This window comes from Peromyscus californicus, unplaced genomic scaffold (genome assembly GCF_007827085.1).
Source record: "Peromyscus californicus insignis strain IS unplaced genomic scaffold, ASM782708v3 Scaffold_9__1_contigs__length_137607984, whole genome shotgun sequence".
Lineage (NCBI taxonomy): Eukaryota > Metazoa > Chordata > Mammalia > Rodentia > Cricetidae > Peromyscus > Peromyscus californicus.
The window spans coordinates 17738860-17865322 of NW_026294617.1; the positions used below are offsets into that span (position 1 = coordinate 17738860).

Here is a 126463-nt window from a genome sequence, read left to right on the forward strand (position 1 = left end):
GTGTGTGTGGGGGAGGTGCATGTCGAAGGTGTCAGTTCTTTCCCACTATCCTGCGTGTCTGGGAATAGAACTCATTCAGTGGCAAGTGCTTTTAACTGCTGGGCCATGTTGCCAGTTCCCTTTCTCCCATCTCCCACCCACCCTTCTACCCACAGGGCCACAGTGCAAGACCCTGGGTCAAACAAATCAAATCGAAACATAGCATTAATGCTAAAGAAATGAGTTTGAAACAATAGAATAAATGGAGAAACTGAACAGTAACGACACGAAAAATCTGAATAAACCAATAACAACTAAAGAGAGAAGCAACTTCTAACAAAAACACCAGTTCTCCCCATACTATTTCCTAAAATTAAAAAGGATGGGACTTTTCCAAACTCTGGTAGGCCAGCATTTCTTTACAACAAAATCAGACAAGGACACAAGAGAAACACGCGCGGGCACACAAACACAGCCTCTTGCCATGTGATGCCTTGTGTTACCTTGAGACTGCTAATAAAAAGACGTTCACCAGATGCAATCCTTCCAACTAGCATGTACCAGAATTGTGAGCAAAAATAAACTTATTTTCTCTAAAACTTAAAAATAGAAACCAAAGAAGAAGAAGAAGAAGAAGAAGAAGAAGAAGAAGAAGAAGAAGAAGAAGAAGAAGAAGAAGTGGGAGGAAGGAAAAGGAAAACTCTAAACAGAGATCACTGATGAAACAAAAATGTAAAACTTTCAAAAATGACCCTTCCCCCAAAACTAGCAACGATTCCAAAAGCACATCAAAGACATCATTCCAGCCACACGTTATTCCATGTGGTAATACACACCTGTCATTTTAGCTACTCGAAGGTCTGGGTAAGGGGATCAAAATTAAAAGCCCTGGGCAACATGGTAAAAAAGTTAAAAAACAAAAACAAAATTTCAGCATCCTTTTGTGACAAAGGCTCTGAAGAAATCTGATTATACAAACAGCATGTGTCATCATAAAGGCTATATGACTCACAACCAATGTCAAAATGAAGGGGAATCTGGAAGCATCTCCTCTAAGATCTGGATGAACATTTCCTTCTGCCACTCTTGTGCTGCACTGTAGGCAGTCAGGAAGAGAAAGGAATAAAAGTATACGAATAGGAAAAGAAGTTAAATTGTCTCTCTTTGCAGATAATATGATCTACACATAGAAAGCCCTAAAGACTTCACTACGAGTGTTAGAACTAATACACTTAGTCAGCAAAATTGAGATATTCAAAATTAACACAAAAACAATCACTTTTGTTCACCAATAACAAACTTTCTGAGAAATAATGAAAGCAATCCCATCACTATTGCTACAAAATAAGTAAATGAATTGTCGAGGGGTCTGAGGATGTGGCTCAGTTGGTAGAGTGCTTACCTAGTATTCAGAAAGCCCTAGCTAGGTTTGATTGCCAACACTGTATAAATTGGGTGTGATGGTACATGACTATAAACTGTTCAGGGAAAAATTTATTAAGGATGTGAATATGCAGGTGTAGTGGCACACACCTTTAATCCCATCTCTAAGGAGGCAGAGGCAGGTGGGATCTCTGTGAGTTCCAGGACAGCCTGGTCTACATAATAAGTTCCAGAACAGTCAGGGCTATCTAGTAAGACATTTTCTCAAAAAACAAACAAACAGAAAGGATGTGAATAACACTAATGAAAGAATTGAAACACACACACACACACACACACACACACACACACACACACAGAAACCTCACCCCATATTTTTGAATTGGAAGAATTAATACTGTTAAGACATCCATGCTACTCACAGTGATACATAGATTCCATAAAATCTCATCAAAATATCAAAGAACAAGAAAAAAATTCTAAAATGTATATGGAAATACAAAAGACCACAAATACCAAAAAGAACAGGGCCAGAGGCATTACAACACTAGGTCTCAAGATACACAATGCTATAGCATGGTACTGTCCTGAATCCTACAAATAGACAAAAGGAACAGAATAAAAAGCTTAGAAATAATCCAAAGCATCTACAGCCAATTGATCAACACAAAAGTGCCCAAAACAGCACTAGAGAAAATAGAAACTCTTTAATAAATGATGCCGGGAAAACTGGATACCCACACACAAGAATGAAACCTGATTCTTATCTCCAACCCTACACAAAAACCAACTGAAAACAGAGATATGACTATCATACTTGAAACTATAAAACTACAGGGCGAGGCAGGGCATGGTGGCCCTCACCTCTAATCCCAGCACTCAGAGGCAGAAGCAGGCAAACCTGTGAATTCAAGGCCAGCCTGCTCTACACAGTGAGTTCTAGGACAGTCAAGTATACACAGAGATCTCATCTCAAAACAAACAAGCAAAAATCTACAGGGGGAAAAGACAAGGGAAATACATCAAGACTTTTGATATAGGCAATGATTTTTAGGACAAAATCCAAAAAGCACAGGAAACAAATGCAAAATAGACTAATGGGCTTGTGTGGGGCCGAGACGCTTTGGGCAGAAAGGAAGCAAAGAAAAGAGTAAAGAGACAATTTAGAGAACAGCAGGGGATGCTTGTAAATGATTAATCTGATAACAGTTAATATCCAGAATATATTGTGAACTGAATTCCTTAGAGAGAGAAAAAGAAAGCCACACCTATGTTTCTGCAAGGACAACTGATTAGAACTTCGTGATTGTGGAGAATTACAGGTCCACAGCCAAAATTACTTGGTGTCATTTTTAGTCCTTTTAATAGCAATTTCTTCTCACACCTGTATCTGACCTAATTTCCTGTCAACTATCAGCTCAAATACTTTTAAATGTATGACATAACAGCATTATCTCCCACCACCTCACACTTAAGGATGTCATCAGATAATATCTAGAAACTGCATACCTGATTCCCCACCGATGCATTTGGCAAATGCCTTGATTTATGATTTTGTTTAGTTCTGGACCCATAAAAGTTCATGTAACCCTTTCCATGTCAGAATGCTTCAGACAGGGCAACATGAATCTATGTTCCTGGGCCATGTTTTCTATGAGTTGATGGCATCAACAATATAATGAAGTACACACACACACACACACACACACACACACACACACACACACACGGCAACAACAAAAAACTCTCAACAAAATCCCCCTAATAATCTATTTTAAAACAGGCAAACAAGGTCGGCGGTGGTCTTTAATCCCAGCACTCGGGAGGCAGAGGCAGGCGGATCTTTGTGAGTTCAAGGGAGGCCAGCCTGGTTACTACAGAGTAAGATCCAGGACAGGCTCCAAAGCTACACAGAGAAACCCTGTCTCAAAAAACAAAAAAGAAGATGAAGAAGGAGGAGGAGGAGGAGGAGGAGGAGGAGGAGGAGGAGGAGGAGGAGGAGGAGGAGGAGGAGGAAAATGAAAGAGAAAAAGAAAAAAGGGAGGGACAATCGGAATAGAAATTTCTCAAAAAAAGCTTACACATTTCTTTACAAATTATTGAATTTGTTAAATATACTATTTGAACCATGATCTGAGTGTTGTTTTTGACTGAGAAAGGAACAAGGAACAGAATATAAGTATAATAATAATAATAATAATAATAATAATAAAACATGTCAGAAGTCCTGAGTCTGTGACAATCCTCTAACTGAGAGCATCTAAATGCCATTTTCTGGACAGGGTCATTTTGGTCTTGTTAACGTGTTCCCTCTCTGAACTGTGCCACCACATCGTTGAACGCTCCTTTCTAGAGTTTTCTTTCTGTACAACAGATGTCAGGGTAAAGGCTTGCTGACTCACAGCCCTCTTTAAGCTCCGAAGAAATATTAATTCTGACAGTAATCCTTAACTAACCCTCGCAGTGACCTATGCCTTGGGTCTATTTCCAGAAGCAGATAGTAAGACTTGGGGGCGGTGACTCCTTGTAGGAATCTCCCAGGCAAAATGGAGTAAGAAAAGGTAGGGTGAAAAGTTAAACACTTCTATTAGTTTTGTTAGTCAACTAAGAACCACCCATATTCTGGAAGCAGGTTCCTCCCCGCCTTCAATGACTCAGCGGCCGCCATCATCACTAACGCGACATGTTTCCGTTTCCACATTCATACATTTTTCCTTTGCGCATGCTCCATACCCCTTTTGAAGCCCGCCATCATGACCTGGTCTGCCTGTTTTCTTCCATCCCTGCTCAGAGGCCGCCTTTTGCATCCCGCACCCCTCCCCAATAAATCTCTTGCGTGAGGTCTGTTGCGTGGTGTGATTTTTGTGACATTCCTTGGCCCCGATTGCCAAGATACTCTTCTGCCACAAAACCCTTTCAAGTTTGAGTCTGGCTTCTCTTTATCCCTTTGAGAGTCTCCTAGGTCAAGGATTGTGCCAAAAGGTTAGCCTTTCCTCGACATGGGGGCAACCTTTTGTGCCCACATCCAGGCAGTCATTAACCACAGGGGAAGCTACTTGCTTTTGGCAGAGGGCAGATCTCTAAGAGTGACTAGCTGGGAACTGCTCAGGAGTATCAGGGAGTTGGGGTGTGCCACCCGACACACGGGATGGGGCAGGGCAGAAACAGTGCCCACCAAATCTGTCATTACCTCCGTTCTCTACCAATAACTCAAAACCACGAAGAAGGGAAAGATGAAATACTAAGACAGCTGGGAGAAGAAAAGAAGCTATCCAGGGAGCAGGGGCGTGTGGAGCGCACTGAGCAGGCGGACAGATGAGAACCAAGTATAAAGACATGAACACAGAAATGCCACATTAAATCAATTGCTAACCTAAGCAATAACAGTAAGGGAGGGAAACAGAAAACAGCAGTATGCCAGTCTTACACAAGTGAGGAAAGCAAAGAGTAATTTTATCTCAAGAGCTCTCAAGCTGCATGCGGAGGCATGGACAAAAAGAAAGGAAAACCATTCATGTACATAAATGGTATGGAAGTCACAGGCTTTATCTTCGTACCTCTGCAATTTCTGGATTCTGAGACTCTTATGCTGTTTTCAGCTTTCTTTCTAATCTCGATTAGGAAAATTTTTAACTATGTTTTCTGTTCCCTAGTTACAAGCAAAAACTTCGACATTTGGAACCTTAGACAATAACATGAAAAAGAGCATCATCCACTGTAGAAAGTCTTTTTCGTCTGTTTCAGTACACCCGAGCGTTGCGAAGGGCCAGCTGACTGCATTTCTCTTCATTTTCCTAGTTAAACATAATGTTAGAATTTGATTTATATCTATACTGTTCCCTGTGGTGTTTTCCTCTAATCATGCCCAAAGCTAAAGGTCAACTTGGTTTTTTTTATTTGTTCTTCCTCTTTAATCTTGTGATTTGCACATTGTAAATTGTTTTCATTGTTTCATGGTATGTTCTGAGAACTGGCTGATCAGAAAACTACAACATATACTTTTCCCGTAAACATAAAAATAGCTAACTAAATTACTAACTGCAAAAATTATGCTTTTGTAATCAAAGGTCAGAGGCTGACTACATCAAGGCACCCCTGCTTCTGGTCAGGGCCACTTCTCTCTCCTACTTCCAAGGAGACTGCAAGTTTGGCCGGGCCATAAAATAAAATTTTACCTTGCAACATTTCAGCATTTGATCCTGGTTTAGACACCATAACAATATATCACAATGGGGGAAAAAATCACGGTTTTATTCTGTTCAGAGGCACTGCATCATAAATTGCATAAAATTTGGAAAGTTTTTAAGACATGTACCATTAGATTAGAACAGAAACTGATGAGATAATTCTGCAGTTGTAGCAATTAATCTATAAGCACTTTAGGAAGCTGAATTTGGTGTTTCTTCTTTGTCTTCTGTCTATTAAGTCTTTCTGTGCAATAGCAATGGTATCATTATTTGTTTAGTTGGTTTTTAAGACTAGAAAGTCATGTGATCACAATTTATGTCCCAGTGAGATATGACAGAAATGCTCTGAAGATATACAAGATACTAAACCTAACTGCATGGGAGATTCAAACATGGAGGATACAAAGGTTTAATAGTCTATCCTGGCTCTTGTCCCTTTATGGAAATCACATTGTGCATATGATCAGTTCAGCTTTGGTATATAATGAAGACCCAGGAAGACACCTCACCGGCTAGTTTGCAGAAAAGATTAAAATTCTTTGCTAAGGAAAGGAATGGAAGGCATGGATGGCCCTGCCTTCATAGACAGCATCATTAATTTCATTCCTGTGGTAGCTTGAATAGGAATGGCCCCCACAGGCTCATATATTTGAATATGTAGTCACCAGGGAGTGATACTGTTTGAAAGGATTAGGAGGTATGGCCTTATTGGAGGAAGTGTGCAACTGGGTACAGGCTTTGGGGTTTCAAAAGGTCCTTCCCTGCTGCCTGTGGATCAGGAGTGTTGAACTCTCAGCTACTTCTCCAGCACCACATCTGCCTGTATAGTGCCAGGCTCCCCACTGTGATGATAGTGGACTAAGCCTCTGAAACTGTAAGCAAGTCCCCAGTTAAATGGTTTCTTTTATAAGGGCTGCCTTGGTTATGTTGTCTGTTCACAGCAATAGAGCAGTGACTAAGATACTTCCCATGGATCCAAAACCCAGAAAGGAGCAAAAGACAAGACTAGGAGGCAGTTGACCTTATCTAGCATTAAAATATCAGAGGTATACATTAGAAGATTACAACAAAATAAAGCCTACAATAACCCCCAACTTAAAAAAATTCTTTATTAAGTTCACATCATCAAATCACAAATACAAAGAGAAAGGACACAAGCATATATTTTAGAAAAATCTTTAATGATTGTTTTTAACAATCCTATGAAACTTAAATATGTAGTGTAACTGTATTTTCAATTAACTCATTTCACTGTCAGATTCTTCACTTGAGTTTCAAAGGTCTTAGGATTGTCAGTGATGCCTAAAAGTCTAAGAAAAAAAATCTCAACAAGTCATAGCTGGTTGTAAAACTCTATTTTAAAAAATCGCTTCAGCATTTGGATGAGAGGGTATGCTACATAGCAATGGTCTTTTGTCTGTTCTTGGATGCTATTGGCTGTTCAGGTCAGTTGGTTTCAACATTTACCAAGCACCTACTATGTCCCAGGCACTGCACTAAATGTTGGAAACATAAAGATGAGATTGATGTGGTCCCTGTCCCCCAAGGAGCTTACAGTCTCTTAGAGGCTACCAGGTAATATAAAGACAACAATGACAAAAATGTCAGTGACCTAAATACTGGGCTTCTAAATACAATAGCATGTCACTGCTTGTAATGTTGAGGTCAATTGCTGAAATCATTTTCATGTAATGGAAATCATTACCACCTACCTTAATTTTAAGGTTTTGCATGATAAACATAGTTAACACTAGAGCTTTACACCATAGTTTTTCAAGTATTTCATACTTAGGAATATTATTGCCCGCATTTGTGCTATAGTCAAAGCTTGACTGTAGGTTGCTGCCTCATTCACATCTCAGCACACTGGGGTTCAGTTTCTCACTGAGTTTATGAATCAAGATGGCTAATTCTTCTGTTGCTTGGCTCTTGTCTTCCAAAAGTTCATAACGAAGGCTGGAAATATCCTGCTTGATTTCTTTCAATTCACCTAGAGTATTTGTATTAAAAAATATGTGTAAATGGTGACTTGCTCTTCATATTTAGACAAAAAAGACAAAGTGAAATTCACTCAGTCTGAATAGATTTGCTTCACAAAGTCTCCAAGGTAGATATTTCTAATTCTCCTTTAAGGTATTCAAGAAAAGCCAGCCTTAGCTGGGTGGTGGTGGTGCACACGTTTAATCCCAGCACTCGGGCCTGCCTCTGCCTCCAGAGTGCTGGGAGTTTGAGGCCAGCCTGGTCTACACAGCAAGTTCCAGGACAGCCAGGGCTAAACAGAGAAACCCTGTCTTGAAAAAACAAAACAAAACAAAACAAAAACCCCAAAACCCAAAGGAAGGAAGGAAGGAAGGAAGAGAGGGAGGGAGGGAGGGAGGGAGAGAGAGAGAGAGAGAGAGAGAGAGAGAGAGAGAGAGAGAGAGAGAGAGAGAGAGAGAAAGAAAAAGAAAAGCCAGCCTTTAAAGGCATACCGACCTTTGAAAAAGCTCTAAAGATATTCTGTGTCTGTAATAGTAAAATTAAGCTTCGAGCAATGCCTTTTGTTGTGTAAGCTCAAACCCACACTCCTGTGTAGGCCAGGCAAGTACCCTGCCACTGGGTTATAGCCTAGCCTTTCTTAGCACAGAGTTAGCCAACTACAACATTGATAATAATATTAAAGCAAACAATTAAGATGCATTCTCATAGGATGAAGCCGTAAAATCACACTTTTGAAGAGCATGATGGTACGTGCCTTTAATCCCAGCATTTGGGAGGCAGAGGCAGGTGAATGTCTGTGAGTTTGAGACCAGTCTGATCTACACATCAAATTCTACTCAGAGAGACCCTATCTCCAAAAACAGACAAACAAACAAACAACCCCTCCCCAAAACAATCACACTGTCCCCTTGCTAGACACAAGGAGTCTTTGTTCCATTCTGGGGGAGGGTTGACACACCTACATCTGTTATCTTCCATTGAAATAAAATGAATTGAATTGATGTGTAAATACATAGAAGTAAAATTAGGTCAAATTTGATGAACAGAAAGGAAGGCTACAAAGGGAGCTGCTCATGAGGTAGTGCTGTGAACACACGGTTGGGCTTGTCTGGTCAGAGGCCGGTGTGTCAGGAGCACAGGAAGCCCGTGGAGATGCACCACAGCAGCACACAGACTCCCCGCTCTCCAGGAGAGACAGGACTTAGAGGTTAAAACCCAGCTGCTCCCAGAATTCAGCACAGCAGCACTCTGAGCATACACGGATTGTGATGGAAAACAGGACCGTTCTGGGAGTTCTTCAACTGTGACGTAGGAAGCCCTTGACATTAGGAGTAAATTTAGAGCCAGAACATTACCTAGATTCTAAGAATCCATTCTGAAAATCAGTGGAACTCAGACTTCACCTTTTTTAAAATAATATAATAGGATGAAAATATATCTTTGAGGATATTTCCTTTTATGAATAATCTTTATTTTTAACTGACAAAGAGTGATTATACATACTTATCAGGTACACTATAGGGTAGCATCTTATCAGGACAGTTTTATGATGCCTTTAAAGTATAATTTGTATGATTCATAATTATAGTCATGGAGACAAAGTCTCATGTAACCCAAACCCCAACCTCACTGTGTAGCTAGGCTGGCCTTGAACTCCTGATACTCTTGCTTCCATCACCTGAGTGCTGGGATGACAGGCATGTATTACCATGCTCCAACATGTATGTTCTTTTATTATATAAAAAAATCAAATGGACTGTAACTTAGCAGTAGAACATGTCCTTGGCATGTATGGAGCCCTGGATTCAATCCTTAGCATCACAAAAAAACACTAAAGACATCATGAAAATCTTTTCATTTTTAGGAAGTCTTAACTCTTTTTTTTTTTCTTTTTTGAGACAGGGTTTTCGGTGTAGTTTTGGTGCCTGTCCTGGATCTTGCTCTGTAGACCAGGCTGGCCTCGAACTCTCAGAGATCTGCCTGGTTCTGCCTCCCAAGTGCTGGGATTAAAGGCATGTGCCACCACTGCCCAGCAGAAGTCTTAACTCTTTTTTTTTTTTTTTTGGTTTTTCGAGATAGGGTTTCTCTGTGTAGCTTTGTGCCTTTCCTGGGACTCACTTGGTAGCCCAGGCTGGCCTCAAACTCACAGAGATCCACCTGCCTCTGCCTCCCGAGTGCTGGGATTAAAGGTGTGCGCCACCACCGCCCGGCTGAAGTCTTAACTCTTATTCAAGAGTATACACCAGCCATTTGTGGATTCATTTTGTGTCAAAAAAAAAAAATCAAAAGATGCTTCCTGTGGCATATGAGAAAATAAAGGAATAACGTGGTCTGGTTTGAAACAAGTCTAATGGCCTGAGTGAAGGTTCTCCCACAGTGAGCCCCTTCATTCCTAGTTCCTCTTCCTTTGATTGTGAATCCACTGAATACAGGATTCAGCCTTGGGCTTTGGCCTCCTAGATGAAAAAAGAATTACCTCATCTAATAATATGCTTACATGCTATACAGTCAACTTTCTTACTAAGAACTTTCTTCAAGGGGCTGGAGAGATGGCTTAGCAGTTAAGAGCAATGGCTGCTCTTCCGGAGGACGGAAGTTCAATTCCCAGCACCCACATGGCAGCCCACAACAGTCTGTAACTCCAGTTCCAGGGAACCTGACACCCTCACATCAATGCACATAAAGTTAAAAAAAAAAAAAAAAAAAAAGGACTTTCTTCAAACTTGATTCTCACCAACTTCTCTCTTTGGGGCAAGGATTCAAATGCTGATCATTTTGGGCACTATTGCAGTTACATGAGTCCTCCTATGTACAGTAGCTAGCTCTGTATTCCCAAGGAGGTTCTGGGACAACTGCTAAGATTTCTGTTTCTACATTGTAACTCCACTCTAATACTACCTTCTTGAGCCAGCATAATAGGATTTTTTGCCTAGTCCTTCATTATATATTAATAGATTTTTTTTCTATGAACATATTTTACTGGTTTGACTCATTTTGTTCACCAGGAAATAGCTTCAAAGCCCATTCATCAACAGCGTTTGCTAAGTTAGTCTTTCTCTTACCAGGACAGACAGATCTAGTGGCAATTTATCTTGGTTGAAAAGGAGCTTCCCGAGGCCAGCCTGGTCTACAGAGCGAGATCCAGGAAAGGTGCAAAGCTACACAGAGAAACCCTGTCTCAAAAAAAAAAAAAAAAAAAAAAAACAAAAAACCACCAAAAAGGAGCTTCCATCTATTTTTAATTATATCTGTGTGTGTGTGTGTGTGTGTGTGTGTGTGTGTGTGTGTGTGTGTGTGTGTGTGTGCGCGCCTACGCGTGCGCATCTGTAAATGAGTACAGGTGCCTGTAGAGGTCAGAGGCATTGGAGTCCCTGGAGCTAGAGTTACAGGCAGTTGTGAGCTGCCCAACATGAATCAAACTCAAGACCTCTGTAAGAGTAGCAACTTTCTTTTAACTACTGAGCTACCTCTCCAGCCCCAGGTTTATTTCTTTCTGACTCTAGATCTGTGCTGTGGTGCTACCCTCCAATCTTTACTTATTTATAGTTTGGGGCTTAAAAATCTTTTCTTGAGACAGTATTTTTTTTTTATTTTTTTATTATTATTTTATTGATGTTTTGCCTGTATGTATCTCTGTGTGAGGGTGTTGGATCCTCTGGAACTGGAGTTACAGACAGTTGTGGGCTGCCATGTGGGTGCTGGGAATTGAACCCCGGAAGAGCAGTCATTGCTCTTAACTGCTGAGCCATCTCTCCAGCCCCCTAGAGACAGGGTTTTGCTATGCAGTTCTGGTTGGCCTAGCACTCACTATGTAGCCCAAGGCAGCCTTGAACTTGCATCGACAGTCCTGCCTCAGCTCCCCATGTTCCTTAAGTTAGCTAGGAAGAAAGGTGGTCCTCAACTAGAGATGCTTACCTTCATTCACTTCATCGTTTTCTTTGTCTACTTGTGCTTTCAAAACATACCGTTTTATGAGTCTTTTCATGATCTGCTGTTAGGCAAAAAGAAATAATTAAGTCAGCAACGATACACATGAGAACGTTCAGTCTACTCTGCAGAGAGCCTTACATGTGGAACAAACGCACAGCAGGCAGGGCTTTACATGACTATCCACAAAGAATCACCCAAGGTGCAGAATCCAGTTCTCTCTTGCTTTCTGCTGGAATTTACTACATAGCCTACATACATGCTCTTTTCTTGTTTAATCTCAGGAAGGAAAAAGCTTTTTTGAAAAATTGGGTTGGATGATATCAACGGTTATCTTTCAACGGATGGTTTCTCTTTAAGGTGCTTTGAACTACTACATTATCACCATTTAGGCACAACATTATTTCTCTCTATTTGAAAAAAAAAGTAAGTGAATATAGGGTCAAGGCAGAGCATCTGGAAAATAGAGAGAACAACAAAAGGAATGAACAAAAGCACTGATAACCCCATCATCCAAAGATGATAGTTACTGCTGTTATTTGGGGGCAGGTCATTCTTTCCTTTAAGTTTTATGTGTGTGTGTGTGTGAATGTATATACATATATATGTATAATTATTGTTGTTATATTTAGTGTTTTCTGGATTTCATATATTTTGTTGCATTACATATTTGTCCTCATAGCAACACATATTGTGACTATTTTTGCAAGTCAAAATAAATGTTCTTAACAGAATAACTGTTTATTCATAAGAAAAACTTAATTTGGATGCCAATCTCATATCATGTATGAAAAATTAATTCCAGTTGACTTTACATGTGAAAGATGAAGCTTTTTAATCCTTTAGGAAAAATATTATTTCAGATTATAATTTTTTGGGTTTGGTTTTACTTTTTTGAGACAGCGTTTCTCTGTGTAACCCTGGATGTTCTGGAATTCACTTTGTAGACCAGGCTGGCTTCGAACTCACAAAGATCCACCTGCCTCTGCCTTCCGAGTACTGGGATTAAAGGCATGTGCCATCACTGCCAGGCTCAGATTATATTTTTTTAAAAACAAGGTAAAATTCTAATTAAATATAGAAAAATGATAAGCTGAACTTCATTATGATTTAAGAACTTATACAGATACTATTCTTAAAAAATAGAAAAGGAGGCCACAATTGGGAGAAAATATTAGTAACTGTTATAATTGAGAAGAAATTTAGAATCAAATAAATAACTTTAACAAACAAAAATTCAAATAATTAGCATTTTTAAACAGGAAAAAGACACCTAGGTATTTCACAGAAATGGAATCATAAATGGTAACAAACTCATAGAACACATTTATAGTCTATTCCTGAGGACGTACATATTATAACAAAGGGCAGATGCAGGTTGACATTTAATAAAGAAAATGAATAAGACATACATTTGATAATAACAACTGCTGGAGAAGCCATGGAGACTGCTATGCTTTCCTGGCTTGAGAGCAAATGGACAAGACACTTTGGAAACAATTTGGTGTTGTCTTCTAAAGTCCAACACTGACAGAAAGTTCACTGCACATGTGGCTAAGAGACATGCCAATAGAGTTAGAAGCAATGCTGTCCTAAACAGCAAGACCAAACATCGCATCAAGCATTAGGAAGCAAGGAGAACAGAGTCTCATCCAGTGTGGTCTCCGTGTTCCTTCATCTTATTCATGAACCACAGCCACACACACGGGGTGAATTTCAGAAGCATGATGCTGAAGCCGGGCGTAATGGCACCCGCCTTTAATTCCAGCATCTGGGTACATTTGTGAGTTTGGGGACAGCTTGGTCTACACAGTGAGTTCTAGTACAGCCAGGGCTGCATAGTGAGACCATGTCTCAAAACAAAACAAAACCAAGCCAAACCAAACCAAACCAAAACCAAACAGAAAAAGAAGCATGATGATGAATGAAAATGTCCAGTTGCAAAGAACATAACAAGGTAAAAAGCTATCTTATAGAGCTCAGAACCCAGTAAATCTAGGTTATATGTATTCCTGGAATTTTCCTACACGTGATAAACCTACATCTGAAAAGAAAAGCAAGAGGATTAGGAACCCAAACTTGAGGAATGAACTGCCTCTTAGATGCTGGCAGAGATGTACGATGAGGGGAAGTGCCGACTAGAGGCAACAACCAATACTGCTGTCACTCAGGTGGGCATGGCTTCGTACATTCATGATTTGCTTCGTAATTCAGTATGTTCTGTACATATTCTTGTGTACATATATAAATACCACATTTAAAAAAGAATTTAGGAAAGAGGTGGGAGAGCCTGAGCTAAAAGGTAATCATAGCAAGAATGGAAAAAAACACCCAAGTTTTAAGGAAGTAAAACATTTGAAGCTAAGTAATCTGTGAGATATTAAGGTGCGTAAAAGGGGGTGTTTAGGGCAATCTGAATGTCAGAGAAAAAAACGCAGCTCTGTGACAGCAGAGATCCCATGCTATTAAAAAGCCTGTGCCCCCAATCATACTCCAACTCAGACCTGCAGGAATCAGCATTCCAAACTGCAAGGCGGGAGGACTGGGGATGAGAAAATACAGAAGACAGACAGCTGGGACCAGGAGGTCTTGCACATTCTAAGCATTTATGTCAAGTAAGTCTATTAAGAAGTATATCATCTTATATACTATTTACAAGAAGAGAATGGGCCAAGGTCAGCAGAGCGCTAAATCAAACAATGTTGGCAAAGAGAACACAGGATACCTCAGACACTGTGCCTTATGACCACAGGCCTTCGGAGGGAAAAGCTGCGTTCCCAGTAGCTGAGACCTTAACTCCTTCGAGATCCTGACCCTAGTCCCAGCCCCAACCTTGCCAACTGTGCCCCCTGGCAAGGACATAGAACTAGTGTTCTCTTTGTCCTTTCATTGGAGCCTTTGAGAAAGTCTGGTCTTCACTCAAAGGAAACCAGACCAGGAAAGACAGATGTTAAGCTCAATGATTCATTCACCAACTATTTATTGAGAGCCAATTTTGTACGGTAGAGCACGCGCGCGCGCGCGCACACACACACACTAAATAAATAAATAAACAAATACATAAATAAATAATCAAGAGCACTAGTTGCTCTTGCAGAGGACCCAAGTTCAACTCCCAGGACCCACATGGTGGCTCAACTGTCTGTAACACCAATTCCAGGGCACTTGGTGCCTTTTCCGAACTCTATAGGCACCAGGCATGCATATGGAGCACAGATATAAATGCAGGCAAAACACTCATACACATAAAATAAAATGTATAAAATTAATAATATAAAATTAATAATAATACTAATAAATTAAACAATAAATATTTTTTAAAGAGATGGGAGAAAGATCATTAACAAGCTGTGCTGAGTCATGGACTATCCTATAGGAAAGCCAAGAAGCTGATCCTATTTGTTTATGAATTAATGAACCAATTCATGTGTGTGTGTGTGTGTGTGTGTGTGCGGTGTGTGTGCATGTTTGTAGGAAGGCAGCTGCATGTCCCAGCATGTGTGTGGAAGCCAGAGGCATGGCTCTTGTATTCTGCCTTGTGTGAGAGTTTTTGTTTGCCACTGTACAGACCAGGGCAGCCGGCCTGGACTTCTGGGGGCTCTCCTCACTGGGGACTACTGGGGTTACAGACATGTAAGCATGGCTGGGTTCAGTTTTACCAGCGCTCTGGGATCCAAACTCAAGTTTCCATGACTGTGTGGCAAGTGCTTTACCCAAAGAGCCATTCCCCCAACCCAGGGCTGACCCCTAACACAGTGCCACTCTGTCGCCCAGGTTGTTCTCACATTCATGGATTCTTCTTAAGAGAGAAAACTTTTATTTTTAACTATGTGTATCTGTGTGCTCCTGCATGGGGGTATGTGCATGCAAGTAGCCAGAAAAGGGACTCAGACTCCCTGAATCTGGAACTATAGGTGATTATGAGTCGCCTTCCATGTACTAACGAGCCGTCTCTCTAGCCCCTCATGGCAATCTTCTTGCCTTAGCCTCCTGGGTATTAAGGTTACAGCCTGGCTTTCTTTGGTCTTTCATTTTGGAGCATATAGGCCAGTTGTTTTGTAGTTGATATTCTTTTCTTTTCTTTTTTAAATTCTGAGTTCAAGTGCTTGTGGGGAAGCTAAGAAATCCTTATGTGTATCTACTGCTGAAAATAGAAATACAATCACTCTTAAGAACATAATTAGGAAAAAAAAATCTTATAATGCGAAAAGAGACATATCCTAAGATAGTCATTATAGCACTATTTATAACAGTCAAAAATAGAAAATGAACTAAATATTCTTTGAAAAAAGTGAACAAGATGTTTGTTGTCACAGTGGAATATTACACAACAATTAAAAATGAGATATCCATGTAGCAATATGGAAAACTCTTGGCAGCAAAATGAAGTAGTATCTGTAACACTTTTTATTATATTATTTACATACTTAGGGGATGCACAAGCAAGGGGCTGGAGAGGCAGCTCAACAGTCAAGGGTGTGAACGGCTCTTCCAGGGGACCCAGGTTCTACTCCCCAGACCCATGCTAGGCAATTCACAACCACTGTAACTCTAGCTCCAGGGCATCTGATGTCTTTTTCTAGTCTCCATGGGCACTGTACTCGTTGTACACATACCATCCCCTACATAATTAAAAATAATAACACATATTTACAAACCAATCCAAGCAAACAAACAACCCCCACAAAGCTTATGTATAATGCCACGGATTTACTTATGTAAGTGGTAAATATACAGAAGTAGGCATGAGAAAAGCACACATGAGACCTAAAAGAAGCAGAAACTTTCTGCGTAGGGAAGGAGACAAATTAGCAGAGCAGGAGTGCTGGAGTTGCATCAATGACTGAAGAAAGCCAGAAGAATATGTCAAAACACTAACATTTATTAAAGCAAGGCGTAGTGGCATAGATGTGGTCACGATAAGTAAATAAGCATCTTCCATGGTGCTGTGGACACTTTGCTTGTCAAAGAAAGTGAGAATAACTCTGGATTTAAAATGGTCTTCTGTGAAATGATTTTCCTTAGAAATATCTTGCCAAGAAAATGAAATAAAACTTTTGTTTTTTTGCTTTTTTTTTTTTAGATAAGGTCTTGGTTATGTAACCCAGGCTGGCCTCAAATCCATTATACTCCTTCCTTAGCCTCATAAATACTGAAATTACAGATGTGCACTTCCATGCCTGGCCTAAAACTTCTTAAAAATTAAGGTGGGGAGATTACTCAGTTGGTAAAATGCTTGCTGTGTTAAGAATGACACCCTGGGCTGGGTGCGGTGGCACACTTCTTTAATCCCAGCACTCAGGAGGCAGAGGCTAGCAAATCTAGATTCTCAGCCAGCTTGGTCTACAGAGTGAGTTCCAGGATGGCCAGGGATACATAGGGAGTCCTTGTCTTTAAAAAAAAAAAGATGAGGACCTGAGTTCAGGTTTAGAGCACCATCATAAAACCATTGATGGGGAGGGAGAGACTGGTAGGTCCCTGGATCTCACTGGCCAGTCATCTAGCCAAATCCTCAAGTTTTGGCTTCATTGAGAGATAAGGTGGAAAGTGACCGAGGGAAACACCTGGCACCGACCTTTGGTCTCCACATTCACAAGCATATACACCTGCACACACGCATACCTTCAAGAACATACAACACATATACACGAATAAGAATTAAGGTGAGGCAGATGTGTTAGGAGTAAAAAAAAAAATCTCTGAATTTTGCATAGAAGTCTTTATTTACCAGATGAGTGATCCTAGAGTACTCAAGAGCTTCTGTTTTCCCAGCTCCATGATGGGTCACAAAACTCAGCCTATAAACCATTGTTCAGATTAGATAACCACATGTAGACTCATAGTTCCTGTTTAGATGTGGTTAGATACTATTGGTATTATTTAATAACGCTTGATAATTAAACTTTCACACTCTCTAATGCAATATGCTTCAAGATAGTTACATGTCTCCTGAAAATATGCTTAGAATTTTGCACTTACTGCCCAAAGGGGAAATGATGGAAAATGGATTGTTTTAAAAATTCTCTAGAGTTCAAGTGTCTCTAGAAGCAGCCTAAACAAAGTCTCTTATTAACAAAGCCTCACCAAAGGGAAAGAAAACAGGCATATCTCAGGGAAAAGTATGTATAGAGGCATACAACTTTCCCCTTCAAAATTCGCTGTGTTCAAAGCCAGGCTCAGTGGTACATGTCCTTTGTCAGCAAGAACAATAGCTAAAGAATGGTCTCAGACATCTTCAGTCACAATCCAGAAGGGCTGCGTGACCTGAACTTTTGAACATGAGAAAGAAATACAATTCTATTTTCTTTTAGCCCTTCAGTAGTTGCTATTTGGCAGTTCTGGAATTTTTTTCATAGACTGAATATAATAAATACAATGACACGAGACACAAGGGCCTGTATAAATCTGGGCATGATGGCACACACCTGTAAATCCCAGCATTTGGTGGGTAGAGGAAGTACAATCAGGAGTTCAAGGCCAACTTCTACTTATTGAGTTTGAAGACAATCTGGGCTACAGGAGACCCTATCTCAGATAAACCAAACTAATTAACATCAGAAAAATCCATCTATCCAACCAACCATTCAACGCCCCCCCCAATCCAAAAAGGAAAAAAGGGACATCAGAAAGAATCAAATCTTGAAACATTAACTCAATCTTCATAAAAACACCAGCCAGAGACTTTGTGAACTAGACAGGGTAACTAAAACTCCAAACTTCAAAGAAAAAAAATGAATAGCCAGGTAATTTTGCAAAATGGAAGCCCCGAAGTAAGGAAGGATATAAATTTGTATATGTTTTTGTTTGACTTTGTTTTAAACTATGTATGGCCATATAGCATTCATAGACAGAACAATGGGACATAATAAACACATAGGAATAAGTCTATTTGCTACAGAAATTTAGTAAATGAAAAGCCAATAGGAAACAAAACAATATTCAACATAATGAACATAGATGGACATTATCATCTGGAAAAAATCAGTGTAGACCTTTATGCATCATTACATTCAAGTATATTCTACATGGATTGACTACTTCATATAAAAAGAGAAAGAGCAGAATTCATGTGAGTCTAAAGGTCATTACATAATAGGTCTTTAAATCCCAAAGCCATAAAAGCCTTGTAAAGTTGACTGCAAAAATTAAGCCGGGCGGTGGTGGCGCATGCCTTTAATCCCAGCACTCGGGAGGCAGAGCCAGGCGGATCTCTGTGAGTTCGAGGCCAGCCTGGACTACCAAGTGAGTTCCAGGAAAGGCGCAAAGCTACACAGAGAAACCCTGTCTCGAAAAACCAAAAAAAAAAAAAAATTAAAACATCCAGGATGGGAACATAACAGCTAAAACAATTCAAGGCATTCACACACAGGTAAAAACATATCACAGGTAAAGGCGGGTAGTTTAACTATTAAAAATTCCTCTTAATTGGTAGCAGAAAGTCATCAAGAAGGGCACATAGATCATCAAACATAACATGGCCAAGTTCATTCATGATAAACACACAGTAAAAGCACTTGATTATTTCTGTTAGGCTGATATAAAAATCCTGGCTTCATTTCTATCAGTAGAAGATGGGGAAATGAAGTAAACTAAGTACCACATTCTAACAGACTGTAAAGTTGTCAAACAAAGAAAGGCTTCCACAATCAAGTTTGTCAAGTTTTCCTCTTCTAAGGAAACTGTATGCAGAGGTGGGTTGTACCCATCAATTAACACCACAGACACTATAAATGCCTTAATCCTCTCTCCACCTTAGACATATTGGAATCTAAAGACGTGAGGATCAAAATGACTAGCCAGATGAAACAAAGAACTATAACCTCTTCTATGCTAGACAACAGTGTCCAAATCTGCAAATAACATCAACATTCAAAAGGTATTTTAAAGTTGTACTGACAAAACAATTGAGCCTCGTGACCATTTGCAAAATACCAGACCTCATACTGACAACATCACTTATTCTCATATTCTGCATCTTCCACTCCTTTCTCTAGGGCAGGGTTTATGCAAATATTCGTTCTTTGGAAAGTATAGCAATGGCTGAGTGGTTAAGAGCACTTGTTGCTCTTGCAGAGAGAGGATCAAGATTTGGTTCCCAGTACCCACATGATGGTTTACAACCATCTGTGACTCCAATTCCAGGGGATCCAATGCCCTCTTCTGACTTCCATGGGCATCAAGTATTCACGTGGCATACAGACATATACATAGGCAAAACACTCTCACATAAAATATATAAATCTAACTTTAAAAAGCTATCAAAACACTTTGTTGTCAACATTGCAAAAGCAATCCTTCTTGCTGAGCCTGGTGGTACAGGCCTGTGCTCCCAGCGCCTGGAGAGGCTTAGGTAGGAGGACTGAAAATTCATGTCCTGCCTGGGTAACTGAGTTGGAAGTCAAGCCAGGAACCTTAGTGAGACTCTATCTCAAAATAAAATAAAATAAAATAATAAAAAAGACCAGGACTGTAGCTTGGGCAAGGCTCTGGGTTCAAACTTCAGTCTTAAGAAAATAAGAAATAAAGAATTTCAATCTTAAGAAAATAAAAACTACAGAAACAACAAAAAGTCTCTTCTTTACCAAAAAAAAAAAAAAAAAAAAAAAAGCAAAATAACAAAGAGGTTGAACTCTAATTTTTGAAGCCCCTAACTTCTGACTCTTTCTGTTCTGAAAGGCTTTACAGTATACATGAAGAACGTGCTACTCCATACATACAGAGACATACAAGGAGTCACACACAATAGACAATGGCTAAGGAGTTCTTACCTGATAGCGTGTTGGCTGATTGAGAATGCTGTTAAAACTGTGTGATTCAAAAACTCTCGAGTTAGACTGAGTGAAGAGGTTTAACTAGGAAAAAATACAATTAACCTAGTAAATTAGAATACAATCATTTGGAATAAGAAATATAGTCTATTTGATTCTCTTGGATGGCATTTCTGGAGTCAGCACTTTTGAGGAACATTTTTTTTTTCGAGTTGGCTTTTATGAGGGAAATAAATATTTCCAAAGGCAAACATCCATGTGAGAGACATGTCCACCTTCATCAAAACACTGTCAAGACACAGTGTAACAGAGCTGTTTATTAAAAACGCATGTTAGAAGTTGGCCCCTACCTAGCATAAGTTTTCTTAGGGACATACAACATTTACCATCCAGAACCCCAATACCTCTGAAGGGGCTGACTGGCTGATGAACCCAAGTTCCTCTCCTAAGTTGAACAGAAGCATACCACAGGCATGGGTAGCCTTACAAGCATTTTGTAGCCCTACAATATCACCTAAATAATACCTCTTCCCAAGCATCTTGCCTTACTCTGAGCAAGGATCAGACCTTTAGAGAGAATTGGGTTCAAGAATGGAGCTTTATTCTCTGTCTCATCTGTCTGTCTGTCTGTCTGTCTGTCTGTCTGTCTATCATATACCCCAGCTCTTGTCTCAAGTTTTGAGTAGGTAGGAGCAGAAAGCAGCAGAGAGCCTAAGGTTGTCCATGCTTCACACTGGCATGAGCAGGGACTTACCATTATTCAAGGGCAAGCTGCCATGTATAAGACATGATTCAAAAGTGCCCCCCACCCAATTATATTTTCTCTACCTCCTTAGCCTCACTGCGACAATTCAGGAAGGTGTGGCAGTCCAGGGCAGATGTGACAGGACTGACGGGACAGGCCTCTTGTTCACCCTTTTGCTAGGACCTGCCCTTGGTGATGTTACTTTTCCCTCTGCCACTGGGGGTCAGTATCTGCCTGCTGACTGAGCGAGCTTAGCTGATGCAGCAGGGAAATGTTTCTTAAAGTTCTGGAACAGAACAACAAAAAAAACTGGCATTTCTTCAACTTTTTATTTAATTCATTTAATGAAGGAAGTCTATGCCCATGAGTAATTGAAAAGCTTTAGCTGGATGTAGTGGCATATGCCTGAAACCCCAGATGCTGGGGAGAGTAAGGCAGGAGGATCACAAGTTCAAGGCCAGCTTTGGCAATTTAGGAGGCTGTGAAGACAGAGAGAAGCCGAGGCAGGTTGTCCTAGCTGAGGAAAAAAAAAAAGCTCCTTCCTCCTGTCAATGGGGCAACATGGTAGGAAGTGAGCACCCTGTGGCCAGCTCCCCTGTGGGCCTTCAGAGAGGTCTAAGTGCTCTCTGCTCACCTGGATTTGGGTAGCCACCTTCTACACTATGACCATTTCAGATCCAAAGTCCACAAACTCTGCTGCCTACAGAAAGAAAACTTCAAAATATGTTCTCTGAAGCACAAAATGTTGCAAACTCCATCTTGAGAGGCTTTTTTTTTTTGAATAATAAAGACTGAAGTAGCTGAACTTCCCTAAAGCGACAAAACATTTATCAAAATACTGTCAATCTTAACAGTAGGCAGAGCCGCCTAGGACACCAGGAGCCAGCTACTCCTCAGTGACTGAAAAAGGCTAAGAAAGGGCGAAGCATGGACTGCCAGAAAGCCTCCACTCCACACATGCCCTGCACTGGCTGCTGGCCAGGTGACCTGGCCCGGGGGAGCTACTTGAATGGCTGTCTCAGCTATAAAATCGGGATAATGAAATCCACTTCACACTGCTGCACAAGGCCTACACACAGCAGAGCACTGTGGAATCGGACAAGGATGGGCACTGATGGTTGACGAGCTGGGGCGGAGCACATCCCACTTAATCCTCACAGAAGCCCGTTGCTTTCCGCTTTTAAGTGAAGCGATTTATCTGCGTGACTTGCTGATGAGTCTCAAGAGCCAGAGCTCAGACCCAGGTCTAACCCAGAGGCTTCCCCTTCCTTACACACCATGGCTTCTCACTGTATTTGTGAGGTGTTTTTGAACAAGGCATGGACAGCCGGTCACTGCCGTAGGGTCTAATAGCCGTGAGCGATCACATCCATGTCACACAAAAAGCCTTAAATAGCTGCTTCCTTTTAAACTTATTTTTTGATGCTGGGGTCCCACTCCGAGCACAAGGTCACTTTCTGTAGGAGTAAGATTCTAGGGTTATTACAAATCTTGGAAACACAGGTCTACCTTAAAAAAAAATAAGGAATTAAATCGTATCAATCTTGTCTTTCCCCCAGCTTCAAAGAGAGAAAAGCCTCTACCGTTCTCAAGAAGGCCCATGTTTTATTGTTTCCCTGGGATTCTATACTCTGACAGAGGGAGACCATTTTCATACAAAGTCGCAATGTAGCCCAACCTGGCTTCAAACTTGGTATCCTCCTGCCTCACTCTACCAAGTGCTGAGATTACAGGCATGCACCACCACGCCAGGCTCCATTTTCATAATTTTAGACAGAAACAGTGTTTGAATCTCACACATTTGTTCCCGTCTGCTTCCTTCCCTGTTATTTTAAATCCACCGTAATGTTGTGTCTCCTACCCCAGCTCTATATATGGAAACTAAGTTCATAGTAACGAAGTGACACCTTAAAACTTAACTTCCTGGTTACCGAGTGACTCCAGTGAGTCAACCCAAAAGCTTTTATTCTTCTTTATAAAGGGCATTCATTGCTATTTGGGACTATGCTCAGGCTCCTATCTACGGCATTTCACTACAGGAAAGATGACTTTGCTCAGTCTCTCTAAATAGAGTGCTAGTGAATGATGCATATGCCAAGGCGAAGACCCAAAGTTAAAGTTACTTAACTTCAGAGTAACCGGTCGGAAGCATGGGGCACACAGATTCAAAGCATTTTTCGACAATAACTTTCTTCTTTGTGTTTAACAAGCTTTTCATTTGCTTGTTTATATTATGGTATTTACATGAGCAGCTGACCCCAAATAGGGCATAGACTAAGTGACTATTTGAAACACTCTGCAGATAGTATTAGTCTATGAGAGACCATGGAATAGACAGCTACCTTCAATATCTTCTAAGTTTACACACGGAAATTAATGAACAAGCATTAAAAGACAAGGAGAAAGACTCAAAACATTTGTTTTGGAGTTCTCAGTACCTACCCTGGACTTCGAGTTACCCATTCCCAACTCCAGATCCTTCTGAAGTCTTCTCCTCCTGCATTTGGAAAAGTTAGCGATTCTCATGATGAAATAAACGAACGATTTTGGACTGGGGACCAGACTGAAGGGTGGAGGTAATGTTTTTCCATCATCAAAGTAGGATAACCAAAGTTTTGAACGAGCAAACTTCCATTCCACATCACTGTCATCCTGGTACAAAACAAAACTCATTGTTAGAGCAGTTATGAAATTCTAAAGATTTTATTTTTACTTTGTGTGTGCGTGTGCGTGCGTGTGCGTGCGTGTGTGTGTGTGTGTGTGTGTGTGTGTGTGTGTGTGTGTGTGCTTGTGTGTGCATATACCTGTAGTGGCCAGAAGAAGCGGACTGTAGTTACAACTGCATAGTTGTAAGCCACCTGATGTGGGTTCTGGCAACTAAACTCTGGTCCTCTTCAAGAACAGTGTTTGCTCTTAACTTCTAAGACATCTCTCCAGTCCCACGGTCACTAAATTTTAAACTAGACATTCTAGACTTGATGTAAATTCTTACAATAACTACATTATGTTTTGAACAGTTAAGTAATTACATTTACCTGAATGTAATTCCTACACGTCTACACAATGTAGACTCACATGTATGCTACTCAAATGCTTTCTCTTCCACACGCTTCTGTCTGTACCTACTGAGATATAACCAGCACTTCCTGCTCCTCACTCCAAGGTAAAGCAAAAAGGCAAGAAAAATTCAGGGTCAAAGAAGGATAAAACTATTAATCACTGTCTCCCTCTGTCACCCCAACCATTTCTTCACATTCATCATTTTTCTCACTCTCCGCCACCCTCCCTGCTCTCCAGGCCCCTCTATACCAGGTTGGTATGGATGTCATGCATCTTGCTGTAAAGGCAAAGGGGAAACGGCATTTTTGCTTCATTCATCTTCATTTGTTTTGTTTTGAGGATTTCACACTAGCACAGCCTGGCCTGAAACTCACATCGTAGCTTAGGCTACCCTCCTGTCGCTTCCTCCGAAGTGCTGGCTAACAGGTGTATGCCAACACACTTCACTGGATCACTTACATTTTGAAGTTTGTGTTTGTACTACATGTCCTCCTATGTCACATAAATCCTACAGAGGCCAGGATTCGTCTCCATCTTTTTCTGTTCCCAGTGGTTCCCATGGTGACTGGCACAAACATCTTCACTGACAACGGACATGAAGCAGGACCACAGGTATAGGAAGTGGGCTCCTTTAGTGCTCAGAGCCCACACTGATGTTACCACACACGCAGACATTCACAGTACTGCACCTTTGGCTTCTGCAGGATCTACTGTACTGGTTAATACTGATTGGCACTGTGACAGAATCTAGGATCATCTAAGAGATAAACCCCTGGGCATTCTCGTGAGAAAGTTAATTTAGGTGGCATGACCTACCGCAAATATGGGTAGTTGTGGCTCAGGACTGCATAAAATGGAGAAAATGAGCTAAGGACCAATGATCATCTTTCTCTGTGTCGTGGCTGAGAATGAGGCGTGACTGACTGACTGAAGCTCTTGCTCTTCCCCACCATGATGAACTGTACCCTTGAATTGTCAGCCCCAAACAAGCTCTGCTTTTCTTAATTCGCTTTTGTCACAGCAACAAGAAAAATAACCAATACACCTACCTTCTGTGTCGAGGACATTACATAAGGGACATCCGTTATAAAATTCACTTAGAAGCCAGGTGTGGTACTGCACACCTGTAATCTCAGCACCCAGGAACGTGAAGCAGACAGAGCACCCTGAGTTTGAGGTCTTGGGTGACACAGTTAGGTCCTGGAAGCCTGGCTATAGAGTGAGACACTGTCTTCCAAAACCCAGACAAGCATAGCTGCTTGGTGGAGGTAACACATGGCTAAGAAAGATAGTAAATCCAAAAGAGGAAGACATTTAAAAAGTATGAAACAGGCTGGGCGGTGGTGGCGCACACCTTTAATCCCAGCACTGAGGATGCAGAGTCAGGCTGATCTCTGTGAGTTCGAGGCCAGCCTGGTCTACAGAGTGAGATCCAGGACAGGCACCAAAGCTACACAGAGAAACCCTGTCTCCAAAAACCAAAAAAAAAAAGTATGAAACAATAAAGAAGGCTACAGAATCAACAAACCCAGAATCCAAAGCAGAGTGCCTTCCAGGGACTGAACATTTTGCCTAAAGAACATAGTCAACTCGACTGTCATATCCTCCACCAGGAGCAGTGCTGGGTGGCCTAGGAGTCATAATCCCCCTACAGCCAATATTTCTAGACAATAGTCTTAAAGCTTTTGATACACAGGGCAGGAAACACTTACCTCAATTTCTTGGTATGAGCTGTTAATCATAGCAATTAGCATGTTGAGTAGAACAACCACCATAGTTACATTGTATATTCCATAAAGAACATATCCAATATTCTCTATAAATTTGTGATCATACTTGAGGACAACAGAAGTCACTTCAGACAGTCCAAATATGGACCAAAACAAAGTCTTGAAACTTTCTTCGACCCTGTTGAAAAATTAAACACAGTAATGAAGAGTTTCTAGCATTAAAAAATAAAGCCGGGCGGTGGTGGCGCACGCCTTTAATCCCAGCACTCGGGAGGCAGAGGCAGGCGGATCTCTGTGAGTTCGAGGCCAGCCTGGGCTACCAAGTGAGTCCCAGGAAAGGCGCAAAGCTACACAGAGAAACCCTGTCTCGAAAAACCAAAATAAATAAATAAATAAATAAATAAATAAATAAATAAATAAATAAATAAAAACAAGTCAGTATCTGATGCTACACAGATGTAAAACATTATTATAAAATACTATCATCATAAACTTCTAACAATTGCTTTTTAAAAAATATTACTATTTACTTCATGTGTACTGGTGTTTTGTCTACATGTATATCTATGCACCACATGCAGCCAGTGCCTGTGGAGGTCAGAAGAGGGCGTCAGATACCCCGGAACTGGAGTTACTAAGCATGTGGATGCTGGGAATTGAACCCAGGTCCTCTGCAGCTAGAGCTCTTAACTGCTGAGCCATTTCCCTAGCTCCCTAATAATTACTTCTAATAAAAATCTTAAAAGTAGAATTATTGTTATGATATATTATTTTTCCCTTTCTTTTGAGGCAGTATTTCACTATGTGGCCCAGGGTGGCCTTGAGTGGATCCTCCTGCGTCCAGCTTCTAAGTGGTAGGATTCCAGGCACATGCCACCATGTCCCCACTGCTCTGGTGCTTAGTAGCAAGTATCCCCTGAGGGTCTCAGGAGCTGGTGTCAATGCTCAGCTTCACTCATCAGGAGAAAGCTGAAGTGACGTCACAATACCCATGCTTTCCTTCTGGAAGGATGGAAGTTTGGAAGTGGTTTGGAAATTTCAATCAAACTTCCTGGGTTAGGTTTAAAACTAAACATCCACTTCAAAAAAGGGATGTACAATTAATTCATCATGACTTGCAATGAAGTAATTTGCACCAGCAAACAAACAAACTCAATACCCAGGGAACAGGCTAAAGAGTTTTGGTGCATCCAGATGGTGGAATGCTGTGCAGCCACCGGGGATAACGAGGCAGATTTATCTTCATACCTTTATAATATAAACCTTTATAATATAATATAAAGGTACATTAAGTGAAAAAAATGTAGCAAGTGTGAACTACTTAGTCATGCGAATACGAAAGAAAGGGCTATATGAATACTTACACTCTTTTTGGGAAAAAAGAAATCTCCGAAAATGTTCAAAAGAAACCATAGATTCCAAGAATGAAAAACAATGAATAGACTGAGGGCTGGTGTGAAGGAGAGGCTTTTCATTGCAATGTAAACAGCCCCGTTAGAATTTTTGGCACAAGAACCCACAGTCCCCCCATGTCATCTGTGGGGAATTGGTTCCCAAGGTCCTCATGGGTATCAGTACCTGAGGACGTGTCAGGGACTCCCAAATAAGTGATATTGTATTTTCACATTACCAGTGTCTCATTTCCGGTATCATGTAAGCCATCTCTTTGGTTACTTACAATAACAAATATAATGCAAAGCTCTGCAAATAATTGCTGTACTACGGTGTTTGGGGAATAATGGTAAGAAAGGAATGTGCGTGTTCAACACAGGCACAATTTTTAAAAGAATAATTGGATCCACAGTTGGTTGCATGAGGGATACAGGTTCTGGAAGCCAGCTTCACCTCCTCCACGAGGGTAATGCTCAGTTGGAAGAGGGAGACAAGAGAAATAGAACATTCCAGTCCTTCCAGCACAAGCAGTGTGTAGGCCCTGCCCAGTCTAAGCGCCAGGGTCCCCCCTCACGTGACTTTTGTCCACTGGCATTTAGCTCATTTTGTCATATGATCTTCAGATCTGTGGAACAAATGCAGAACCCTTAAACCATCACACAGGCCAAGGTCACTGTGAAGTACAGGTGGGAAACTGTCCTTCCCCCAGAAAGTTATTTATGAAAACAGTATTTTAAAATATCACTAACAAATTCTAAATAATAATGAAGCCTATAGACCTGCAGTTTTAAATACTAGTTTACTCATGCATTCCCCTAACCACTCAACCAGTATCACTGGAACATCCAGTATGCTCTAGAAATATTGTTAGTCCCCAGGACAGAGGCTGGAGAGTAAAGAATCCTGTTCCAATAGAGAGAAAGTTGCCCGTCACAAGACATGGTGAGGTTACGGCTTGTGGAGTCAGGAGGCCGTGGCACACTTTGGCCTCCGTTTCTGCATTTATTAGACCCGTCACGGCACCACCCCGCCCCTTCCTCTTGTTCCTTTGCAAACTTGCCTGCCTCAACTCCCCGCAGCATCCGTGGGCTGGGTATGTGTGGGAAAAGAGGGCCGTTAGAACGGAAAGGGCACTGTGGTTCTGAGCTCCTACTGTGGGCAAGAGGCTTTACATAACCAGCCTTATGTAATCCTCACGACAACCTTATTTAAAATCTATCATGCTTATTTTAAAAATGAGGAAAATGACACTGAGAAATGTTCAGTAATTTAACCAAAGGGCACAGTTAGAAAATAGCAGAACTGTGTTAAAATCCTGGCCTGCCAGACTTCCCAGCCGATATTCTTTCCACTATATTATGTTGCCAGGCCTTCCTTCAAAAGAGAAAAGAAAAATGTAATCTATCATATGAACTATTGTGAGGCAGAGAGCACAGGGAATTGTGCAGGGTGCTGTCTATTCACCAATGGAGTCACAGGATTTTTTTTTTTTGTCATTTATAATAATAAAGTGAGCTGCTGGTCTCTTTTATCTTTAAGGAGGCCCGCTCTACAATAACTATTTAAAAAAACAATTCAGATGTCTCCAAGGATGTGATGCTGTACATTATCTACAGGGAATTTACTGTGTAGCTGGCTTGCAGCTGTGCCATTATGGGGAACAAAGGGGAGCTGGTGAGAGTTTGTGATATTCTTGCCTGCAAGGGTTGAAACACAGGGAGGGCCCCATCCCCATGACAACCAAAGGCCTATGGTGAAAGAGAAACTCTCACAGCCCGGGTAGCTCCATGGTGGGGACCTTACAGTGACAGTGACTCTAGAGGTTAATCAAGAAAGGCTTCGGGAGGAGGTGAATCTTCAGGGCAGGAGCTGGAGCTCTCCTCCTCGGAGCTGCCCTTTCTGCCTACTGTATTCCCTGTACTCACTACTGATGAACACATTAACAGAGGAGCTGAAAGAGTAACACGGATCTCAAAATGATGATGCTAAATTTAATGTCTACATAATACAAGAGATAGCCACTATTAGACATTTGCCATCCAGTTTTCTTAAAATAGCCCTTTTGGTCTGGTATTTTTCCAGATCCCGATCAATGTTTGTGGTGGAATCTCACTAAACTCTGAGAGTGGACCAGTGGCCTGAATGACCAGCTGCAGTTGCTGATTTTATGGACTGTTTTTCTGCTCTTGAGAATGGCTTCATTATGACAGCTGACAGCCTTCATTTGCTGGACCTGTTAGAATTTCTTTTTATACCTTTTTAGTACAATGTCTTACTTACGTGGTAAAAGCAGGATTGACTTTGGCCCCAAGGTAGTAAGAATAAAGAATGAACATGCCAATCATGAAAGCCAGAAACACCATAATGAACAGAACCATGAACTTAAATATGTCCTTCACGGTCCTTCCAAGGGAGATCTGCAAGGGCCCAAAGCTCTCGTTTGCAGGGAGGATGTATGCGATCCGGGAGAAGCTGAGTACCACAGCTATGGCATAGAGGCCTTCAGATATGATCTGAGGGTCAGAAGGGAGCCATTTATCTCTAGCTAGAAAAGGGAAGAGAGAGAGAGAGAGGTTAAAACTGGAGTTTTTAACTTATTCCTAACTACGCAAAGCAAATACTGCAATCAGATCCATTATAAAGACAAGTGGTTCCTGCTTCAGATGAAACAATGGTAATTTAATTAACTGTCCAGATACTATTATTATGTTAAACTAGAAACAACATCTTTACTTCGATGGATGAAACTCTATTATGAAGACACCAAGATGGCCTCACATAGCACAGAAACAGAATAAAATACAAAAGGGAGAGATTCAATGTGTCATGGACACAAACTATGTCCTGCACAAGCGACCACTGATATTCACTTTCTCCTTAGTTATCTGCTTTACTTACTGCTTGTTTTGCCATGCCATAGGCCAAACCTCAGTGAAACTTATTTTGAAAATCAATTCATCTATCAATTAACACAAGTAAAATGTCCAACAGCCCAACATGACAAAGACCTAATGGGTCTTCATGAAAAAATCTACCCTTCGGATGCCAATGGAGATTGAGAGCCCAATATCGCCAGCTTTGGCAAGCATTAATGTAAGCCTAGGAACTGTAGCCATGAGATTGGATTCTCCAGAAGAGCTGCCAGCTAAAGTCGTGCTGGGATCAAGAAAAATGGGCCTTGGCGGTTTGTGCTACTGGAGTTGTATCCATGCCAGTGGATGTCCACACACTCCAGAAGAGAATTTGACATTGCTGCTGCCGCTGTTGCTGTTATAGCAGTGGCGGCCACCGCTGCTACTGTGTCTGGGATTACCATTTCATAATTGCTTACTACAGCCATCACAGTGGAGACCCTGGCAACAAAAGTAGCTACCACAGTTAGTTAATCTTCCATTCTATTGGGCATGATAAATTTAATTCAGTAGTTATATACATCTCGATTGGCTTTGAAAATTATAAATTTATAAACTCAAGTTCCAGTTGCTTTTGGTATACTATCTTACAAGGACTCCAGCGTACAGTATGGCTCGTTAAGGAAGGGAATGGCTCAATTGCCTTTAGCCTACTGGCTATGGGTGGGTTAGGACTTCTGTTGGTCTTTTCTGTGTTGAACACACAGATTGCAAGCCTAGTGCCACTTTGAGATCTTTGGCAGCAGTTAACTCTGCAGCTCACACGCAATTGAGCCTGTATGATAATGAGTATTCAGAGATGGGTAATACCTGGGGGGCACTCACCAACCTAAGACAGAGCACCTGTGTGGCCTGGGCAGGTGTCTCCATGACGGGTAAGGTGACCTGCTGTCGTCCCATGCAACCTAAGTCAGAAGCTCATTTTTTAATAAAAGGGGGACCTGTAGGGCCCTGACCCCCGTTTTGGGTAGCTGTTGCCTTGCTTGCTGACCTTGACCTTGATATCCTCCCTATGCTAATTCCCTGCCGGGTTCCACCCTCCTAAATGCTTAAAGGAAGTTCCTTATCTGTATATCCAGAATAATGGGCATTAACAGCTTAGATGCAAGATTGTAAAACATCAGTAGCGAACTTTTGCCCTCTGGGGTTCTCCCATTGTGCTGTAAGCCTGTATTTAAGACCTCCTCCCTCCTTCAATAAATGACATTCGGCACTTAAAATTAAATATATATTTGAATGAATACTGCTAATGTAATCTATGAATACCACAAATGTGATTAATATCATGAGTGTAATTAATGAATATCATGAGTGTAATTTAAAAAATAAAAATTAAAAGAAAAATGTCCAATAGCAAGGAGGAAGAGTATTACCAAATCACAGTGGTGCTGACCCTGTGAGAGCCCAGCCATGTGACAGGCTCCCAGGAAGTGTAAATGTGTTAGAGGCAGACACTGAGTGAGGACCCCAATACTATACAGCAGATCTGGTTCCCTGGCAGGCCAATGAAATACTACACGGTTAATTCTGTGCAAACTGAGTCATCTCCAAAAGAATGGCTGCACTGTAGACATTTGCAACAGCGAACTGAACGTCTGTCAAATGATTGCTGTGTGTTGGACACTGCCTCCAGTGACCCAGTGTTACTTCTCTTTTTATAAAGACAAGACTTAAAAACATACATAAAGGAAGTCGGGAAGTCTGGTTTAATAAATTCCCCTCCAGCCAACGGTTACTAAAAACATACGAATAAATCTGAATACACAGCTTATAGAAACAATCAAAATAACATGTCACATAAAACAAGATTTCAATCCTTTAATTATAAATGGTGTCCATTTGCTCCTTTGAGCCAATGTCCTTAGTACATTGTTGTATGTAGCTAGAGTTTTCCTGCCTGGTCCACAGTCAGGACAAATCTCTCTCACCTGCCAGTCCCACAGCCTCTCAAACCCGACCAAGTAAACACAGAGACTTATATTGGTTACAAACTATATGGCCGTGGCAGGCTTCTTGCTAACTGTTCTTACAGCTTAAATTAATCCATTTCCATTAATCTATACCTTGCCACATGGCTCGTGGCTTACTGGCATCTTCACATGCTGTTTGTCATCATGGCGGCTGGCAGTGTCTCTCTGACTCAGCCTTCCACTTCCCAGCTTTATTCTCCTCCTTGTCCCGCCTACACTTCCTGCCTAGCCAATGGCCAATCAGTGTTTTATTTATTGACTAATCAGCAACACATTTGCCCTACAGAACATCCCACAGCAGTTGTAGAATATTATTTTAAGGTGTGTTACTTTTGTTTATGCTGTGGAACATTTGTTTAATGATGCAAGGACGTGTTGCATTCTTTTATGTTGCATTTGTTTAACTCTGTGAAGCTGTGTTACTGTGCCTGTCTAAAACACCTGATGGTCAAATAAAGAGCTGAATGACCAATAGTGAGACAGGAGAAAGGACAGGCGGGGCTGGCAGGCAGAGAGAATAAATGGGAGGAGAGATCTGGGAGGAGGACATCAGGGGCCAGCCACTCAGCTACACAGCCAGCTACAGAGCCAGTCACGGAGTAAGAGTGAAAGTAAAATTACAGAAGTAAGAAAAGGAAAAAGCCCAGAGGCAAAAGGTAGACAGGTTAAGTTAAGAAAAGCTGGCTAGAAATAAGCCGAGCTAAGGCTGGGCATTTATAGTTAAGAATAAGCCTTCATGTGTGATTTATTTGGGAGGTGGGTGACACTCCCCCGCCAAAAAAAGAGCAAGAACAACCAGCAACAGTACATTAAAATCTTGCTTGTCTTTTAAAAATAATTTAATTATTTTTATTATCTTGTGTGCACTGGTGTTTTGCCTGCATGCATGTCTGTGTGAGGGTCAAATCTTGGAGTTACAGACAGCTGTGAGCTGCCATGTGGGCACTGGGATTTGAACCCAGGTGAGAGTCAGTGCTCCTAACTGCTGGCCATCTCTCCAGCCCCCTAAAAGTCTTGCTTGTTGATGATGACTGATAATGTGTTTAAATTGCATGCACTGCAATATTGTATATTTTGGAGACTTCCTAAAAATGTCAAAGTATCTGTTCCCCTCACAACACTGAGTCCTAGTCACACTTACAGACTCTTCCTTCTGACCAACCACAACACTTCTAAATTTTAAATTTTAGGCTTTCTTATCTGTAAAATGAGTGCCAGACAATAATTTCTATAAATAAATAAAATTCTATTTTAATTAATTTATTGTGGTATTTGGGTTAGGCAAGCATTCTAGGACTATGCAATATCCCTATGACTTTATTTAATTAATTTTTATTATTTTTCATTTATTCACATGCAGGATCTCACTAAGTTGCCCTGGCTGACCTAATCTATGTAGCCTGGCAGGTTTTGAGCCTGTGGTTCTTCTGTCTTAGCCTCCTGTGCAGCTGGGATTGTAGGCCCCACTAACATACAACTATAATAAAAATTTGCGGGCTGGAGAGATGGCTCAGAGGTTAAGAGCACTGACTGCTCTTCCAGAGGTTCTGAGTTCAATTCCCAGCAACCACATGGTAGCTCACAACCATCTGCAAAGAGATCTGGTGCCCTCTTCTGGCCTGCAGTCATACATGCTGTATACATAATAAATAAACAAACAAACAAACAAATAAATAAATCTTTTAAAAAAATTTGCCCGTACAGCTCCGTAATACTGGTTTGTGCTGGCAAAGAAGCCCTCAGTGCCCTTCCACCTGGACATCCTCGCCACGAGAAAGATATAATACCCTCTCCAGTGTCTACTGCTTCCACAGCCTCCTTCTCATAGGTACGAACTTTAGGTCCTACATCCTGCCTCTGCTAAATTTTCCTTTATTTTATTCCAGGCCCCTGAGCACCTAGTTTTTCAGATTCTGAAGCTCACGCTCTCCCTACTGCCCACAAACACTCTACACATTTCTCATGCTAAGCATACGGTGGTTGTCTATTAATCTGAGGTTTGGCATTCCATAATTTCAGTGATTGATGATCAGCTGTAGGCCGGAAATATCAAACAGCAAATTCCAGAAGCAAACAATGTACGTGTTTTAAGCTGCCTTGCTTTCTAAGCATCCTAACAGTACAGTCTCCACTGGCTCCATCCTTCACCCTGTCCAGTGTCTCCACGGTGGATAGGCTGTGTGCCCCTTAGTGCCTGAGTACCAGTGGAGCTTACCAGCCTGATAGTCCCCACACAGTAGGCGCTGTGGTGAAGAAACTTCTATCTTCCTCAATAATAACCCTAGATAGAACTCAAAACTGCTGGTTCTGGCAATTTTATTACAGTAGACTATTACAATTTTGTGTTTTATTAGTTATTAATCAATCATGGTCTCTAATATATAAATCAAGCTTTATCACAAGCACATATTTACATGTGAGAAAGGACCCAGTACATGTAGGGTTTGATTCTACCTGTGGTTTCTGGACTCTTAGAACATCCCCAGCTCTGATAGGAGAGCTACCATGTCTTATATTTTGGGTTGTGAGCCTAGCCTTTAACAGCTGAGGCATCTCTCCAGCTGTTTCTTTCCAAAATGTCCTTCCTGAAATGTAAAGGGACCCCGCAGCTGACAACTCACCGTAGGTGAAATACTGAACCTCAGGTGGGAGTGTGACTTCGCTCAGATCACTCTCTTGCACGTGGTTGTCCACGTACTGCTGAGCTTTTGTTGCCTGCAGGAAAGCTAGGAACCTGGCTGTGAAGGCAGCGATGAAGATGGAGAGCATGCCAAAATCGAGCACATTCCACAACTGCACGATGTACTCCCGGGGTCCTTCCAGCCAGAGCTCCTTACACTCCGACCACATCATCCCTGCACAAGAAACCAGAGGCGTGGATTAGATCATACAGCTGAGGCCGAGCCGATACTATGTCCACACCCAGGAAAGGTCCTGGTGGAGCTGAGTGGAAAGGAAGTTTCCGTTTGGGGACTGATGGACATCACGTCGGATTTGAAAGAACTGGCCTACTCAGTCGGAACAGTAAGGACACAGGTTGGGGCAGAGCACAGAGCACTCTGGGATACAAAGCAGTGCACAGGGTGCTTCCATTCCTGAGATGGAGCAGAACTTTTTCCCCTCATATTACCTCAAATTTTTCCTTTAACACAGCCACTCAAAATGAGTTATCTGAAGTCAAGTAACAAACAGCCCGAAAATGAGAACACTCCTAAAATCCCTGAAACTAAAGCAATATATAACAGAGTCTCTTTAGCCCCAATATTTCAATTAAATAATTAGACCCATGCTAATAATTTAGTGTCAACATATACCTTTCAGCATTATCTAGTATTGAATCAATCAGTTAGTTTCTTATTTAGCTTACGTTTAATGGTTATATGTGATGTTCTCATCATATATAGTATAATGGTTTTAGTAGAAAGTGGCAATCATTTCAGTAACTACTGTTTTGGATAGAAATTAGGGAACTTAAAAGGCTTACCAAGAACCCAGACCATAATTAGCATTTCTGTCCATGTGAACTGGGTGGTCTTCACCCTGAAGATCTGCTTGGGATAGTCAATAACAGTGATGTTTGGCAGTGTGGTGATACCTTCAAACCTGTCTGAGGCGTTGAACACAAGCAGACCCAGAAAGATGATGAAGGAGGCAGCGTGTGCCACGAACTTCATGAAAGGGCTTCGGAGAATCTTCCCCAGCTGTAATGACAGAGAGAGGGAGAGGGAGAGGTGATGGAGGAGGAGATGGGGGAGGGAGGAGGGGGGAGGGAGGGGAGATGGGGAGGGGAAGAGAAAGGGAGGGAGAGATGGGGGAGAAGGAAGGAGGGAGAGATGGGGGAGGGGAAGAGAAAGGGAGGGAGAGATGGGGGAGGAGGAGGAGGAAGGGGGAGATGGGGGAGGGGAGGAGAAAGGGGGAGATGGGGGAGGGGAGGAGAAAGGGAGGGAGAGATGGGGGAGGGGGAGGAGGGAACGAGGGGGAGATGGGGGAGGGGGAGGAGGAAGGGGGAGATGGGGGAGGGGAGGAAGAAGGGAGGGAGAGATGGGGAGGAGGAGGAAGGGAGGGGAGATGGGAAGGAGGGAGAATTGTGGGTAGGGAGAGATGGGAGGAAGAGGGGAGATAGGAGGGAAGGGGAGAGAGTGATGCTCTAGAAAATCTGGCTTCTATTCACAACAATCACTATACAGGATAAAAGTGAGTAAGTGAAGGAACTTGGAACACTTTCTGTTTGCTTCAGAAGAGCTGTTCAGGTTTGTCCAACCTTTGGATAGTTATGAATGTTGCCCAACACATTTGTTCAAGTCACAATGTCAAAAGGCTGGACTCCCCTGACAGTTATGCATTGTAAAAATTACTCCTTTTTAGGGAGATTTTCCCTCTAAAGTTAATTTCTAAATGCCTACTATGCTGTACACCATGCTGCCCTGACTGACGCCCTTCTGGAAACTCCAGTATAAGGGATGGCTCTTACTCTTATTTTTGCATGAAAAACTATTGTCAAAGTTCTTAGGCCTGGAAAGGAAACCTGAGTTTATAGACTCACATAGGGCATTAAAAGCTTTCTGAAGAGTAAAATAATTACTACACTGCAAACAAGTTTTAGTTTTCACTTTCAAATAATCCAGAATCATCATACCATACATCATATTTTAAAAGGAAGAAAATATTAGAATCAGGATAAATATCTTATCAATTACTACCTACAAAATAGGAAGAAATAAAATAACTAGAATGTCCAAGTAAGGTAGCTTGATCAAAAATAATCTCTGAGTTTTGAAAATGATGCATATAGGAAAGACATTTTCAATGATCAGCTTATAATTATTTGAAGGTGATTCCTTAAAAATATCCTGTGATACACTGTCCTTAAAAGTCTCATGTTCTGCTGGGTGGTGGTGGCCCACGCCTTGAATCCCAGCATTTGGGAGGCAGAGCCAGGCGGATCTCTGTGAGTTCAAGGCCAGCCTGGGCTACAGAGTGAGATACAGGACAGGCACCAAAACTACACAGAGAAACCCTGTCTCAAAAATACTACAAAAAAACTAAAAAAAAAAAAAAAAGTCTCATGTTCTAACAGGAAATGAGAAGCAATTCCTCTTGTTCCCGGGGGCATCCACAGTCCAAGGATTAGGTACATTACATTGGATATATTTGTTAAGTATGTTCTCTATTCTGCATATTCAGAGCCTGGTTTTTAACTCAGTCTGTGACCTTCAAAACAGATTTGGTTCACATTTGGAAGACTAACTTCAAACAAACATCCAGAACCTTAATCTACTATCAACAAATGACCAAAGAATGTCCAGTACTTCTGAATTTGAACACGCGTGCACACAGCCAGTTGTTAGGTCTCCATGCCGGACACAGAAAAATAAGCAACAATACGATTACACGTCACTGCTTAGACAGCTGCAGAGGGTGTGCTTCGCATCACTGCCAAGGCACCTGCAATTCTTGGGAATTGCCAAGTCTGTTTTCCTTAAAGGTTGATCTTTAAAACTTTAAATGAGGGGCTGGAGCAATGGCTCAGTGGTTAAGAGCACTGGCTGCTCTTCCAGAGGACCCGGGTTCTACCCCAGACCCACATTGGGGTTCAAACCATCTGTAACTCCAGTTCCAGGGGATCTGACTCCCTCTTCTGGCCTCCGCTGGCACCAGGCACATAAATGGTGCACAGACATACAAGCAGGCAAAATGTGCACATAAAATACAATAATAACAAAACTTTAAATGAGATGAAAATAAAACAGTATACTCATCTTTAAAATGGGTTATATGTGAAGTTTTTTTCTTTTTCTTTTACAGTATTGAAGCCAGGGCTCATGCACACTAGGCAAATGCTCTAATGCTGAGTCCTGTCCCCAGCCGAAGAGCTCCTCACCCAGGTCTGTGTGCAGAGGCTGGAGGTCACCATCAAGTGTCATTCTTCTGGGGCTCTCACCTTGGTTTACTAGTCAGCTAGACTGGCTGGCTAGCTAGTCCAGGAATCTTCCATGTCAGCTCTCCAGCACTGAGACTACAGACACATGCCATCATCCCTAGATTTGCATATGGCTACGAGGGATGGAACTTGGGTACTCATGCTTGCAAGACAAGCACTTCATCCACTAAGGCACCCCCCAGCCTAAGAATTCTCCAGTTATCTCTTTACTCTGTGCAATAAGCACAGCCATGCACGGGTTCCAGGAACGGCTAAGTTCTTACACTACACAGGGAGCTGTTATTTTAATAAGAGGTAAAAATGTACAGCCCAAGATGCCCACTGCAACCCTAACCTGCTCTAATTGACTGAGATACCTGAAGACAGACTCTTGGGTACCAGAACTTTGTGATGCATTTCCTCCAGAAAGGGAAATTGTTCGGGTTATAAGTTTCTGCTCACTGAAGGCTCTTATGTGATTTATGTTCTAGTCTTTAGTGTTTATGTATTTCAAGAATTGTAGAGTAGCTTCTCCATGATACATAACAAAGAATCCAGCAGTCATCAAACTTGGTCAAAATGACAAACTTTCTACCTTTTATTGTATGGGGCAGCTCAACAAGGAAGTGAATGGATAAACATCCTCACACATGTATACACCCAGAGGAGACTGCTGAGCCACGGGGCAATGTTAGACTTACAGGGTCATTTGTAAGTGACCTTGACTCATTTTGCCTGAAATAGATTCTGATTTAAATAAAACCAGACTTGTGAATATAAACACGAGATTAAAGGACCTGAGGGCAGCTCCTTCTCCAGGGAAGTGCCCCTTATTATCAGAATACAGGTTCTGTTAGTATGATTCATGTTCTCTTCCACATCTTGTGTAGGGGATTTCTTAAATACAACCAAATTAGCTCTCCTTGGGCAGGTTGAGAGGAGAAAGGTATCAGAGTGATTAAAAAAAAGTCAAGCAGTTTAAAAAAAATCGAAAGCCCCCAAGTCCAATTCTACTCACGCTGGAACTTTCTGGAAGAACAAAGGACTTGACCCACTGTGGGCATGATTGAAGGTTAAATAATACCGCTGATATCCATGTGCTTAACACTCAGCCCCAGGTGTTTCTAATGGGTTCAGATGAGTGCCCTGAAAACAGTTAGCAGGTCCCACTGAGTGCAGCCGTCTACTTCCCTTCCCTTCTTCCGGCCAGCCTCGGCCATGCTCTTCTTATTACGCTCTCAGGAGTAACTGCACCAATGCTACTTCACTCTGGCCACTTATTCCTCCCTGTCTGCCATGGGCATTTTACCCTAAAAGCGTTAATATGTCATGCCTGCAAATGTGATCCGTTTTGCTAGTACCAACTCCTTTCCAGTTCTATCCTTGAGTTGATCCTCCCACTAAAAAGTAGAATATGTGTTCCACAGTCACTTAAAACGCAGAGCCAACGAGGTGGGAACCTGACCTTTAGCTTTTGCATTTCCCCAACAGAGATACCCATTACTCCAGTGCAGAGGGAAGGCGGAGAGGCTCGTACCCTGCTACAAGGCGCAATCCAATAGCCGATAGCCAGGAATGGAAGGCCCAAGGCCACGACCAACACCACCAGGCACTTAATAGCGATCGTCTGCTCCCGAAGGCCGGAGAGATTCTCATACCAGATCGTCAAAAGCTGCTGCTGGCAGTTGGGGTGAGCCACAAACTGTTGGGAGGAGAGGGAGAGACAGGTTAGCGTTCCCCTGTCCACAGCAGAGCATCAGCCTGTAAAGCCTCCTTTGTCTTCTCTCTGCTTCCTCTCAGGACTAAGGCGGAAACCCAGGGAGAAAGTTGATGCTGCCGTTTCTCGGTCCTGTCTGGTCACTGACTCCTCTCTGGCAATGCCTGACACCGGCTCTCTTGTGACAGTACGCCCCCACCTCGCCCCTTGTCAGCTTTCTTGCGTTCATTTCAAAGTGGAAAAGGAAAACGGTTATTTGGCTTATTGTTGACTGGAAGTAAGAGAAATGTTACTAAACTTCTGGGTTACTCCCCAAATACTACTCGTATGAAAAATGCATAAACGACGCCTCCTTGGGCCTCTGTGCTGTGGCTGAATACGAAAGGATCTGCAGAGCTGTTACTGAGCCAGCAGATATCATGCGGGCACACGAGCACCGCTCCTAACTGCCAAGCCATCTCCCCAGCCGGTTTTTTTTTTTTTTTTTTTATGGTTTTTCAAGACAGTGTTTCTTTGTGTAGCTTTGTGCCTTTCCTGGAACTTGCTCTGTAGCCCAGGCTGGCCTCGAACTCACAGAGATCCACTGGCTCTGCCTCCCGAGTGCTGGGATTAAAGGCGTGCGCCGCCACCGCCACCACCCAGCTCGTTTTTTTTTTTTTTTTTAAAGCTTGTGCATTTAATTTCTATACACTTGTATCTTGCCTCTAAAACATTTTAAATTTTCTGACACAGGGTCTCATACTGTAGCCCAGGCTGACCTAGCAACTGCTTTCTTTGTTGGGTGACTTATTGTGAAATCAGCATTGCTGTGGGGTAAAGGCTGTATCTTCAAATTCACATTTTGAACCCCAACCTCCCAATGTGCTGGCCTTAGGAGGCCAGGCTTCAGGGCATGCTTGGGGCCTGGGGACAGAGTACATGAGATGGTTGGTGACTTTGGTGCCTATATAACACACACACACACACACACACACACACACACACACACACACACACACACACACACACACACACAGGGCTCTGTTTTGCCACATGTATTACAAAGAGAAGTCAGTAGTTTGCAGCTCAATAGGTGGCCCTGGCCAGAACAGTCCTGCTGCCATCCTGACCTCAAATGTCCTCAGTACTATGAGAAATGAGTTTCTGTTGCCTATAAATCACCCTAATTATGGTGCCTCGTTATAGCACCCAAACTGCCCAAGAAATTCCTGACTAAAGGTTCTTTCTGATTATCTCACCATTGCTAGTTCCTAAGAGTTTATTAGGTCTTTCTTCCAAACCATTTACTTACTGTCTTCCTCTCTTTCTTCCTCTCTTCTTTCTTTTAAAACAGGTCTCACTCACGATAAGACCAACTTGTTGCCAGGCGGTGGTGGCGCACGCCTTTAATCCCAGCACACGGGAGGCAGAGCCAGGTGGATCTCTGTGAGTTCGAGGCCAGCCTGGGCTACAGAGCGAGTCCAGAACAGGCACCAAAATTACACAGAGAGCCGGGCGGTGGTGGCGCACGCCTTTAATCCCAGCACTCGGGAGGCAGAGCCAGGCGGATCTCTGTGAGTTTGAGGCCAGCCTGGGCTACAGAGTGAGTTCCAGGAAAGGCGCAAAGCTACACAGAGAAACCCTGTCTCGGAAAAAAAAAAAAAAAATCAAAATTACACAGAGAAACCCTGTCTCAAAAAAAAAAAAAAAAAAAAAAAAAAAAAAAAGACCAACTTGTCTTGAATCTGGGATTCTGCCTCATGCTCTTAAGTACTGAGATTAAAGATGTGTGCTACCACACCCTGTAAAGTTCACAATTTCAAAACTGTCTCTCACACTAACATAGTCATTAAATGATCTCTTGGGAAATGCTGTAGACACAATCAAAACTGAAGTTTTTTTTTGTTTTTTTTTTGTTTTTTTTTTTTTTTTTTTTGGTTTTTCGAGACAGGGTTTCTCTGTGTAGCTTTGCGCCTTTCCTGGAACTCACTTGGTAGTCCAGGCTGGCCTCGAACTCACAGAGATCCGCCTGGCTCTGCCTCCCCAGTGCTGAGATTAAAGGCGTGCGCCACCACCGCCCGGCAAAACTGAAGATTTTAAGGTCGGTGTTCCCTCAGATTCTGTGAAGAGCTCCTGTTGCTAATGTTTTCCTGCCTGGCCCACAGTCAGGACAAATCTCTCTCACCTGTCAGTCCCACAGCCACTCAGACCCGACCAAGTAAACACAGAGACTTATATTGGTTTCAAACTGTATGGCCGTGGCAGGCTTCTTGCTAACTGTTCTTACAGCTTAAATTAATCCATTTCTATTAATCTATACCTTGCCACGTGGCTTGTGGCTTACCGGTACTTTACATCTTCCTTGTCCTGATGGTGGCTGGCAGTGTCTCTCTCACCCAGCTTCCTGTTCTCTCAATTCTCCTCTCTGTTAGTCCCGCCTATACTTCCTGCCTGGCCACTGACCAATCAGTGATTTATTTATTGACCAATCAGCAACACATTTGACATACAGACCATCCCACAGCAAGCTCCAAAGCTCCACTTTTGCCCAATGTTATATTTAGACTATCTCTTTTCTGTTTCATCCCTCCCTCTACAGCTCCTAAATGTCTGTCATATTTATTCATTCACTTTTCAGAGTGCTTTATATTCTTACTATCAGCCAACTACTGCACTGGGCATTTGGCACAAGATAAAAATAAGAGAGTTGAAACAGAAACAGAGGAGGATGGAAGGTGGGAGAAGGGAAGGAAATGGGAGGGTAAAGGGGAGGGGAAACTGCGGTTGGGATGTAAAAATAAATAAATAAATTTAATAAAAAACTAGGAGAGTCGGTATTACTTTAAACCATGAACAGTGATTTCTTCAGAGCACATGGCAGGCTGTTGCAGAATATTTGTTTAACTATGCAAAGAAGTGGTGCATTTGTTTAACTACGTAAAGATGTGTTGCTGTTTTACCTTGCTTGCCGAAGGCACCTGATTGGTCTAATGGAAAGCTCAATGGCCAATTGCTAGGGAAGAGGTATAGGTGGAACTTCCTGGCAGAGAGAGTAAGTAGGAGGAGGAATTTAGGCTCGAGGGGAAAAAAAGGAGATGACAGGGAGACAACAGGAGCCAGCCAGACATGGAGGAAGCAGGAAAGTAGGACATACAGAATGAAAAAAAAAAGGTTAAAAAACCCTGAGGCAAAATGTAGCGGAATAGAAACAGGTTAAATTAAGCTAAAAGAACTAGTGGGACAAGCCTAAGCTAAGGCTGAGCATTCATAAGTAATAATAAGTCTCTATGTCTTCATTTGGGACCTGGTTGGTGCCCCCCACCAAATTCCAACTACAGCAGGCTGTCAATGAATGCAATGTAAACCATTATAATAAAACTGGACTCCACATCCTCATCAAGACAATAAGTTGGAACAAAATCATCTTTGTGGAAATGTCTCAGTACCTCAAGGCTTGTTTGTGAGACAAAATGCTCCATGGATCCAAGTCATAGCCCTCCGGAGACCCCAGCCGGCGGCCAGGCTGAGAGCAAGAAGCTGGATATACCAGGAAAGCCACAGGGTGAGCATAGAGTACCATCAGATCAGATTACTGTTTGGGGAGACAAGCATGTACTTTTCTGGGGCAACCCAGATGTTTCTATAAGGTACAGAGTATCCACACGGCTAAGAGACAAATGCTCTGTGTCCATTTGGGTGGATGAACTCACTTCCCTCTAGGGAGTATCTGCTTGCTATGGCTTGAAAGCATCTCCTTTAAAATTCTGGTGTTGCCATGTGACATTCTGAAGAGGGGAGAAAGGTAAGGGCTAGCGGAGGTGGTGAGATGACCCCCCCCCCCCCAATACTGTTAGTCTGTAGTTTCAGCTAGTTAGGAGGCTGGAGGCAGAAGGATCACTTGAGTCTAGGAGTTCAAGGCTGGTCTGAGGAACTCAGCAAGATCCTGTGCTTACAAAGAACAACCCAACTAAGAGATGGCACAGCCCTTGCTGAAGGATGAAGACCATCACAGAAGAGCCATCCGGAGTCAGATTGCTCTTCCATTCTTCCACCACACGGGGGCACTGTTAGTGCTTCTGGAGGACACAGCCCTGGGCCAGTACCTTCATCTTGGACTTTCCACCCCAGAACAGTGAGAAAACACATCCTGTTTTGTAATTCACCCAGCCTCAGTTATTGTCACAGTAGCACAAATGAACCAAGACCCTGCCTTTCTTAGGGCCTAAACTGTACAAAAATTGTATTATTGCTATTGTGTGTGCATGTGTGTGTGAGCCTGAGTGCCATGGAGCTAATGCAAGGGTCAGAAGACAACCTGTGGATTCTCTTCCACCTCTATGCACGATCTGCAGTGTCTTAGGGTTTCTATTGCTGTGAGAAACACCATAACCGAAAGCAACTTACAACTCTCGGATCACCCTCCAGCACCAAGGGAAGTCAGGGCAGGAACCTGGAGGCAGGAGCTGAAGCAGAAGCCGTAGAGGAGTGCTGCTTACTAGCTTGCTGCTCCCTGACTTGCTTAGTTCATTTATTTTATTATTATTATTTTTTAAATATAACCTAGGATCATCCTCCTAGGGACGCCATTGCCCATGATGGGCTGGGCCCTCCCACATCCCCACAGACTTGCCTGTAAGCAGCCTGATGGTGACATTTTCTCAACTGAGGTTCTTCTTCCTAGACAACCCTAGCACAGGGGTTGACCTCAGGTTGCCACGCTTTCCCGGCAAGCACTTTTCCTCACTAAGCCATCCCACCAGCCTGCTTTTGTTTGTTCTGATTTTGAGCCAGGTTCTTACTCTGTAGCCCAAGCTGGCCTAGAGCAGAAAGCAATCCTCCTGCCTCAGTCTCCCTCTCATGCCAGGATTATAGGTCTGAGCCACTCCCAACACTTGAGGACAGAAATAATGCTTTGGTCTTGGACTTTTCCCTCCCACTCCTCCCAACAGGGCTATCTTTAAATCTGAGGATGTGCATTAGAGCACTGATTACCCTTTCTACATAGTGTATGTGAGATGATCCGCGTCGACCCTCGTGGCTTGCACCACATGCTGCCACCACTTACTATATGTTAAACCTTAGCATTTTACCTGTTATAAAATTCAGCCTAACTGGCCTGTTTCCTGCAAATAGGAACACAGCCTGTGCTCTTCTTGAGATATATAATATCATATCTATTGAATTAGTTTAAAATCCATACAAATAGATTTTCCTCCATAATTTAAAACTCCTAATACAAATATATAAAGCACATGTTAAAAAAAATACAACCAATACAACATTAGCAAGTGAGAGCAAAGCCCCCTAATCCATCAGGAGATTTTTTTTTTTCTTCTTTTCAACAACTTCAAAATAGGGCAGTGACTTTTATCTCTTAAACCACTCTATTTATTTCCTGGAAAAATACCATTATGATAGCACACTGTCATAGCTGGCTGCATCAGATTTGTATGTTGTTTTCCAACTTCAGTGGACCAGCAAATTGAAGTCATTACAAAAATAATACCCTGATTTGAGGTTTTCTGATTCGAAGAGAAAGTGCTTGACACATAAGAACATTTCAATCTTTCAATATAGCAAAACTATCACAGCATTACAGAACACACACACACACACACACACACACACACACACACACACACACAGAGAGAGAGAGAGAGAGAGAGAGAGAGAGAGAGAGAGAGAGAAATGACTAATAGGATGTAAGCTGAACCACCAACCAGGGTAGGAGATGGAAAACAACAGACTAAGCTTATACTTAGAATGACTGTGTTATACTATCTTTTTGAACTGTCCTCAAGCGGGTACTGCTGTACAAAACCCTTGGGGAGTTTGCTCTTGTTATGGACATTGTGATGTTAGTCACGTATACACCCCCCATTCTCCCTCTGCACCACTCGGGGCTGAGGCCTCTCACTGCTTCTGCAGACAAACACACCCGTGGATAACTGAATGTGCCCATATTGCTGCAGGTCTAATTTTTAGATTACTCTTCTGTTAAGGATGAAATTGGAGCACTGGGGGAGAACTCCGGAAATTATTTTTCTCTAGAGCCTCATTTTACAGACTAAATAGCCTGCCATATCCTGTCAACAAATTTCCTATAATAAACATTGCTCACCACGACGTAGATATAGATGGAGGTATGTGTGTGTGTGTGTGTGGGGGGGGAGCCCTGATTTCATAGCACAGAACAGTGGAGAGGTATGACCAGAATTAGAACTCAAAGAAGCATCCTCTCCAAGGCAGAGGAGACACAATTGGACTACTGATTTAATCATCACCACCAAGTACTGGAACTATTCTTTGAGAGCAGGAAAATAGGTTTCTATATTTGCATTTATTTATTTTGAGAGAAGGTTGAAACAGATTTCAATAGGGACCCCAGGCTAGCCTGGGGCTAGTGGTCCTCCTACCTTAGCCTCATGAAGAGTAGGATTACAGGCATGTGCCACCACACCTAGCTGATATGTTTATTATCACAGGGTTTGAAATTTTTATTTATTTTTTTGTTAAAAACATTTTAGATCTATGAATTTTATGTGTATGAGTGTTTTGCCTGCATGTATGTGTGTATGTACACCATGCGCATGCCAACGAATGGTTGTAAGCCATCATGTAGGTGCTGAGACCTGAACCCAAGTCCTCTGCAAGCACAATAAATTCCCTTAACCACTGAGGAATCTCTCCAGTCCCCTTTCTTTCAGATTTTGTTTGTGATCTTTCTAGTGTACAGAAGTTCCAAACTATATGTTGTCAAGTTATCTGTAATTTTGTTAAGATTTATTTATTTATTTATTTATTTATTTTGGTTTTTCGAGACAGGGTTTCTCTGTGTAGCTTTGTGCCTCTCCTGGAACTCACTTGGTAGCCCAGGCTGGCCTCAAACTCACAGAGATCCACCTGGCTCTGCCTCCCGAGTGCTGGGATTAAAGGCGTGCACCACCACTGCCCGGCTTAAGATTTATTTTAAAATAATTTTTAAAAATTGTATGTGTAGCCAGGCAGCAATGGTGCACACCTTTAATCCCAGCACTCAGGAGGCAGAGCCAGGTAGTTTGAGTTTGAGGCCAGCCTGGTCTACAGAGCACGAGATCCAGGACAGGCACCAAAACTACATGAGAAACCCTGTCTTGAAAAACATACAACAATAACAAAATGTATGTGTATAGGTGTTTTACTTGCATGTATATATATCACATGTGTGCCTAGTGTCCACAGTGGCCAGAGGAGGGCGTTGGACTCCCTGAAACTGGAGGTACAAACGGTTGTAAGCCACCATGTCAACAATGGGAACCAAACCTGGGTCCTCTGCAAGAGGAGCAAGTGTCTTTGAGTCATCTCTCCAGGCCCTCAAGATTTCTAATATTATTATATCAAAAAGTTCCTTCCTAATAAACACTAAATTCATAGTCATACATGTTGATTGGTAACAAATTTATTGCTGACGATACCACATACATTGTAACCTATACACCAACTTGTTTAAAATGAAGGCATTCCCTCTGCTAGGTGGGTTGGCTAACAGATGCACCTTTGTAGATGAGCTGTTTCTGCTAATATGACACTTTCCATGGAATGATAAAAAGCCTGTGACAACTGAAATCAATTCTCTCCTCTCAGGTGCCAAACAGAAGAGATTCATATTGCAAGACCCGTGACTTTGTCTGGACACTTTTCTAAAAATGGCTTGCCATCAATCTTGTTCAAAATCATCTTCCCCCCAACATAAGCAAAACCTCCCAGGAAGAACACTCTGAGGAGGCATTTAATTATCTTAGAACTGATCTGTTCCCTAAAAGTTGTTTTCTTTCAATTTTTAGTGAAAATAAAATTTCACATCATTAATGACTGACCCAAATCCCATGGATATGACACATAAAAGTTCTCTGTGTTATGGTGGAGGTGTGTGTACATATGTGAGTGAACATGTATATGTGTGTGTATGTGTGTGTGTGTGTACAAGTGTGTCTGAGCACACATTCTCACACCTAGAAGGTGTGGGAGAGAAAGGTTTCTCCACCCTTGCTTTGTGTTGTGATGTAAATGCTGGCTTAGGTTCCACTGGCCTGAGGTGGACAACCAGAGTCCCCCTCCTGATAGTGCCAGCACTGGCCACTCACATCTGATGAGCCCCATCCAAGTCCTGGGCTTGGATCTGGGAGAAGTTTCTGGATGTTTGGGTTATATAAGCATGTCCCTTTGCCTTTCCTAGTGAGTCTGAGGAATCTTTGTTAACCTCTTTCCTGATAAATCAGTTCAATACCAAGGACTGGACTTAGAAGAAGGAACACGAAATTGTCTTTGATACTTCAACTTGCATAAGAGCTGTCCTTCTGACATGAAATTTTGTAACAGAAATGCTGTAAGCTAATATTTAGGGAGCCGTCATAAAATAGTCTTTGTGATAGTTATATGCATTATCTCACATAATCTTCAAACAACTGTTATTTTCCCACTCTACCCAAGAGTAGACCATAGGCGATGTCCATGGCCAGTCAAGAGCCCACAGTGACATCTGGACATGACTCTGGCAGCTTGGATCTACTGCCTGTCCTTGTAAGCACGAGAACACACCAAAGGAAGAAGAGCAGACAGAGCTGTTCACTGATGACCAGACGGTACTCTAGATCCACCCCTCACACGGCCGCTGCCTAGTCAGCATCTATCTTTTATTATTAAAGGTTTATTTTATTTTAAATTTGTGCGTGCGTGTGCGTGTGAGTGTGCGTGTGAGTGTGCGTGTGAGTGTGCGTGTGCGTGTGCGTGTGCGTGTGTGTGTGTGTGTGTGTGTGTGTGTGTGTGTGTGTGTGTGTGTAGGTAGGAGGTTGTTGTCCAGCATTGGATCCCCTGGGGCTGGAGTTACAAGTAGTTGTGAGGCACTCAACATGGGTCCTCTGGGAGAGCAGTACATGTTTCTGACCACTAAGCTCTCTCTCCAGCCCCTGTCAACTTCTCTTAAGTACAAAACCCCTTCTCTATTACATAACATACTTAAATTATCCAATTCCAGAAACTGAGATTTTCACCATATGAGATATTTTAACTACAGTTTTCATAAATTATTTAATAGCCCAATGCAAATTATAAAATGAAAACACAAAATAGTATTTTTGTAGTAAACATAATAAAAGTAACTGTAGTCTTTATTTATGTTCCTGGCATGACAACCTCCATATCCGTGTTACATCAGACAATTCATTTAAGCTTGGCAACCCTCAGTTTCCTTCAATAGCACTCTTATCATCTACCTTACCTGGTTTATAGGGAAATAAATAACAGGCTTATAGTAAGGATCAACATGCGAATGTATGTTATGGTATCTTACAAAGGCATACAAGCCGCAGAATTAACATTATTTTATTATTTTTTTGTTTTGTTTTGTTTCTAAGACTGTGTCTCATGTAGCCCAGGCCCAGACTTGCTAGGTAGCTGAGGCTGACTCTGACCTTCTTATTCTCCTGCCTCTACTTTCTAAGTGCTGGGATTAGAGATGTGTGCCACCATGCTGTTATTATGAATGGCATTGAAATTGGCAGTTTGCAGTAAGTTTGGTTTATCCTAATCCATTTAAATGACACTAAACCTCTGAGAACATAAAAGACAGAATCCTCTTATATGAGGAAACTGAAATGTAGAGAAGGCTTATCCTTGCTATCAAGAAGTCCTGGATCCTATAATGGGTAACAGTTGAGAAGGGTCGGAGTCTGATGACAGTTAACTTTACCTGACACTTCCTCAGCCCCTCCATCTATTGCTCTCCATGTGTTCCTTAGGATGCGGTACCACCGGTTCATGTCTAGGATGACCGGCTCACTCACCTTTTTTACTTCATACTTGATGGCAAGTTTTACTCGACTCAGTGAAGCCTTGTGCCTGTGTGTCTCCAGAGGCTCTGCTGATTCCAGATCTCCATTCAGAATGGCTTCCACCTCTTCCGAGTCTCGACACAGGTCCAGCACGCCCACTACAAAGTCTTTGCATTGCATGGAGAGCTTCCTGTAGTCATTCTAAAATAAGAGGTTTGGTGTTTAATGTCAAGAATTTCTCTAATTCATCAGCAAGTGCTTGGGGATGGGGGAAGGGTAGTAAATAAAAGTCTCCCTGCCTGGGTAGGGTAGGCAGCCCCTACCTGGATACAAGGCTGCTTAAGGCAGATACCATTGAATTCTCCTGTCTCCACTAAGTTTCCTTCTGCCCAGCTGAAGAGAGCTCTGAAAATTATATGGACATGATCTTACTTAGATGTGGAATCTTTTTTTTTTTTTTTTTGCTTTTTCGAGAAAGGGTTTCTCTGTGTAGCTTTGCGCCTTTCCTGGAACTCGCTTTGGAGACCAGGCTGGCCTCGAACTCACAGAGATCCGCCTGGCTCTGCCTCCCGAGTGCTGGGATTAAAGGCATGCGCCACCACCACCCGGCTAGATGTGGAATCTTAAAAAGAACAGAATGGTGCTTAACAAGAGGCCAGGAGGTAGAACTGGTCAAAGGCACAGTATGCTAATTTGCTTAATTTAACCATTCAGCATTGTATATTTGTATCAGCATGCTATATGGTATACCATAATATGTTCAATTAGTATTTATCAGTTTCAAATTTTAGCTGGGCTGTAGCTCAGTAGTAGAGCTTGCCTAATATGCATTTGGCTTTGAGATTTTGTAGGGGTATTTGCTTTTGAGATAGGGTCTCACTATGTAGTTCAGACTGGCCTTAAATTAGGAATTTTCCTGGATCTGTCTACCCAGTACTGTGATATATGTTGTGTACCATCACACCAGTTTATAAAACTAAAACTTCTCAAAAAAGCCAGGCATGAGAGCTCACAGGAGGAGGATCACCATGAATTTGAGACAAGCTTGGGCTATGTAGTGAATTTGAGACCCTGTCTCAAAAAAAAAAACAAAAACAAAAACAAACAAACAAACAAAACAACTCCCTGTCCCTGTTTAAAAAAAAAAATTAGCTCCAACAAAAATGTGGTATACACACAAGTGACTGGTTTGTCTTAAATAAACAACAGAAGTATGACTGCACATCTTAATGCCACAAACACTCCTGTTTCCTGTGGGGTCTGCAGAAACACCAGGATCCCAGCTCTAGAGAGCAGGGAACAAACCGCTCACAGGACACCAGGGGTTTCTGCCAACGTGTTACAAGTTTGTAAGCTGATTTGGGACACTGGAATTTTATCCTGTTCTTTCTTTCCTTCCTTCCTTCCTTCTTTCTTTCTTTCTCCTTTTCTTCCTTCCTTTTTTCTTTCTTCTTTCTTTCTTTCTTTCTTTCTTTCCTTCCTTCCTTCCTTCCTTCCTTCCTTCCTTCCTTTCTCTTCCTATTTTCTTCCTCTTTTATAAAGGCAATTAACTAGACCCGGGAGGGACCCTTCTGTTACATAAAAGTTTGTTTTATGAAGGAAAAGGAGACAATGGCTAAGCGCCAATGCTGAATACCAAGAGTCAAAACAAGTTTTATCTTGTTGTATAAGCAATAGCTATTTTGAAGCTAAAGCAGGGCGACTTCCATACTGGAAACTTTCTAACATGGCCGACTGATGCAAAAAAGGATCATATATGAAAATGTGCCCAGTTTCTTATCCGTGGCTTTGCGGTGAAACATTGCTTCTCAAACACAGATCTAATACCAATAGTATCAGTGGCACCAAGAACCTGCCAGAAATGCAATTCTTAGGCACTGCCCCGAAGTAAAAACCAAGGAAAGACCCAGCAATCCCATATAAGTCAGAGTTTGCGGATGACTGATAATAACTGAAGAAGGGCCGGGGCCGTCCCAATAGAGAGCCATCGTTCTGGTTTGGCTGAAGGGCATGTTATCTTTCCTTGCAGAAACGGAAGGAGAGAAATGGCTGATTACATGGAATTGGATTCTCCAGGGTTACAGAATATCAATACCTGAGAGAAAAGTTTCCAGGCCACTGGAACTAACACTTTGCTAAAAATAATCTGTGAATCTTTAATTCCATTTGCATATTTATTTCGTGTGATGGATGGTTGGCAGCCTCCCCGTTACCTTCTGAATGGAGCTCTATTTTTAGCCCCTTGGATCCAGTTAAGGCACCACTGGCTGTCTCTTAGGGAAGTGCCTCACTTTTGGAAACCCCATTTCTACCCTGGTGACTTTGACTAAAATTTTAGCCTGTAGAGAAAGTTAAACCACTCTATAATCCCAGCATTTAAGAAGCTGAGGCAGGAGAGTGGCAAGTTGGAGGCTAGTCTGGGTTATATAGTGAGACCCTATCTGAAAAAATTTGAAAATTAGCCACATAATAATTTAATTGATGCATTTGCAGAAATAGAATTCCTCATTTTAATGTGTTCTGAGACACTGTGTCTTGATAACCAAGTGATACTTCGCACAGCAAAATTTCTAGGCCTCAAAAACATCATATTTCAGGAAGACATGAGGAATTCCAATTTTCTTCCCTTAAATAATTTGATTTGGTAGGCAAAAACCACACCACCAACTAAAATAAACAAGAAGAGAGAGGCCATTTAAAGGATACACAGACTGGAATAGTTTCCACTTCAATTATCAGTAAATTCAAACAAAGAACATAACAGTTAATCCTTAATCCCTCATAAGGGAACAGACAAAATGAATAAAACCCCAGTCTCCATTCAAGCTGGTACCATTAACATGATAATATTAATAAAAGAGGCAGTCTCTGGTTCCTATGCAGAGTGGGTGCCTTCCATTCCTGAAAGCTAATGCAATATTTTATTATAGCTTACAGGAGGATTACATCCATGATGTTTCCATATTCAACTCCTTTTTTTCTTTCTTTCTTTCTTTTTTTTTTTTTTTCGGTTTTTCGAGATAGGGTTTCTGAAAGCTTTGCACCTTTCCTGGAACTCACTCTGTAGACCAGGCTGGCCTCGAAATCACAGAGATCCGCTTGCCTCTGCCTCCTTAAAGGCATGCGCCACCACCGCCTGGCTCAACTCCTTTCTTAATACAGTGCTGTAGATGCAGTTCCCTCATGTCATTCCTTGGTTCAGGGTGTTCTGTAAGATTTGGTGTGACAGAGGTGGGCCATCTCTCTATCCACCGAAAGTCAAAGAGACTTTCTGTGCTTTGAAGCAAGCTTCTGCAGTAATAACTCTTAAAATTATAATCTGGAAGTTGTTCAGTTGAAAGGAATGAGTGACTTTTCACACAGCCTGACAGATCAGTCAAGAAAAGAAACAAACAAACAAAAAAAAACGCTTCAGTGATAATACAGGTTGTGTATTGTAATAAGGATAATGGCTTGTTTGTATAGATTAAACAGTTACTACTGGAAGATGTCTATTGCCCAAGTACAGAAAACACTCAGAGGAGCAGATAATGATGATTTTATTTTTAAACACAGGGTCTGACTCTGTCGCCCAAGATGGCTTCCAACTCTAGGCTGAAGGGATCCTCTTGTCTCAGTCTCCTTAGCCGCTTAGACTGCAGGCATGTACCACTTCACCTGGCTACTGGTAATCTCCTTACTTCAGTCATGGCCTTTAGGTCTATCCAGAGTGCTCAGGGAAAGATGGAGAACTCTGGGCAAAGACAGCACCCTTCCCTCCACTGCTAAAGAGTGCACTGTCTGCGGGCCCAGCCTCAGCTCCTCCCTGCCTCAAATGGCTTCACAACTCAGATCAGATCAACAGAGACACCAAACTGCTCTCAACTTAGTTTTGTTGAGACATCTTTCTCAGCATCATGATCCTCTTTACAAAGTCAGGTGACCAGAGCAGAAACGGAAAACTCCAAGGATCTGTTACCCCTGAGGCAGAGTAATGACGACCAATTTCGTCACAGCCTCTCCACATTCCTTATAATGCATATGGTTTAATATCCACTCTGATCATGCACCAGCTGTGGCAGAATCCTACCTTCTGCTTGTCCTGTGAGGACTAAATGCCGAGAGCATCCTTAGCATGCATCAGGAAGCTTAGACGTGCTTCAGGGTCAGAAGGAATGCTATTTTGGACATAAAACCCAAGATTGGGGGTGGAGAGATGGCTCAGTGGTTTAGAGCACTAGCTGCTCTTCCAGGGCGCCTGAGCTCGGTTTCCAACACTTACATGGCAGTCTATAACTGTTTGTAACTCCAGTTCCAGGGACCCCACAACCTCCTCTGACCTCCAAGGGCACCAGGCACACATGTGGTTGCACATACATGCAGCACAGGCAAAACACTCATACATATAAAATAAAAGTAAATAAATCTTAAATAAAAAAGACCTGGGCCAGGGATCCAAGATGCCCAGATGGAGTTTAGTCAGTATGACCTTGGCCTCTGTTTTCCCACACCGAGAGGTCTGTGAGACTAGATGGTTCCCAGAATCTCTTCCCGCTGTAAGCTGCTTTCTTACTTTGGGTCATGTTCTTTTTCCATTTTCCTTCTAGCTCTGCTATGGTGGGAACTGAAACTGTTTTCTACTTTGAAAACAAAGTGGAGGCACAGGGAGGGCAGACAGCCTTTCTTTCTTTCTTCCTTCCTTCCTTCCTTCCTTCCTTCCTTCCTTCCTTTCTTTCTTTCTTTCTTTCTACCATAAAAGTGCATCACCAGCTCAATTAGAATCTGGGAATGTCCATTTGTGTTCTTGTATCTTAGTAAATGATAGGTGGATGATTAGATCCAAGTCTCCATTTCTCAGAACAGATGTAGACATCATTTGCACATCCACACTGTTCCTTTAATAACATGTCACTGGCTGTCCTCCATCAAGTGCTTTAAATCTATGACCTGGAGTGCTCAGGCTCCTGAGACAATGACCTTCACACGTTCTCTGTATCCCCAAGGGACTGTGGGAGTATGCAGAGGGTGAGAAAGTATGCGTTCCAGGTCATCACTAAGGTGCTAGAACAGGTGTCTGAAAGGGGAAAACATCCCCTCTGCTTCACCAGGGAGCGGCACATTGTCTGTTCCTTCGTTTTCAGGCCAGGACTCTGAGCTGAAAATCCCTCTGGGAAGGAATATAGTGAACGGCACAGAACAGGGCAAATTAGGTTACCTGCTTCCCTCGGGAACGAGCTTTGCTTGCCCTGTCCTGTCAGCACAGCGAGGCTGGGCTAGGGCTTTGACTGTCTAAAGCCCTGACAGGTGGACAGGAGTGGGGGGTGAGAGGGCAAAGGGGAGATGGGATAAGAAAGAACCAAACAAGATAGCCAAGGATGGGGAAGAAAAGGCATGTGGTGAGTCGGAGTGACTCTCAGTCTGCAGAGGCTGACTCCTGAGGAGCTGCCCTGTTCTGGCTCGCAGAGGGTTCTGGGACTCTCAAGCTCGCTGTGTAAGCTGGACCGGGGAACGCCTGAGGTACAGATGGTTTTGCATATCCTCGGCCATGGTATCGAACCTGAAAACTAGGTGTGTTGTCTCCTCTTCTGCTTTTTTACTAATATTTTCCCACCTCTGGCACGTTCTCAGAGGTGACTCTTCAAGTCAGAGAAAAGGAGATTCTAATCTAAGCATTACTAATATGGATTTAGCTGGCTTCAGGGGGAAACTATGAATAACAAATTCTCTTCCATTGCTCTACCAAGGCAACTTGTCTGTGTGGAACTGCAAACATCACCATCTTTAGTAAATTATTAAAACATAATCCTAGAAAATATTCCCTTTTATGGAATTTCCCTTGCAGAGTTTCAACATATATCAAATAAGTACATAAAACAGGTTTCTGTGACATTTGAAGTGCCAAATAAACAAATTTAGAATTATGCTGTTGTGACTCTCTCACAAATAAAGAAATGATGTTTAAAAGTATCTTTCCCAGATCCTTTTCTACTCTCTCTGATAAGTTTGAAGCTTTCAGTTTGCTCTACCTGTGGTCTGTCTAAAAGGTTTTCAGGCCTGGTGTGGTGCTGCATGTCTGTAATCCAGGCCCTTGAGAGGTGGAAGCAGGAGGAGCAGAAGCTCAAGGTTATCCTCAGCTACATAGCAAGTTCAAGGCTAGCTTGGGCTACGTGAGACCCTGTCTTAAAAACTCAAATATGAAACAAAAACAAATTTCATCGTGAATTCAAGGAAACAACTCTTTTCAAGTAGTACATAATAGATGTCCCTACAGGGAGTAGATATCAACCAAGATCTATTTTATTCTTCAATTTTCCCACATTTCCCCAATTTTTTTTTAAACAAAATGTGCAGATTTGTATCAGAAAAAAAGCATGAATAGATTAACAAGATTGTTATACTGAGGCCAGAACTCCTCCAAGACACAGTGAGGATTGACAAACACCGAGGGAACTGGTTGTAGATGGAGAGTGGGCAAACTAATCTGTGCCATTTTCTTGAAACCCTAGAGAAAGCAGATTTTCTTAGCTTGAATTATATTGCCAACTGTGCTTGAAAAAAATAATCCACTTAACTATGAAAAACTATATTAAGATGTGAAAGACAGAATAAACACTCATTCTGATACTACTATTCTATGCTAGAAAGATTGGATGCTGAGGAACTAGTGTTTGCAACCACTTCCTTACCTAGAAGACAGGAGAGTGGAAACCTGCCGAACAGAGCTGATGGGGTTTTACCTTTGTAATTAAATACCCACTTTACCCTAGTTTTAAGGACTAAGAGCATTTAAAATCCATAGGAGGGGGTGGCAATGGAATAAAAGTTTAAAATGGTCTACCACTAATATAAGATTTTCATAAAATGATACTGATTGACAGAAAAAAGTAACTCATTAAGAAAGGCAGTAAAGCAGAGAAAGCCCTGTGATGAAGCAAGCCATTTTTCTGTCCTTTGTGTTTCTGGGTTGACCGAACAGTCACAGCTCACCACGCTAAATAGATGTTCATGGAATTCAGGGTGAGACATTTGTGCCATTAATGAAGTGACTTTAATATTAACAATAGCATAGCTTCAGTAGTATTCTATATTTGCTTTTTGAATTTTGGCTCTGGGAGGGGTGCCCAGCCTTGATTTTGCCATATGACACTGTTGTCTACCAAATGTGCTGAGTAGAAATCATCACTATCCTGGGATGCACACAGTCTGTGAAGCACATGTTGGACACGGCTACATCTGAAAATAGGTAAAGCCTTGGGGTCATGAACAGAACTTCAGAGGAACTGACACTCCATCCGAGAAAAGAAAGAGGAGCCCCGCATCGCAGTGATGGGGTGCAGACTTCTGACACAGCGACACCATGCAGCAGAACAGAAAGAATCTAGAAAGGAGACAGACTTGTCACTCTCCCTTTTAGCAAAAGGGGACACCGAATCTCTGGGTTTCATACTTATCCAGGACGCAGAGCAGCCACCACGACAACCTCTCTCTAAGGCAGTGTGTTATGTGACGTCTCCAGTGTGAGTCTGCAGCAGCATGTTAACCGAGAGGAGAAAAACCACCAGAGCAGCACCTGTAGTTTAAAATCCACTGCAAGACACACTGTACTCTCAGCATTTGGGAGGCTGAAGCAGGGGGACTGCTGTGAGTTCCTGGCCATCAAGGGCTATGAAGTATGAAGACAGCCTGGGCCGTGTCGAAACCAGAAACTGGACCCGGTAGCCCATTCTTATAAACCCAACATACGGGAGGTTGAGACAGGAGGACTGCTGTGAAGTTGAGGCCAGCCTGAGCTACGAAAGTGAGGCTCTATCTTAGAACAGACAAGCAAACAAAATCCCAACAGACCCACCAGGCACTGGGCAGAGCCTACTCTGGCTTCCACTGGCCTACCTTGAACTCCTTCTCTATGTTGGCTAGCTTGGCCAGCTCATTGCTGAGTTCCAGGGCTGTGAGCACCGGGTCCTCGCTGGAGAGCGACAAGTATGCAGGGCTGGCCAGCCCCTTGTATGCGTTGATCCTAGACCTCGAGTGGCTGAAGGCATCAAGCCGCTGCTTCTCGGCACAGTCCGCGCAACGACAGAAGTAGTCGTGAGGTCGCTCGATGCGCGCGCCCTTGAGCAGCAGCAGGTGCACCACCTCGTACTTATGGCAGTGTGCAGCCAGGATGATGGGCGTGATGTCAGGCGAGAAGCGTGTACCATCCTCATCATAAGCATAGAAGTCGTCGTCCCGCAGTTCCTGCTCGCAAGGGCTAAGTGTCAGGCGCCGGCTGGCCGCAAAGCCTGGGTGGCCCAGGATGGCCTCCACGATGCGCACATAGCCCTTGCTGATGGCTAGCAGCAGCGCATCACCGATCCGTGCCAGGTTCTCCTTCTTCAGCAGCAGCTCGGTCACCTCCAGATGCTCATTGCCTACAGCCAACTGCAGTGCGTTCTGACCCATGTAGTCCACACAGTTGACATTGAGCGTCTGTGACTCCTCCAGCATCTTGCGCACCACAGGGATGTTGCCGTACTCCGCGGCGTCCAGGAAGCGCTCCTCCTCGGCTGTGAGGCTGGGCCCACGAGCACCAAACATGAAGGCCGGGCCACGCACTGCCTGGCGCCGGCCCTTGTCACGCATCCCTGCCGTGCGCCACCTCGATGGGCTGCCCTCCGAGGACCTGATCAGTGGGGTGACAAAACAATGTGGGACTTTGAGGCCTGTAGCTTTCGCCCCCAGCAGACCCGGCTGCAGACCCGAAGCCAGGGAATGGCTGAGGAAATTGCTAAGATCGACCACCCCAACTACCTCTCACCTAAGACAGGCTGCCTGAGCTCCAGGGAGGAGCCCACAGCCCTTCCCAGTTGCACATCCAGTTCATTCTGCCCTTGGATAGAAAAATAAGGAAGTAATTTTCATGCACCTACCCAGTAAAAAGCACACTCGGTGCCCTGCGGCTTTAGCCCGGTTCCTGCTGTTAAATAGCTTAGCCACAAAGCACTTGACCCAGCACGTGTGAGGACCTGGATTCAATCTCTACTACCACAAAAAGAAAAACAATCCTGGAAATAGTGTCTAGTGGACACTCAACATCCATGCTCCAGGCTAGAGTACTCAACGGAGGTTAATTTTTGTCAAGAATCAGGACAGAATAGCCTTCTCTAGTTATCGTACATTCTAAAGCAAAATTATCCGCGCAGCCCGGTATTAGGCTGAGTACCATTTTACAAGGTCTTAGCTTTAACTTTTTCTCTTAAGGGAAAGCCTTCCCCCACCAAAGGTTCGTTTGTTTGTTTGTTTTACAGGATTCATCTTTGCAGCAACCTAGACAAGATTTACCAAACATAAAACCCAAGCATCAATCTAGATTTACTTAATTGAAAATAACTCTCGTTATAAGGGTTGTTTAATTACTAAAATCACACATTTGCCTTTTGAACTAGAAGGAAATTACTTGACTGGTGGATTAAAAATCACTAGCGTTACTTTGTGAACATAGCTCCAGGTACGGCTCCTCTAGCTAGAACGATGTGCCCTGAAATCCTGCCACCAGTCATACCAGTTGAGATGTAACTACATCAAAGTCGTGCCATAAACCGATGTGTGCAGCAACTTCAGTTAACATCTTAATTTTTATGAGTCTGGGTAAATAATTTTATTTCCTTGACCTTCTTAACCTACATGTAATATGAGAAGTTAAAACCAGAGGGTGGTCCCTCCTGCTAATCCCAGAACTCAGAAGGCCAAGACCTTGTCTCCTCAAAAAGAAAAAAAAAGAGAGAGAAAGAAAAAAAAGAAAAAAAGATACACTTTAAAATAATAAATAATGCCAGGCCCATGGCACAGACCTACAGTCTCAGCTACTGGGGAATGGTAAAGAGAGAGGCCAAGTTCAAGGCCAATCAGGGCATCTTAGAAAACTCTGCCTCAAGATAAAAACTAAAACAAGGTCTGGGGAAGTGGATGAGCTGTAGGGCGCTTGTCTAGCATTCGAGAGACCCTGGTTCTAATACCCGGTACTGCAAAAAGGTGAATAAAATGAAAAGTCCCAGACTTTGTGTGAGTTTATAAGTAAAAGCTTTTGTAAATGTTCTGAGTCTCTGAAAAACATTGCAAAATAAACCATATAATTTTAACATTGTGGTTATCTGTAACAGTTCAATGATTTATACACTTTACTGGCCAAATATTGTACAAATATACAAATCTGTGTCTTTACTTTTACCCAGTTGTGTGAATTTTTTTCTGATTCGAATGCTCAAAATAACTTTCTTTTAAAAAAAATCTGCCATTTTTTTTTTTGGGTATGAGCTCTATCAAAAGGTATCAGTTAAGCTTTTTTCCACATTACTGACTTTTGAAGCAAATAAACCCAACTTAAAAGTGAATGGCTGGGAAAGCAGTCATTTTATTTCTATCATATGTGTTTCAGAAACATCTCTTACCACTGAAAAAAATGTATTCACAGAGTCAGGGTTTGAAAATTCATGAGAAAGGACACCAGCCTCCCTGGGGGCCTGGCTAAATTAGGGAGCTTCCCCAGCACAGGAAGTGGGGTACTGGCATCCAGCTCGTCTCAGGTCTTTAGGCTCCAGATCTGGGACACAGCAGCCCTGGCTCTCTAGTGCTGAGAACAGGGTGCCTAGTGAAGGTGTCCATGCCCTGGCTCTCCAGTGCTGAGAAAAGGGTGCCTAGTGAAGGTGTGCATGCCCTGGCTCTCTAGTGCTGAGAACAGGGGTGCCTAGTGAAGGTGTGCATGCCCTGGCTCTCCAGTGCTGAGAACAGGGTGCCTAGTGAAGGTGTCCATGCCCTGGCTCTCCAGTGCTGAGAACAGGGTGCCTAGTGAAGGTGTCCATGCCCTGGCTCTCCAGTGCTGAGAACAGGGGTGCCTAGTGAAGGTGTGCATGCCTTGGCTCTCCAGTGCTGAGAACAGGGGTGCCTAGTGAAGGTGTCCATGCCCTGGCTCTCCAGTGCTGAGAACAGGGTGCCTAGGGAAGGTGTGCATGTGCCCCAGGGCATATTATACTTCTGGGACACCCCATTTCCACTGCCTGCCTGGCGTGGAAGGTCAACAACCCATACTTGAAAAAACAAGGCACAGCACTCTCAGCTGCAGTTTCCCTGGAACACTGGGGCATGGGACTGAAGGACAGGGAAGGGACTTCCAGCCTGCTCTTGTACCCTCACACACAGTTTGAACAGTTAGTTATGAGCATAGTTTAGAGTTTATAAATGTTTGTGTCTTTTAACCCTGTCATTGACAATTACTTAAAAATATAGGTACCTTTGGTAACCATTACATTGCAATCTTTCTGCAGTTAAAAAAGTGGAATATAGGTAGATGGTATGTTGGGTGGTGGGGAAACTCGGGAGGGGCTCAAGGCTGGTAGCTGACTTTTAGATAGACACAAAGCAGAAAGTAGCATTCATTCACTGAAAGTGCAGAAGAGTTCCAAACCCTATCATGAGGACTTTAGGAAAATCTTGTATTATTGAGGATGATTTATTGGTATTAATGGTACTCATTTCATTGGGTCAATATTCTTACTGTTAAATTGTAAGCTGCGTTTTGAATGGCTAGAATTTCCATGTCATATAAAAGGTCTTGTTTCTGACATTGATAATATGCTGATATTACCTAGGGCTAATATAATGGGAATATGTCTATGGAACTCCAACTTACACTCATATGGATTATCTTTCGAAAACAAATTCATATTGAAGTACATCTTAATGAACAAAAATTTTAATTTAATGACTTGCTTACAAAAAAAACTAGCTGTAAAGAACCTTACTTTTTTTGCAAAAGAGCCTGAGTTGAGAATACTAGAAAATGACTATTTCATGAATTTTTCTCTTGGTATCTCTTAGTATTTTTAGTCTGCCTTTTAAAAAGTGTCTCTTTCAATCACTCTATACCCAAGGCTGTCCAAGAACTCACTATATAGTCCAGGTTTACCATGAATCCATGGTGATCTTCCTGCCTTAGTCTCCCAAGTACTGGGATTCTAGCTACGAGCCACCATGACTAGTATTTTAAATTTTTTAAAATGCAAGTTATAGAATATGTTATTAAAGAATACACACATCAACACACAGTTGCTTACTATTTTTGTTGTTCTGTTATTTGATAAGAGCAGCTAAAATCTACTCATCTGTCACTAATTTCATTTACTGTACAATTTTATTACTTAGAATCCTCCTGTTATAAATCAAATATCTTACTTAGCATGTCAAAGTTTTCCTTAATATTTACTTTTCCAGAACTTTGTCTCTACAATATATATTGGAATTAAAATGTTTGATTTTAATACTGTGGTGGTTTGAATGAGAATGGCCCCCATACGTTCAAATGTTTAAATGTTTGGTTAATGGAACTGTTTGGGAAGGATTAGGAGGTGTGGCCTTGCTAGAGAAGGTGTGTCACTGGGGTTAGCCTTTGAGGTTTCAAAAGCCCATCTCTCTCTCTCTCTCTCTCTCTCTCTCTCTCTCTCTCTCTCTCTCTCTCTCTCTCTTTCTCTCTCACTGCTGCCTGTGGATCAATATGTAAAGTTCTCAGCTACTGCTCCAGATATGCCCGCCTCTAAGCTGCCATGCTGCCCACCATGATGGACATGGACTAACCATCTGAAACTGTAAGTAAGCCCCCAGTTAAACACTTTTAAAAGAGTTGCCTTGGTCATGGTGTCTCTCCACAGCAATAGAACAGTGACTAAGACAAGTTCTACACAGCATAAGTCAAATGAGCCAGTCTCACGCCATCTTTAAAAGATCCTAAGAGCAGCCGGGCAGTGGTGGCACACACCTTTAATCCCAGCACTCCTCAGAAGGCAGAGGCAGGTGAATCTCTGTGAGTTCAAGGCCAGGTTGGTTTACAGAGCGAGTTCCAGGACAGGCTCCAAAGCTACACAGAGAAACCCTGTATGGTGGAGAAAAAAAAAGAGCCCAAGAGTGACTTAGGCGTGAGGCCTGATCTCTCAATCAAAACAAACCATTCCTCACACTGTCACTTGAAAGTAAAAGAACTGAATGAGAGCTACTTATTTCATGGGAGTCACAGTAAGTGAATCCTTTAATTTTCCTTCCAGAGCTGAAATAGACTTCCTTCATCTGCACTGATGCAGCGAAGTCGGCCTCCGTGGGTAAACAGGTCTCCAAAGTCAGATGTGCTTGGCATGTCTCTTCCAGCTTTTGAAAGAAGTAAGGGAGAGGCCAAACTCCGACAATGGTAACAGAACATTTTCCAGTAGTTTTCCTCTCTTCAGACCCTCACCCAATGGGTCTACTCAGTCAGCACTCTGAGAGCGCTCTGAGGAGACTTCTGCTCCCACCAAGCACTGGAACAGTACTGACTGAAAGCACAAATCCTGCAAGGCTGTGTTTAGGTTCCTTCACCAGTGCTCATGTGGACAGCCTGAGCATTTAGCTGCTACAGTCTGAACTCTCTTCCTCTCGGTTCTGCCCCTGGGACCATATGAGGACATAACATAAGCAGTTATCTATCTGCAAGCCAAGAAGAGTCCTCACCAGGACCTGACCATGTCAGCACCCTGATCTCAGAATTCCAGGCTTCAAAATGGACAAAAAACAGATCTCTGCTGAAAATACAATCTATAGGGCCTTATTGGCAAGCCAGAATTGAATAAGACACTTTGCATTTGTTTAAATAATATTTAATGCTTCTTGGGATCTTTGTATTTGTACAAACATTTAATCCAATGAAAAGTTCTTCTGGGAACTATTTTTGTACAGCCATTGGGAACCTTCTGCTCCACTCCACTCAGAGGTAAAAATACAAGCGACACTCCCCAGTTGTCATAACTTTCCATAGAGTCATCTGACCTCCCTAATAATGTTCCGTACAACAGTGACCTGAGTTCTACCTGAAGTGTGCTAAAATGCAGACTCCCAGCCTTAGCCAGAGGGACTGATTCTGCATCTCCCAGGGGTGGGACCCTGGGATATATATTTCAAATGAATAGCCTTAGCAATTCCTATATGCTAAAATATATGGGGCCTTGCACCATAAGTCAACAGAATTATTCTGTATCAATGACCCTGGATTATCAGGCTTTTCAGCACTTTTCACACTGGCCCTGCCAAAATTAAAATTAAAATGCCGTGTTTGAGTAGCAAAGGCTAACGGACATATAACTCTACATCCATTTAGTTTTTGGTGTTTTTTTTTTGTTGTTTATTTTTTGTTATTATTTAAAATTTGATCTCCATAAGGTGACTGCCAGAGCAGCCTACAAGGTGTCTTTATCGTGACCATTTAATGACATGTTCTTGCTTTATCAATAAGTAAAGCTTTTAAAAAGGTTACTGAATGAAGGAGTTGGAGATATTGAGCAGATTCAGCCAAGGACACCTATTCATTATGCCTTCTATAAGGATTCAACTCCTAAAGTCAAATCACTCCTGTGCATCAAGAAGCCGCTTTCGAGATGAATTTTCATACTCCATGTGTTTTAAAGATTATTCAAGTTATTTAAATTTTAAAGCAGCATGATAACAAACATCCCTTTAGTGACACTACTGCACACGATCCTGAACAGCAAGGTCATTTCTTACTTATCATCATCCATGGAGCACATCCCGGCGTCTGAGTAGAGGTGCTCGTAAAGTGTCTGTGCAACTGAGCTACCTGTCTTCCCATGTGACCCAAGGTTCCCCAATACAACTATCCATCCTGTAACTCAGAGATACACAAATCAAACCAGCATTCAAAGTCCTAGTCAGGCTTGGGAAATGTCAAGGTCATCTGTGGCCCAGGATTTGATCCTGCCAATCACAAGGTCCTGAAGTTTTCCTTCGGACTGTTCTCATGCTGGATCTGTCTTTGCATCCTTGCCTGCGCCACCCTGCAGGGCTTTATCACATCCCCACTGGGTTATCACAGCAGCTCTGCAGCACAGACAGGAGGAAAAGCAGGCCTGCCTTGCTGAACACCTGACATGGAGCCTGTGTTTTCAAGGCACTATCAGATTTAAATCTCCCAACAATGTTATGAAGCAAACTTTTTTCTCTACCTCATCAATATAAAAATTGGCCAAAAAAAACCCCCACAAACAAACAAAAAAAACCAAGGTCACATATCCAGTAAAGTGCAGGTCTGGGAGACAGCGGCATCTAGTCCCTTTGGTGTTTCCTGGGACTCCCCCATTCACTCCCAGTATGGTGTCTTTCTCAGATACTGGTCTCCCATGCCACACCTCACAGTCCCTTATTACATATTTCAGAGTCGATACTCTTCTAATTAGCATTCAGGAATGTCCACAGCTCCTTCTGCCTGGCCTAGCCAAACTTGTTCTTAAATTCATCCCTATCCATCCTGTAAACACAAAATCCCTCTTCCTCCTCTACTATCAAGGGTATTTTCTAAAGATGTGTTAAGATACTTTTTTTTTTTTTAATTTTGTGTTTCCAAGAACAGGGTCTTTGTTCTTGTTGAGTGAGTAACTTTCTTGACTACTAGAGAGTGAGCATGCAACGCAGAAAACGATCCAGTGAGTATTCTGGGTGTTACAAGAAAAAGTAGGGGAAGAATTTGTGGAGAAAAAGAAGGCATCCTTGGCTGAACCTGCTCAATTCATTTATTTATTCATTCTGAAAGACCCCCACCACAGCATGATCTCACCATGTGGACAAAACAGTTCTATTTTCCACAGCTGAGCAGGATGCTCACTGTCCCAGAAAACAAAAGAACCAAGAGAATAACAGGACAGGTTACATGTCACATGTGGATGCAGGAAGGTCAGGATGAGTGGGTGTTTCCCAGATTTAGTAGAGAGGTTGGTGCCCAGTGGGAGCTTTCTCTTGCCACTCCTGACTCCCATGTAAGATGAGGGCCAGGGAGCCTGCATCAAAGCCAGGGTAATGTACCAAGGGTGGGTGGACCACTGGTGCCAAGAGGGAAATGGAGGATGCCATGGACACCAGGGATGCCATCTATAATCCAACAGAGAGGGAGCATGTTTTCTTACAAAGCAAATCAGCCGAGAGTGGGTGCCCAAGCGGGTATCAAACATGGCTCCAAGACCAGAAAGAGTCAAAGAACATCAACATCTGACATCACAGCCTATCATCACCATAGCAACCAAACCAGCAAGAGAAGACAGTTCCTTTAACAAAGTGTGTGTGGGGGGGGGTTGCTTTCATCTATCTAAGGATATCTGGTGGGGGCCCCAGAGACACATACCCACCCCTCCATGGTGTCCACAAAAGAGCAAGGGAAAGGATGGCTTCCTGGGAGTACTGAAAATCACCCAAAGAACACTTTCACTATATCATCAAAGAGCTAAATGAGGCCAGCCTTCCAGCATCTCTCCAAGCATGCTCGATGGCAGGCATAGCCGGGCCACACAGGGTTGAACCTCTTTGGAGATTGGACAGAGACTCAGGAAGTAAAAGCCTTTATCCACTGGCTCTGGGTACAGAAAGACACTGCCCTCGTTGGCCACATTCCTGGGTAATACAGAGCAGATCTTCTCTCCCTGACAGCTCATGTAACTGCTTAATTGCTTAATTAACTTAATTGCTTAATTTATTGATTGCTTAATTCACTTGCTGAGTAAGTATCTGTTTAGTAAGCAAAGAAAACAAACAAAAAACTTAAAACTAATTTACACCACATTCTGGATATTGGGTTATTTCGTTTCTTGTGTTCAGCCCATTGGAGACTCAAGGGAAAGGTCTGCTCATCTAAGTTCTTGTGAGGGATTTCTTGTCTCTACTATACCTGCTTCTGGAATGTTCCTCCTGTTGAAGTTTCCATCCCTGAACTTCTGAATTCTACCATTCATCAGTTTTTCTTGCCACGGTCCAGCTCACATTATACCTTAACACAGAAGACTAAGTTCCACAGGGTGAAGCCTAGGTGACCAGCAAATTCTGTTCATTCTGAAATCGAAGGTCTTCTAACCATTTCTGCAATGACTCTTGACTGCTGAACTTCTATAGTATGGATAACTTCATAAACTGAGACAATTATTCCCCTCAATTTCTGTCTCCCTGATTATTCTCTTGGGTGACACAAGTGTGATAGAGAATAAATGCTCAATGCTTATTTTAAACTTCTTATGGCTTCTCTACAAGGCCTAGAATAGTCCAGTCAATATTCAAAATACTTGCTAGTTGATACTACTGCTGCTGATGAAAAGGCCATCTGAATGCTAAGTAAGGTCCTAGAGGTCACAGAGAGGTAGGGAGTTAGATCAGAGCTCAGAAGACTTCTCTCAGACACTCCGAGAGATGTATGCATTTATGTATGTATGTATGTATGTATGTATGCATGTATGTATGTATATTACATGCTAACAAGAGAAAAACATCAAACAGAAAACCAAAATAGTTTTGTGAAATTATATACTAACCTTGCATGTTGGAAAGTTTTGATTCTACAGTGAACAGCGTCTAAAATGGCTCTCTGGATTGGATCATAAACACCATGAGACTATCACTCAGTGGCAAAAGACCAATATTAGTCACCTTGGATTCTTTATTAAAATGAGGTCAAGAATTAACCAGATACTCAGTTCATGTAGCAAACAAGGTGATGTCATCGGCAATAGCCACGCACCATGCAATGAAAATAAAACGAAATGCTTTGATGGGTTAGTCTGCCACACTGAAGAAAGAGGCTGAGCCAGCTGACCAGAACTCCACCGCTCACGTTGTGAGCGGCAGGAAGACCAGAAATGAGACAGGTGAGAAATGAAAACGCGTCACGGAGCAGCCACTGTGCTACTCGTGGTGCTGGAGACAACGGTGCGGGAAGAAGCTGCAGACTCTGACAAGGGACCTGAAAATCAGCAGTGACGTGTCAAGACACAGACCACCTGTAGTCCCCTAGCCAGCAGTGCCTGCCAACCATCGTAGTCACTGCCAGAAACATCTGATGTCATTCAGCATGCCTACACACATGTGACGGTAAGAGAAGAAATCCCAGAGACAGCTCAGCAGTGCTCCCAAACTTATATCTGAACACGCGATCACAAAGGGGAAGAAGTGGCATGGGGACCATTCTGAATTTCTGCAGCCCCTAAGTAGGTCAGCACCACCACCACTGGGTCTGCAAGTACCTGTACACGTCGGACATCACAGCCCATCATCATCACCATAACAACCAAACCAGCAGGAGAAGATACTCCATGTAACAAAGAGGGCATAGCTTCCTGCTACAGACTCCTGGGTAGTGCGGGAGAGATGACTAAGCAGACAAAGGTGCTTGCTGACAAGTGGACAAGTCTGATTCTTTGGACCCAGGTAGTGAAAGAAGAGAACTGACTATAGCAAGTTGTTTCCTGACCTCCACAGGCCCCCCACACCAACAAATAGATAAATGTTACAAAAAAAAATGTCCATGCCACGAAAATAAAATGTAGAGATTTCCACACTTATCAGACCTGGAAAATAGTTGGGTCTCTATAGTGAAGGGTCTCTAAGTTACTGCTGGTCAGAATTCCATCAGAATTATTTTTTAAAGACAGGGTCTCACTGTGTAACCTTGGCTGACCTAGAACTCACTCTCACTCTGTATCCTGTTTGGCCTTGAACTTACAGAGATCCACCTGCCTCTAACTCCCAAGTGCTGGAATTAAAGGTATACACCACCGTACCGGTCCACATTCAGAATTAATACTATAGTAAGCCTGTTAGGTGTATGTTAACTGTAAGGGACAGGAAGCTGTTGGATATTGGAGGAAGGAAGCTCGGGTCTCCTATCTTCATCTTCAATGCATGAATGGCATTTTTCCAGATTGTTAGCAGCTAAAACCGGACAGAACAAAAAATTGAGCAGTCTGTTGCCTCCAAAGCCCTCTAGGAACAGAAAAGAGTGTGCCAGCATTTCCTGCATGACTCTTGAGGAAAGTTCTTAAATGTGTATGTATACTCAAGAAAGCACCAGGCAAACACCTTCTAGAATGTACATATTTATGCTTCCTGGAATACATTTGTGCCTAATGCCAACTTTTGTAATACTGTGTTTGTCCATTTTCATGCCTGTCTCCTCAAGTATTCAGTAACTTCCCACAGAGCACAGGCTGCCCTTTTGCCCATATCCCTGGCTCTCACACATGATGGAGAGTACCTGCTGAAAAATGGGTGGGCATATGGTACCAATACTAATTGCTACATCTGAAGACTCAAGGATCAGACCATCTCCCTCAGACCAAAGAATACCATTAGTCATGTATGACACTATGTACAAGTAATGGTAACTCTTCAATAAAAAGAATATAATGAATGCATTAATGAAAATTAATAATTAGTCATTAAAGTATTATAGTACAACCACTCTTTCAATCAACTTTTCAATTATAGATTTCTATTGAATACATTTGCTCCTTAGTACACCCCGGCCCAGAAGTATTCAGTAAGTTAGATGCCTTTTGATTTTGATCTTACATTAAGTTATGTCTTACCAGGGAAATCTGAGGGCAAATAGGGGATACATCATAAGATTAATAATCTCTAATGATTAACTAACAATATGGCCTTCCTTATAAAGTAAATTCATTTTCATGATACCATTTGAAACTGGTTTTTAACATTCAGAAGACTAGAGATAATAAAACAAAATCCTATGAATTCACTGTATAATGGAATAGGAATAAAGACAAAGTGAATTCAAATGACAAAAATGGACTGGCTCAAGAGACTCTTATTTGGCTACTTAAATATTAACCTCTGTTAATTAATTCTGCATGCTTTGCCTCTTATTTTATTAGAAGCAGATAGACCTGGCTTTCTTTCATGAACATCCATGTCCAAAGCCCAAAGCCTGAGGTTTTCAGATGTCGGTTCCATTCTACCTCATCACTCTGCAACCTGTGTTTCATTAGAGAATTCAAATCACCAACTGTATTTGACAAAATACATCTAGAGATATAAAACTAGAGTAAAAAAACATTGAGGTCAAGGACAGGTTGGACATCTGTGGGCGTTTCAATATCACTAAAAGCTCCAGTATCAAATATATCTTACCACTTAATTTTTGAATACTGAGGATAGGAGAGGATTCTTTCTATATCTTTTGTTTGTTTTGGAGACACTGTCTTTCCTATGTAGCCTAGCTTCAAGCTCATAGTGATTCTCCTGCCTCAACCTCCTGAATGCTGGAATTATAAATATAAATCACTATGCTAAGCTTAGTTTTCTCTTAATAGGATCGTTTCTAAACTGGACAACAGTAGTTAAATCTCCCCAACCTAGCTGCTAAAGCAAAGACAGAGGGCTGCAGCAGGCCTAACTGTCCTCCTAATGTCAGTGCTATTTCCCTTCTGTACAAGTGTGAAGTTGGCCACCTCCGGTCCACACCTCAGCCCCTCAGGGAAGGCCCGACTCCCCATGGTCTCCCTGCACAGGCGCTAGCTAGACTCCCCACTTAGAGCAATACTGTTACATGTTAAGGGCATTATGAGGTAGGCTGAGAGCCTGAGCCCTCTCCTCAGATGCCTGTGCCCATGCAAGGTGATCATGCTCCCTGAGGAGCAAGGTGATCAGGGCTTTTCCCTACCAAGTGTACAGGAGTTCTGCCAACAGTTTTCTTCCTCCAACATTTCCCGTGGTGTTTTATTGCCTAATTGTAAACTGTGGTTATGGTTTATGGGATACTGTAGACAGGAAAAGCTTAACGGTTAAAGATAATTTTAATGAAGAGAGAGAGAATGAAACACTTGCTATCCCATCAGAGGAATGAAAATCCCTAACATCCTACTCCTCAGAGGATGGGCAGTGCAGGACTGGGACCCACCACCTCTTCAGTACTGAGGCAAGCGATGGCAGTAACACATGGCAGGGTCACTTTCGTGTGGAGAGGTTCTCTTCTCTCCTTTGCCCCGGCTTGGACCTCCTACTATCCTCCCACATGTTCTCAAGTTGATCTGCCACCAGCAGCTGCCTTGCAACAATGACTTAATTGGATCTCACAAATGAGTTAATGCTAATTAATAGTTCCCTATATTGTTCTTCCCTGGAGTAAATTTATTTTAAAATGTCTTTGAGGAAGAGATAAATGTGTTCACTAAAGGAGGCCACCGCACAAACGGCACAGCCCTGGGAACCTGGATATTTCGGATGACCTGGGACCGCTGGGACTTAGAGATCCAGCTGTAGCTTCGGCTTCTTAATTTGTAAAAGAAAGCAAGGGACATGGCTTTGAACTCAAACATGAGACTTCAGAATGCTGTGTCTGTTAAATGTGGAGGAGGAGTTCTAAGATGGGTTGGGATGGAGACATGGGGGTCCGTATACCACTGCAGAAGCGATTATCTACCCATTTGCTTAAAACCATGTCATGACTGCAAACATAATTCCTTCTGCAGTCTCAGTTCTGTTATAAAAAAATACTGTCAGCATGTAAATAAACAAAACACAGACATAGGGATGTTTGCTTTCAAGCAAGGAAAAAAGGACTTTCTTATCCCTCTTCTCTCCAAAATTCCTCCACAGACAAGAGAACAGATAGTAATGCAAAACCCACAAAAACAGAAGACATCTCTAACTTCAAGTCATGATATATGAAGAGAGTAACGAGAGAGGCTAAATAGTAGTTCGTTACTTAGAAGAAAAGCATGTGTTCCAGGCAGAGCGGCAGGCAGCAGGGCAGCACTGGCAGAGAAGGCCCAGAGGCTCAGGGGGTTCTCGAGCGGAAAGATCAGGCTGCATCCCGAAATGAGTGACTTGCTGAAGTCTAGACAAGGAATAGGTAGGCATGCTCCCCTAGGTCCTGACCCCAGCTGACACAATCAAACGACAATTCTTACCCTCTTCTATAAAAGAGAGAATATGGACTCTCTGGAGACACAGACAAGACACGCTAGATGGGAGCACTCCAGAGCGGCATCAACCAGCCAAAAGTAGTTCTGCCCACTTCCACAGCACCTACTATAGTTGTGCAATTTCCCAGTCCCCCACCTCAAAAAATATAATTTTAAAAAACACATCCCTGAAATAACATGCTTAAGAAAAGAAAAGAGGTCTTAGAAATAAACACTGTAATGGCTAGCTAGGCCTTGGGGGTGGGGCTTAGAGCAAATGCACATCCGTAGCATACATGGAGCCCTCGGTTTAATCCCCATGTCATTTCTCAGGAAGAATAAGTTAAAAGATAAATACTGAAAAATAGCAGAGAAGAGATAGACAGACTAGGCCAGTCTAGGAAATCTAATAACAGGAATTTGGAAAGAAACAGAGAAGGGAAACGGAAAATAGTGATTAAGAAACACTGCAAAACAAAAGAAACAGTTCAGGAAGAAACACAAGGAAATTTCCCAGAGCAGAGGGGCAGGAACTCCAGGCCAAAGGGTTCACCGAGTGTTCGTTTTCGGCAGTGAAAAGACACCCCGTCGTCCCCCCAATGAACAGCCTCAAAAGAGCATGGAGAGAGAGACCATTCTAAAAGGCCGCATGCAAAGCAAGTCAGAGAAATCTAGAAGGAATATTTTCAGGAAAACATTCTCAGTTGGAGACTGCAGAAAACTTAGCTAAAGAACCAAAACCTAAATGTGACAGATAGGTATTTCAAGAAAAATATGTAACTATAAAAGAAATGTAGCCATATTATACTCTTTGTTAGCTAAAAGTAATATGGTCGCACGACTAAATAATGAAGACTTTAAGATGTTGGCCAGAAATTGTAACAAATCATGTTGTGGAAGATGAGGGGAGAATAAGAGGTACATATTAGCAAAAATTCTCAAGATTTCTGATGGTGTCTCAATGCTATGTGTAACGAAATGTCAGCACAAGATGGAGTTGAAGGTACAGTGAGATAGAGTGGACGGAAGTGGAGCGGATAGAAGGATGGATGAAGGATGAAGGGAATGGCTGGGGCTTGCCATTCATAAAAGCTTTTTTTTTTCCTGTCTGACATGCAGAGCTATATTTGTGTATTACTTTGACACCGTATAAAAATAATTTAAAACAAACTAACAAAATGACAACTGTCTCTTACACATATTGAAGTTGTGCCTCTAGGGCACGAAACTGATAGTATAATGAAAAGTGTCAAATTACTAAAGGTCTTAGGTTTAGTGCCACTCTGTGCTCTACTTGAAAATTAATTACTGTAAAGAAACCTGCTTTTTCCTTTACAACACCCGTCAGAATTTCCCCACAGTCACTTGAGAACCTTGAGTTCTCCTCCAGGAGTGGGAAGGAGGTGTTCCTTACAATCTGATAGCTAAACCAATCCATATGGCAGGTTGTTATCCCACAGCCAAACCAACCCACAGAAACTAACATCCGACTAGATTGCTTGGGACATGAAGCCCTGTGTCCTCAGTCCACCCTTTCAAACAGATGGGCATCAACAGCGGTCAATGACTAGCGTAGTAACTTTTAGAAATTAAGTGGCTGTGGGTACTGACTTCCTCATTTGTCAATGACAGTGACAAAACCTGCTCTAAGGAGCTGGGATTCGAGCCAGAGTACACATAAACATAAACTGTTGTTTCCATTATAACTAACTTTCTCTTTCCTAGAAGTCGGCCCCGTTAATGAACACATTAGCTATGCTGGTATTCTCTCACACATACTAGGACTGATTTGTGTTTACAGTACACTCATAAATATCTGTGGTCTGAGTTTTTGCCACCAATCTGGCAATGTTTCCATTTTCCCAAAGTTTTCTAGGCAGCCCAGAGTTAACACCACACTGCCCTTGACCCTCTTCCTCCTACTTTCCATGAAAGCAGTTTTCCCTCAAGGCACTAGTTTAGACTCTCTCTGTTTCTCTCTTCATGGTCCTTTGGATAGTCTCATATGAGCATACAACTCCTGATCAACTCCCCCGACAGCCAGCTCTCACCTTCTCCCGCGTCCCAGCCCAGAATTTCCATTTCTTGCTGGACAACATGATGAGAATCATCTGAAAAGTCAGAATCTTCTCATGGCTCCTTTCTTTTCCACAGTGGCATCAATGGTTCTGGTTATCCGGGTCAGGGTACCCAAACTATCCCTAACCAAGCTTCCTTTAAAAACTCTTCATGCAGAGTACACTGCAAAAACGTCCCATAGATTTCACTTGCATGCTCTCTCCCAGTCCATCTGTCACACTGACACTACCCTGTACCAGATCCCAAGCTCAGCCCTGACAGCAACAGCAGCCTCCTAGTTTGTTCCTTCACATCTGTCAACTGCCACGTCAGTGCGTGCTGCGCAGAGAGACTTTGGTCACACTGCTTTTCCTTCCAAACAACCAAAGGCTCCCTCCTGCTGTGTCTTGACACATAAGGCCTTTTGCATTAATGCCCGGAAACAAAATGGCTCCAAATCCCATGCTCTCCTTCTCACACTCCATCTCCAACCAGACTCAACCAACATGCTCCTGAAACGCGCCTGGCATTCTTAGGGGTGGGGCTTGAATCAATGGCCCAGCTTGTCTCATCCTATGAATTCTTCAGGCCCATACTGGTTTCTTTAATATCTCCACAAATAACCTTCTCTCCTTCCTTTGTACTTGGTGTTCCACGGCTCTATTTTCATACGGTTTTGAGTAACACTCATTTTCTTCAGGCTTATGGCATCATTGTCCATGCCCAGCCTCTTTCTCACTCTGCCTCACAAATGGAGGAAAGCTCCGTTCCTCATTGTTGTGGGTTATTGTACATGCCTGCACTTTGTCCATGGGTCCCCTTGAGAACATCTTCAAGCAGAAACTCATGAGAACACACTTCCAGCCCTTTCCATGTGTATTAGATATATTAAATAATGGAAAACTTCATGAGTGAGGTACTCTCTGCTGCTGCTGCTATTTGGTCCTAGTTGGCAAACAAACAAGATAGAACAGCTCTGTTTGACTCAACGGTTGACTCAAGAGTCCCATCAAAGGATGAAGATGTCTCACTTGTGATACAACAGATGGCATTCTTCCCCCTTCAGCCCTACTAAAATTCCCAAGTGGAAATCTGGAATGTGGACCAAACAAATAAGCAACAGTGTGTGTGTGTGTGTGTGTGTGTGTGTGTGTGTGTGTGTGTGTGTGTGTGTGTGTGTGATGATCTGTCACCACACAATAAGGAGGACGATGAGTAGAGAAGAAGAAATCTTCAGGGAGGAGGGAAATATAGTAATGGGATACATTCAGTAAGTAGAGGGGGGAACGGCAGAGTAGGAAGAGAACCAGAGCAGGGGGAGCCGCGGCACAGGAGAGCGTGGTGGAGGAGGACGGGAATGACAAGGTAAGAAGACGCTGAGGAAACCACTACTTGTATGCGAACCTAAAAAAATGAAAACATAAGGCCTTGAAAAGACAGTGGGATCTTATTCTTAGGATTCTTATTCTGAGTAGTAAGCTCAGCTGTGCCACCAGGTTACTGAACGGGACCCGGGGGTTGGCTCCGCTAGGTTGTCGTCTATGCTACTCTGAGTCCAAGGCTGAACCGCTCACCTTTAAACAGAGACATCGTGGCTTTACTCTACACAAAAGGGGGAACAGAACTACTACTCTCTGCAGAGGGTATCAAGCCAGTCTCTGATGTCACCAAGTGTCAAGTAAACGCTAAGAGATCGCTCTTTAAAGTGACCAGTCCTTTTCACCTTAAAAGATAAGGAACGACACACTTGTTGCACTGTGTGAAGTCGGTAGATGTGGGAAAGGAGCGATGACAGCAGTCAGGTAGTGAGCCTCCATTAGAACCCACTGCCGGTCTATGCGTAACTGACCTCAAACTTCAGAAAGGAGAACCATAATTTCTAATCTGCCCTACTTTCACGGATAAGAGTGTTAAGTGCCCTATTTACTTGTTATTTAAGGTAATAGAATTTCGTAAAAATCAAGAGACTATACTAGTTCATAAAACCCAGTTTGGCACAAAGAAAAAGCGGACGATGTTCTGAAACTTTAGAGGGTGGAAGCGAGCCAACAGGGATGTAATCCCAAAGGATGCGCCTTCTCTCCACTTCCTGAGCCATTTCCACTGCGCTCTCTCTCACCACTCACTGAATTCCGCCAGGATGCGCAGCTGATTTTAAATCGGGGCCTTTCCTGAAAGATCTGCTCCCAGCTACTGATTTCTGTTTATGTTCCCTACCAGCCTGTTAAGTCCTGCGGGGCCTGAGTTCTCCGCGGGTCGGGACGCCCCAAGCCATGGACCCGGCAGCGGACAGCCTTCGGGCAGTAGGCGGCGCTGCAGAGCCCGTGCCCGGACGGAGAGCCACCTGCCCGCTGTCCGGCTGAGCCCCGACCGACGTGGGTCCCCAGGCCCGAGACCCTTCCTCCCAGGACACGCTCTTTGGGCACGCGCAGCGCACCGCCAGGGAAAGTAGAGCAGCGCCCTCTGCATCTTTGCCTCTGGAAGCTGGCTGGATGCTGCCAATGTAGGAAACGAACCGGTTCTTTCTCACTCACTTGCTTGTCAACTGCTACTTTGCCCAGAGGAAGGGAGAAGAAAACAGAAACGTGGAGAAGGAAGAAGTCGGGACTGGAGGGAAGGGCAAGAGTCATCGGCCCTGTGCCTACTGGGAACCACCGCCCAAGCTGCTCCTAAGCGACCCTCACAGCCGCTGCCCTCGGGGTTTGGGTGTGAGTGCACCATCGGGGAAGCCTTCCACCCCACTCTGTGCACTCCGCACCGCACCAGTGCCCCGCTGAGCCCCGCTCCCTGCCCTCCACCCTAGCGGGCTGGAGAGGCGTAGGGGACCCACCACCCGCCGCGGGGCAGCTGCGGGTCGTGCGCACACAGTAGGGTCCAGGACCTCCTGGCAGCTGGGGGTTCGAGTCCCCGAGGTCCTAGTCGGGGTAGCCGCTCTCTTTCTCTCCAAGCCCCGCCGTCGGTGGCCGTCTGCGGTCAGTGCGTGCACGTGAGCCCGGCTGGGCCCGGCTCAGCAGGACCGGGGCGCGGAGCCCGAATCCGCCCGGGTCCCGATCCGGGTCCCGCCCGCCCCGCTCGGCCACGCTCGGGTACTCACGCGTCGGGCCCCGGGGACGGCGGCGCGCGCTGGCAGGGCGGCTCCAGCCCGCCGTTGACGCCCCTCCAGCCCCGGCGGCGACGCTGCGGCTCCGCTCCCTCGGCCTCGCCATCCTCCTCCTCCGGCGCAGGCAAGGTCACCCTCGCGGGCTCCCGGCACTTCCTGACCTTGGTGGACATAGCGGCCGAGCGCGGCGCCGCCCGCAGTCAACAGCCCAGCCGCCCGGAGACAAACCCCGGGGGCCGCGGCGCGGGGGACGCCCTGGCCGAGCGCGCGACCTGCAGCGGAGCTCGGGGCCCGCGGCTGCGATGCCGGCTGCGCGCGGTCTGCCGGCCCGACAGCATCGCGGCGAGACGGCGTGGTTTCCCTGCGAGGAGAGGGAGGAGGGGGAGGGAGGGAGGGAGGGAGGGGAGGGGAGGGAGAACCAGTCCCTCGGCAGACTGCGCTGCGCAGGAATCAGACAGACCAGCAGGTGGGGAGCTGAGAAACAGCGGAAACTTCCCTCCACTCTCCTTTCTGCAGGAGACCCAGAGCCCCCTTGCCTCTGGCGACGCAAGAGTCCTGGGGAAGGAAAAGGAGTCTTCGAATTGTTAGTTTTCCGGCAATCGGTTTTTACGCACGCTCAGCTCTCCGGATTTCCAAAGCATTGCTAGTTCCCTGTTGTCAGGCTTATCCGAATCCACAGGGGTTTAAGTGCGGCTCCTGAGTCCCCCCAGTGCCTCACAGCGGGTCAGTTTCTAAATGTGCGGGATGCTTTAGTTCTCGAAGTCGTCAAGCGTCTAACTAACGTTTTTGTGCTTTTCAAGAAGTGTTTTTCAGAAAAAAGGAAGTTTGTTTTGTTTTGTTTTTCTTTCTTTCTTTTGAGACAAGATCTCATCCTGTGGCCCAAGATGGAGAGGAACTCAGTATCTGGCACAGGCTGGCCTAGACCTCAACCGCAGTCCTTCGGCTTCAGCCTCTCTAAATTATAGCGCCTGGTGCACTGTATGTAGGTGTGTGTGGAGGCCAGAGGCCAAACTCTGGTATCCTTCCTTAGAGCTACCCACCCTGATTTTTGAGGGTCCCAGGACTTCTGAGTTAGGCTAGGCTTGCTGGCCTGCCAGGAAGCCCAAGGATCCACCTACACGCCCCCACCCCACCCCACCCCACCCCCACCCCTCAGCTTGTGTTACCAGTCTATAAAGAGTGGACTGGGGATGGATGGAACTCAGGTCCCTACTAAATTATTTTGAGAATGCAAAGGAATTCACTTTAAATTTCAAGGTCACTCAATTTTCTGGGAGGAAGATTTAGAGTTTGATCACTGAGCATTTTAGGGATCAGGGAACCTAGGTGTCTTGTTATTTTAGTTCTATTTGTTTGTAGTGTAGCTGGGAGTGGAACCCAGTGCCCAGGGCAAGAGGCCTGTGTCTCTGGCTATTCATCAGCCTGTATGCCTCTTACAGATGAGGACACCATAGGCTCCAGAGACTGAGTGAATCACCCCAGGTAAGCAGGTACTGGGAAAGCTCCCATCAGACCAAGGAACTGAGTATTCAAGACTCTCTTTTACCTCAGACAGGCAGGTGCCTTCTGCAATGCATCTCGGAAGAGTCACAGAAATACAGCCGTGCTTCAATGAGAAGTGAGATTTGTTCACTTCTACCTTTATCCAGTACTGTGCTTCATGGAGAAACAGTTCTTTCCAAACTTGAAACAAACACAAGGACAGAACTGTAGCTCCTTTAAGTTAGTTCTTAAGAAGTCCACTAAGTGCCCTGTGTTCCATGCAGTGGCAGTGAGCAAGTGTATGTAAGGAAGCAATGGTGTTTATTGTGACTTCTGCTTCAGGAAAGGTGGGAACATTTGGAAATCCCTTTCACCCGCTACTTCATAGGAAAGTGCTAATTTCCAAAGGTGAGTTACCAGACCCCTTTGATTCCATCTTTGAAAGACTTGTAAAGGAGATTGCCTTGTGTACTTCAGTAGCCCTGGCTCTGGCAGGCCGGGCTCCCAAGGTCCTCCCTGCTTTCTGTAGCACACCTCTCCCCTAAGATGGAGATCATGTTCAAAGCAAGTCTGATCAAAACTTTTCTCCATTTAAAAAAAAAAAAAAAACCCTCTGGTGACTCCCCACGCTTTCATTTTCGAAATCCACATTTGGCATGCCAGCCTTCTGTGATCTGACCCTGATTCTCCAGCCTCTCCTCTTGCTCTGCATCATGGACATTCTAACTCTGTAACTCCTGTCCATCACCCGGCATTGAGGTCCCTTTCCCATTCCCCATCTGTGTCATTTACCAACACTGAACTGTCTTTTCATCTACTTTCCCCTAAAGAGCTGGTAAGAGGTGACCTTTAGTCTGACAATCTCTGATGGCCATCCTCAGGTCCCTAGAGACCTGGAGGTTGCCTTAAGGTGTGCTTGTGAGTGTCCCACAGTGGCATCACCTATCAGATCCCACTGCTTGCCTGTGTCCCACAGTCTCATCACTCAAAGTTAACTCCTTGTGTGCTGGTCTCCTGTTTGAACTGTGAATTCCTTCTTACTTTGAGCTATTTGAGAACTCATCTTCTGTCTTTGCCATTTAACTGAGTCCAGCATGCACAGGACAAAGACAGACATGTTGAATGAATTAACAAGTCCATGGGTTCCTTAAAACTACACAAAGAATTGAGTTCACGATTTGGCTTTTAAGGCTCTTGGGATGCAGGAGTCCCAGCATTTGTTTCCAAGGCCTACCATAGCAACGTTTCAAAGATGGAGTGGCTTAAAAAACCCAAATTTTATTGTCTCATAATTCCAGGAGTTGTAAGTGTGAGCAGAGGTACCAGCCTCTCCCTCTGCACCTGTGTACCCTCCTCTTCTTATGGGGACTCTGTTCATATTAGATTAGGGATCAACTAATCAGTCACCCCATTTCAGCTTCATTTTGTCTTTGGAAAACCATCTCTAACTGCTGTCACATTCTGACCCTGGGGTTTAGAACTTCAGCCTGTGAGTGTGGAGCACAGACTCAGTTCAGCCCGTGATACATGCTGACCCATCTGGTCTGAGGAACCTATTCCATCAGAGGCAACAATCTTGTTTTGGGCTCAGGGTTTCATGTAGCCCAGCCTGGCCTCGAACTTGATATTGAATTTTTTTTCTGATCCTCCTCCTTCAAGCTCCCGAGTATTGTGGTTATAAGTGTGTGCTACCACACCCAGATTAGGAGGTAACTGGAACCAAACCCATGTTTTGCTGCATGTTAAGCACGCACATTACCGACTGAACTACATCCTCAGCCAGAGTCTAATGTTTTTTATTCTTAAGAACTGTGACCTTGGGCTTAACGAAAACCCAGAGGAGAGGAGAACTCGAAGAAAATGATTCCCAGAAAAGAGGAGATGTGGTCCCTTCTCGGCATAAGCCAGCTTTGTCCTATGTTGTCTCTAGAAGAGGGTCTTCCCACTGCATATGTGTGCTGTCAGCTGTCTACGTATTCTGTTACGTACGTATTTGCCAGAGGTACATTCAAAACCTGTTACTTCTTTGGAGAACCAAAAATCAGTATTCAAAACCCTAACTATTTGCAAGTAGAGACTTAACCACTGAGGAATAAGTGAAACATAACTTGTTAATCACAAATAAAATAGTGCTTTAAAAAAACCCAATAGCAGATGATGGTTCCCAAATTTGCTCCTTGATTTCTAAGAACATTTTGTACCTTTTTTCTCTTGTATGAGGAGAGCAAACGGATTTATCAAGGAAAAGTGAGAAGGCATTTCTGAGAGCAGGAAGGGCTCCAATGGTGGACACTTTTACCGTCTTTAAGATCTCTGCTACGTCACGGGAGTGGAGAAATTTCACAGGGTCCCGCCCCGAGGCAAAGGATTATTATAGGCAACTAATGACAACCGGGAGAGAGAGAATTAGCCTCTCCCAAGGACGAACCCTCTTACTGGTTGTTTAATACAATATGGCCCTGAAGCCATATACACACAAACCACAAAAACTGATTCAGGAAATAGTATTTATGCATATATGGATACATATATATTATAAGTAACAATAATAAAGAAAAAGAGTCTGTCAATTTCAGAGTGGGGTGCAGATGAGGGGTTGGGGGAAGAAAAGGAGGGGGAAAATGATGTGATTCTATCTTAATTAAAATGTATTTTTTAAAAAATATCCATGGAAGTCTTCCATTCCTCCTCCCCAACCCCACTCTTTTCGTTGTATGGTTGTGTAAAACACATCTGTTAGCTTCCCCAAGGAGCAGGGATTGCAGTCAGGAATAAGGGTTTTTGTTTTTGGTTTTGGTTTTGGTTTTTGGTTTTTCAAGACAGGGTTTCTCTGTGTAGCTTTGCGCCTTTTCCTGGAACTCACTTGGTAGCCCAGGCTGGCCTCGAACTCACAGAGATCCGCCTGGCTCTGCCTCCCCAGTGCTGGGATTAAAGGCGTCCGCCCGGCTGGAATAATGCATTAAACACACATGTCTTTCAACATTCAGAAGAAGTCTCTCATAAATTGACCTTGCTTTTTTTTTTTTAAAAAAGTAACTTTACATCACTAATTTTTAAAGCAGGATAAACTAACTATTAAACTAGGGAATGCTATGTGTTAGAACAATTGGTCCCCAACACAGAATTTCTGAACATACTATATACCAATTGTGCTGGATAGTTTTATGTCAATTTGACACAAGCTAAAGTCATCTGAGAGGAGGGACCCTCAATTGAGAAAGCACCTCCATAAGATCAGGCTGTAGACAAGCCTGTAGGGCATGTTCTTAATCAGTGACTTGATGAGGGAGGGGCCCGCACTTTGTGGGTAGTGCCATCCCTGGGGTGATGGTCCTGGGTTCTATAAGAAAGCAGGCTGAGCAAGCTAGAGAAAGCCAGTAAGCAGCACCCCTCCATGGTGACTGCATCAGCTCCTGCCTTCAGGTTCCTGCCCTGCTTGAGTTCCTGTGCTGACTTCCTTTCATGAAGAACAGTGATGTGGAAGTGTAAGCCAAATTAACCCTTTCCTTCCCAACTTACTTTTGGTCATGGTGTCTCATTGCAGCAATAGAAACTCTAAGACACTAATTAATTTACACAGAATTGACAGTGTCTTGTAAATTGTATGTCACTAGTGCTTATGGTTCTTATAGACCTAAGCAGTTTTCAAACCTAAAGTGTGCTTATTTTTTTTTTTTTTTTTGTGAGTCAGAAGTCTGGAACTTAAAATTTACTCTATTACAGAAGTAAGTTATGAATGATTGTTGTACTTCCAGGACAGTTAGCTTAAACTTCTTATAGTAACCATATGAAGAAACTACCTAAGAGCATATAAAATAGGCCAGAGGTTTGGAATCAAATCCCACCTCCACCATTCCAAGGCTCAGTGGCCTTGGAAAAGACTACTCAACCTCTAGGAGTCTCTGTCACAGGAGTGGTTCTCATAGTATGTACAGTGAGAATATTATGTTGACTGTGCCACCAACTCTGCCTGGCACACACCTAGGCACTATGTAAACTTTATCTACTATCCATCCACCATTGTGACCTTGTTGTAGGATATTATTTTAAGGTGTGTTACTTTTGTTTATGTTGCATTTGTTTAACTCTGTGAAGCTGTGTTACTGTGCCTGTCTAAAACACCTGATGGTCTAATAAAGAGCTGAACGGCTAACAGCAAGGCAGGAGAAAGGATAGGTGGGGCTGGCAGGCAGAAAGCATAAATAGAAGGAGAAATCTGGGGGGGGGAGAAGGAGCAAGAGATCAAGGAGAGGAGGATAGTAGGGGCCAACCATCCAGCCAGTCACAGACTAAGAGTGAAGCCGGGCGGTGATGGCGCACGCCTTTAATCCCAGCACTCGGGAGGCAGAGCCAGACGGATCTCTGTGAGTTCGAGGCCAGCCTGGGCTACCAAGTGAGTTCCAGGAAAGGCGCAAAGCTACACAGAGAAACCCTGTCTCGAAAAACCAAAAAAAAAAAAAAGAAGAGTGAAAGTAAGGTTTACAGAAGCAAGAGAAAGGTAAAAGCCCAGAAGCAAAAGGTAGACAGGATCATTTAGAGTTAAAAAAAAAGCTGGCTAGCAACAAGCCAAACTAAGGCCAGACATTTATAATTAAGAATAAGCCTCTGTGTGTGATTTATTTGAGAGCTGGGTGGCAGGGCCCCCAAAAGAGCCAAGAGTAAAAAGAGCAAAAACAACCAACAACATGACCTTCAGGACAACATAATTGCAAAATCTGGGTACTCAAGCCAGGACCCACCCTGTCAAGTTTAAATTCTACCCTTGGTTTGTTTTGGAATTTATGTTTATAAACAGTATCTCGTGTAGCTCAGGTTGGCTTCACACCTGTAATTTAGGACAGCCTTGAACACCTGACCCTTCTGCGTTTGCCCTCTAAGCACTGGGATTATTTGTACACGCTACCATGCATGGCTTAAAAATGACAACAACCACCAGCCTGAGTACGGTGGCATATGCCTTTTCTCCCCGAATCTGGGAGGCAGAGGCAGGTGGATGGATCTCTGTGAGTTTGAGGCCAGCATGGTTTATGCAGCAAGTTCCAGGCCAGCTAGGGTTGAAGCGAGATGTTATCTTTAAAAAAAAATGACAACCCCCCAAACATTTATTTTTGTTGTGCTGGGAATTAAACTGAGGCCATTGTGCATGGTGGCCAGTGCTTTTTCCCTAAGCTCCAGCCACAGCTTGGTGCATTTTTATGTTGTCCTCTTGCCTGTTATCCATACTGGGCTCTATGTCCTGACAGGCCAAGGAGACCCAAGGAGTCAGTCCATGTCCTGTGTGGCCTTACCACACTGGTGTAATCATAAAGCTGCAGCTGGTGAGTGTTCAAAAAATGGTGACAAATAGCCACAACGAGAGCAGATGGAACAGCAGATATTGGACAAATGTGCAAGGCAAAGAGATTTAGAAGTGAGGAGCGGAGAGACACTGTTTTTCCCTCGATGGGGAAGGCAACCGAAAAGGTGCAGAATCTCCTCCTGGGTGTGTCTCCTACGCTTCCTCTCCATCTTTCGCTATTTTTTTGGTACCCACTTTCCCTGATATCATATTGCTTCAGTCCTCCCACAGAGCTGCCTCTCAGGTCATCTCTGTTCCAGAGTGCTTCATGCTTCACAGTGGTCTCTGCATCCCCATTGGTCTGAATTGCTCCTCCTTAAGGCAGGCCATTCTTAGCTGCTAAAGCAGAACTGTCTTACACAGTTGTACACTCACATGTATAAATACCTAAAGGGTTTATATTTTTCAAAAGTTGTAGTAAACCATCCATACAGTAGAAATACTAGCTGTGTGTTAAAATGAAGTCAAGTGCCATCTGCTCCATGTGCAGAGCTCCTCTGGGCCCAGTTGCTGATGCTGTTGCTACAAAAAATAGTTGTCCTTCATCTCTGGCCTGGGAGCTTTGATCTTTGTGCCACTAACTGAGAAGTTGTGAGTGACCCCTCATTAGCTTACAAGCAAGGGGGAATCCAGACTCTTTATAGCGCTGGAGGATTATTAAATTTTACAGATGAAAAACCCACTACCTTCCACAGAGCACAACTCCACAAGAATAAATGAGGTTCATAGAGGGCTTGTCATAACTTTCCCACATGGCTGGACCCATTATTAATCCATTTCTCTATACCCAAGGACTCTTCTGCATACTTAGTAATACATTCTTTAAAATGTGAAATCAGTGCTCAAAGGAATCAGTGCTCTCTACCCCATAAGATACACTTGATGAGTATCACAGCGCTTTACTGATGATCTGAAGGATGCCGACTCAAAAGCCACTCACTAAGACAGGCTTTCTAAAGCTATTGTGTTTGGAGAAAAAGTGGGTAAAACCTTAGCATTCATTTCTTGACCCCACTCAGTGTGAACATTCAGAAAGCAAGTCCTGCCAGCCTTTATTTTTGGAAAGGTTAAAAACAACTCTACTTCATCCTAAGCCCTGCGATCCCTGCCGACCTTCTCCCAAAAGCTATTTAAAGACATGTTCCTCAAAGTTATATTTGTCCTTCCTTGAGGGCGAGTGAATGTTCCAATCATTTACACACAGGCAGAGGCAGATCCTGTAAGTCACCAAGTCACCTGTTGGGAGGAGAGGCTGTGGGGACAGAGGGACTCAGTCTTTTCAGCCCTATGGAATAGTTCTTTGGCTTATTCATCCTACCCAAGCCCCATTTTGTGGTGATATATTGTGTACCCTAATAAAATTTGCCTGAAGAACAGAACAAGCCACTAGATTAAACATAGAGGCCAGGCAGTGGTGGCACACACCTTTAATCCCTTGGGAAGCACATATGCCTTTAATGAATGAGTGGAGAAAGGTAGATAAGGCACGAGGTCAGGCTCAGGAGTCCTAGAGGTGAGATGTGGCAGTGGCTTGTTCCTTTGTCTCTCTGATCTTTCAGCATTTATCCCAATATCTGGCTCTGGGTTTTTTTATTATAAGATCATTTTAGGAATTCCAACAACACCATTCTCCTAATAATAGACATTTCACTTAAAAAACTCAAGTGTAATCTGTTTTTATGATCTATGCAGACGTTTTGTGTCACATTCATTCTAAGCTTCACAAAGGTCTTTTACAACCCCCAAACAACACAGTCTCCATCTCAGCCCTGACTTGCTCTGTGATGGGATCAGGGTGACCTTCTTGTCTCCAAATGTTAAGCAGGTTGCCTACTTGTGCTTAAAAGAATGAGTAGCTGTTCACTGTGGCAGGTGCAAACACAATTTCAAGACTCCGCCAGTCTGAGCAGCACAGCTTTAGGGAAGGGAAAGTGGAGCCTGCCTCACTTAGGGTAATCAAAGGACAGCATTTCCTTGCTACTATTTTTGGTCTTCCTATGTTATGCCTTTATCCTGTAACTCTTAACTTGAGGCCAAAGTAGAGGAAAAAACGACAAACAGGAGAGAAAAGGGAAAATGTGCTCTACTTCTCCCTGTGTTTACATGGAATAAATTACCTTAAAGATGGATGAAACACCTACACAGGATCTCAGTGCTTCCTTTAATGCCAATTTTGCTTAAAAATTAAAATCACAGGGCTAGAGAGATGGCTGAGTGGTTAAGAGGACATACTGCTCTTGAGAAAGACCTGAGTTCAGTTTCCAGTACCTTTGTTGGACAGCTCACAACCACCTGAAACTCCATGTCCAGGAGATCTGATGTTCTCTTCTGGCAGCCAAGGGCACCTGCACACATGTGCACATACTACCCCCAGACACATAAATACATATACACGTAATTGAAAGTAAAATAAAGCTTAGAGATTAAAGTCACACATTCATACAACATACAAAGATGTAACTCAACTGTGAACACTTCCATTGTGAAATTATCAGCCTTTAAAGGTTCTAAGGGAAAAAGAACCAGAGAAGAAGACTGTAGGATGCAGAACATTATGGACTGTGTGGGGCTGAGATATCTTCAAGGACACTCAGTCTCATCACCTGACAATGTTTGAATCTCTGATCCAGTTTAATTTCCAAGATATACATCTTCATTATGTATTACTTTTAAATGTGCCTTTGTTTGCCTCTATATATCTTTTAAAATGCATTGAGTCCTAGAGGTCTCAGCAGGTAAAAAAAGCACTTGCCACCAAGCTTGACTTGAGTTTAATCCCTGGAATCCACATGTGGAAGGAGAGAGCTGAGATAGTCCCCTGACCTCTGCCTGTATGCCACTGTGTATGCACATAGTGAATGAATGAATGAACGAAATATAATACTTTTTAAAGCTATAAAATGCATCAAATACTTTCTTAGAAGAGGTTTAGATGTCAGTACAAAATATGTCAGAGTTGTTTCCATGGTAATTCATGGGTAGTCTGTAACTGTCTTTTAAAGAAGTTGTGGTGTCTGTCCTTGATGGAACTTTAAATGACATCTATGCAGGCTCCTGGAAAGCTTGGCCCTGCAGTACCACCTGTATGTGTGAGGACTGGGGACATCTAATTGGACACGCAAATAGCCAGTTTAGTGAACATTCCAATCCTCACTGAAACTTGCGTTCCTTCAATTCAAGCTTTGGCTACAACTCCGTCAGAGAGTTCATTGTACTTAGGAGTGCAGAGGGCGATGGGATCTTTTACAGTAAACCAGAGAGGAGACAGGTTATATATTTTGGCATGCAATAGATTTAGCTTTGACTACAACACAGGAGAATAGTCAGAATTATAATTGGAAAGTAGAAGTTTTGAATCTTAGCCCAGTGATTTACTCAGGAGAAGGAGTTGTGTCTGGTGGATTCTGTTGACACCTAGGGAAGGCAGCACTTGTGAGAGCCTAGGAACAATAAAAGACTCAGAATCCAAGTCGAACAAGCAATTCTTATGCACCAAAGCATTTCTTGTAAAAGTTATTATCAGCCTTGGCTCAAACAACAACAACAAAACCCATCATTTCAGTAGGGTATTTTTGTTTGTTGAGGACACCCCCCAGCTTCCACCCCACCCTCACGCACCCCTGTTTAGCCAGCAGCTTTCAGCTCCAACATCCCAAGGGGAGAGAAGCTTCACACACAACTCTAAGAAGGTGGCAGGCTCCCAAACCATAAATGACTCCAATTTTCATGCAAAGTCAGATTAGTGACTCACAGGTGGATTTTAACCAAAAACGCATTGAAGAGCCTCTGCCACCATAATACCTCATTCAAAATAATCAGCTCATCCTTGGCTAGAAACATGATGCATACTGTGGCCAAATGCATTAAAACCCAGACAGCTCTGAAGATAACTCAGCAACAAGCCAATATCTAGAAGTGAATTGACTCAGGAGAAATAATAAAAGTGGGCCATGAATAGCAACAGTGTGCTGAGGATTTATGGACTGGGACAGTTGGGGGGGGGGATATGGAAGTTTAACTGGATTAATTTCTTAGGAAATTTATAAGAAGATTTGATTCATGGATTTAGATCTGCATTCAGAACCCATTTTCTATAAGTGCAGATTACAAAACTGACTTAGACACAGGGAGAAAAACATTACCAGTACCTATGGGAATTAAAAATCCCCAAGAAGGCCGGGTGGTGGCGCATGCCTTTAATCCCAGCACTCGGGAGGCAGAGCTAGGTGGATCTCTGTGAGTTCGAGGCCAGCCTGGTCTACAGAGCGAGTCCAGAACAGGTACCAAAATTACACAGAGAAACCCTGTCTCAAAAAACAAAACAAAACAAATTCAGAGATAGAGCCAGACGTGGTGGTACACATCTTTAGTCCAAGCACTCAGGAGGCAGAGGCAGGCAGATCTCTGAGTTTGAGCCTGGTCTACAGAGCGAGTTCCAGCACAGCCAGGGCTATACAGAGAAACCCTGTCTCAGGAAGAAAAAAAAAAAAAAAACCAAGATAGTAATGTGGTGAAGAATTAAAGGATCTGACTACAGGAAATCTGTAGTGTATCATTCTAGGAAGATCTGATAAGAGTATGTGTTTTATGTCCCATAGCCTCAAATCACCACTATCATCATCTATCAGCATCAGAAGCAGCAGTAGCAGAAGCAGCATCACCACCACCATCATCATTTTTATCATCACTACTGTTGTCTTCATCATCTCCATCACCACCACCACCATGTACACCATCACCATCATTGGTCGCACCAGATACTCTTCTACCATTGCTTATTATTAATACACAAAACAGTGTGATTGCTTTCACCTTCTTACATCTCTCACTGCTCTCAACAATACCATATTGTGAATCCATCAAAAGATTAATTACCCATTCCACCAGTACCCTCATGGCTGAGTCATCTCTGGAAATAAAATACCGTCATAAACACGTCCAAGGGTGTGTGTTATTAATCTCCTAGGCATCTCTCAATCCAATTAAATTGGCAGTGAGGATTGACTATCACACCCTTCACCTCCCACATGTTCTTTACAGAACTTCAGGATCTCTGCAGTTGTTTTATCTGGAGCTCAGCATCCATCATCAGCACAACCTGCCTCAGCTTCAGCTTCTTTGGAAAGTTCCCTATCCTGGGTCCTCTTGCTTCAGGCTCCTCCTCTTCCCTTGTCACCAGCTTTGACATCAATGCCCACTGGTCTAACAAACTCATCCTTGCTGTGGGATGGTCTGTATGTCAAATGTGTTGCTGATTGGTCAATGAATAAATCACTGGTTGGTCAGTGTCCAGGCAGGAAGTATAGGCGGGACTAACAGAGAGGAGAATTGAGAGAACAGGAAGCTGGGTGAGAGAGACACTGCCAGCCACCATGATGAGAAACAGCATGTAAAGATGCCGGTAAGCAACGAGCCATGTGGCAAGGTATAGATTAATGGAAATGGATTAATTTAAGCCGTAAGAACAGTTAGCAAGAAGCCTGCCACGGCCATACAGTTTGTAACCAATATAAGTCTCTGTGTTTACTTGATCGGGTCTGAGTGGCTGTGGGACTGGCAGGTGAGAGAGATTTGTCCTGACTGTGGGCCAGGCAGGAAAACTCTAGCTACACATCCTTGTTGCCGTAATCTGTCCATCTCCAAGATATTCCTAATTGCTCTCTGATGGTTGTCCCCAGTTCTGTTACTCTCTTTAGCAATTTTGCTTCATTGATCATCAAGGATTTGGTCTCTGCGCAGGTTAACCCTGATGTACACAAATGCAGGAAATGCATATGATCTTTCCATTCTCTCAGCCTCTGTTTCCTGAATCCTTTCCATCCATCCCATTCTACGCTGTACCTCAGCCATTGCTGTTTGATCATATCCTGGAATTTGACTCCTTCATGATCTCAATTTCCTGCACTTCACCCTGACCTTACCACCCAACACTGCTGCTGTCACTCCCTCTAGTAGCATAATTCTAGCAATGCTCCATCTTCCCAGAACCTCTAACCTGTCACTTTGCCCTTCTGTTCCATATGCCTCTTACCCAGCTCAAATTCCAAATCATCATAACTGTTCTCCAAATAATGCAGGTCCTCTTGTGCCCCACTTCTCCGCCTTATATTCACTTGACAAAACTAATGTCACCGTACGATGCTCTCTGTGCACAGCTGGGCCCACAGGAAAACCCAGCATGACATTGCCTGGTGTAATAGTAAAGAAGGGCCAAGAATAGCAAGTGGCTTTCTATGCTTCCTGACCCGTGTCACATAAACAATGGAGTGGAGGGTGATGGGGGAATAAGCAGGTCAGCTCTATGTGGGCACAGATGAACATGCACAAACATGTGTGTTCTTTCTAGGCGACCACTATTGTTTTCACATATTAGTTTTTCTTTTAGGTGTCTTTTTTTTTTAGGATAAAGATGAGTATTCAATAAGTCATTTGAGAATTTAGTCAAAAATACTGCTTTATCATAGGTAATGGGATAAAGTGGTGAGCATTGTAGTGTAGTGGAGTTGGTGTTGATGGCATGGACCATGGTGTTTCTTAAATGTCTTGTTTAAGCATCATCCTTTGGACAGATAGTCTTCAGGGCCTTGTTAAGCAATAATTGGATGATTTATAGGCAGGCTGAATTAGAGTTATTTTTTATTTGCTTCTTTTTGAGACAGGGTCTGACTATGAAACCTTGGGTGGCCTGGAACTTCCTCTGTAGGTCAGACTGGTTTTGAACTCAGAGCTCCACCTAAGGGTGTTCACCACAGGTCTGGTCTGGATTATAGTTTTAATACCTGAGAACACTTCTTTAGAGCAGAAGTCTTAGATTCTTTGTCAATCTTTCCACCCCATGGTCTATATCCATTTTATTTCTTTTACTACTTTCTTTATTATTCATATTTTTTGGTCCAAATGCCCATGAGAAGCTATTCTGGGAGCTAGGGATCAGATTTGGTACAGACAGACAATGCTATTAGTGGTCCTCCCAGCCTTTACTTATTGATCATGTGATGTATTATCACCTATAAAACATTTGGTGTTCAAAAATATATTACTAGCTACCAAAACACCTCACCAATGAAAAGGAGTAGGAACACTTAGCCCATGACCCGATTCATTTTAATGACAGGTTCTGAGCTAGTTTTGAGGATTTCCATCATTTGTTTAGATGATGGAATTATTGGAAAGCTGATGCTGTCCCATAACAGATGGCCACAGCCTCGCACCTCATGATTGAGTATATAATCATCATCTGTGATGCTTGAGTTGGAAAAGCCACCTAGACTTCTGCATGTGGCAGAGCTGAGACTAAAGCTCATCAGTGACGATGTAGCTGAGGAATAAGTATTTATAGGATTTGTCCAGAATGCTCTTGCCTGCAGACTTTCGTGGGTCACCAAATATTCTTCCCATATTTCTTCCTAGTAACTCAGTGAGATATGTTAAATTATGTAGATAATAAATGCTAAGCTTTTTGTTTACTCCATTGTGAAATGATTTAAGACTGTGATTTTCTATAACCGTGTTATATGCTTAGAAAACAAATCAGTCAGTTGACTAATGCATATATTTATTCCCATAAAATCTCAGTATCTTATTTCTCAGTCATACTTCAGAACTCAGGGGACTAGTAATTTTTCCACAAGGAAATGTAACATATACAATACATGATTGTAAAAAATATTAGTTCTAATTTTTGCTTCCTGTTAATCAAATATCTTCCTTCTATTAGAGAAAACACTTGATTAATTACTAATTATGATGTGTACTGGATATGATCCAGACATGAATATTCACAGAAGAATAATTTATAATAGATAATAGAAGCAATATAATGGTGTTTAGTGGGATTCATGGTATTCCCATGCAACAGAATGCTACACTGACGGAGGAGACACATTACAGAAGAATAGGTCTAGATGTGGTGAGGTCAAGGTGCCATTAAGCACAACAGTGTGGGCTTCATGAACACCTTGTCATTTTCCCTGTAGACCAGTGGTTCCCAACCTTCCTAACGCTGCGACCCTATAATATGGTTGCTCATGCTGTGGTGACCCCAACTATAAAATTATTTCGTTGCTACTTCGTAACTGTAATTTTGCTACTGTTATGAATTGCAATGTAAATGTCTGATATGTGACCCCTGTGGGGGCCACAACCCACAGGTTGAGAACTGTTGCTGTAAACAAATAACAAAAGGACAGTAAGGTCATGTATACTCTTCTGGTACCAGGAAAGAGAGGGATGTCAGGGTTTTTGAAGACTTGAAAAGCTTTCCTATAGTTTTTCTGTGATTTTCAAATTTTTTACAGTAGTTATCTTTTGTTTCTGTAAATAGAATACTTTTTGAAGTTCAATTTCTCAAATTACAATTAGCTTTTGTTTCATTTCATTACCCAAACGACCAATATTTAATGTCAACCTAGTGAGAGATATACAGAGAAATACTTTATTTTTCAGTTGTGTGTGTGTGTGTGTGTGTGTGTGTGTGTGTGTGTGTGTGTGTGCACCTATGTTCTGCGGTGTGCCTGTGCACATGGGTGTTTGTGAACATGAGAGGATAGCCTCAACTGTCTTTACTCAGGATGCTGTCTGGCTCGTTTTTGGAGACAGAATCTTTCACTGACCTGAAGCTCTCCAGCAGGCTCCAGGATCCACCTGGGTCCAGCTCCTCTGCATGTGTATTGCATGCTTCCATGCCTGGCTATTTTCCATGGATCTCGGGGATTGAACTCAGGTCCTCATTGGTGTCAGTCAAGCACTGTATTGACTGAGCCTTCTCTCCCGGCCCAGGAAGATATTTTAAAAGGACAATTTTTCCTCTCAAGGAACTTCCAGGTACATGTTGGAAAATTTGTGTGTAAAATACAACTATAAAATATTAATAACTAGAGAGGTTGCTCAGCAGTTGAGAGCATGCACTGCTCTTTGCCGAACACTGGTTTGGTTCCTAGCACTCATATCTGGAGGCTCATGGCTGCCTGTAGGTTTAGTTCTACAGGATCTGGTGTGCTCTTCTGGCATCCACAGGTACATGCCACCACCGCCACCACTGCCACCACCATTCCCTCTGCCACTACCTCCACCACCACCACCACCACCACCACCACCACCACCACCACCACCACACAACTGAAAAGCAAACATAAAATCATAAAACAAGTCTAGGGATGTATGTCGCTCAGTTGGCAGAGTGCTTACCTGCCCTCCATGAATCCCTGGGTTTGCTCTCCAGCATTCCATAAAACTAGGCATACTGCTGTGGGCCTATAATCCCAAAACTCGGGAAATGGAGGCAGGAGGATCAGCGTTTAAGGTCATCTGGATCTATATATTGAATTAGAGGTCTGGGCTACATGAGAGGAGAGGGAGGGGGGAGGGAGGGAAAGAGAGAAAGGGGGAGGGAAGGAGGGAGGGAGGGAGGGAGAGAGGAGGAAGATAGCGAGGAGGAGGAGGAGGAGGAGGAGGAGGAGGAGGAGGAGGAGGAAAGAAAGAAAGTTAAAACATCAAAAAAGTGGCAACACAATGAGGTAGAAGGAGAAGCTGCAGTGAGCAGTGAGCAGTTAATTAAATGGATAGTTATCCTGGGGATCACTTTTAATCTTATCCAGAAGGAACCTAACAGGCCTATGCTTTTCCTTTCCCGTTTGTACTAAACCTCATGTTTCTCCAGTGACCTCATCATTTCTGAATAACCCCATTCTTGGGCTCAGTGTCAGTATCTTAGTGAAGCACCATTTTTGGAGTCCCCTGGCTTTGATGACAAGCCACTCCACTAACCTGTAAGTGATTGTTATTGTGCCTCTGCTGTTTAAGCCCCGAGACTTTAATATCGACCTAGGCTGTAAAGCTCTCCTTTACCTAACTCCTGCTGGGGGAGGGAAAATGACATCTTTTTACTCTGTTGCTCAGCTATAGAAGAGAGTAGAGTAAACTGGTTCAGCCAGTGGGTATTTCTCAAGGGCTACACAGATATGCGTGCACATCAGGGCACGATGCTGCATGCCAGCCTGTGAAGTGGCAAAACCCAGAGGATTGCACACAGGGGTCTCCCCTAAATTTAAATAAGGACAGACATTGACTGAGCGAGCTCACCCTCATTTTAACAATGTCTGTCAGCAACAATGGAAAAGCAGTGTTTCTTACATTTAATATCAGAAAATGATGCTTTAATTTTTCCTAAGAATCGTCTGTGGATAGGTAACAGAATAACTGTTGAATCATATTATCCCATTATGCTATATAAATTTTCACACATTTCCTTCAAAATGGTTTTCAAAACCACATGTGAAAATGTGCATTTTCTCCCCCAGAGGTGACTTAAGCACAGGATAAATTTAAAAAGTGGTTCAATAAAAGTGATAACAGGGTCTTTATGATATTTCCTCAGGCCGGGTAAGTGAGAATGAGGTAGGGTAAATATTTCCTCGCATACTTACCTAATTCACAAGGGCTGTGGAGAAACGTGAATTTTTGATGAAAATTCTAGTTTTCCTCCTTTCTATTGAATCACTCCTTCCGTTGTTTCCTCCAGTAAATTAATATCCAGATTAGAAACTAGATTCCTACAAAGACTGCTGAAGTGTGTTTTTCTCATTGATTTAACCAAAAAGTTCCAAATAATTCTTCATGGAGACAAAACAAATAAGGTTGCTCAAAGAAAAACAATAACAGCTGCACACTGAAACAAAAAGAAATCTATTAAAAAATAACTATTTAAAAAAATTAAAATCTATTAAAAATCTAATAAAAATAAAAATGGGGCTGGAGAAATAATTTAGTGTAGGTCTTAGTTAGGGTTTCTGTTAGTGGAATGTAACATCATGACCAAAAAACAAGGTGGGGAGGGAAGGGTTTATTTGGCTTACACTTCTACATTGTAGTTCATCATTGAAGGAAGTCAGGACAGGAACTCAAACAGGGCAGGAATTTGGAGGCAGGAGCTGATGCAGAGGCCATGGAGGGTGCTGCTTACTGGCTTGTTCCTCAGGCCTTGCTCAGTCTGCTTTCTTATAGAACCCAGGACCACCAGCCCAGGGATGGCACAACCCGCAATGGTCTGGGCCCTCCCACATCAGTCACTAATTAAGAAAATGCCTTACAGCTGGGTCTTACAGTAAAATTTTTCTCAATGAGGTCTCCTTTCCGATAACTCCAGCTTGTGTCAAGTTGACGTAAAAGTAGCCAGTGCAGTGGGTAAAAGCCCTTACTGCACTAGTATGATCATGGATCCCAGTGTCCATAGGGCCTGAAATGAAGGGATTATGGGGGTGAGGTTGGGCACAGGAGAACCACCGGGTCTTGCTGGCCACCAGCCTGCCTCCAGGTTCAGTGAGGCACATAGTGACAGAGTAGGACATCTGCTGTTCTCCTCTGGCCTCTATGTGCATGCAGGCAAGCGCGCCCATAAACATCCAAGAGCATACAGCACATAAGCGCCACACTTACCATCAGCCCCCCCCCCCACAAAGCCTAAAAATAATTTATATGAAAGCCAAGCACAGTGGTGCATACCTGCAATCCTGGCACTCTAGCGTTTGAAGATTATGAGTTCAGAGTCAGTCTGTGCAGTATAATAGATCCATTACAGGATAAGGTCTCATGTAGCCCAGGCTAGCATCACACTCTCTGTGTAGCTGAGGATGACCTGAACTTCTGATTCTCCTAGCTACATCTACTGAGTGCTGGGATTCACCACACTGGTTTTTTCTTTTTTTTTTTTTTTCTTTTTTTTTTTTTGTGCACCACCACATCTGGTTTTATACAGTGCTGGGGATCAAACTCAAGACTTCATACATATAAAGCAAGCACCCTACCTACTGAGTCCTAGTCCATCACCTAATTTTTCTATTAAAATAAAAATACATATGTTATAACCAATGAATGATTTTGTCAGACAATATTTTTGTGAAAAATAACTCAGATCATGTTGTTCTCACAATATTGCACAATACATGGAAATAAAATTTAAAAGGATGACTTTTTACCATCATACTCACTCTTAAATAATTACAAGTCTGTTAGATTTAAATGACTTTACTGACATTCATTTAAAGTAAATAGCCAATGGTATATGTGTAAACAAATGTACATGTGGGTATCGTATAACATGAAGGAAAAGGAAGAAGAAGGGCTACATATGAGGGCATGAAGAAGGACGGTGCAGGAAATGGACATGAGTCATGAAAGAGGATGTCGGAAAGCTAATTAGTTTTCTAGTTCTAATTCTGTCATAGGTTTGTTTTTGTTGGTGGATAAGTGCATAAAATATATTCAACAATGAAAGTGTAAAACTTAATGGGAGATGCCGCAGCTTCCATTCCAAATGCCTATTCTAACTGTTCATTGGGTTGTACAGACGTTGGGTCTAGCTAATTTTGGTGTGTTGATATTTCACTTATTGGCAGGTATAAGAGTAATAAAGTTTATAAAATTAAAATAAAAATGTACTCAAAGCTAGAAATTCTGCTCCTCCATTTACTGACAGAATGAAGATAAACATCCTGAGAAACACTTCCCTCCCCAAGGTGTTCCCGTACACTGTGTCACACACTTACAGTCAGGACTCCGAGCTGACTTAAAGGTTTTTACTAGGTGGGATGGCAGCAGTGTGTTCGCTGCTATTGTTGACCAATTGAATATTCTTGATGTTTTCATTTTTTAATTATAAAAAATATTCTTAAAGTTGTTTTTTATCTGAAAACAACAGCAACAAAAACCCAAAACATGAAGAACCATGAATAATTTCATGAGAAGGGAAAGGAAGTTCTACAACCTGAGCAAGGGTCTTTGCCTCTCACACAGGTGCCATGCTGAGGGCTTGGAGGACTACCTCTGAGTGTGGAGTCACAGAGAGGCTGGTTTGTTAGGGAGCTCCTCACACAGCACCAATTCCAGAGGAGAGGAAGGAGACAGACAAGAAGAGCAGAGGGACCTCTCAAAGCCAACCCTGCTGAACTCCCTCCCTGACCTGCTCCCTTCCTGTCCTTCACTCTTGGTCCTTCCACTTGCCTGAGCTGGGGTCACCCTGACCCGGTTCATCCTCTTCAGTCACTCTCTGGCTCCTGTGGACTGTGGCTCTGAACTGCCTCCAGGCCCCTCCTGCTTCCTACTCCCCCAGCTCCTTCCACCCAGCCATGAGCTGCTGTGCTTTCCTGAATTGTTTTGATGCCCAGGCTTCCAGTCTCTTTTTCCAACTGCTATTTCATGGCATTTTCTGCAGCCACTATTACCTTTCCCACCCAGATTACATCCATCACTCTCAGGTGACCCCCTACTGCATGCCTGGTATTCCTTGGTAAAGTCCAAGGTACTTTTCTTTCATTTTAAGTATTTCAATTCCAATAAGAACATGCTTCAATATATATCATGTGCAGATATAGAACAATGTGGAAGTTTATTTTGTCAAGGTTTTTTATGTCAAAGGGCTTACAGCTTTATTTCGAAAAATGTGCATATATGGAAAAATGACAATGATCTTTATGTCATTTGTAATGATTTCGGATTGATCGTGTTATTTGAGTTTATATGTTCTTCTGTATACTCCATACTTGCAAAACTTAAGGCCCTGGATTTTTTTCCTTTTGTATTATATTTTAGAGATAGGTTCTCATGTAGCCCAGGGTGGCTTGTTTCCAAAGATGACCTTGAACATCTGATCTTCCTACTGGGATGACAGGCCTGTGTGCCATTATCCTGGATTAGGAGGTGCTGAGAATCAAACCCGGGGCTTTTGGGTATGCTGAGCTGGCACACTACCCACCAAGCTACATCCCAAGTACCCGTGTTATATTTTATATAAAAACTGGATATGAGCCTGAGTATGTGGCAAATATCTATAACAAGGAGGCAGTAATTTTGAGTTTCAGGCCAGTTGGGGATATATAACTGAACCCTGTGTTTAAAAAAAAATAGATAAATATAAATATAAAATAAATAAAAGTGGATATATAAAGAATGTAGGTTATGAAGATTATAAAAATGAACCTTCATGTTCTCCTTTGTATTGGGATTCTCCAGAGAAACAGAACAAGTAGGAAGTATTTGTGTGTGCATGCATATATGTGTGTTTATGTATCTAGAGAAATATATTTTCATATTTATTTTAAGAGATTGGCTCAGTCTACTTATGAAGGCTGAGAATCAAACTGAAGACAGGAACTCTTATGGAATAATTCAGTCCAGGTTTAAAGCCCGAGAGTTAGGGGAGCTGCTAATGCAAGTTCTGGTCTGAGGGACGGAGAGGAAGGGCTGGGGAGTCCTACCTCAAGGGGGCAAGCAGGAAGCAGGAGGGGGAGCACCCTCCCTGCTTTTGTTCTCCCCAGGCCTTCAGTGGGTTGGGTGACTCTCAACCACACTGGGAGGAGGGGGATTTTAAGGAGTCACCAAGTCAACCCCTCATTTCATCCAGAAACACTCTCAACAACACACTGGAAAGTAAGTTTGATCTGGGCACTCCTATGGTCAGCCAAGTTGACCCATAAAGACAGATAACACAGCACTCAAGTGTTTCCCACCATTGAATCCGAGCAGGGGTCTTCTTCCTGAGTTCCCACCTCAAAGATCCCACAGCACATTTGCCACATTCTTGCTGCTTTGTAAAGGGCCAACACACATGTTTTCCTCCCATTCTATAGTCAGTTTTGCTTACTTTTCACCTTTATAAATTGGTGTCAAATCTTCTGTAACTTGTCCCTACCCCTTATATTCAATACTGTATTGCTAAGATCCATCCACATGAAAGACTTTCCATGCTCATGGGTAGGTAAAATTAATATTGTGGAAATGGCTGTATTATCAAACTTAGTCTACAAATTCAATGCAATTTCCATAAAAATTCCAATGACATTCTTCGTAGATCTAGAGAAAACAATCCTAAAGTTCCCATGGAAACACAAAAGGTCTGGGATAGCTAAAGTAATCCTTAGTAGAAAGAACAATGGCAGAGATACCACAAGCCCCAATCTCAAATTATATTACAGAATTACTGCCTTGAACAGCATGGCATGTTCATGTACATGAACAGACATGTAGACCATTGGATTGGAAGAATAGAACACTCAGAAATAAACCCACAGAGTTAGAGCCACTGTACTCCAACCTCTGAGACTGCTCATCTTGTCATCTTGGTGCCCATGTGGTCTTCATAATGAGTCCTGGGAAACGTGGTTGGCCATGGTTCCAGTACCAGGGTGTGGTTTCCCTCTTGTTGAACAAACCTTAAGTCCAATTAGAAAGCTACCAGTAATGTATGAGTTCCACTACTACATCCTCAGGATTATTGTGCCATGCTGGTGGTTGCTGTAGTTCATTGACATCATCTCTTGGTAGAACTGTTGGTTGCTTCCCTAATTTGGAAGCTTGCATGGCACCTTCTGATACCATAAAAACTAATCCTTAGGGAGAAGGCCTTCAGGTCAGTTTCCAGATTAGGTGCCTCTGCATCCTGTGTCTGAGGTTCACAGTGTTATTAGCAATAGAAGCTACACTCATAAAGTCTCAGCAACATGACTCTCTAAATATGAGTTGAACAAGGAAAACAATAGATATGCTAAAGTGGACAAAGGAAAGGCCATGATGCCTTAACTCTATACAAAAAACTATAGGCAACTAAGGAATTCAGAGAGCAAGAGAAATAGTCTTTTCCATGGAAGAGCACACCAATTGGTTATCCAATACCCAATGCTCTGACCTGAAAACATACATACAAGTAATATTATACTGACTGAGCAGGGCGTATTTATATATTTAGGGGTGGTGTGTGTGTGTGTGTGTGTGTGTGTGTGTGTGTGTGTGTGTGTGTGTGTGTATAAAACAACAATTAAAGAAAAAGAACATGAATTTGCAAGAGAGCTTGAAGGGGTATATTGGAGGGCTTGAAGGGAAGAAAGAGAGGGAGGAAATAGTATAATTATATTATAGTCTCAAAAAATAAAAGAAATATTTTTAATAATTGCATTACTTTTTCCAATAATATACTTGTTTTTAATTTTTTTAACTTTAAAAAATGTGTACAGGTATTTTGCCTGCATTATGTATGCCAACTTGCACAGTTTCTATGGAGTCTAGAAGAGGGCACTGGATCTCTTGGGATTGGAGTTACAGATGGTTGTAAGTTACCTTGTGGGTGCTGGAAATTGAACCCAGGTCCTTTGGAAGAGTAGCAAGTGCTCTTAACCTCTGAGCCAACTTTCCAGCCATATAAAACATTGTCTAAGCCGGGCGGTGGTGGCGCACGCCTTTAATCCCAGCACTCGGGAGGCAGAGGCCGGCGGATCTCTGTGAGTTCGAGGCCAGCCTGGTCTCCAAAGCGAGTTCCAGGAAAGGCGCAAAGCTACACAGAGAAACCCTGTCTCGAAAAACCAAAAAAAAAAAAAAAAAAAAAAAAACATTGTCTAACAGTACCAGGGTATCTCAAGAAGGTTCCTTTCTCATTGATTTCCCCACGCATCCCCTTCCTCCTCATGGACACCATGCCCAAGATTTAGTGTATACCATTCAAACACAGAGGAGATTGACATAGAGGGAGCCATTGAATCACAAGACCTCTTCCTTTACCAGGCCGAAGAAAGTCAGGTCACAGGAACCTCTTCTGCTTCCTGTCATTAAGTATTCATTCGATGTCACCAATAGCAAAACAACAAAAAATACCCCAACCCAACCTGATGCACTCAGATGCTCACACCCCAATCCAACCTGATGCACTCAGATGCTCACACCCCAACCCAACCTGATGCACTCAGATGCTCATGGGCCATGGGGTGTTTTCACTCTTCACTGGAATAGAGCATGACGGAATACAGCATCAATAGAGTTTGTGAGGATCATAAGAATTAGGAAAGAATGAGAAACTAGTAGTTATTTTAATGACCCAAACCACAGTAATACATCATACTTAAGTGTTTATAGAAGTTATTCTGTCAGGTTGCAATGATTTTTACTGATATTTTATGGAAATTAATAATATTAGTGCTTAAAAAAACATACAAAGGTTTGGCTTTAGAAAAACCTCTGTCTCCCTAATTACTACTTAAGTAATACTTAGTTTCCTATAAAATTTAGAAACAAAACTCAGAAAGGCTGCCCTTTGACTTGTAAAAGTCAGCCGGGCGGTGGTGGCGCACGCCTTTAATCCCAGCACTCGGGAGGCAGAGCCAGGCGGATCTCTGTGAGTTCGAGGCCAGCCTGGGCTACCAAGTGAGTTCCAGGAAAGGCGCAAAGCTACACAGAGAAACCCTGTCTCGAAAAACCAAAAAAAAAAAAAAAAAAAAAAAAAAAAAAAAAGTCAGTGAAGGCAGCATATAACTTATGATTTCATTTTCCCCATTTTTTCCATTTAATCTCTACATGAAGGATTTGCACCCTAATTATAACAAAGGCTCTTGGAAGGAGCTAGACAGGACCTTGGCAGACCAAGGCAGACATTTCACTACCTAAGTGAGGAAAGTCAGGCCCCAGAGAGGCGGGACTTCTGTTCTTCCCCAGTGAAGCAGAGAAGGAGCTAGATGTCTACCTTGGGTGATGGTTAGTTCCTCTCTGATTTCTCTCAACCAGGCCCTGCTGTCTGTCAATCTCTTCAAGTATGCTATTTCCAGTGTCTTGACACAGAGAAGTGTCTTGGCTATGGGACAGTCTGTGACTGTTCTTTGCCTTAGGATAAAATCCACCTCCTTGGTATAATCTAAATAAGAAACAACATGGAAGGGCTTAGAAAGAGATCCAGGAATTCCTTCAACACTCTGTCATAGGGAACTCCTCTTAGATCTGTGTGGAGGTTTGGAAAGAAAACAGCCCTCTTGGGAATGGCGCTATTAGGAGGTGTGGCTTTGTTGGAGTAGGTGTGGCCTTGTTGGAGGAAGTGTGTCACTGTGGGGGCGGGCTTTGAGGTCTCATATACGCTCAAGCTACGCCTAGTACAGTCTCTCTTTCTGCTGCTTGTGGATCAAGATGTAGAATACTCAGCAACATGTCTGCCTACATGCCACCATGATGGTAATGGACTAGACCTCTGAAACTGTAAGCTAACCCCAATTAAATGTTTTTCTTTGTAAGAGTTGCTGTGGTCATGGTGTCTCTTCACAGCAGCAGAAACCATAACTAAAGACAGTCAGCTGCTTCACGGGATTTCCTTCCCCAACCAAAGCCAGATGCTCCACCTTCCGTTTTGCTGCTTGTTTGGTTTGGAGACGGGGTCTCTTTATGTAACCCAGACTAGTCTCAAAACCGCAGTCCTCCTGTTCCAGTCACCTGAGTGCTGGACTCTGGGAATGCGTCACCACTCCCAGCCCCACCTTTGGTTTGATGCCCCACCTAGTGTCCTGGTGCACCCCGGATTTTAGGCACTGCACAGTAGTGGGTAATTAACTCAGCTCATAATGACTAAACTCTACTCAAGCTAAAGGTCCTTGAATCTAAAAAGAACTGTGTCACTTATATTAGTAACTGGGCAGCCATTACAGTACCTCATACCAATGTTTCTTATTCTCAGCTTTTCAGTCAAAGTAGGACATACATCCTAAACAGTGCTTGGATCATATATGTATGATTCTGTAAGCTCTCTTAAGAAAAGCTTATGCAGTGAGTAGCATGGATCAAGGAACAGAATATTACCCCAGAATTCCCATCTATGCCTTTCCAGTCCTACTCCTCTTATTTTTAATACAATAGAGTGTGTTTGGACTTTATATAAATGGAATCATGTAATACATGTCCTCTTTTGTGTCAACTGCTTTTGCCGGGCATTGTGTTTGTGAGCTTTGAAAGCTTTTCACAAAATGAGCAATACTGCAGTACTAGCTGAGATTGTAATCAATGTATATGAGATGCCTCCATGTCATCAGCTCAGAGAGGCAGCAGCTAGTGTAAGGCATGAGTGAAATTCTTCTCCGGTGGATATGGTGACTGACTCTCACTCCTGGAAGGATTGTTTTGTTTAGGTGGTCTCCCTCCCCCATAGCCTGTGACAGTTACCTTAGAGCAGGAGGAGGATATGAAGTTTGGGTCTTGAATGAGATTTGGGCTGGCAGCAAAGGAAGGAGTGTCTGAAATGGAGAGCTTCCTGCCCCACGGGGCTCACAGCAACCTAAGAGCACGTTACAAGGAAGTGGGGTTTGAGGTGAAGACTTTAGATGGACCAGTAAGCAAGAGGCTTGCCTCTTCTTCTCCTGGGAAGAGAGGATCCAGCAACTGGGAAGCCCTGGACACTTCCTCAGAGGATTGGGATGGCACGGGACAGCAGATGACAAACATTCTCAAGTAATGGACACAAAGCACTATACAGGGACAGCCAGTGCAGAAACATTTGTTCAAAATTACTGTAGAGCAAGAATGAGAATTAGGAGATAATGGGAGGAAGGTGTCATGAGGTAGACCGGGTCTGCTGGGTACTCTCACTCTCATCATTGCTCCTTCCCTTCCTCCGTCCACCCCACCCCGCCCATTCCTGGAGATGAGTAATTGCATTGCCCACTGGGATGGAGGAAGCATGCTCAGAGCATCCCGAGTTGCCTCCATGAGAACTCTCCTGGTGGAAAAGCCATTCTGCCTCATGTGAGTCAGAACTGAAAGTATCTCAGGTAGGTTTGGAGGAGAAATATCTCCCTGGGCTGCATAGGCGGGAAGTGGGACAGAGCAGTTCCCTTTGTAGAGAGACTCCAGATGATTTGACCTGTGAGGGGAGATAGGACTTACCAGATGTGAAGGGGAGGGGTGTGTGTGCTGACGTCGAGTAGCTGAAAGACAGAGGCCGAAGGACTGAGAAGGGCAAAGGGCTCAGGGAGAGGTGAGACCAGAGAGAAGAGTGAAGTTGTTGGACTAGGTTGTGTCTAGACAGATGGGGCCTGCAGATGTCTGCTGTCCCGTAGGACACAGAGAAAGGAAAGGATCTGAAGCATGTCAGTGAGATGACTGAGGCTAGCCTCAAGATGGTTAAAATTAGGACTGACTAGAACTGGGGGGAGTGAGCCAGAGGCCAAGGCAGAGCAGGGGAAAACAGTGAGGGTGGAGTCAGGGTTGTACACAGCCTGGAGAGAGAATTCCTGAAGCTGAGCCTGATGCAGACTTGATACCAGGCTGGATGCCAGTCTGATGTGATTAAAATCAATGTCACAAAATCCAGTCCCAGAGCACCATAATTTTCACATCATGTTACATTTTCTACACAATCATATTGGTACTGAAATGATTTCCAATTTTCAGGCTATTTTGAAACTATAAATGTAGCAAAATGAAGCAAACAACAAAAAAGTTATATATTTATATATGGGAATATATATATTATATATATGGGAATATATATGTATTATATATGAGAGTATACACACACACACACACACACACACACACACAGGAGTAGGTGGGATTACCTGAAACAGACTCCTTTCTGTTGGGGTTAACAGCTGTATATCTTGGGCAAGAGGCAGGTTGTGCATCCTAGAGACTGTGATGCAAAGCAAGGCATACTTGGACCTCATCTTCCTCACCATCCTCCAGCTCATTGTCAGAGCTTCCATGACTGGGTCAGAGCCAAGCAGCTGGGCACAGTTTCCAGAATCCAGCTTATCAATCAGAGGGCATTCATTTTCCAATCTAAGCAACAAAAGTGAGCTTGGAGCTTCTCTCTGCCACTTAATTGTCTTTATTGTTCAAGAAAGCATGTTGTGAATGCCTCCTTTATTCCAGATACCCCAAATCTTCTTGATAATATAGGGAATTATACCTTTAAAAGTAGTTTTGTTGTTATTTTTGAGACAGGGCCTCATTAGGTAGCCCTGGCTGGCTTGTAACTCATTATGTAGACCAGGCTGTCCTTGAACTCAGAGTCCACTTGCCTCTGCTTCCTAGGTAAGTGCTGGGATTGAAGACAGTATTTCAGTATCTTCTCTTCCTATACACTCTTCCTCATGGATCTACTGTCCTGATCATATTAAGTTCCATCTAAGCCTCTAGGAGATAAATATCTTTAAGAAAAATTCTAATGAAAATGCCCAAGATGCAAGAACTCTCAATTGACATAATTCTAAGGTGGGTATGCCAAGAAAACTCACTTAATTCTCTATAAATTGAAAAATCAATGGATTTTTCAGGGGAAAAAGAAGAAGAAAGATTTTCTACTCTGTATAACTAGTTCATTCATTATAAGATGTGGGGGTGAAGTTGGAGGTAAATCTAAGCTCCAGAGAGTGTAAGTAGGTTTGGAATTCATCTGCTTCAGTGATATTGTGCACTGGGTGTTCCCAGGAGCCTAAATTCACCCTGGAGAGTGTCTAGGATCACCCCGACTTCTTATTGTGACTTTAGCTATTCCACAGACCATGTATTTACTCAGATTTGTGTTGTTTTGTGTGAATTAACCAAGGGGTCTGTTTTTAGGGAAGAGAATAACTAGAATAATTATTAATGCTCAAAACACAATCACGAATGTTTGAGCTGTAATTTTCCTTACAGAAAATTCCATATAGAACCAGAAAAGGACAAGGGGTATCAGGTGAAAAGTCTCAGGCAGTGATGAGCTGGTGTGATCCACCTCATCTGGGTGGAAACTGTCAGGTAGTTGGTGTGATCCACCACATCTGGGTGAAGAGTATCAGGTAGCTGGTGTGATCCACCTCATCTGGGTGGAAAGCATCAGGTAGCTGGTGTGATCCACCTGTAGAAATGCAGTGTCTCTGCTGTAATCCAAAAGTGTAACATATAATGAAGATGTTGGCAAAACACATAAAAATGAATACAAAGCCTAAGTAATTATTATCACAAATCTATGTTTCAAGGTGTAAAGGGAAAAGACAAACTAGCTAAAATTCTTAATCAGAAAAATTGTCTTTTACAAAATTAATTAATTGATTAATTAACCTATTTTTAAGACAGGGTATCATTATGTTATCCAGGCCAGCCTGGACTACTGGGCTGAAGCACTCTTCCTGCCTGAGCCTTCCGAGTGACAATACTGCAGGTGCACACCAAAGTACCCGGCTGACGATACTGCAGGTGCACACCAATGTACCCGGCTGACGATACTGCAGGTGCACACCGATGTACCCGGCTGACGATACTGCAGGTGCACACCGATGTACCTGGCTGACGATACTGCAGGTGCACACCGATGTACCTGGCTGATGATACTGCAGGTGCACACCAATGTACCCAGCTGACAATACTGCAGGTGACACCAATGTACCCGGCTGACAATACTGCAGGTGCACACCGATGTACCTGGCTGAAGATACTGCAGGTGCACACCAATGTACCTGGCTGACGATACTGCAGGTGCACACCGATGTACCTGGCTGACAATACTGAAGGTGCACACCAATGTACCTGGCTGACGATACTGCAGGTGCACACCAATGTACCTGGCTGAAGATACTGCAGGTGCACACCAATGTACCTGGCTGATAATTGTCTTTTTTTTTTTTTTTTTTTTTTTGGTTTTTCGAGACAGGGTTTCTCTGTGTAGCTTTGCGCCTTTCCTGGAACTCACTTGGTAGCCCAGGCTGGCCTCGAACTCACAGAGATCAGCCTGGCTCTGCCTCCCGAGTGCTGGGATTAAAGGCATGCGCCACCACCGCCCGGCTGATAATTGTCTTTTAAGTCTATCAAAGCATTCTTAGAACTAACTTTATTATGAGAAGAATAGCAACTTATCACTTACATAAAACAACAACGAACTCTCTAATGTGAAGTGATCATTATTTGTCTTTTAGCTATCAATTTAATAGCAGTAATACATAATACTTCTACTTAATTTAACAGAAGCTCAGAAGTATTCCAAATCAGAAATGACCATTTATAGAAACTGACTGAGGAGGCTCGTGGATTTGCTAGCTGTCTCGTTTGTTATTGCTGCATAACAAACAACCCCAAAGCTTAATGGTTTAAAACAACCATTTATTTAGCTGCTGGCACAAGCAAATGAGTTGGCAGTTGAGGCTAGCCTGACCTGGACTCGGGGATCTGCACACAGCTCTGTAATTTCCGGGTATCTTTGCTCCCAGGGCCTGGCTGGCTGTCAGTCTGGATTACTTGGCTCTTCTCCATGAGCCTCATCTCTCGTCTGCAAGCTTGCAAGAGCTTGCTTATGGTGGAGGCAGGAGTCCAAGGCAGAAAAGGAAGCTTATAGGGTGCTTGAGGGCTACATTTAAAATTGGCATGAAGTTCGCACTCGTTGCCTGCTATTAGCCAAAGCAATCAATCAAGCCAGCTCAGATTCAGGACTTTGAGAAATGGACCATCCCTCTTGATTGGAGGGTATTTTACATCCTAAATATAAGGAGGCTGTTAACTGGAGCCTGAACTGGCCAGCCTAGCACATCCCAGACTCTTTGCACACTTGAAAACAGTTCCTGAAAAATACTTTCCCATGTTTAATTAAGACTTCTTATTCACGGATGGAATAGCATTGAATTTATTGTCTTTTTTGGCCTGTGTGGCAACAAGTGGCATTTTCTTCCGACATGTTTTCTGATGACAGACCTCTATAGGTGGCTGTAGAGCGCCTCACCTCAGTGACTGTTCTGCCTTGACTAATTTCTCTGCTAGTGTTAAGATTTTTTTTTTTTTTTTTTTGGTTTTTCGAGACAGGGTTTCTCTGTGTAGCTTTGCGCCTTTCCTGGAACTCACTTGGTAGCCCAGGCTGGCCTCGAACTCACAGAGATCCGCCTGGCTCTGCCTCCCGAGTGCTGGGATTAAAGGCGTGCGCCACCACCGCCCGGCTTGTGTTAAGATTTTTTAAATCACTTACATTTGGTAGTTCTTTTTGTGCTACATATGTAGGATTTTGTTATTAGAGTTGTAACTCTCCATTGGAGTGAAGTTTTTGATTAAAAAAAAAAGATGTTTTCTCAAGGAACATTATACTTCAGTTCCCTAGTACCAGACTGGGTTTAAAACAATCCCCCTCCTATTTACTAGACCCAGTCTGATTCCTCTAATTTTTTCAACTTCCTTAGGATTCTAAGCACATCTTTTTAAACACCTATAGAGTGTCAAGAAGCTTTTGACAAGATCCTACCCACATCTTTCTTCTTATGACTTGGGCAATCCCCTTACCTTGAATGTGACTCTTACTTGGTGGAGATACCTCATCTATGCTGTGGTAGTTATTTTCATGATGTCAACTAACATTAAGACACGGCATGGCAGGCCATGGTGGCACGTCTTTGATCTTTGCATTAGGGATGTAGAGGCAGGTAGATCTCTGTGAGTTCAAGGCCAGACAGAGTTACATGGTAAGACCCTGTCTCAAAAATGAAAGAGAGATAGGAAGGAAGGCAGAAAGAAAGAAAAAGAGAGGGGGGAGGGGGAGGGAGGGAAGGAGGACGGGAGGAAGAACTGATAGGACCCACTTCTAACTTGTTTCTAATAATAGAGTATGGGAAAATGAAAGGACATCATTTTTGTAATTTAGGACTCGTGTGAGTGACGTCTGTGTTATCAGCAGATTCCTTTTCTTACCACTGTAGATGAATACAGTTACCACATTGGAGTGACAGACATGGCTCAGGAGCCAGAGTTGCTGAAGACCAGGAGCCAGCCTCCACAAACTGATGCCCACAAATAATTGGAGTTCAACTAGTAAATATCTTCTTGTCCAGCTTTTAGATGACACCTCTGCCCTGATTAAACTCTAACCACAGGAAGCAGAGGAACCATACTTGGATTACTACCCCACACATAGATGTGTGTCGGTTCAGGCCACTGGTCTACAGGTCATTTCTTACCTGGCAATAGATAACTAATACACTTCAAAGCAAAGAATATCAGGATGAGAAAATTCACATAGTTTAACCTCATATTCTAATGTGACTTGTCTAGCTTATGCTTAAGAGTCTTAAACGATGGAAAAATTCACTAATACAAAAAGTAGCCTGTGTCAGGTAAGTTATAATTCTTAGACAGTGGTTCACTTAAATAAGTTAAATATTTAATAATATTATACTGTATATTATAACATTTTATAGTTTTCACAAGTCGTTATTTTTAATTATTTGAAGACAGTTAAATTTACCATGAATGAGAATGGAAACCATGTATATGTGTATATATACATACATGTAAACATATATGTATAATTTTCCATGCTATGCCTATCACTATGATGCCCTCTGATATAAAAGAAATGCTTAACAAATGTTGGTGAAATAAAACTGAGATACCATTATTAAACCTTCCCAGTCCTCCCCAAATCCCTTACATCACAGGATTTTATGCTCTCCTCATCACCCTTGTCCTTATTTTCTTGTCAAGGCACCTAGACATGGCGTTAACAAGGTTTGGTTTAAGTGGCAAAATAACTACTGTTAGAGTAACTAGTGAGCACAAAACTGAAATCACTGTTTACTCATCTTGGCTCATTGTCAGGAAAGCCTTCCTTGTTTTCATACATACTATACGAAGTCCTGCGCTTCCCATGTTACATTTATCCTACGTTTCAAGCTATTCCATGTTTCCTATACCAAACAGCTGAAGTCTTTTGGGGTCCTAATTTTAATCACCTAAAGCCATGTCTCTTGTTTCTAAGTGCACATTATCTATAGATTTGATGAGATTTAAAAATTATTTTTATTTTATTGGTTTGTGTGTATGGGTGTTTTGCCTGCCTGTATATCTATGCATTACGTGCATGCCTGGTGCCTGTGGAGGCCAGAAGAAGGCATTAGATTCCCTGGAACTAAAATTACAGAAGGTTGTTAGCAGCCATGTGGGTGCTGGGAATCGAACCTGAGTCCTCTGGAAGAGCAGCCAGTACTCTTAATGGCTGAGCCATCTCTCTGGGCAAAGATTGTTTTTATGATGTATCTGCATCTAGACTACTTGTATTTGTTACTTTTATTGCTGTGACCAGCTACCTGATGGGAACAAATTAAAGGAGGAAGTTTTCCTTTGGTTCATGGTTTCCGTCCGTGTTGGGGGAGAGCATGACAGACATTGCAGTTTCCACTGGCAGCCAGGAAGGAGAGAATGAGACAGGAAGGAACCCAAGACGAGATGAGTATAATGGATTGCTCCCAGTGGTCCAGCTCCTCCCACTGAGCCCCTTCCTCACATCTTCACAACCTTCCAAAATTGTGCCATCACCAGGAGATTACGCATTCATACTATGAGCTAATGAGGACATTTCATGGTTAAACCATAAGAATAATAATATTAAGATCTAAGAATTTTATACAATGTATTACTCAGCTAAATGGACACAGTAATAAACTGTACCCTAAATACAAGAAGTTTCTTCTTACAGTAGTTGGCAATGAATTCAGAGACTTCGAACTGATGAAAGCGCAGAGGGTGTGTGGGCGGTCGAGTCCACAAATTCTCACCCCTAGCCAAGGAGCCATTGGCATTTGATGGATGCTGTAGGAGGGAGAGTCAGCAGTCTTCTGATGAGGCTCCTCAGGGGCTGCCCATATTCTAGCAGATGCCCTCACTCATGCACACACAATAGCATTAAGTAGACTCAATGTGTTTTTTTTTTTTTTTTAAGTATGTAAAGCTGAAAGTAGTCAGAGGATAGGGGAGTTGGAGAGGAGAGAATAGGAGTGGATTTGATCAAAACACATTATATTGATGTATAAAAATTTCAATAAAAATTTTCTATAAAACTAAAAACAGGTTGACTGAGACAAATTCTTTGGGTTGCTGTTCATTCATATACTAAGATGCTTTAAGTATCGTCCTTTGTGTAGACTACAGAAATGGCCTTTTAATCACTGTCTTTTGTTTTCCTTTTGAATTCCCCCTTCACAAAGCAGCCAGAGTTATTTAAGTTTGTAAAACTTATATCAGATTCTGTCATCCCTTGGCTCATAATTTTTTAATGGTTTTGGACTCATTAGAATGAAATTTTCTTATCGTAGTTTACAGGCGTGTGCACATCTCTCCACACCCGGAGAACCAGCCACTAACTACTATGAGGTCGAGTGAAGGGTGTTATTTTTTTTAAGGTAATTTGGCTTTTTCCCCTGGATGGGCTTTTAAGCATTTCTCTTCTTTCTTGCCCTGCTTTAAGAAAGATTGTTACGCCGGGCGGTGGTGGCGCACGCCTTTAATCCCAGCACTCGGGAGGCAGAGCCAGGCGGATCTCTGTGAGTTCGAGGCCAGCCTGGGCTACCAAGTGAGTCCCAGGAAAGGCACAAAGCTACACAGAGAAACCCTGTCTCGAAAAAACCAAAAAAAAAAAAAAAAAAAAAAAAAAAAAAAAAAAAAAAGAAAGATTGTTACTATGTAGATGAGGCTGGCCTTGAACTCATAATCCTGCTGCCTCAGCTTCCCAAGTGATGGAATTATAAGTGTGGGCCACGGGCCTGGCCCCTGAAGTTTGTTTTATTCTGATGCTTTGTTCTGATTTGTCTAGAAGCAGATTCTTAGTATTCATGTAGTTTGGGATTGCTTTCTAACCCCTTTTACTTTTTTTACAAATTTTAACAAGTTTCCTTTGTGTTTTCCTGACCAGTGTGTTCCCATATAATACTCTAGTTTCTCCCAGCCCATATTCTATATCATTAATTCACCTTTTAACTTAATCTGGTATCATTTTCACGCATTGGTTCAATTTTAGTTACCTTTGTTTTCATTTTTAGAAGTTGTGTTTTTAAATCAGCTTTGTCAGGCTTCATCGGTGCTTCCTCCAGATGTCTCCAAGTTTATCTTTTACTAACAGCAACAAGTCAGCACAGCCTTCGGTTAGTTTGTTTGCTTGTTGTTCAAGACCAAATCTTCCCATTTTGCCCTGGCTGGCCTTGTTCCAGGGTCAAGAGCCACTCCTGCCTCTGCCTCTGATATCTCGTACTAGGAGCATCAGGTACTGGGTCCGGCTCAGCATAGTTCTCTCCTTGCTTGCTTTGATCTTTTCGGGTCTGATTGTCTATTGTTTCTGCAGGAGTGGGGCTTATTTAAGTTTTTCTTATATTTCTGTTCTCTCTGTGTCTAGGATGTGTATTTGAGACTTTGTTTGGGGAAACCATTTGAGACATGCTGGTGAAAGCCCACCAAGCTTAGTTTGCTTCTTCTGGGTTTCCACCTTAAACTGAGCCTGTGTCTTCAGCTAGCAATAAAATCCAGGCTTTAATGTTCTTGGGTATTGTTTCACTTCGGTCATTCTGTCCTGGGCATGCTTCTCGTTCATGGAGGGGATGTCTTCACAGGACTCTTCATGTGGTGCCATGTCCCTTGTGCTGCAAGAGCCACCAAAGCCAGGCACTGAATTTACTCAGGCTGGCGAATGCCTTCAAGACAAAGACAGTGTCCTTGCCCACCTCCCTCTGGCACCCATTCACCTTCCAGCATGCTCATCTTCCCTTCACCTTTGCCCTTTAAGAAACTGTTATCTCCTTGATGATTTGAAGAAATGCCTCATTTATATATTTTTAATATTTTCAGCAAAGACATTGATTCAAACACAGAGGACACAGCTTCACTTCAAATCCACATTTGACTGATGTGGTGTGGCTGTGGGGCTTTGGACAAGTCCTCAGGTTCCCCTCCATAAAATGAAGGTAATGATAGGACCTTGCCTTGTGAGTGTGAGTTTGGATTCCCAGAACTTCTGTGACAAGCCAGGCATGGTAGTGGGAGACCGGCGTTCCAGTGGTGGGTGTGGAGACAAGGGAAGTCAGTGGAAGCTCAATGGTCTTGTAGCCCAGGCTCCTTGGTGAAGCTCCAAGCCAATGAGAGACCCTGTCTCAAAGAGATGGTAGAAGGAACTAGAGGACCCACACCTGAAGTTGTCCTGTGACCTCTGCACATGAGCATCTGCACACTTGACCTTCCAGTGCCCCCCCATGATAGTGCCTAACTTATAGGATTACATGTAAAAGGTAGTGCCAACTTGTGGTATGATCATTAATCATCAGTTATATATTGTTAGCATTGTCACAGTGCCACAATTATTTCTTGCATATGATCAACTTCAAAAGTCATCGTTTTGTTTTTCGTTGTCTTAGTTTTCTCATAGAATGTAAGCTCAACATTTTTTCCATTGTAAATTAAACTACCATTTTAATTGAGTCAATTAATATATTCAAATTTGTATTATAAAAACATCAATCCCAGTAATTCATGAGTTGAGCACAGACAAGCTTATGTGGAGAAATAAGCAAATTCCATTCTATAGCACTTTGTCATTTAAAAGAGTGATTTTAAAAAAATCATCTTGATCTTGGAAGAGTGAAAGAACAATCACCAAAATAGTTTGGATATACAGCATAGGGTTTCTGTGTTTTAACCAGGACCTTTAATTCTTAAAAGAACAAGATGTGTTAATTCACGCCCCTGTTTTTAACATTCCATACATACTCAGCTTCGAAGCATCTTGATCCTTTATCATTTACCATGACCACAGACTCTTGAGTGGAGCTGTTATTTCATCTCCAGAACTCGGGGGTGTTTAGCACATGATTCCTTACATGACAGCCCTTTGATGGAACTGTTGCATTAAGCACCCTATTCAGCAACAGTGAAAGGACTGAACTGCACACATGGCTGGCTATGAAAGCCTTCTGGTAGGGGCCAATTGCCCAGGTTTGTCATTTGGAATCTGAAAGCCCATCTGCCACCTGTCTTCTCTGGGTTCAGAATCTCAGAGGAATGTGGCTTGTGTTCCATGTGACACTGAGCTTGTCCTCTGTAAGGCTTTGAGATCTGTTGCTGACAGGCATCCCTGCTCTGTTCCCAGAACAAATTCACTTGCAGTCAGGGAAGTACACCACAAGCTCTCTTTAGTTGTTTTCTAATAGACAAGCACTTCTCACCTTCAGTAAAGGTTTTAGTGACTATAGTTGGTTCATAGCAACATAAACTTTTATATTCTTTCTGCTCATAAAATGTACAGACCTTGGCAAAAAGAAATCTTGGATTCTGTGGTGTGGACATGATGACGTCATTTATTAGTGAAGTTTCTCTTCCGTTCATTGAGAGAACACACTTTAGCCTCATTGGTGAATAATATGACAGCTTTTTTGTGTCTGTCCTTATGTTACTTATTCTTAGGGGGAGAGGCCAGGCTAAGTGGAAGCACAAGTCCAAGTTAGAAGTTCAAGTCTTCTAATTTGTTTCTTTATTGAGATTTTGTTTTGGTGACCTGATTAAAATTCTCTATGCCTTTTTATCTTCTTCACTGCTTGAAGAAATGTCTTCCATGTCTGTAGCTAATGATTTTGAGTGTAGCCATCTTTCAAATGGATCAATATTTATATTAATAGTTAAATATGTTTATAAATTGTATCTACTATATTAGTGTTAACTAATCCCCAGATCCCAGCACTTCAAATGTCCAATTCCTAAATTTAGGAAACAAATCTTTCTTACGCATGCTCTGTCTTAGGAAAATAGGTTGTCATATTATTTTCACTACACTGTCTCCATAAGTTCTGCTACCTTGTAAAGGTAAATGACTCCCCCTCTTGCCATCTGATGACCAGGATCCACTCAGTTCTTATGGGTTGAATCCTCTGGATATGGTTAATCCTGGTCAGTCAGAGGGTACCCAAGAGTAGGTTGTATTTGTTATTCCCTATTTTCCTAACTACGAAACAAATATAGCAGTAAACAAATGAAAGGTGTGGTAGTTTGAATAGGAATGGCCTCCATAGACTCATGTGTTTGACTGCTTGGCCACAGGGAGTGGCACTATTAGTAGATGTGGCCTTGTTGGAGGAAGTGTATCACTGTGGGCTTCAAGGAGGTGGACTTCAAGGTCTTATATATGTTCAAGTCACGCCTAGTGACAGTTGCTTCTGCTGCCTTTGGATCAAGATGTAGAACTCTTAGCTCCTTCTCTAGCACCATGTCTGCCTACATGCTGCCATGTCCTGCCATGATGATAATGGACTAAAGCTCTGAAACTGTAAGTCATCTCCAATTCAATGCTTTTCTTTATAAGAGTTGCTGTGGTTGTGGTGTCTCTTCATAGCAATAGAAACCCTGACTAAGACAAAAGTCTTGTTCAGTAGTTGTGAGGTCAACTGTCTTTGGGGAGCCAGTTCTTATAGAGGGCAGTCTCCCTTGGTGCTAAGACTGCTAAAGACAAATGTCGGCTTGTTTCATCTCCTCCCACCAGACACCTCCTTCTTGCTTTCCTTTTCCCATTCCTGCTTTCTGTTCTCCATCTCCTGCTCTCTTCCACTGCTCACACTGAGTGGACAGCTTCTGTCCCGCTTTCTCTTGGTTTCTTTTGCTTCAGGTCCACAAAGCCAAATCTAATCTCACATTTCCCCAAAGACAGACAGAAAGGGGAAGATTAAGATGACACGCCCTCAATGCTCTGGTGGAGTTGATTGACATGCTAGTTACGTAGTATTCACAATCAATGATTTTCATGACAGCAGAGCAAGGGGCTGGGCTCTGTGCAGTTTCACAAGACAACAATGAACCTAATTCTAGTCGAGATTCTTGCCCACCCTCCTCATTGGCCTCCTCGACATTCCTTCCTTATGCCATCCTTTTAGGAGAGGCTGGCTGCTTTACAAGTCAGTGAGGACAGCTGAAGTCAGTAGAGTACCACATTCTAGTTTCCTTTTAAACACATGACTAGCAGGACTAGATTTCATCATTGATGAAAAGAGACACAAAGAGAAACACTTCTGTATCTCTGGACACTATTATCTGTGAGATGATGCCTGGACTTGCTCCAACATGAATCAAAGATGTTTTCTTAAAAGATAGTACAGAAAAAGAAAATCCATCAATTAGTTCTTGGATTAATTATCTGTGAAGTCCTCCTACTTAGGATTTTTGAAATATTTTTTCTTATTGTTTAGATTAGTTTAGTTTTTTTTTCACTTACAGCTCAAAGCAGGCCAATTATTATCTCTTAGTAGTCAAAGAAATTCTTATGTAGGAGTATTTTCTCACAAAAAAAGCATGAAAAAAGGAAAGTGGTACAGTATGCAGAGCCACAGGAGATGGGGACTCTTTCTGAACCTGTCTTTTCCACTAGGAAGCCTGACTCCTGCAGCTCACTTTCCCTTCTGTCTTATGAGATGGTAAAACAGATACACGGAATTGTTTGTGTGGGAAGCCAAGGAACAGACATAGTAAGTAAAATGAAACCATGATTCTTCAAAAATAGTTCTCAGTAGCAGAAATGTTGGCTTAAAAGGAAGGGCCCTGCTGGTAATGTGTAAGATCTACCTCTCAGCCCAGAAAGCTGGAGACCCTGAATGCGCTTTAGGGTGCCACCTTTGAAATGACACTCTAAGTGACTTACATCCAGTTTCAAGAATTTAGTAGCAAAATAGAAATAAGGTAAAGGGAAATCACCAAACAAATATACCTTGAAACTATTTGTTATGGTCAGGACTTGTGTATTATGAACAACTCATTCTGGATAAAGCTTAATTATCAAAAACTCCAAGGTGAACTGGGTTCTGGGCCAGCTAAATATAAGCTCCAAATAATAAGCCTTTTTTCTCTTCCTTCCATTCCTGAGAAGTATAGATCTTTGATTCTGGGGCTGGTCTCCTCCGATGTCCAGTCTAGCATCAGGATGTGTTCACCAGCCCCAGACCCCTGGGCAGAGACTAAGGAAGGGGCAGTTTCTTAAGGAGAATGTGGGTTTTGTCTCAGGAAGAACAAAACTCTTCTGAGCTGATGCAAATAAGAAATGCAACATCATCACAATCGTTGCATGAATTAGAGCTGATGTTTTATCTTATTCCAGCTGTTATGGGGAAAGGCAAATGCTATTTAGGAGTCAGAGAATTTTGAATCCAATGTGAATTTATTTTGATATTTTCAAATAATGTAACAATTGAGTTTTGAGAATCGCGTTAAGATTTTAGTCTTTTATCTAACCATTTCCAAAAATGAATTCTACTTCTAAATAGAAGGGGATTTGTGAAGTCACACATGTCTAAACCTCAAATTTAAATTGAAAAGGGGATGAAATTGAAACTAGAGACACTGTGCATATTTCCCAATCAAAAAGATGACAGATGTGTGATAAGAAAGCAAGACTTCCCAGTGAAAGCGTCTATTACACTCCATCAAAGCAGCAATTAAGGAGCCTCGGTAGCCTCAGCCATGTGGCTGGGTTCACACCAGCCTTTGACTGTCTTTGAAAGGCAATTTAGTTAGCGAGTTGACATCACACATTAGAAAACAGTGTGGGTCCCATCCTTTCTTACTTAAACAGCGTGTATTCAAACCTTCCAGTCTCAAACACTGAACTTGCTGAGTTATGGGCAAAATTCCCAAAGGGACTTCCCATAAAGTGGGAGGCCGACTTCAAATGTCCACAGAGCTTTCATGTAATGAGTATTTAGGGGTTTGCCTTTTAAAGAGCCAGCCCTCTGCGTGAATTAGAGAGTGCCTCATCTTCATTGGCGCAAAGACAAAGACATTAGTTTCTTGTCCCAAAATAACAAGACATTCTTTCTTTCAAATAGCGGTACCTTGAAAACATCAAGGTAATTTATAGATACCCTGTAATTGTGAGACACCATGTTATTCCAAAGGCTGAAGAAAAATTAGCTATTTAAGAGGCGGTTTATCTGAGTCAAAACTATGGCATGGCTTTGCAAGAAGTTTTCTTGTATCTCATGCAAACCAAATTCCTTTTTAAGTCATCACCTGATGAGCCATGCAATGTTACAGGCAGTTCATGAAGCTAACTGGAGATGGAATTGAAGGTCTTGACCAAACGAAGATACATCAAAAAAAAAAAAAAAAACCCAAAAAAACTTCTCTTCTAAGTCATTCAATGTCACCTTTTTACATCTTATTAATGAGCCAATATCCATCATTACAAATGTACAATAACATATTACTCAGAGGGAGAAAAACAAGTATATATGAAACTAAAATTGACCACAGATATTTTTCCCTTGTAAGGAAGAAGTGTTATAATTTCATTTCAGCAGAGAAGTAAATCTCCACACTGCTTCTTTGTGGAAAGGATAGAGTGAGACCTGGAGGAGAAGCCTTAGTCTTTGAGGAGCTGTGCATGGTGGCATACACTTAGAACAGCACTCAGGAGGCTGAAGAGGGAAGATCTCAAGCTCCATAGCAAGTTCAAGGCTAGCCCAGGTGCATAGTAAAACATTGCCTCAATTGTTTTAAAAGAGGGCCTTGATACTGCATTGAGAGATAATGATTGGGCAGAGGGATTGTGTTCTGTACTGTCAACAGTAGGAAGGACTGCTGTCACTGTTATGTTTTGGGGCAGAGTAAGAGCTGAGCACCAGCCAGAAGCTAGAACTGATGAAGTAGCCAAGGATCTTCAGGAGCAGCTCAGCAAATATAGTAGTCTTCTATCATCTAAGATGGACAGGTTCCAAGACCCCAGAAGATGTATGGAATCACAGAAAGGACCAAAGCCTGAATTAAAGCACTGAGCTACCATGGCTGTGAGGACAATGTATTAAGTGTAGATCTGTTGAGCAATGAGCTGACTCAGTCTCAGGTGGAGAGAGCAGGATGACATAAACTCTGGGCACACAGAGTGTGCCATTTAACACTTACACATTATTTATTTGTGGAACTTTCCACTTACTATTTTTGAAGCATGATTAACCACGGATAACTGAAACCATAGAAAGTAAAACTACAGATAAGGAGGGGTTGATGTATTTAAATTTTCTGCCCCAGAAATATGGGGTGTTACCTTCTTGCCATTCATTGGAATTTTAATAACAATTTTGCTACACATAGAAATGCAGTTGCATAATTCTTCGTGGAAATTTGAAGAAAGCAGCTTGAGTTCCACATTCAAGGACTGTGAACAAGAGCTATGGAGATAAGACATCACAAGACAAAAATTCTGCAAACGAAGAACTTGATTCAGGTATGTAGCCCAAGATTGGCTCTGAAATTTTGGCATGAGACTTGCCTCAGTAACTGTTGGTTTTATTTGTTTGTTTGGTTCTATGTTTGAGACAGGACCCCAGATAGCCCAGACTGTTCTCAAATTGCTGTGTATCCAAGGATGGACTAGAACTTCTGATCCTCCTGCCTCCACTTTATCAGCGCTGATATTATAGGCATGGCCACCACATCTAGTTTATGCAATACTGGGGACAGAGTCCAGATCTTCAGGCATGCCAGGTCAGTGCTCAACCAGTTGAGATACATCCCCAGACCAATTGCCGCATTATTAACAGCAATAGTTACTGGCACATATTAAAAGATTTGCTGCCGCATATCATGCCCTGGACCCAGGGTATGTGTACTCTCTTACCATCTCTCAAGGTAATTCCATTGGTTCACCACACTCCCTGTTGAGATGGAAAGAGTGACATACAGAGACTCCAAATAAATTATCAAAACTGAAGTTAACTGGTGAACAGGGATCCATATTTACTAACCATTAGTTTGTAGAGCTACCCTTTAGTACCTGTGGGAGATTGGCACCAATATCTTCACAGATGCCCAAAGCCCATGGGTGCTTGAGTCTCTGAGTTCGTATCCACCTGTGTATTTAATTCATCTATTGATCTCCACTTCATTCATAACACTTACTGCCATGTAAAAATTTTAAATACAGAGTCCTACTATATAACTCAGGTTGGCCTTGACCTCATGATCTTCCTGTCTCGGCCTCCTGAGTGGGTGAGACGATGGGTGTGTAGCACTATGTCTGAGGCTGATGCTATGTAGATCATTGTTATACTGTGTAATTATGGAATATTTACAAAAAGTGTGCATATATTTAGTTCAGATGAAATATTAAATAGCATGCTTGATCCCTGATTGACAGATGGGGAAGGCCTCCCAGCCTACCTTTTCGTAGTCCCATCAACTTCCATCATTTCAGCTGACACTTTGTACATGCCCCTTCCCTTTAGTATAAATAAGGGCTGATTCTAAATAATATCCCAAATGCTTAGGCCTTTCTTCAGCTTTGAAAGAAATCATTACTAGATAGACGAACAGCTGCTGGTTTCCAGGTTGGTATGTGTAGAAGGTAAAGGAGGCACTGATATCCACTTCCTAGTCTCATGAGAACTATCACCAAACTGAGCAAATATAGGAAACATTAGAATAGAACTAACAGAAATGCTTGAAATTCTGAGCTGAAGCTCAAGGCTCAGCCAGTGGGCTGTGAAGCTATGGAGTAAGAAAGAGAGGAGATTCTTGGTTCCTGGGACATCGAGTGACTGATTTGAGCTCTCTGTCACATCATCTCACTGTGTTTTACTTGGTGTAGCCTTGCTATGAACCTAAGCAAGTTGATAAAAGGTTTGTAAACCTCTGAGAGTTATATAAACCCTGGTTATTTGTTCTGGAATTCTACTGCAAACATCAGTGTCTTCCTGATATTTAAAATGGTCCACATCTAAGATTAATAAGGTAAGGCTATGATGAGCATGTTCAAGCAAAGAATCTATGTTTAGGGACACCACTTTAAAAAAAAAATAGGGTCTCATGTAGCCCAGACTAGTTTCCAACTCACTATAGCCAGGAAGACCTTGACCTTCTGATCCTCCTGCCTCTAGTTCCTGAGTTCTAAGATTACAGGCTTGTGCCACCATGCCCAGATTTACACAGTGCTGGGGTCAAACTCAGGGCAAGCTGGGCCAAGCACTCTACTAATAACCCGAATCTCCAGCCCCGGGAGTACCACTTTGTAAATCCTCTTACTTACCTTTTCATGTTGGGAGAATCGCTGGCAGGAGTGGGTAGCAAGCTTGACAAGAAGAATGAGTGTCACTGAGGAAAAAGAAAGGGCAAAACATGGTCAGCCCAGATTCTGCCCTCTGCCTCACACCCTGACCCTGTGGGACAGAGCCAGACCCCTTCAGGCCCCGGTCCACTGAAGCATACTTCGTCCTTGCTACCTACTCCAGGCCCTTGTTACCTCTTGCCTGGGCATTTCATCAGCCTTCATAAACACATTTTCCACATCCCAGTAAGGTTTACTTTCTAAAATGCAAATGTGATTGTTACTTGTCTGTTTCAAATCTTAGACCATTTCCCACTCTACAAGGTCCATCGTTTAAGCTCACCAGAACCCTTCACGACTAGCTTTTCTTCTTTGCCAGTTCCTACTTGTACCTTAAAGTCCAATTTGACTTTCATGCAACTCTTCAAATAAGCCACTGTGATGGCTATTCTTGGTTGCCAACTTGACTATATCTGGAATGAACTATAATCCAGAAGTGAAGGGCACACTTGTAATCCTGATCTTGAGGCAAGAAGACAACACACCTTTGATCTGGACCTTGATGACACACACATTTAATCCAGACCTTGAGGCTGGAAGGCACACATTTAATCTGAGCCACGCTTTCTGCTGGAAGCCTATATAAGGACAACGGAAGAAGGCAGGGTTCCTTCTTCGACTGCTGGCCCTCAGCTTGTGAGTACAACCATTCCTTCACTGGCATTGGAGCCTACTTCTTTGGGATTCCAGCATTTACAGAAGTTGGTACCAGGGACTGAGGTATTGCTGTAATGGGCCTGACGATGTGTTTGTTTGGAGAAATTTGGACTTTGGTTCTTTGGTTTAGGAAGGCAGTGGAATGCTTTAAGCACTGCTTAATGGGCCATACTCGTAGGAGCATGGAAGAGAGAGGTGATGACAGTTATTTGAAATGCCACTCAAGGGGCTCACTCAAGAGGTTTCTGAGGAGAAGAATTTTAATATGCTGCCTAGATATCTTTGTTGTGATATTCTGAGGAAGAAAGTGGCTGCCATTTGTACTTGTCCAAAGAGTCTGCCTAAGGCTACAGTGAAGAATTTTGGATTAATTCCATTGACAGTGGAAATCTCAAAACAGCCTAGTATAGACTCTGTCATGTGGTTTTTAGTGGTAATTCTAGTGAAGATTTATAATGAAAAGTAGCAAGCTGAGCATGATAAATTACAAAAAGTACATCTTGAGGAGAAAAAGAGCACCAGGAAGTGGAATGGAGCTAAATCCTGTGTTCAAAGAGATAAACAGATTAAGAAATGGAATAAAGGGAGTGGTGACCTCAGAGCAAGATTCCACCCAGTTAAGTTTCCAATTTGTAGAAAGAAACTAAAGAAAAATTTAGAGCTGAGTGTAGTGGTGCACCTTTAATCCCAACACTGGGAAGGCAGAGGCTATCAGATCTCTGAGTCTGAGGCCAGCCTGGTCTACGGATCAAGTTTCAGGACAGCCAAGCTTAGGCAGTGAAAGAGAAAGCTGGTAAGGATGTAACTGACCAACAGGGGCATGTTCAAGCCCCAGTTAGTAGCGGAACTTGGCAGCTTTGGCCACGTGGTTCTGGCTTTAGAGTTAAAGATAGAAGAAAGTTATGGAATAAAGCTGCTGAGGTCAGGCATGCATCAGGGGTGTCCTTGAATGGAGGCCTAGTAGAAAGGCCAATGTGTGAGGCTGTGAAGTTGAAGCCTGGATTGCCTTGGAGACCCCAAGACCTTAGAGATGCCGGAGTTGTGGAATACCTGCTGAGGAGAGCTGCTGACAGGGAGTGGAACCAGCCCAAGAGAGAAAAGTGTGTTGCAGTCAACAAAGCTGGAAGGCGCTGGTAAACTGAAGAACATTTCAACATCAGACATGAAGATGCAGAGTTTGGAGTTTGCCTAGCTGGCTTTAGATCTTGCTTTGGTCTAGTATTTCCTCATTATGTTCCCTTCCCTGCATTTTGGAATGATAATGTATATCCTGTGACATTATATGTTGGAAGTATGTGATCTGTTTTTTTGATTTTGATTTTATAGGGGATTATAGTTAAGAGATTGTCATGTGTCTCAGAAGAGACTTTGGACTTTGAAAAAAAATTGAGGCTGTTATAGACTGTGGGGACTTCTGAAGTTGGACTGAATGAATTTTTGCATTATGATATAGCTATAAGCCTTTGGGGGCCAGGGTGCAGAATGTGGTGGTTTGAAAGAAAATGCCCCCCAAAGGCAGTGGCACTATTAGGAGGTGTGGCTTTGTTGGAGGAAGTGTGTCATGTGGGGAGCAGGCTTTGAGGTCTCTTTTGCTCAAGCTTCCCTCAGTCAACAGTCAGTTGACTTCCTGTTGCCTGCAATATGTATCACTCTCAGCTCCAGCACCACATCTACCTTCATGCTGCCATGCTCCCTGTCATGATGATAATGGACTGAACCTCTGAAACTGTAAGCAAGACACCCCAATTAAATGCTTTCCTAGTAAGTGTTGTCTTGGTCATGGTGTCACTTCACAGCAATAAAACCCAAACTAAGACAGCCACTGTCATACCAGGGAACCCGAGCTTTCGCCTATCCCTTAAGACTCATCCCTATAGAAACCTCTTTCCCATCTGCTGCTACACAACACTCAGAGTTAAATCAGAGGCTCCCCCTCCAACCACATTGTCCAAGTTCCTCTTAGAACATTCCCCACAGACAGTATAATTATTTATTTTTCAATCATTTCCACAAGACTGTAAACTTCTGAGGGTGGGGACTTCCTCAAATCTGTATCCTTAGCATCCAGTACGTATGTCTTCTCAATAAACACTGGAAGACTGGATGTATCTATACCAACTTCAAAGTTCCCCATATTCCTATAGCTTTGAAAAGAACTGCATTAGCAATACATCATAGAAAAACAGCCTGATGCAATTTTCTGTCCTATGTACTCTGCATGGAAATTCTTTCAATCAGGATAACTGAAGTTGTAATCATTTAAAAGAGGTGTCACCAACTAAATGAACGCTTATGCTTTGAAAAATGGGAAGAGTGCAGTGATTAACAGAAAATCCCACCCAGACATTTCTCTCTGTGTCAGGCTTCTCTCTCTTGGAACCTGCAGTAAAGCCGTGACTCTATCAGCCATGGGCATTATTGACTACCATCGTTCACAGTAGAACAACAAAAACATGAAAAAGTCAAATCACAAGAAAAAGGGGGAAAGGAAAATGAAGTGTTTCTGTCTGAGAAAGTTTCTAAAGGAAGCAATCCAGCACCCAGGGCCCAATATCTGGGAAAAACATTTGTATGCTTGTGGGCTCAAGCCAAAGCACTGTATTTATAGTGGGCGGCGTGGAAGAGGTCAGTGAGGGATGTAACTGTTTAAACTGATTTTTTTCTTCTGTAGAGGCAAATAATATCACAGGGTTGCCCAGAAAGATTGAATGAAATATACTAGCCAAGACTCACCCCTGGGAAACCACAATGTTTACCAGACTCAGTAAGGAAGCTGGGATCCTCAGACACAAATTGAGTTGGTTGGCTTTCATTATCAGCGAGATTTATTTTTTTGAATAAAGGAATTGGTAGCTTTTTCCCCCTTTCTCCTCTTTTGCTTTTCTCTTTAGAGGTACATATTACTAAAATCTATGAGAAAACTGCCTCCTCTCCTTAACTCCCCAAGATTGGGTAAGTGCTCCATTGAAAAGGACTTGCAAATAGAAGGTCAATAGTGTAGCATCTTTCTCTTTGTCCAACTCTCATTATTTTCCTTCTTTTATTTTTGAAACTGGGTCTCACATTGCTCAGGTTGGCCTTGAACTCAGTATGTAGCTGAGGATGAATTTGGATTCCTGATTCTCCATGTTCCACCTTCCAGGTGCTGGGATTACAGGTGTGTACCACCACATCCTGTCTATGGAGTACTGAGGGTAGAACCCAGGGCCTTGCGTATACTAGGTGAGCACTCTACCCAGTGAGCCACACCCTCAGCCCCAGCTTCAACTCCTGTAGTGCCTTAGCCTGTCTGCTCAGCATTCCGTGACTGGGTCGTGCCATGTGCCCCTGAGTTCCCAACATCTTTCACACCATTACCTCCAGTCTTAGCTGGGTCACTCAGTTCTTCACAGGGTCACCTTGTAGCACATGGTACACTAAGCATCTCTCTATGTTTTGGGGCTTCCTAGTTACCAGTGTTTTCATGTGGGACCCAGAAGGACCTGCTGGGCCCTTGGTTGGCAGTCTGTATATATTCACAGGAGTGGAGAGCCAAAATACACCTCTCTTCAATCCTACCTTACACTCAATCCACATGGCCTGCAGACAGTGCCTCTGGAGCAACTCTAGCTACCCACAATGGAGACCAACTGGTAACATACCATGGTGTTGGCTTCTTCCCACTGTGTGTTTCACTTACTGGGTTCTCCACTGCTATATCGTTGCCACTGATGCTCAGAATTAATGACCTCAATGTAAACTCTGTCTCAGTTCTCTTTTTTGCGGGGGACATTGGGTCAAGCCAGTCTCCTATGTTTCCACAATAGATATACTTTTTCATAACTAAATGCAGTGGTTGGGAATGTAGTTTTTTAAAAGCATTCCAGCTACAATGTTTATATTATTAAAGCTCAACTCCCTGCTTCTACTTTGCAATGAATAGTTACTTTTGAGAAGTGATCTCAACCAATGAATACCCTGGTGTGAGACCCAGTTGGACATCATTGTGGGTTGAGGCCAGTGGCACCATCCAAAGACCATGTGCACCTCCATGGGCCACCTCAGATCCATGCATCCAACACACACAAGAAAGGACCGTCCTAATGCCCTGCATTGACTCAGTCCCTTCAAGGTCACACAACTTTGTTGTCACTGTCAAGAAGAGTCTGAAATTCTCTACCACTTAAACGTGCTCTTAGGAATGTTCCCTTCCTACTTTTCTGCACTTTTCCCTGGAAGTCATTCGAATTCTCAGACAATACCATGATAGCATATTTTTCCCTAGGCAGTACTTGCCTCTCTCCTCTCTAAGACAATAATCAAGAATTTCATGGTCTAGTAATAGTGAGTAGTCATGGGGGTATACTTAAAATATCATAAAAGTATTCCTTTCCAGGTCTCTCCTCTCTTTCTAAGCTTCATCTTATCGACTGATCCCATTTTAGCATGTCAGTCATCTACAAAAAACCAATGATGCCTTCCAATTCAATGCCTCTGAAAGCTAGTCTAAACCCATGGATCCAGCTGTACTTAAAGGTAGAATCAATATTGTTTCCAGTAAAAGGAGTACACAGGGTAAAAGTTAAGGCGATGTTAGGGGAGTTTGAATCGAAGTGACCAGCAATTGCCATGAGTGCCATGGTGATACCCTTTCATAATGCCCCTCATATGATTGCATTAGCAAAAACAATGCTGAGTCCAACTCTGTACATTTGCTCTCAGATAAACATCATTCCCCGGTTTCCCTGCAGTTAACCTGGGGCTGCCAGACTGCGCTGGACAGTGAACAGAAACGATTCATAGCACTGTGAGGCTGGACTGCTGAGAAATTCCCATGTCCAGGCCACTCACTCCCTTCTTGGGTAAGTGGGAACCCACTTGCAGATAATGACCACATTAGCAAAGGGCGTGAGTGGGCCCTGAACAACCAAAAGGAGATGAACTTCCCGTCATCCCATCACTGGCACAGCTACCATGTCACACTGGGACCTGAGGGAATGATAAAGCCTTCTCATTTCAATCCCCTGAGACTTGGAGGTTGTTATGGCAACTCCCAATTCACTCTTCATGCTGTGTCTGGAACTATTCTTCCCCCAAATGGATTCTCTCTTTCCCATATTATTGGTCATCAAAATCTTACCAGTGTTTAAAGATCCAGCTGAAATCTTTGATGCACAGGCTTTTCAATGACCGCTGTATCTGATAATGGCCTTTCTCTCCTCACATTCTGAAGGTGCTTGCTCCATATCCTATTTATACTTTAAATGTGCATGGCACTGCTTTGCTATTTGATTTTTGATGTGTATGTATTTACTTGCCTAACTAGATTATAAATCCCCCACAGGAAATATTATTATTATTAAGTCCCCAAAGCAATTATCGCCAACCTGTGTAGGTGTTACACCAGGAATGGAAAGTCAGAAGTCAAGCTTCTAAATGTCCTAAAAATATCCTAGTATGACTTTAGTGTGGACTAAATATAAGAAGTTGGCCCCATAGTTCTGCCTCAAAGGTACATCAAGAAATTCTCCGAGGATAAAGTTAATTCCTGTATATAAATGAGTTGCTCAGAAACACATTCAATTTGCTTTATTTCCTTAAGAGCTAATTAATGTTATCATTTCTTCCACATCTCTCAGAAATACATGATGAACAAAATCCCAAATTTGAAAGGAAGAATTAGAGTGTGAGATCTTTTTGAAAATTCTCGATACTACAGATTGTCTCCCACCAACATTTAGTTTCCTGTGGAGCCGGAAAGTTCAGTGCAGTTCTTCCTGCATCTACTTTCTTAGATAACAATAATGCTATATACATCATTATAGTCCTGAATCTGTTCTTTTTGACACGTTATGTTAGTCAGTGACATCCATCTTCCTTTTCCCTCCTCTTGTGATGGAAGATTGCCCTGCCAAGGTTTCCCTTTCAGAGTCTCTAGGTAACTGTTACTTGATTCGTAATTAAACAAATGTGTTGGATGAACTGCTTTAATGTAAAGATGAAGAACCATCAGATCTCAAAATAAGCAC

General features: G+C 42.7%; 1 protein-coding gene across 4 annotated transcripts; it reads right to left on the reverse strand.

The window, feature by feature from the left end:
* Window positions 1-6639: 6639 nt before the first annotated feature.
* On the reverse strand, window positions 6640-119772 carry Trpc3 (transient receptor potential cation channel subfamily C member 3). Of its 4 annotated transcripts, none has more exons than XM_052730593.1 (12): window positions 119721-119772; window positions 57328-58099; window positions 49471-49659; window positions 39491-39655; window positions 35518-35734; window positions 34655-34888; window positions 29432-29696; window positions 25742-25937; window positions 23412-23621; window positions 20225-20308; window positions 11445-11520; window positions 6640-7539 (listed from the first exon to the last, which is right to left on the reverse strand). In XM_052730593.1, the coding sequence occupies exons 1-12, from the start codon at window positions 119726-119728 to the stop codon at window positions 7397-7399; spliced, it is 2559 nt and encodes an 852-aa protein (XP_052586553.1). In that variant the 5' UTR covers window positions 119729-119772; the 3' UTR covers window positions 6640-7396. The 4 variants fall into 4 exon arrangements, with proteins under 4 accessions (XP_052586553.1, XP_052586551.1, XP_052586552.1 ...); XM_052730591.1 differs by lacking the exon at window positions 119721-119772 and adding an exon at window positions 76336-76665; XM_052730592.1 differs by lacking the exons at window positions 20225-20308; window positions 119721-119772 and adding an exon at window positions 76336-76665.
* Between the last annotated feature and the right edge of the window lie 6691 nt (window positions 119773-126463).

What these genes read in the sequence shown, in the direction of transcription:
- Trpc3 (XM_052730591.1), bottom strand. Translation starts at nt 76,514, where the DNA reads ATGTCCACCAAGGTCAGGAAGTGCCGGGAGCCCGCGAGGGTGACCTTG. An exon ending in TCAAGTATGAAGTAAAAAAG is followed by an intron (nt 39,656 to 49,470) that starts GTGAGTGAGCCG and finishes TCCTCCCAACAG; the next exon opens with TTTGTGGCTCACCCCAACTG. An exon ending in GGATTGCGCCTTGTAGCAGG is followed by an intron (nt 35,735 to 39,490) that starts GTACGAGCCTCT and finishes CTGTCATTACAG; the next exon opens with CTGGGGAAGATTCTCCGAAG.